We start from the raw sequence: 144,179 nt of genomic DNA, 5'->3' as shown, positions 1-144,179 counted from the left end.
AGGAGGTATATTCAAATAAGATTTCAAAATACCTTCCAAAGAAGAAGCTTTTCCTTTCCACTGTCCTTCTTCGTAAAGATTATGGGAGCCAAATGGGCCCAAGTCTAAGGATATTCCGGGGCAGATTTCCTCAGTGAGCACCACTGGAAGCCACCTGTGATTGTCCTGGCGTTGGCCTTCAGGGCTCAGCTCCACTGAGTTCAATTAAAAGATTCCAATGATAGAAATAAATGTGCCTCTTCTTTCAATATTAAAGGGAGGTGACCTTCTAACAGAAAATATTAGCTGATGAAATAAATAAAGAAGGTGTTAGAAACGTGAACAAAATAAAGTTAGGGCGTCTTTAAGGAGGAGAAATGCCCGTGTTTTGCCTTTCACCTCCAAATAGAGAATAATAGATATTTCCTTGGCCAACTGAGAGAGGGAAATGGGGTGACTGAGCTTCCCAACTAAAATAACATCAACTATATATTGTAATTTCACTTTTGCAACACCACGCTTTTGACTTTGTGGCACTGCCAGTAAAAAATCATTTTCAGGCAGCACACCTGAGCAGCCCGCGCCTTTGCCTTAATTCACTTTTCCTGCTAAGAGCCAAGAGGAGAGGTAGCCTTGTCTAAGAAGGATGGACGGCAGAGCGCTCCATCGGAGGAGGCCGAGTGCTAAATTAATCATGTTCCAGCTAGAATTTGCAATTCTTTGAGAGATGCTCAAGACGGTATGAAAAATTTAGAGGTAACAGGGAAAGAAGGAGAGAGTTTGTGAAGCAGAAAGCTTCAGAGGGCACTTTAACTGCGAACGATGCGTTATAGTTGCTCACACGTGAATGCGATAGCTTGCCTCACCCAGAATGCGATAAATAAGGACCGGGTTCCCATGGATGTGCCCTGTGAAGGGAGCTGTCATCCTCGAACATAGAAATTTCAGATTCAACAGTCATTTTCAGTGATTAGAATAAATATGAAACTCATCCATCTCAAATTAGTATTGATTGGTCAAAAGCGCATCCAAGGATCAGTGTCAGGACCAAATGACAAGCACTGCTTGAGAGTATCTCAGCACTGTTGCACAGATGAATTTTGGGTAGTTTTGATTATTATTATTTTAATGTATATCTTTCCCTTCTGTTTCCGCTATTATCAAACTAGTTTTATTTCTGAATTCCTAGGATCCTCCCTTTGCACTGTGAACTTCGCCATTGGTCTTCTGCATGACTGTAGCCAAACACGTTCTCTTTTATAGTTTCTTCTCCCCATTATAAATTGAAGCCATGAGGGATTTCTTTTTTAGAACAAACACTTTCTCTAGAGTTACCTCTGATATTTAAATATTATAAAAAGGGCCAGGCATGGTGGCTTATACCTGTTACCCCAGCATTTTGGAAGGCTAAGGTGGGAGGCTCACTTGAGGCCAGGAGTTCAAGACCAGCCTGGGCAAAATAATGAGACTCTATCTCAACAAAAAAAAATTTAAAAATTTTCCAGATGTGGTGGCTTGTGACTTTAGTCCCAGCTACCGGGAAGGCTAAGGCAAGAGGATTGCTTGAGCCCAGAAGTTCAAGGCTGCAGTGAGCTATGATTGTACCACTGCATTCTAGCCTGGGCAACAGAGCGAGACTCTGTCTCCAAGAAAGGAAAAGGAAAAGGAAAAGGAAAAGGAAAAGGAAAAGGAAAAGGAGGGGAGGGGAGAAGAGGAGGAAAAAAAAAAACAGAAAAGAAAAAGAAATGCCTTAACTAAAATAACAAGAAGTTCAAACCTCATCATGAATACAATTCCATTTCGTGCAATATTCCATGACAGTTATAAGTTTAAAAAAAAAAAATCCCTCTTTCCCAAAGACACTTCAGTAATATTTTTCCAGAATTATTCTATCACACCTCATTCTCAATCCCAGCCACTTCTTTTCCTACTGATACTGCAATTTCCTTTGTTATGGTATTAATAGAAAATGGCTTTCCTGATGACCATAGAAGAGAAGACAACAGCAAACTTCATAGTTAGTAAATCATAAGACCTCCACCTTCAGGTGCAGATTGTCACCCTGAATGGTGTGGATAGCGACGGGATGAATGAGTGCCATAGTTAAAGCCCTCACTCTCTCTTATGCTCACAGAGCCTCTGGCTTCCCAGATCTTCTAACACTTTCTCCCTCTCTACTCAACACTTTCATCCCAGCTCTTCTTCATTCCCCAAATCCCACATCGATTTCCTGTCCCAAATCCCATGTTCTAAATCCCCTGCCTTAAAACAGGAGCTAAAACTTCATTCCTAGTATGCTGTTAATACTGACTGATGAGGACCCTGCAATACAATTCATGCCACTCTCAGGAGCTCAATGATCCCTTGCTTGTGGAGAGACATTTTCTCTTATCATACTATCAATTAATATTGTATGGGTTACTGGTTCATTATATTACCTCCATGTCAAACAATTTACTTTTTGAACCTTCCTTTGCATGCCCCATTCTCTGCTGGGGAAGGGGAGGCAAGAAAGACTTCCCCACTCCTAGAGAGACATGAACTGCAGATGGTGAGCTTCTCCTAACCAGCTCATCTTTTCCAATTACCGGAGACAGCCACAAGTGACCACCGAAGAGCAGCCTTCAAAACTCACTATCTGAATGAGAAAAAGGTTTTGAGTCCTTCCTGGCATTGTGCTTTCTTTTAGTTCCTCCAATGCACCACTCACCTTAACTTTTATGCAAGCTGTTGTTCCATCTTACTAGGATACTCTCCATTCCCCGCCACTCCAAGGTCTAACTTGGTCTCCTGCTTCTGGTCTCTACATGAACTTTATTGCTTCCAGGGACCTTTGCTAAGCCCTGCACATGCACCCTAAATTAGTCCCCTGTGTTCAATGCTCACACAGCATGCAGTACTTCTACTTTTATCCAGCTCCGTAACACTCACCATCACTGATTCGGTTGTCTTCTACACCAGACTGAAAAGACCACTGGGGCTGCTGGTTCCATATTGTTCTGCCAGTGGATAGCAAATGTTTATCAAATGAATAAATAAATGCAAGAATAGTATTTGATTCTTTCTTATATCTGCCATAATATCTAGCAGAGTAACTAAAAACGTAATTAGCATTCAATAAAATGCTTATGGATTCAATGCAGGAATAAGAACCCTAAGGATGTCAGCTGAATTCAGCACTACCCCCAAATCAACTGGGAAAATCCTTCCTTCCATCGTTCTTCCCTGATCTCTCAGTGGGCTTCTTGCCTTGCTACTTGGCTCAGATAAAAGCTGGAAAGAACAGCACTACAGGAGGGGAGGAAAAAAAGTAATATCCAATGGAAACTAAACTGCCACAATCGAAAGCAATATTCTTCTTTTTCTTTCAACTCCTACTGTTAAACATCACCCCCACCCCTAGAGGAAAAGATCACTGGAAGCACATCCATAAAATAAAGTCATCCTTATATGTTTTTTACAAGAAATATGCTATTTAAATTCTCACTCATGAATACGTAGCTAATATTGACTAATGAAAAGCATAAAAGGAAGAAAGCTAAGGCCTTTTAAAGCATATTCATTGAAATTAAGGTCATATGTAAGAACTTTGTTTAAAAAAATTTTTCTGAGCCACGTCCAAAACTCCAGAGGGTATATTAAATAATGAAAATGTAAACTATTGGGATTTGGTGCTGGTTAGTATGTTGGCACTGTATATAGCTCCCTGTGTGGTTTGAAAAATTAAGGAATTTTTCCTTCTTCCTTTATCTAGTAGCCTCCAAAATTAAAACAGTTTTCTTTTCTTTGTGTAGTAATACAAGCTAACCAAATTACACTCTAATATTTTCATTCAATGACTTGGAAAGTAATGAAAATGCTTGTTTGGGGAGTTGCCTGTACAGAACAGAAAGAAAAGATTTTTAAAAAGGAGGATTAAAAAAAGAGGGAGAGAGATAAAACAAAGAATTCTAAGGATTGTCACAATCTGATCTGCATAAATAAAAGATAATGGCTTCAGTGAGCTGGCCAACCTTTTTGTGGAGTGATCGGTCTGTGGAGAGTCATGTCTGAGAGGCTGCAGGTCATTATGGCAGGATAAAGCCTATTTCTCATTTGTATTAAAGGATCTTGCCTGTTAAGGGCTTGATTTGGATCTCAGACATAAATGCGCACAGGGCTGCACACCTTGTTAAGTCAATTGCTACATATGCATTCTCTCCCTAATACACATACAGATTTTATCATCCACAAATCCACCATTATCCCTGATGTTTTCTTCTTGATTTAGAAAGGATAACATTTAGGGAGATCAGAAGTGCTCAAATGGAGGGGATTGGATCATAAAATTTTCTCTTGACATAGGAATTATTTTCTGATTTTGTAGAGAAAACACTAATTTCCTTCCCTTTAGATAGGGCTTGCTACATCAAGAGAAGAAGGTAAAACTGTTCCATTTTTGTTTTATTTATTTATTTTTTCCAAGTCGGCATCTGGAGACCTAAACAATGGAAATGTCCATATTGGGGAAAAAAAAGAAAATCAGACAATACAATAAACAAACCCTGACTACAAAATGGTTAAATGTGGAATAGGGCACTAAGGAAGTCCAGGAGGCCCCCCAGGTGTGAAGAGGAGCTATGGGTGTAGCTGAAAGGCGCCCTTGGCTGGGCCTCACAGGGTGGCTGGAGCTCTAGTGGGTCCCCACTTGACAGCTCTGCAGGTTTTGAAATCCAATGTGTCACTTCACCCAGGCACAAGCAGGCCCTGCTGTATTGATTCACGTCAACAACAATCAAAAAAAATTATCTTGATACCGATTTTCCCATAAAAAGCCAAACAATTAACTTACAAGGCAATAATAATATGAGGCGGTAGGAAAGTTCTGGGTGGAGGATTGGGGTTCTGGTCCTGGCTGCTCAATTCCCACCTGTGGAACTCTGTGTGAGTCTCTTGACCTCTCTGGTTCTCTATTTTCCTCATATTTCCTCACTGAGAAGTATTAAGAGTTAATATAATCAATGAGAAAATGGTTTAATAGATAAATGGGCAAGGACAGGAATAGAAGGCAGTATGGTACTGTGATGTGTGAACAAAAGTCCAGGTAACCTGGGAGTCCCTAGATGTCTCAATAATGGGGGAACTTGTACCAAGAAGTTCCACAGCACAGATGTTTGGATGATCTGTAAGTACTGATGGGGGCTGGGGGGAAGGCTCATTTTGCAGAGTGTTGCCAAATCTGTGACCTGCAGACCTGAAAGAGATCATAAATTTATTTTATGGGAAGGTACTGCCAAGAACAATGGTTCTCAGTGGGAATGCTACTGGCCTTTAGGGGACGTTTTGGAAATTGGATTAGGGGTTAGTTGTCACAATGATTGGGGTTGTTAGTGGTATTTAGTTAGCAGAAGGCAGAGGTGCTGTGTGTCTTGCAATGCACAAGATAGTTCTAAACAAGGAAGAATTGTTCCACTTCTCACAAACATTTTATACGTCATCACATTAATGAAGGTATGTTTATCATTAATTTTGTTTAACATATTAAGCACATAGTATTATTTGGGTCAATAACCAAAAAAACCCACATAGTATTATTGACTTTCCAGGATGGTTACTGCAAAGCCAATCAAGGGAATATCATATTTTATGTTCAGATTTTTATCAAAAGTGTTCACAGTTTTGGAAAAACCAGACCACTCATGATATTTCAGTCAACAATGGGACATTTACACCAGTTTGCATTCATGGCTGTGGGATTCATGGTGATTCTACATAGTGGGCAAACATTTTTTTAGGGTAAATTCCTTTCCTTTTATTTCTCTCTTACAATAAATTTAGGGCATTGTTGTAATACTCGCAGTGAAAGAGGCATTACGACATGCTTGTTATATAAAGAGGGATGTTACGTATGACGATGTCGGGAACACGAATGTAGTGCAAAGACAATCTGCATGGCACAGAGAGAACTTAAGGGGAGTTCACAGCAGACATGGTGGGAAGAATCGCCCTTTCTAGAGGTGGGAGGAGAAGATGAAAATTTGAAGGGAGAGAGTGGGAGGAGAGGCGTGACCGGCTCCTGAAGACCTGATGAGCATGTAGGCATCCCAGAGAGACGGGAGACTGAGCAGAAGGCAGAGGCCTCTGGGCCTGCTTCCCATTTGGAACCCTGGAAGATGCCACTTTGAGTTATATGCCCCCACTCACAACATGGTCATCACAGCAGAATAGACATGGCCATGGGGCAAATACAGGTAGTAGGTCAAAAAATGGTGGCCCTGAGCTTCCCCTGGTTCCATGTGGAGGGTGTGGCAGGCATCCAGGCACTCACAGGTATTCTCAGGGAAGGAGTCAGACAGTCAGCCATAGGTGGCCCTGTTGAGAGTAAGGTGACCCTGACACAGAGGCTGTGGGGTGGGTGGTCAAACCAGGGAAGGATGGAGTCTGCGGCTGAGATCCGTATACTGTAGCCCCTGCAGGGCCAGGGGAGGAACCCAGGACGGTGCCAAGACAATAGATCACAGCAGCAAGTGAACAGGGAACATCTCCAAACAGCCAGCACACAGACCCAAGACCCCACCCTGCTGTCACAAGGTCACTGTTCCCCTATACCCAGAAGTCATCCCGCATAGGGGAACAAGGAGCAGAGACCACCCGAACGCCTGAGCCATCAGCCGGAAGCCACAGTTAACCTATAAGAAACGTTGCTACACTGGAGACATGGGGACACTTTGAATGACCAAGTTTCAGTCTTGTTTTCTGCCAAAACCTTCTACCCTCACTCGGCCTGACACTACCCAGCAAAATGAAAAATAAAGAAGCAACAATTCTTTGGACACATCTCCATTTGCTGACTACTGCACTGTCATCCTCCACTTGAGTATGTTCTTCTCTTTTCCATGCGCATCAGAAATTAGTCATCGTGAACTTAGACGGTGGGAAGCAGAACTGAATGTGAGTCCTGTATACAGTAGACAGCATTACATTTATCACGAAGCAAAGACGATTAAAATAAAAACAAGAATAAGAATGCCATCTACTGGCGTGGAAAGCAGCAAGGCCTCTAACAAATCCTCAGTTAGTTCAGATGGGAAAAAGAGAATGAAAATAGTTTTTTATTATCTTCTTGTGAGACAGTGAAAACAGCTGGAGAGTTAAATATAAGTAAGGAAATTGATCACAAATAAACTCCTTTTTAACTAGTAAATCTTTCACCTTCAGATCTTAATTTTGTATTTGCTACTAAAAACTCCATCTGGCCATAAACGATGTCAATATAGTGGCACGAAAAAGGGTTTTATTTGTTTTACTGATTTATCAAGCTGTTTTCAAAACAACCTAATCTTGCTCTTTATTCAGTCTTTTTTTTAAAAAAAATAATGTATTTATAGGTTTGCCTCTGTAGACTGAATGATAGAGCATGTGACTCTATTTGGCTGTTTCCATTTTCTGTATGTTGCAATGGAATTGAATTTTTTTGCATATTTTTATAAAAGAAAAACCAGGGACTGATGAATTGTATTTGTCAATATTGATGATCATTTATGTGATAACTGGTATGAATTTTCCTCAGTTGGGCTGGTGATAATTCAAATTTTTTTTAACTTTTTCAATTGAAGCATTCATTTGTAATTATTTGTTTATTGTTTGAAAATCCTATTCAAATCACGGTATTTTATTAGGTTCTTAAAAATGATTCATTAAAATGTCCGCAGTGTCAAGGTTCATTTCATGGCATATAAATATCTGATTGTTCCAGCACCATTTGTTGAAAAGATTATCATTTCCCCATGAAATTGGCCTGGCACATTTGTCAAAAACCAGTTGACCAAATGTCTATGAGTTTATTTCTAGAATTTATATTCTGCTTCCTTAATCTATTTGTCTATCTATACATCAATTCCACAGTCTCTTGATTCCTATAGCTTTATTAATAAGCCTTAATATCAGGAGGTGTAAGTTATTCAAATTTGTTCTTTTTTAAGTTGTTTTGACTATTTTGGATATTTTCTATTACCATATAAATTTTAAAATCAGCTTGTAAATTTCTATTCAAAAAGGCTGCTGGGATTTTAATTGGGACTCTGTTGCATTTATAAATCAATCTGGGGTGTCCTGACACTTTAATAATATGGAGTCTTCTGATCCATGAACACAGTATAGATTTCCATTTATTTAGGTCTTTTTAACATTTTGCTAAGCAATGGTGGATCATAAACCTAAATGTAATGGCTAAAACCACAAAAGTTCTAAAAGAAAAGGGGAAAAACCTTAGTGACCCTGGGTTTGGCAAAGATTTCTTAAACACAAAAAAGGACAAACTATAGGATAAAATAATAAATTGGAATTCATCAAAATTAAAATTTTGTTCTTCAAAAGGCACTATTATGAAAATAAAGGACAAACCTCAGGCTAGGAAAAATATTTACAAAGCATACATATGAAAAAAGACTTGTATCCAGAATATACGAAAAACTCTTACAATTCAATTAGAAGACAACCCACTTTCTTAAATGGGCAAAATTTTGAATAAATATTCAATTAAAGAAGATACACAGATGATAAACACATCAAAATTTGTCCAATATCATTAGTCACTAGGAAAATACAAATTAAAACCACAGTGAGCCTGGCACAGTGGCTCACACCTGTAATGCTAGCACTTTGGGAGGCTGAGGCAGGAGGATTGTTTGAGGCCAGGAGTTCGAGACCACCCTGGACAATACAACAAGAGAGACCTCATCTCTACAAAAAATAGAAACATTAGCCAAGCATGGTGGCACATGCCTGTAGTTCCAGCTACTTGGGAGGCTGAGGCAGGAGGATCGCTTGAGCCCAGGAGTTTGAGGTTGCAGTGAACTATGATGATGCCACTGCAATCTAGCCTGGGCAACAGAATGAGACCCTGCCAAAAAAAAAAAAAGGAAAAAATAAAACCATAATGAGATCTCACTACATTTCCAAACATTACGCTTTTTAGAATGGCTAAAGTTAAAAAGATTCTCCATATTAAGTGTTGGAGAGGATGTGGAGCCACTGGAACTTTTGTTTATTGACAAAGGGAATATAAAGTTGTGCAATCAATTTGGAAAACAGTTTGACAGTTTTACAGTTAAACATACACATTCTGTACAGTTCAGCAATTCCATTCTTAGACATTCACCTAAGATAAATGAAAGCAGGTATCTACACAAAGCCTTGTACAGGAATGTTCACAGCAGCTGTATTTGTAATAGCCAAAACTGGAAACAAACCAAATGTCCATAGACAGATGGATGTCCGGATGAATGGATAAATAAATCATGCTATATCCATACAATGGATTACTACTCAGCAATAAAAAGAAATTAATTTACTCAGAAATAAAAAAAAGAATAAGCTATTGCTACGTGGGACAACATAGATTAACTCAAAATAATTTGCTGACTGAAAGAAGCCAGACAAAAAAAGAATATGTATGATACTATTCCACTTATATAAAATTCTATAAAATGCAAACTAAACTACAGTAACTCAAAGCAGATCAGTCGTTGCCTGGGGATAGAGAGGGATAGGGAGGGGAGTAAAGGAAAGATTACGAAGAGGCACAAGGAAACTTGTAAGACTGCAGTAGATGTGCTCATTTATCTTGGTTGTGGTGATGGTCTCATGGGTGTGTACAGATGTCAAAATTCATCCAAGTGTACATTTTAAATAGATACAGTTCATGGCATGTCAATTGTGCCTCCATAAAGCTGTAAAAATAATGTCACACAGTAGTGGCAAAAACTTGGTTAGATAAACTATTAATTTTTAAGTTTTTAATTGTTCCTTATTTTGAGGAATTTAATTTTGCATTGGTATTTCTGGTGTTTTATTGTCCATGATCAGACCTTGTACTTGTGTACTTGTGCACAAGGTAGAACTACAAAGTAATGTGATTGTGTCTTCAAGTTCCACCCACACTTCCCCTCAAAAAAAAATCTGTCATTGCCCTAGACCTGTATTTTTGATAAACAAATGAAGAGTTCACAGATTATCTCTACAAAAAAGTCCGTCTATGCTGGTAGATGTGAAAATGCAATGTTTGGTAACCCCAGAGGTTCTTAGTGATCAAACTGGTTGTGCAGATTAAAACACAACCCCAACCACAAAGAAAATGCAAGCCAACCTCAAATGGTTGCTAGTTAGGTTAGTATAAAGATATAGCCACTTCCGCCTACCTACAGTTGTCCATGTTAACAGGGTAGAAAGGAAAGCTTTCAAGTCTTCCTTGGATTTTCTTGCTTTCCAGTGGCCACTGGGCCCTCTTCCCTTTGTTAAGCATGAAGTCAACAACAGAATGACAGTAAGTAGGCATTTTTCCTTTTGTCATGTAGACATGAGAAGTGATGGGAGAAGTTTCTTCTATTTGAGCTTAAAAAGAGTGTTTAGGAAAGTGGCCATTCTTAAACAGCATTGCAGTGATACTGTAACTTGTTAAATGTTTTATGAGGCATGAGAACTCATTGGTCCATTTTCCTCTATCCCAACAAGAAGGTTTTAAACAGTCCCAAAAGATTGTAATAATTTATAAAAGTCTTCAAATCTTCAGAAGAGATACTCTTAATCTCTTTTAGAAACATCCTTTTCAGCCAGGGCTTATCTCAACTCTAAGGGAAACTCAAGGATCAAGGAACTCATTACTTTTAGTTTTCTCCTGTTGTAGAGTCCATGACCAGCTCTTAGTCCTGCCTGTAAACGTTTTCCCAGCTCTGCCCAGTCGGGCTGCCACGAGTGACTCTTCATGTGAGGTCCCAGGGAACAGCTGGAGGAGCATGACTTTGAGGGCCTCCACAGGACTACCTCCTTGCTCACTCAGGCTGAGCATTCGATGAATATCTGGTAAATGAATGTATGACTAAATATATCGCAGGTATAGACACAGTGACCTGAAAAATCTTACCTTTAGAATCAAAAAGTGGTTTAAACCAAACAGGTGGGAATATTGTCTCCAGAATCAGCAAATATCTACTTCACGGGGTCCTTATAAGAACTAAATGAGATTTCTTCAGGTAAGCCCCTCATGGGCAATATTTGCAAGGAGGAACCTTAGAGAATATCAAGACAACAAAACTGAGCGGCAAAAGGTTGAAGCAACTTGTGAAAGTCACTCAGCTCATGATGGAAAGAGGCAGGGTTAGAATTCACGTATCCTAGTTCTTAGACTAGTGCTTCATCCTTGAGAATGTCAGAGAGCTCTGGAAATTCCATAGAACTTTCCATCCAATCAAGGGCTTTCAGGGTGATGAGATACAAAATGGACAAATTTCAGTGGGGAACGAAATGTGAAGAAAATAGAGCAGGAAAGAGCGAATGTGCAAGACTTTCAAGCTAAATGTTCTCTTGCATGTTTTCTCAATTCCCACAACACCCCCAGTGTGTGCATTTTTAGCCTCATTTTATAAATGAGAAAACTGAAGTTCAGCAATGTATCTGAGGCAGAGGATCGTGGTCTTCCAACTCCAAGTTCACAGCCATTTCTACTCCACGGCAATAACAAGGCTTAGATGGGAGCACACAATGAGCAATATGAGGGTGTCAGGCTGGGAGAGGCCACACATGGTGTCTGGATGCCTGGGGCCAGGGAGGACAAGGAAGGTCCTTGGAACAGGAGGACTCAAAGACAAATTCACCTGCTTTCCAACAGGGTGAGGGCCCTTCTGAAGTTTGAGCTTGGAATACAGCAGCCTGGCAGTTGTCTGGGACAGGTAACTATGAACTTGATGTCAAATTTCACTCCTCTCTGCTCATGCCCTCTGCTACTAAATTCTCCAGGCTGTCCCTCCAAACAATACCAGACTCAAAACCTGGTTTCACCTCCAGCACCATCACTCTCTGCAAGCCACCACCTTTCTCCTGAGTTACTGTAGTACCCTACAACTGGTCTCCCTGCTCTGCCTTTGACCCCTCTGTCTCCTCTCACATCATCAACCAGAATGAATCTTTTTTCCCCCTCAACATCTTATTATGAAAAATTTTCAAACACACTATAAAGCTGAAAAAATAGTTGCAACCTAGATTCTTCCATTAACATTTGACTGTCCTTGTTTTATCATGTTATCTATCCATCTTGAGAGATTCTCTAAAAACGGAAGTCAGATGATGTTGCTCTTCTCCATGAGAACCTGAAAAATCTTCCTGTCTCCCTCAGAGTAAAAGCCAAACTCTTGTAATGACCAACAAGGGCGCCAGTGATCTGCACCATTCCACACTCTGCATCCCTGTATCTCTCCTCTGTCTTCATCTTCTGCTGCTTCCTGCCTCCTCCCCTGCAACACACACTCACATCTCCTTCCTCCCCAGCCACGCTTTGCACTGGCTGTTCCCTCCACCTGGCACTCTCATCCTAGAGATTTCTATGTGGGTCACTCCTGCATTTCTTTCATGGCTTTATCCAAACATCCCCTGTACAGTAAGGCCTTTTCTGACCACCCTATTTAAAATCACAAATCACCTCTAAAGTTGCCTTCCTCCTTTCCCTGCTTTTTTTCCCCTCCCTAGCCTTAATTACCACGCCATTCTGTATTTATCAGTCTTATCTATTGTTGAACTCTCCCCACTATAATCAATCTGTTATCGTCTGCAACACACAGAACATCGCATCGAGCAATTTATATATGTTGATCTCAATTTGATTTGCAAAACAGGCCTCTGAAATGACAATTCTTATTCTCTTTTAATAATAAGAAAGCAGACTCAAGGAGGCTGAGTAACTTGCCCAAGACTGCCAGTTTAGGTAGGAGCAAGAATTAAAATTCAGATCTGTCAATCTCCAAGTCTATTCTTTTTCACCCTATGACCCGAGACCCTCTATGGTGGGACAGGTGGAGACCCCAGGCAGGCACCCTAACCAAAATCACATTCTTTCCTCATTTTGTATTTGAACAGTTGCTTCTTCAAGATGTCCCAGTTGAAACTCTAACCCTGAAAAGGAAAAATCTCAAGCCAGGAGGAATCAATAGTTCTTTGGGATGGATTAGATGACAAATGGAAAGAGAACCTGTGCCCTGGGCCTGGTATTCAGGGTAGAGGCCTGAAGTGTGCAGAGTGGAAAATCAAGGATTACCAAAGTGTCCAGCGCACAGATGGGCTCAGACACATGTTTCACACACTTTCCATTTTTCCCAGAGACAAACTAGAACTAATTCTAGGAAAACCGTACATACATCACTGTTTCGTTCCTCTATTACAGAATTTATCACATAACATAATATATTTGTTGTTACACCGTTGTTGTTTCTGTTCACTAAACGTGAGCCTCTTGAGTCTGTGGAATGTAGCTTATTCATCTTCCAATCCCCAATGCCAAGGACAGTTTTTGGTACGTAATAGGAGTTTAATAAATGTTTGTTGGATTAGTTAATGAAGTGAATGACTGAATGGATTATGATAGAAGACCTAGGAGGAACTGAGAAAGGAAGCTCTACTAAGCACCAATGCAAACTTTTGTTTTTAAGAGCATTTTATCTTTTCTCCTGACTTCAAACACAGACAGAACTATCTTAAATAACACTATTGCAATGGGATTTTAAAGTGATTACTGCATATCACAATAACTAATGTTCCAATTTGGAGCTGTGGGTGATTGGTTCAATATGAAACAGCAGTGAATGCTGAGAAAAGTGCCTGAAATCCAGTAGCTTATTGGTTAAATATTGGTTTAATTTAAATCTGAATCTTAATCCAGGCACACTTCCCCTCCCCGTGCAACCTCTTTTTAGTTCTCTCTATCGTATGACAGTATTTGTATCTGTGTCTGTGCACTATATTACACCATAAATTCTTGAAATCAGGGACCATGGCTTATTCTTACAACGAAAAGAGCAATGCTTTGAAGATCGTGAGCATTCACACAGTAGATGTAAAAACTAATAATTAGATTTACTGTCTTCCCATTCACTCCCAGCTAGAGTGAGCAAGAGCAGGCTTTTACTACGACAAACCCATTGGATTCCTAGTTCAAGCACATATCATGATGGGAAAAAAATAGAAGGATATCTGTCAAATAGTTTCATAAACATCACATCAGATATCCCACAAGACAATCTGGTGGATCATGTTTTTTAAAAAGTATGAGTATTAATATAATAAAATAATGATGATAATTTTAACTAATATTTATAGACCACTTGCTGTCTATCAGAATTGGTGATAATGTATTTACATGCATCAGCTCACTTAGTCCCCACAACACAAAATTCCTTATGTGCAGTGATTATCACCCATTTTCTGAATGGGCAAATTGAGGAGTGGAGGCCTTGAGCAAATCTCCTGGGGTCATCCCTAAGGGTTTGAAGCAGTGTATGAGCAGATCTGTTTGGACTCAGGGATTCTGCAGATCTATGAAATTAGCATATTACTGTTATTTTTATTGCTTTACTTTACTCAGAGTTTATCTTTTGGTTTTTTTGTCTCCTTTTTTTTTTTCTATTTTTGTTCTGTGTATTTTTTTTTTATTTCATCACGCTATTCTTTAGACTTTTAGAGATAATCTGCAAATGCAGGGTTTGTATCATTTTCAGAGAGCCTGCAGCCCTAGGTAGGACTTGTGAGAGTTGATTTCTTGAGTGTCCTGAACTGCTCTATCACTTACAGTAATAATTACAGAAATAAAGGTGTAATAAAATGGGATGTTTTAACCCATATTTTATGAGTCACAAATGGGCTCTAAAAAGCTGCCATTTTATTATTTCCTTTAGAGATACTTAATAGCTAATGTCAGTAGTAAAGTTTAGTGCCCAACCAGTGCTTAATAATCCCTACCTCTAGAATTATCAACCCTCCTGAAAGGAAGAATAGTCCAAGGAGGTTCGTGATGTATACATGTGTCAATCTAATATCATATCGTCTAGGCTAAAATCTGAAATGTAAAGGAGTAGGAATTAAAGGGCTGCATCAGCTATACAGATTGGGCAACAAGACAAAGCAGTGAAAGAACCAAAATGAGGATATTATCCAGAAAATTAAAATTGTATGTGGCTGTACATATTGCATATACTACCTGGAAGAAATGGCCTTAAATTATAGACACAGCATGAAACAGTCATTGCAGAGTTGGTTAGTTTCACATTAAGTCATATAATCTGACCTCTTCTGACATAGTTCAACACCTAAAAATTTTTCATTCCTCTCTAATAAACTAAACATCTCTTCACCTTGGTTCAGCTAGATTTCCAGTAGCTACCCTTACTAGAAGCTGGGTACCTAACGCTGCTGATTAACTGAATTCTTTTCAGCCCTTGCCTAGTGGCTCCAATTCTAATTCCTTCTTTGCATTTTCTGCAACAGATGTATATATATTTATATCTAGGCATCATTAGAAGTAGTTTGTCAGCTCATAATTCAGCTTGCAACAAAGCCCACTCATCCCCTTTCCCCACAACACTAACCTAAGCACTTCCAGAGTCTCTCCATGTGAGGTTGACATGCATAGTTATTGCTGTTCCAGAGTTTACTAGAAGGTTCCAGAACTTGGGAAGATATAGGAAATGTAGGTTATAGGTCAGTGTATATAATATCAATTCTTTGAAATTTGTTGAGACTTGCTTTTCCATTTAGTTCATGATAATTTTTTTGTATATGTCCTGTGTGTGCTGAAGAAAAATCTTATTCTTTAAGAGTTTGGTGCAGCTTCCTAATAGACCAAACTTGTTCATTGCGTTGTTCAAATTTTTATACCTTTATTAATTTTTTCTCTTGCATATGACAACAATTGAGGCAAATAAAACAAATTTTTCACTATTTATGGTTGTCTTATCTTCCTATGGGTCTGTTATTTTTGCTTTATATACTTCAGATGTTTTGCTGGAGACGTACAAGTTTGGAGTTGCTGTATTTTCCTGGTGGTTTCAGTATTTTATTATTATTTAATGACCTTCTCCATTCCTAATAATGCTTTTTGTCTTGAAGTCTGTCTTGTCTGATAATAATACATCTACACAACCTTTGTTTTGGTTAATATTTTCTTGGTATATATTTTTCCATCCTTTAAACCATTCTATGCTTTCATACTTTAGATGGGAGCTGGGATATTTTAAATCTAATCTGATCATTCCTGTCTTTAGTATGTTTAATGTATTTTTCCTTATTGCATTATTGATAGAGTTGGACTTGTTTCTACCATCTTTTTTATTCTATTTGTCCCCATTTCTAATGTTTCTTCACTTTTTTGGAGTTATTTTATTTGTGTGTTTTTATGTGCTTATTTATTTCATCTGTATGGAACCTATTTTGTATGTTACTTCAGAGTCTCTTGCCCTGCCTGTCTCTTATCGTGACGCTGCTGCAGTGACCATTTCCATGTGGGCTCCGTCCAGCTTTGCTCAGCCCCAAGACATGCGCTTTTCACTTCCCGCCCCGCAGTTTCTGTGCTCAGCCATGGCTGGGCCACACATGCAGGAATAATAGCGGAAAGGGGGAAAAGCACCAATGGATAAATGCTTTTTTTTTTCCTGAAGGACAACCATGAAATTCATATCATATGGCCTCGCAGCTATATCCCTAATGTGGAATTAAGCAACCAGTTGCCTGCAGCAGTGCAGAAGAAGAGGAAGAAAAGTAGAGGAGGAGGAGTTTAAATGAGAAGATCCTGACGTCTTACAGTTCCAAACATGCTGGCAGTGGACAGATGTTGGCAAGTCATGAGCCCCCATAGCTTTATAAAATAGGGACAATAAGGTTTATTTACCTCACAGGGTTCTCGTAAGAATTAAATGCAGAATATAGATAAAGCTTCTCTACTTTTAAAGTGCTTTTCTAATTTAAAAGTGTCATTTTATTATGCAAGGGTGTTATTAATTATTGGCAGTATCTTGGGGGGTATAAATGATTTCTACGATTTCTAAAGAGGATTCTGATACTGGGCAAAAGCAAAATATTTCTTATATGCAAACAGCAGTGGACTTGCCTTGAAATTATTCCGCTAATTTATCTATTTATTTCACAACTATTGGTTGAGCCTTATGTTGCCAGTAATGCCTCCATTTGGGAGCAGTTAAATCCCGGCTCCACCCTGTACTGCGGGACACAGACAAATCACTTAACCTCTCTCAGCCTCAGTTTTCTCCTCTTTCAAATGAGAATGATAATAGTAACAGCACAACGATACCCACCTCGTGCAGTTGCTGTTCGGATGAAGACAGCTGCTTTCACCATGACCACATACAGTGAGCTGTCGACTCTGCTGGGGCAAAGGGTATTCTGAGCACCCTGGAACACCTCACCGAAGAGGGTCTCAGAGAACACTTCAGTTATAACCAGGGAGGACTTGTGGTTTGGGTTGGATGGTCCCCCTCACTACCTCTTTTTCCTTATTTTGACAGAAAGGCTGTGAAGAAGAGAAAGGATGCTGGAAGAATTTCTTAAATCCTCCTAAAGAATCTCCCAGCAATAAGATGCAAAGTCTGAACTCTCCACAGTTGGGCTGGGAGGGTCAGCACAGCGTGAGTAATTGCCGAGGCTTAGGTACGGGGCCACTCCGGGAGTGCATTATTTACAATTAGTGCCAGTAGGGCTAGACACCTCTCTGTCTGCTCCAAAGGCATGAAGCGCACACAATTCACCTCCACCCCAGCATTTCATCAAGAAAAAGCAGCGGACACCTCTGTGCTTGAGAAGCGCAGCTCAACGGCTCCCTACTGACCCTTGTCCAAGTTTTGAGTTGATGCAAAAATTTCTGTTTTTCTGGTTTTATCTTTTTTTTTTTTTTATGGCTAGGATATGTTATCGAGATCTTTGTACTGCTCATATTAATGTAGTCTCTAAACACAAGTCAAAATTCATTCTCTGATCCCAAAAGAGACTATAACTGCTTTAAAGAATTTCTTTCCACCAATTCTTTTTCCAAGGGAATCCAACTGACAGGCCTGAGTTATTTCAGATGGTTTAGAAACAAAATTTTATGCACACATTTGTTTTTATATATACTCACAGGTGTTCACACATATCTTTCACCTCTTTCAAAATTTAGAAGGAATAAAAACACGAGCCTTGAGTAAATCATACAAGATCTACTCTCCGTCTGGCACTTCCTTTGTTCAGACCTGTCTCCTTTCCGTGTCTCCTTCTCTCCCAGAGCCTATTTGATTCCATTTGAAAAGGCCAGCGTAAGTCTCTTCAGTTTGTACTCACTGAGGACCTTGTACTGTTGTTGTATAACCTGGGAAAGGGATCTGAAAACCAGCTCTCTTCCAGGACTTGAGAAGCACCAAACCACAGTAAACTCCACGGAGGGCAGCAAGATGGAATGAAGCAGCCAGCCTCTACTTCACTCCATTCCTCTGAGGAAAGCATCGAGGGAAACTTGTTTACACATAAGTCAATACATCCAGAACATTCTTAAGCTTTCTAGGTAGGATTCACATAGCGTTACAAGACAAAAGTGCATTGTAGTAGTCAAATTATTCACCAACTAAAACAGCACTCACCCTGAAAGTGAACGTACCATTCCAGTGGTGTTGCATAGTCTTGCTGGCAAATGCATTCTGTAGTATCAATCACATCCCTTTATAATTTTAATTTTTAAATGGGGTAATAAATTTAAGTGGTATAAAAATATTACCATGTTTAACATTTCCTATTTATACTGACATTTTTATTAGTCCAAACATAAAGCCGTTTATATGTAAATTGCCATATGCTCTTAAGTTAAACCAATAGAATCCTGTCTGTGAAGGACTTGTCATTTTGTGGTAAATATGTGTAATAACCCATTGCAAACAGTTCCAAGAAAAGCACCACGTGAAAGTAGCAAGCAAACTCGGTGCCCAACTCAACTGGGTCATGAATAGCATTTCGTGCTTGCCTTTGATTATACTCTGACAATGACTATGTTCTTTGTTTTCGGTGAAGGACATTAGGTAATGAAACATTATTTATTATTAGAAAATTTAGAGATTGAAGCTGCGTGGGTCCTCACTGGCCACGACTGTGTCTTTGTGTAATTGTCCCAGCTTCTAAAACGCACTTATGCATGTACCCCCACGCCAACACACAGGCATACCCAGTGCAAGGCACAAAACAGGTACCTAGATATTTACCACGGTTCATGTTCTAAGAAAATTTCCTGTAAGATGAAATAACTCAAATTGATTTCCTCCTTAAAACTGTCATTATACAGTTTTGTTCCTTAAAAAAGACTGTTTTACAGAAAAGTCCATATTAGCCATATCTCAAGTTGTTTAGTTATCCATTTGTTGCACTTCATTCCATCATCCAGAATTCTAAACCATATTTAAATAAAGTGGATAGGGCAATAGATCAAATTGCATAACATCACTTATTATATATTTAAGAGATCTGTGGGAGAGTGGCTATTTAGGATGATGTAGGAGGACAAAGTGAGCAGTAGTATTTGAAGAAACGATCCTAGAAGGGGCTACTTCTGAGACTGATCATTCATTTATTCAATAGTTAGTAACACACTCTTAAAATATCATTCTGGATGCTAATGTGGAGAATAAACTACAGTAAGGCAGCTATGGAGGGCAAGCTAGGATGCTATTGTCTTAGGCAAGACAAGAAATAAAGACAGCTTGAACTAGAGTGTTAATGATGAAAGCAATAAGAAGAGGTTATATACGGAATCTATTCTGAAGGTAGAGGCAACAGAATTTGCTAACGGATTGGATGTGGAGTGTGAGAGAAAGAGGTGTCAAGGATGATTTCAAGGTTCAGAGACTGAGAAATATTGAATGAAAGAGAAACCATTTACAGAAGTGAGGGACATTAAGAAAGGAATGGGTGCAAAGGGAAAAAAAATCAAGAGTTCTGCTGGGCATGTTAAATTTCAGAGGCCTGTCAAACAACTGACTGAAGATGTGGAGGAGGTAGTTGAATGTGCAAGTTTGAGATTTAGAAGAAAATTCAAACTGAAGACACAAATACTGGCATTATCAGCACATAGATGGTATTAAAGCATCAGGAATGAATGTATCATCTAAGAAATCAATGTTCAAAGAAAGGTGAAGCAGTACAGGGACTGAGCTCTGGAACATTCCAATAGGTAGGGGCCAAGCAGAGGAAGTTGATCTGGGAAAGGAATTGAGAATGAACAAACAGCCCACAAAAGAGGAAAAAATCCAACAGGGTGCACCCAAATACCAATAGTGTTTCCAGAAGAGGGGAGAGACCAACAGAGCCAAATTCTGCTGATAGACTGAGTAAAGGAACACCAAGGACTGTCCAGTGGACGTGGCATGGGGCAGTCTTCGGTGTTCTTGGTGAAAGTAGTTTCAATCGAGTGCTAAGTGCAAAAGCCTGATTTGAGAAGATTCAAGAAATAATGTGAGAAGAAAAGTTATAAAAGCAAATATAGATAACTCAAGGGATTTTTCTGTTAAAGGGAGGAGAGAGATGGAAAAGCAGTTAAATGGAGGATCAGTATTCAAGGCAGGAATTTTTTTAAGAAAATAGAGAATATTATGCCATAATATGTGTTTATGGAAATAATCCAACAGAGCAGGGGAAAATGATGATGCAGGAGTCTTCAGGTATGTGGAGTTGGCCTAAGTTAGGAGAAGGGATAGTTCATTCAGTGCAACAAGAGGCAACACAGGGTACTTGGTGTGGATATAGGTTTGCTAGCCAGGAGGATGCAGACACTCCTTTCGGATAGCTTCTATTTTCTCAGGGATAGAAGATACAAGGTCTTTAGTTGAGCTTGAGTAGGGGAAAAGAGTGTTAGAGAACAGAGTGAACATAAAATAATCATCTGGGAGGGTGGGAGCCAGGAACCAGAACAGCATCTGGGAAGAGGAGTGATCGAGACTAGAATTGCAACATAGACTGTGATTCACCAAATAGAGGACCCATGAGAGGGTGAGAGAGGCACAGGGAAGCAACCTGAGCACCAGAACAAGAAAGGGGGTGGCCTAAGTGCGCAAGTCCATCAAGGAGTTGCCTGTCTAGGGATAGGGCTTTACCTCATTTCCTGCAAGTAGTTAAAACATCAGAACACTGTTGAGCCCTGTGAATATGCTAAGATGAAGACTTAACATAATGTCATTCACAAGAAGAAGCACCATGGCCCCACAGAAAATGATGGGGCTTGGGAGTCAGATGCACAGGGTTCAAAACCCTCTCAGCAAGCTACCCATCATAAGATGCTGAATTCATTACTTATTTTTTCTGAAACTAAGTTTTCTCATTTACAAAGTAAAGATGCTAACATCTCCTTTTCAAGATTGTTATGATGATAGGAGAAATACCTATAAAGTATCTCACAGAGTGTGAGTATAACTGCCATAAGTTAAATATTCAGACTCCTCTTTAAAACATGTGTCAGTTCAAACATATGCATTTATCTGCACTCCCTCCAAATAAAGAATAAAAAGAAAATCATAAATACACATAAACAAAGAACATAGAAGAGGAGAAAATAGTACACAAGATGACACCAAATTTTGGAAGATGAAAAGTTTTTGAAGACATTTTATCTGACATACAGAAGCTAAAACATGCATATCTCCCAACAAGAAGCAAGTTGTCTTCAGTCACAGAGCCCCAGAAAGGCTCCATAATTGGAAGTATTGATATATATTGGTGAAACACGGAGCTGAAAAAAGGTGCAATGGATGAAATGCCCAAATAACCCACCTCTACTATGTGAAGCCAAAAGACTACCCCTCCCAACTTCTCCAGGAAGTTTATTAGAGAATTTATAATTTGGGGAAATTGAATCAGAAAGGCTACAGACACTAGAGATAGTTATGAATGAAACATTGGATAGAAAACAGAGAGACCCCCAGCTCCTCAGCAAACACTCAACTCTGCAGTTTATAAATCTTTGGTTACCAGGTTTCTACACCAAACCCTTTATCCCAAGATAGGAAATTCAAAAACTTTTTCCTAGGAAAACCAGATGCTCCAGAGAAAATACACATAGACACTGATATTTAATACTTCTAAAAATATAGGCTAGCCATGACCTCTTTCTAAAAAAAAAGCTCACTTCTTGACAAGCTCCATTCACACTCAGAACTTTCAATTAACTTGTTAGTTAATTGAATTTCAAAATAAAAACATATAGCAGAAAAGCTCCATAATTTGAGGAAAACCTTCAAATGAAACCTAAAAAACCAAATAAATATAGGGGATGGGAGATATTGAAAAGCAGATAACTTATCAGTACAAAAGACAAAAGAATATTGAAATAAAACAAGGAAAGAATGAAGGGAGGGAGGGTAGGAGCAAGGTAGGAAGGATAATATGCTCAGAGGAGAGAAAAGAGAAGGTTGCATGTATAAAACAAGAATAAGATGGTACTTATTAGAGAGGTAGGGAGGAGAAGACACTGAGAGAACATGAGAGCACCCTAATAGATTAACACTATAAATGCCTAAACAAACCTCAATAGAAGAATTGAAAGATAAAAATTGAAGTAGTAGTCAAAAAACTAAGACAAAAATCAAGGTATGGCTAACCGGACAGAAGAGATTTTTTTAAATGGGGGGATCAGTCCAGGAGGCCCCACAGTCAAACAATGAAGTTCTAAAGAAAGACAAAGAAAAGAAGAAGATTATCAAAGGAATAATAAAAGGACATTTCTCAGAACCAAAAAATGAGTCTTCAGATGGGAAGGACCAGAAAGAATCTAGCACGATAAATGAAAAATACCCCATTCTAAGGAACAAATATTTTCCAATTCAAATTTTATACCCAGCCACATTATCAATCAAGTGTGAAGGTAGAATAAAGATATTTTCAGCCATACAACTTCTCAAATTGTTTACTTCCCATGTGCCCTTTCTCATAAATTATTGATACACTTTTTACTAAACTAAGGAAAAATAAATGATGAAAGAGGAAGATATGGGATCCAACAAAAAATAAGTAAATAAGAATTTTAGGGTGACAATAAAGGAAGGACCCAAAATGACAGCATTAATCAGCCTAGAGAGAGTCCTACATTGAAGTGGATGAATGAAAGGCTGCAGGAGGGATGTTGGGGTGGGCCAACGTGGAGAACGGACTTGACAGATGATCAGATACATGTGATCACTTGAAAAATTGTACTGAGATGCTGTTAGTAGGATTATGAAGAATTTATGAAAATAACAGAAAATTTAGCAAAGGAAAAAACTGGCAATGACTAATACCAGGAATATAACTTTTAATAGAAAAAAATTAAATCATAGTACACTATTTTGCTCAGCAGTAAAAAATATTTACATTGCCAGAATGATATAAACACTAAAGTTTCTTAATAAAAATATGATATATATAAGGCCCTGCTGGGAATTCTGCCTTGAGTTTTCCCAAAGCCATGATTTATAGTACAGATCTTGGTGGTTCAATGTGGAGATGAAGCATGTCCATTTATGAATAAGGATCCTGGAAATCTTACACCTGGAAGTCTCCTGAACCTTTTTCGCTAGCCTAGACTTTCTCTCAGTGTACTATATTGTTTGCCTTTCAATAAAAGCCTTATATGACTTAAAAAAATTATGACATAACTATATGAAAGGATTGTGATATAACTACATTGATATGGAAGAAGATGAGGTTGAGGAAAGCTATGCTCTCATCTACCAGGAAAATAAGTCAATAGGTATTTCCAAAATTGACAAATCAATTTAAATAAATAGTAGTATGAACATGTTATCTAGAAATATAGGAGTAAAGACTACAAGAAACAACTACAAGACTTGAAAGTAGTTATCTCTGGGGAGCAGGACTGAGGAGTAGAGAAGGATAAGGTAGACGGAGGCTATAGCTTTTCATTGTTCACCTTCATTTAAAGCCTCAATATTTTAAATTGTGTGTTATAATATTTTGATAAAAATAGAAAATAACTTTTGAAATTAATCTACTTTCCCAGCTATTCCACTCCTTCCTCCTTTCCCTCCCTTAGATGCTAAACACTGATAAACACCTCCCCTTATAATGAACAACACAGGGCAGGAAGACAATGATCACAGTGGTCATTTCCGTAGCATACATCCAATGTTTATTGAGCTGGATTGGGGGTTACCTGCTCTTTTGGGATTTATATCACATCTGAGATTCTTAAATTCATATCTTTACTTTCAAAAGATGGAATTTGGTGTACATAAAAGTTTCTATATTCCAGAGAAGTCTTCTACATCATCAGGATCTGAAATATAATCACAACTTTAATCCTAAAATTAGGTCTGTATGGCACTAAAGTAATCAGTTAAAGAAAAACCTGAATATTTTAAGAAAGACAATAATGTCATACAAGCACAAAACTCACCAAGCATCTATTTATAGAATTCCATAGACATTTATTTTTATGAATCAATACAACCTGAGAGAGGCCTGGATTCTCTCCATGGGTGGAAGCTAGCCAATAAGCTAGACAATAAGATGAGAAATGATGCAATAGGGCCATTGTCTGGAATATTATTTCCTTAAATCTGAAAACCTAAAATGCCCTTTGTGTCTTAGAATTAATGAAATTCATTTAGATGCTAGAAAACATTTGATAGTTCTTCTCATAAGGATAAAAATTCATCCTTATACTTCACCCTCCCTAGATCTTATGGCGAGCAGGTGGGTGTTGGTTTGGTTTTTTGTTGAGGATGCTGAACAGTACTGAAAATTGATAACAAATGAAGTCAGACTAATTTACAGTCTCAAAGTTAACTGCCATTACACTAAACAGATGATCAACCATCAAAATTACTACAATGTTTATTTTCCAGATCATATTTTGTAATTTTTGAAATGTCAAATATGCACTCTCACTGAGAAGCAAATATGGATATACACATACAAGAATGTCGTCAACATGGAGAAGATTGAAAGCAAATTTACAAGGATTCATTACAAACTTAATCTTTCCTAAAATTCTGATTAAAAAGAGACTGACAGGTTGTTTGATTCTGGGCATTTGGGTTATTGATTACTGATGCAGGCACCGGAGCTCCTGAATGTTTGACCAAACGGAATTTCGGATTTGAAAGTGTGTGGCCTCCACATTCATTTGTGGTGTGCTTTGTTCAAATTAACTTTATATACTCTCTTCCAACCTGTGACAGACTGAGAACTGTCACCTGAGGCGCTATGTTCCTTTTTATCACATTAAAGAGCAAAAAACCACAAACATGCTCATTAATGAGTCTAAAAGTCCCTTGAAAACATAGAAACCTTTTACAATAATGATGGAAAATGTTATCCCAGACCGATGCCAATCATTCATCCCAAAAACTTACATATGCCTTTGCTTTCTGGCCCAGCCAACTCCCTACTCCTCCCCAAGCTGCCTCAGCTGCACACATTGTGTCTAATTAGCCAAGACGCACAGGTGAGTGGCTTCTCCTGGCAACCGCTCTCCTCAATCCACCTGGTCCTACTCCCAGGCACAAAACACTGAGATACTAATCGGGAACACGGCCCTCCTTCCTTCAGACTCCTTGTGCCTTTGTGCTCATACTACCTGTATATGGGGACAGCAGCACACATTTCTTTCTTTGAAGGGCTCATAGTTTATATGAGGAAATAACAGCCAGAGAGATGATGGCCAGATATTGGGTAAGGAATAGAAGTCGGCATGAGAAAGGAGCCAAGAGAGGGATGTGTCTACTCTGGCTACATCGGAGGCAGCATTTGGACGAAGCCTTGAAGGTTGGGGGGTGGGGGACCGAGGTCAGCAGAGGCCAAGGGCAACATTCCAGTCCCAAGGACAGCAAGGCATTACCTGCGAAGATAGTGGTTTCGAGAACCCGTAAATGGGTTTCGTGTCACTGAGGCTGGAATGCATTAGTAGGAAATGTCGAGATACAAAGACAAATTTTAGGGATAAATTACAAAGGGTCTTGTATGCTGAGCTGAGGAGCTTGGCTTTTTATCTTGTAGGTAATAGGGAAGCATTCAGAATTTTTAAGTAAGAGAATATAGTCTTAGAGGTTTCAAAACTAATATGTTCCTTTGTTTTTTACCACACATTCACTCTGAAAAGTCTTCTATTTTCATTTCAGAGTTTATAGGAGGATGCACCAACCAACACAAATTCTTCTATTGGCCTAAGATCAAAGGCCCATAAGAGGCGAGAATATGATCATTCTATGTGTTTTATACCCACCTCCAATTCCTCTTAGCCTTAAGCAAGGGGGCCTTAACTGCATGCTAAATCTATTTCTAGAATTTCCTAAAGTAACCTGCAGCTTTCTGTTTTCTACAAATAATATTCACCAAAGAAAATGTTCAGAAGCCTCTCACCTTTATTCTACATATTGCTTTATTTTTTAGGACAGATGTTTCCAAATAAAAAATTTCAATATACGTGGATTTTTTGCCCTTCCTCCCATCCAGTGTGTGGTTATGCTGCGTGACGACGCTCCCATTCCTTACTGCTCCATTTGTGCCACACATACTTGACTGAGGGGCGGGGGGATGGTAACATTTTAAACAGGTGAGGATCATCTTCTTGCCCTCCTATGAAAAGAAATCCTTTTAAGAAGCACAAGTGCTCAATAAGTGTTTGCTGACTGCCTGGTTTGTGAGTACTCCCTGCTAATTTCTTAGCAGATAAGAGGAAGAGCAAATATCCAGACAAGGCCCCCTTATCAGGACTGATCTAACCAGAGCACATACAACCAATCAGCACTAAAAGTAGCCTCAGTTACACTGCAGGTTGGAGACAGTTCTTTGAAGATCCTTGTTGTACAGTGCCAAGTTGACAGATACAGTTTATTCAGAAATCTCTCCAGAGAGCCCCAGGCTAAAACTTGCTACTGGAGCTCAGGAGAGAACCAGTCCAGGCCCAAAGCCCAGGGGCCTGATGCCAGTGCATGCACAGTACAGCCTGGGTTCCTCATATTGTAGCGAAGCGGTGGGACCCAAGCAGCCCCTCTGAGTCGGCCAACGCATGTGAACAGTGACCCAGGCATTATATTGATGGAGGTGCTATGATTAATATCAACATCTACTGACAAGGCCACATAATTCCTCCACGTTGATTTTTTTTAATTCCCTTTTGCAATTTTTAATATTTTCTATGTTAGTTTTCAGTTTAATGAATGATGGATAGGGAATTGAGCTACTTTCTAAAGCACTGTTATATGTTAATCCCATTTCATCCTCATATAGCCTTTCTAATAAATACTATTATCACCATTCTAGAGCTGAGACACTAGAATGGTAAGTGACTTTCCCATCACACAGCTCTTAAGCTGTGAAACTGGAGCCACCTCCTAGGATTTTTTGCTCCCTTGGCCAATGCTCTTTCCTCTGTGGCACACTATCTCTTGGGACAGACTGAGCACAGAAAGGGGTGTCAGTGAGGAATTCAAGGATGGTTGGAGATTTCCTCCTGGAGATTGTTTTCTGGTATATGAGTGTGTGATAACACAGAGAGAGAAAGAGAGAGAGAGGCAGGGAGGGAGGAGAGAGGGAAAGAGAAGAGAAGGAAAGGGGAATTTAACTTGCTGATTTCCACCCCTCCAAGTGGACCTTATGACATATTTGCACAAAATTTAGAGCATGTTTCATAATTAGAAATATGTCTAGCTTCAAAGGAGCCAGAGTTTACAAATGCATTGGAGATTCATCTCATGATCTTAGAGTGGCTTTTGCCAAACTAAGTGATTTCCTTCCCTCTGTGCCATTGAACATCTGCAGCCATTTCTGACCTAAGGGCCATCAGTGACCCAGAGGCAGGATATTCATGAGCCATGAAGGCAGCTACATGCCAGGGGACTGCTTAAGGCCTTGAGTGTCACGCCCCAGTGACGGTGTCAGGAAGTGGGGTTGAGACAGCAAAAAAGAGGCATGAAATTTACCTTTTGCTCTCAATTTCCCATAGAAATCTCATTTTGTTTTCCTAAATCCTTGGCTATGAAAAAAACCTCACTATTTTTTACGTATTTCCTCAGAGCCCAGGTCTTCTTCTCATGTTGTATCCAGAAATATCTTTTTAGGGACAATTTGAGAAAATATTTTGTGAAATACGAAAAATACCATCCTTAACTGCACCTTATATAATAGAGCTTCAGGGGACCAATCTTAGAAGCGTCAAATTATAAATTGTAGGACTTTTGATTACTAAAGTACAATGATTAGATTACATAGAAATATCCTTAACTGTGAAGCTAAACGGAACAAAATAACTGGTAATTGGTCTCAAATAATGTCCTTCTTTTTATTTACATTTGGTTTTCCTATAAACTGCCTACTGGGTTGTGTGGAACTCAGAGGCTAGCAAAAAACTGAATCCCCATCCATCAGTATTAATCTCACACTTTGCTGTGGCTCCATCCATTTATCTTTCCGACACAAATTAGAAATTCAAGAGTTTTAACAAATGAGCCTGCAAATGTAAACTTATTAGGCCATATATTTTTACTACACACTGTGCAGTGCCCTCCACAAAGCTGTCCCTTCAGAGAGCATTTTCCTATTTTGTGTTATTGATGGCAGCTAACTAATCACATTTTTAATGTTGTCTTTGGGGAGGGCTCTTTGAGTGAATGTGCAAGCTAAACTACCCAGAATAAATCTACCTTATTAAATGCTTGAAATTATGTGTCTTTTACGATAAAGAAACTCCCGAGCATTGTTACATTTGCTAACCTTCTTTTTGCAGGAATCAAAAGACTGGGATTAATTAAAATAATACATCAAAACTGGGGTGTTGTACAGAACGTGTCTATGTGTGAGGAAAGGCCAAGAAAAATTGGTTAATTGGTCTCTTCATCCCTATTCACTCCCTTCCATCTAAATAGCTTTAAGTGTTGCTTTCTGAAACAGAACTACAATAACAGGAGCTGGGAGGAAGACTCACTCTGCCTGTTTGCTAAACAATGGCTGGTGCCCACACCTACTCCCACCCCCAGGAAATTCTTTCTGGTTTACACAGTGGCTTTCTGATTAACAAAGATCTCCAAAAGAATTTGGTCCTTAGATCTAGGTGATCAAAAACGCATAGAAAGTATAAATATATTGTGAGACCAGTGTTGTATTTTATCTAAACAAAGATGCACTCATTTAAATGCCTCTGAATAATGTCACCTTCCACAAGTATTAAAAGAAAACATCTGGCAGGTGAATGCTTCCCTCTAAGCCCAGGTCTGCTTTTGCTTTAGCTATGGCGGGCAATCTAATGAGTGGCTTCTCTCAATACTATGTACAATCATTTCATTATTCTGAGGTGGTTTAATTACTGGCAGGTCCTTTATTAGTGAGCTCCCGTGCTAATCTGAGCCCCGAGTGCATCTGCTTTCTACTTCTTTGGAAGTTTTGTGCTCTCAAAAGCAAATGCAAACATGGCCATAATTCCTGGCTGTCACGTAAATTTCAAGGACAAGGAATGATGTGTAAGCGTGAGTAGAGGGAATGGGGATTATTGGAGATCCAGAGCTCTCAAGGGCACAGTGGTACAGAATTTGGAATCCCCATCAATATATACCCTTCAGGACATAAAGAGATGTAATAGAAATTTACCTAAAGGGGGAAACATGCTTAGAAAGTAGGAGGATAAGCAAGAACTCAATTTTTTGCAAATTATTTTCCAACTACCTGACTGTCCTCCTTGAGATGTATGGCTTTTGTGAAACTGACATTTAAACACAATAAGCATATGCTCTTCATAGAAATTAAAGTCACAAGCATTTCAAGACCATGTGATAGATGGTTTTAGTGTTCCCCTGCAATCAGAGTTCTCTCTTACTTAGCTTGGAGGAGAAACATAAACTTGATTAGCACTTAACTACAGTGGAATGGCTGATAAATTGTCCTTAATGTTTCAAAACTAGACAACTATGCTAAGGTTGCCTGGAATTTATTTCTTGGCTATCCAGACACACTCATTTTTCTCACTCAGTCACAGGAATCAACAATTTAAGAACACATTGGCTCTCTTGAAGCGTATTTCTTATTTATCTTGGATTATTTAGTCAGAGTAAAGATTTAACTGTTATGTCAAGCAAAGGTGTAATCCAAAGAGAAGAACTGATGAATTAAAAAGAAAGTTATGGATGGCGGAGGTAAAATTCACTAGGAAAACATTTTGCATTGGAATTTGGTTTGAAAAGTGCAAGAAAGTGTTTACTTAGTCACTCAGCAAATGTTTATTGAGCACCTACTAGGAGGCAGGCCCTGTGTCAGGTGCCATAAAAAGACAATAGCCCTTGCACACTGGGAGTTACTGAAGAAGAGGGCTCTGAAAGAAGGAGAGAAAACCTGCTAGGCACTATTATAGAAACATAAACCAAGAGTTTGGGAACTCAGATTATCACTAAAGAAATGTTCCTGCCGCTCAAGATTATACTTGTTACAATGCTTAGAATCTAAATTACACTTGCTTTCATTTTATTCTCAGGGGGAAAAAAATCCATTTGCTGTTAATGTTAATGGGATCAATATTCACATTTTAAATAGTTACATTATTACCTTCATATTAATAAAACAGGTGAAACGCCACATCACAGAAGAGTTTTTAAAAAGTTGAGTATAAACAGAATTAAATAAATATTCATTTTAAGTAACCCCATACTAAGGGATATTTACTCCTAAAGAGCACCCTGAAATTAATCTTTTAGTTAAACAAAGAACCCTTTTGCAATATGAACAATCTCCATATGTATTTGCAGCATACGCCTGGATTTTCATATATTAGGTTTGAATGGCAAAAATCTTAGTGGAAGTTCCCCAGGCACTATAACTGTATTGTCTTCTTAGGCTGTGACACAGCCTGTGCTGGCAATGGGTAGAACAAAAGCCATTAAAAGCACTAATCCCTCTTGCCCCCAGGATAAGGTCCAAACTCCTTAACCTTTCATGGATCTGGTGTCTGCTTAATCCTCCAGCCTCTGGTTGAGTGACACAAGACAGCGGTGCCTCTGTCAGCCTTGCTCCTGAGTAACTGCGTGGAACAGAGACACTCCCACCCCTCCCTCCCCCGCTAGTCAAGTTGGATATATAATATGAGCCATAAATCAATGGTTTTTCTTAAGCCCCTGGATTCAGGGGCTGTTTGTTACAGTAGTGTAGCATAGCCCTCCCTCACCTGTCAGCCGTAGTACAGTATGGTGTAAACGTTTTTCACACCTGAGCACTCAAGTACCATCTTCACAATTTTTTACACACCTGAATACTCTTTTCATTTCAATGAATTTAAATTCATCTACCTAAATACATTTATTTAAAAATAAAACTTCATATTACTATTGGAACTGGAAAACCAGCATCACTTCCAGTAAGTAGAAAATAACTATAAAACCCATAACTCTTAAAATAAGGTGCTCATTGATGCACCACCTTCATATCTCTTATGTACCACCAGTATAGATCTAATGCACTTTGAGAAATGCTAGTATAGAAAAGAAAGATGTGGTCCTTGATGCCTAACAAAATTCAGTTTAAGTCCCAGCTCTACCACTCTGTGTTCTCAGGTAAGTTACCTGACTTCTCGGAGCCTCAGATATTTTATCTCTATTTTATAAAGTAAAAATAAAAACACAACTATTATATAAGATTAATCTGAATATTAAAAGAAAAACGGATGTGAAATTCCTGGCACATATTAAGTGCACAATTCAATAGTTTTTAGAATATTGGTACATTTTTAATGTTTAGAAATATTAGATGTTGTTATTGTTATCAATGTCACATCATCACTATAGATTGTGAGCTCCTTAAGGTTTTGTGTTTATTCATCTCTGCATCCTCCTAACACCTAGTTCTGTCCTTTACATATCGGAGGTGCCAAATAAATAAATGCTCCTTGAAAGGGTCTACATGATCAGTGATTTCTTATCGGTGAAGATTGTTTCCATCCCCACATGTATCCAATCAACCAACCAGTTAATTGGTTCTCAAGGTTCAAAGGTAAATCCACTTTGACTAGGCTTCTCACACATAGACTAATCAAAGGTTCTCATCTTTACAAACTGCGATCATTCCTCAAAAAAATCTGTACCTTGTCTTTTAGTGTGAAGATTTATTAATTAGTAGTAGAAAGGATCACAAGTTTGAAGGTTTGACGAATATAATTATAACAGAAGAAAAAGTGGGTTTTACTTTCAGAAACCTTGAATTCCCAATGGACAAGTTATTAAACCTCTGTGGTCCTTAGTTTTCTTATCTGTATCGTGGGTCTTATTAATGGCAGTCTCCTCTTAGGGTTGACATAGGATTAAATGAGAGAATCAACAGAGTTGCATGGGTTTAAAACAGGCCCCGGCACACAGCAAGAATTTAATAAATGCTAGCTATGATTACTGTCCTGTTTATGCCTGCTTATTGTAATTAGAAAAGTTTACATTGTAACTATGCATAAGCATAACTCATTGAATCAGTATAAACATCTAAAACGACTAAAGAGAGAGCACTGCGCATCCTACAACTGCCTTTTTAAAATATTTTATTTGTTCAATTCAGTCATTTTATTGTCCAGATTAAGCTAGATTATGCTGTAATTTAAAAAAAAAAAAAAATCAGTCCAAAAAAAGTTTTTCTTTCTCGCTCTCCCAGGTCTGCTGGGTCCAGATGACAGACAACAGTCCAGGGCAGTGACCACATGTGGGCTTCACTCTCGCCAGCTTCAGTCTCAGGCCACCTCCCCAGCAACACGCATGTCCCTGAACCGTGACTGTGGGAGGGAAGAGCAGGCCTGGGGATGGAGTCGTGACAAAAACGTAATACTTCCACTCCCTTGCCTTGGCCAAGCTATATTGCATAGCATGCCTAGCTTTAGGAGCAGCAGGTGAGGAAAAGCCCACTCACCTGCCAAAAGGTGGAGGAGAACCAGAGACTGAAGAGGAGTGAGAATGCCAGTCACAATTGCAAAGGATCATAATAATCACTTACCTAGTGGGTGGGTCTTGGCGGTTGTAATTCCTCAAAATTCCTAATAAAAAGCTCTCATTGCATTACAAATCCAATAAAACACAACAAAATTCCATAGCAGGTATTATCAATAAAAGTCAAAAAAGAAGAACCCTACTAAAACATTGTTCATTCACACACAATTTCAGCAATTTACTGTAGCTTCTTTTCCCACTCTAAACTCCCGATCTTACCCATATCAGAAGAAAGGGAGTTCCTATGTCTGTGTCCCCAGAACAATGTGGAACTTGGACTTTAACCAATATGATCACATGACTTGCTTTGGGCAGGGGAACAACCAACAGAAAATCACCTTCACACGAAAGAGATGTTCCTATTTTACTGGCTCCTTCCAACTTCCCTACCTTTTCTGAAAAATAAAGACTTTCTGCTTACTTCTCCTAGTTGCTCAAGCTACCCTCCTAGCTTGCTTTTCCTTTCACTGTTGAACTACTGAAACAAATTATATCTCCTGACTCTCGTTCATCATTTTCCATTTTCTCCTTCCATATAACTTTCAAATTTGATCTCCAGATCTGCACCGCAGTCTCAATCACCCCAGCTGCAGACACAGGACATCACTTGAACATCTTACTTCACAGATCTAGAATCACACTCATCATTTCCACCCCACGCCAGTTCTCTTGGTTTCTTATTTTAGTTAATATGTTGCCCAAGTTTGAAACATCAGTGGACTTCAAAACTGTCATCATTTTTAGCCCTAAATTGTATCTGTCCTCAAAAGCTATTAATTCTTTTTATAAAATGCCTCTTTTGTGTGTTCTGCCCTTTCAATTTTTCACCACCATTATGCATAGTGTGGTGCTTAGTACCTCACACCTGGACCAGTGATACCGTCTTCTAAGTGGTCTCCTCTGCGGGCTTTTCTGCATCTTCCAATTTCAGCCACCTGCACTAAAACATCGCTTTTACTATGTTAATTTCCCAGCGGGGATTGGGGGGACACTTTTATAGCCTGCCACTGTATACAGCATAAACAACAGCTTCTTTTTATCATTGGAGCTTTTGTCTTGAGTGTGAATTTCCTCCCATAAAAAATCGAATCCACTCACTGACCTTAAGAAGGATCACCTACTTTCTCATCCTCTGCCTTTCCCATGCATCACCTCTACCTGGCACATGGCCTCCCATCTTCACTTGGACAAATCCCCCTGGTCATCTACAGCCGAGTACCAGTGCCTCCATAAACTCTCTCTGAACCATGGTTAGCTCTGTAAATAAAACATAATTTGTGTACAAGTAGTCCCAAAGCAGCATCCCACAGAATGCCACTTAGATGTATTTTGTTTGGTCAACATGGTGGCAGTGTTTTTGCTATTATTTAAACTAAAGTTTAGTTCTTTAAGGGATCACATACACTCTTCAGTTCTCTTAGCACTTGAGTTCAAAAACCCTGGTACATGTCATGTCATGCTGGTGGCATTGTTTATTTCATAATTTTTATCTGTGAAATTTTTGTAATGTTTTGCTTATTTTTCCAAGTAACTTTTAAGTTTCCTAAGGTCAGGGAAATGTTTTCTACAATTAAAAATTTAAATAGGGCAAGAGAAGTGGAAAGCACTTTGTAAACATAATTAGCCAAGGAATTGTCGAGTGCTGTGTTTCTTTTATCCCAAGTCCTGCCAACACTAAAACCAGGAGGATATCTTAGAGCCTCTCAGGTACAGAAATGGTTTCATTCACTGGAGAAGAGAAAATGATTCTATAAACGTTTTGTCCCCTCCTTTCCCTGCTCTGCACCAAACTGACAACTTTCATTTTCATATGAAGTTATGGATTCCTTCAGCTTTTTGCCCCAATTCAAGCTCAATACTCAAAGAAAAAATTCTATATGTAAAAGCACTCATTTGAAAGATCTTCAAATCTCATAGAGACTTTTGTTGACAAAATAAGAAGTTATCACAACATAAAAATATAGGCATGCCTTAATTGATTGCACTTTGCTTTATTGCATTTCATAGATACTGTATTTTTTACAAGTCAAAGGTTTGTTGCAACACTGCATCGAGCAAGTCTATTGGTGTCATTTTTCTAACAGCATGGGCTGACTTTGTGTCTCTGTGTCACTTTTTCTTGCAATATTTCAAACCTTTTTATTATTATTATACCAATTTTTGGTGATCTGTGATCATTGATCTTTGATGTTCCTATTGTAATCATTTTGAGGTGCCATGAGCCACACCCATATCAGACAGAGAACTGCTAAACATTGTGTGTGTTCTGACTGCTCCACCAACTGGCCACTCCCAGCCCCCCAGCCCCATCTCTGTCCCTCTCCTCAGGCCTCCCTATTCCCTGAGACACAACAATATTGAAATTAGGCCAGTTAATAACTCTACAATGGCTTCTAAGTGTTCAAGTGAAAGGAAGAGTTGCACATCCCTCGCTTTACATCAAAAGCTAGAAATGATTAAGTTTACTGAGGAACACATGTCAAAAGCCAAGATAGGCCAAAAGCTAGGCCTCTCACACCAAGTGGTTAGCCAAGTTATGAATGTAAAGGAAAAGTTCCTGAAGGAAATTAAAAGTGCTGTTCCAAGGAACACATGGAAGCAAAACAGCCTTTCTGCTGATATGGGTGGAAAACGTTTAGTGGTCTGGATAGAAGATCAAAGGAGCCACAACATTCCCTTAAGGCAAAGCCTACTCCAGAGCAAGGCCCTAACTCTTCAATTCTGTGAAGGCTGTGAGAGGTGAGGAAGCTGCAGAAGAAAAGTTGGCAGCTAGCCGAGGTTGATTTATGAGGTTTAAGGAAAGAAGCCACCTCCATAACATAAAACTGCCAGGTGAAGCAGCAAGTGCTGATGTAGAAGCTGTAGCAAGTTATCCTGAAGATCTAGCTAAGATCATTGATGAAGGTGGCTATACTAAACAAAAGATTTTCTATGTAGATGAAACAGCCTTCTATTGGAAGAAGATGCCATCTAGGACTTTTATAGCTAGAAAGGAGAAGTCCATGCCTAGCTTCAAGCTTCAAAGTACAGGCTGATTCTCTCATTAGAGGCTAACGCAGCTGGTGACTTTAAGTTGAAGCCAATGCTCGTTTACCATTTTGAAAATCCTAGGGTCCTTGAGAATTTTGCTAAATATACTTTGCCTCTGCTCTATCAATGGAAGAACAAAGCCTGGATGACAGCACACCTGTTTACAGCAAGGTTTACTGAATATTTAAAGCCCACTGTTGAGACCTACTGCTCAGAAAAAAAGGAGTTTCTTCAGAATATTACTGCTCATTGACAATGCACCTAGCTACCGAAGAGCTCTGACGGAGATGCACAAGGAGATAAATGTTGTTTTCATGCCTGCTAAGACACCATCTGTTCTGCAGCTCATGGATCAAGGAGTCAAGTTGATTTTCAAGTCTTATGATTTAAGAAATACATTTCATAAGGCTATAACTACCATGGAGAGTGATTTCTCCAATGGATCTGGACAAAGTAAATTGAAAATCTTCTTGAAGGGATTCGCCACTTTAAATGCCTTTAAGAACATTCATATTCATGAGAGGAGGTCAAAATACCAACATGAATGGGAGTTTGGAAGCAGTTGATTCCAGCTTTCATGGATGACTTGGAGGGGGTCAAGACTTCAGTGAAGGACGTAATTGCAGATGTGGTGGAAATAGCAAGAGAACTAGAATTAGAAGTGGAGCTTAGATATGTGACTGAATTGCTGCAATCTCATAATCAAACTTGAATGAATGAGGAGTTACTTCTTGTGGATGAGCAAAAAAGTGGTTTATTGAGATGGAATCCACTCCTGGAGAAGATGCTGTGAACATTGTTGAAATGACAACAAAGGATTTAGAAGATTACATGAACTTAGTTGATAAAGCAGCAGCATGGTTTGAGAGGATTGATTCCAATTTTGAAAGAAGTTTTACCGTGGGTAAAATGCTATCAAATGGCATTACATGTAACAGAGAAATCTTTCTTGAAAGGAAGAGTCAATCAATGTGGCAAATTTCACCATTGTCTTACGAAATTGCCACAGCCACTCCAGCCTTCAGCAACTACCACCCTGATCAGTCAGCAGCCATCACAGCAAGGCAAGACCCTCCACCAGCTAAAAGATTATGATTTGTTGAAGGCTCATATGATTGTTAGCATTTCTTAGCAATAAAGGACTTTTTAATTAAGGTGTATACATTGTTTTCTTGAACACGATGCTATTGCACAGTTAATAGACTATACCATAGTGTAGATATGACTTTTATATGCACTAGGAAACCAAAAAATTTGTGTGACTCACTTTCTTATAATATTCACTTTACTGCTGTGGTCTGAAAGCAAATGTACAATATCTGTAAGGTATGCCTATAGTAAAGTATAAACAAAATGTATTATAAGAGAAGTGAAATTATTTTCCTAGCTCTGTCAAAAAAAAAACCCTCAATTCTTAAATGGATCATTTATGTTTGAAAGTAGTAAGCATTTCATACCATAATCTTCTTTGAGCTAAAATGGGATGAAACATTGTAAAGAGATTTGTGTACACTCCAATTTTCGAGTTATATTTAATTCCTCAGCATCTTAGGTGGGTGTGGCAAACAGAAAGACATATTGTTTTCTTTAGGATATGACTGTGTAAAATGGAATAGTTATGTATGTGTGTGTATATATTAACATGTATATATACTATTTTATATACATATGTACACACAGTCAGATATTTCTTCCATTAATGCATTTCATGTGACCTAGTAAAAATAAATCCCATAGGAATGGTGCAATAAATGATGCTACATCCACCTTTTGCAAACCACAAACTGTCACGATAATGTCACATTTCATTTCATCCCAATTTCAAGACTATAACCCTCCAATTCTCAAAGGTGATTTAAACTATCTATATTCAACCTTAAAAGGTTTCAACTTTAGTTAATGCCATCTTCACCGTTGCTTGAACATTACGTACCTGAAATATCAGGAACAAATTAACGCAGTGAAGCAGTCGGAGGTATTGTTATCAACAAAATAGACATTTTCTTGTGTGACTTCTGGAAAATGAGTTTTTGACTGTAGACACACCACATGTATTGTTTTAATGGACATCAAGAAATTACTAACCTAATACCTATAAGAAAGAAATAGCTAATACCTCTTTATAACAAATACTGAACTGGATTGTGCACATTACACATACAGATTTTCAAAACACCCATATTACATACCATTTAAACAGAGCTCCTGAGATTGAGTTTTGTAAGCACAGGAATTTTAGCCATTGTTTCTAATACTATTTCAAATGGAATCATTTGAAACCTTGATTAAAAATGTATACCGGTGTGTCAGGTCAGGTATTAGGGAATAGGAATGTGCTTTTTAAGACCCATTGTACAATTTTTGTTATTCCAGGAGCAGAAAGTAAGAAACAAAATAACACATAGCTTTTAAAAACATAAAGCTTGCAACAACACCCATCCTTAAATTTCTCCTACCCAAAGGTTAGATAAAGAAAGGAAATTATCAAATGGAAGAGCGCACGGAGGCGTACACCAGCATTGTAAAAATCAATTTAAGAAGTGCAAGTGCAGTTGTCTTTCCTGGGTTTTTAATTATGTGTTTGTTTGCCATGGTGGCCTAATTTAGTCAAGAAGATGAGCCAACATTAAAAGCTGGTAGAAGAGGTAAGTAATCCCCAGGGTGGGCTGCTCGTGCTCAAGAGTTTAAAAGCTACGTAGACAGAGGCAGAAGCCAAGGCGCATTTGAGAAGGGGGTCCGCATGACAAACAGCGAAAGGCGAGCAAATCAAATTTTTCACAATTAGTTGAACAACAACTGTGACAGGTTTAGCGCTTAGCATTTTCATTTGTGTGCTCAAATTTGGTTATCTGTCCTCTTTTATGCAAATGCGATGTGACAGGAGAAGCTGGGAGCACTGGAGCAGGCCAATCACTCACAACAGGGGCTGGGGCTGCGCGGCTGAAGGGCCGGGATTAAATGGACTGGATGCTGATGGATAAATGACACGAGCCGCGCTGAGAGCCTCACGAACTGATTTAAAACTTCTAAGGGAGGATGCCAAGAATATAATTATGCTTTATGCCCCAGCCTAAACTGTCAAAAATAAAAAGATAAAAGAAGAATATAAATTGTACCAAATGAATATTATCAGCATTCATAATTTAACTAAACCCAACATGTTTATCCTCCATTGGAAAATAGACAAGATTGGAAAGCTGTGTTCTACCACGGGCCTTAGGACTCAAGCAAAGTTTAAAAATTTACAAGCGAAGCACAATGGAAAGGAATTCAAGGCATGGCAGCCTTCTGCTTAATGGGGTTCCATGTCATGCAGGGCGGCGGTGCCCTTTGCAAAGCTAGCATAGACAGTTCATCTTGAAATGTGTCTCCACTTGTCTGTACTAAGGCGACCACAAAGAGGTATAGGTGCAGAATGGCATCTCCTTTGCACAAAGCCTCTCGGCGCACCAGCACCAGCACCTAGGAAACGCTGAGGGACCCTTTCCTTGAATTTGTAGGGTGTCTGTCCTCTGTCCCACCCAGCCCCCGGCACTAGCATTCTATAACTCTACCAAATCAAAAAAGTTGAAAAACACTAGAGCTTTCTATCTTGTTTGCTTCACCTAGGGCTTATGATTTTTTTTTTTTTTTTTTTTTTTTTTTTATCTCTTCAAGTTCTTTGTAGAATGTTTTACAACACAATTTCTTAGAGAGGAGTCTCCTGTCTGAAAACAGGGATCTGAACTATCATCCTTGGTTCTTTTCAACATGACTATAATTTCTCTATTCTCACGACACACACAAACACACACATGCACACAACTTTCTGAGAAGACATCAATGATTTTAGACAAAAAGACAGAAAAAGTCCACTTACACGTATTCTATATGTGGGAGAATGTAATCTTAACTTCTTTTTAGAAAAACAGAGGACACCAAATGGTACAATACAGTATGAAGACAGGCAGAAAGTAAAGATGGGAGCAAAGGCAACCCATGTTTGAGTGAGTGGTGTAATACTCATATTCAATTTAAAAAAATACATAAATGTTAAAATAAAATACAATTTTCACCAATAATTGATGCCATTAGCTAACAGGAATTTTTCCATTCTAGAAGAAACTTTGACATGATTTGTTACCTTAGTCCATCTCTTAAAATTTACCACAAGGTCAACCACTGTAGAGAATGTCATAAAACTCAGAAAATATGAATTGGCACACATATGTATTTAAAGAAAAATAAAAATCCTGATTTCTTGTGCAAGAGACTTGATCCTAATGTGCTACTATGTATGAAATAATCAAACCCACCTTTATTAGAGTAGAATAATATTATAAATAAAATGTTTGTTACTAAACAAATCCCTTCATAAACTTTTTATAGAAGTAAATATATGTATGCAGAAAACTGCACAAATCATAAGTGTGTATAGTGGAGAAATTTAATAAAGCAAACACACCTGTGTAACCACTATCCAGCTCAGGAAATTCAGGGTCAGCAGCCCTGCAGAAGCCCCTGACGTGGCCCTTCTCGTCAATGACCCTCCAGATGTAACCGCTCTCCTACGTTCATCAGTGCAGCTTGGTTTTGCCTATTTTTGAAATTCGTATAAATTGAATCATACAAAATCTGTTCTTTATAGTCTGTCTTCTTTTGTGTGCTTGTGTGTGGGGATGGTCTGACTTCTTTACTTAACAGTATGTTTGTGGCATTTAGCCATGTTGTTATGTAAACAGTAATTTATTGTTTTTTGTTGCCTGATATTCCATTATATGTACAGAATATTCTCTCATGGTGAGCACTTAGGTTATTTTCAGTTTGGGGATATTACAAATGCTGCTATGAACATTCTCGTACATTGACTTTGGTGCACATTACGGTTTCATTTCTATGTAGTATATACCTTGGAGTGGGATTGCTGGGTCTTTGGATGTATACATGTATCTTAATATGAACTTACAACTTTAGTAGATTCTCCCTAACAGTTTTCTAAAGGGGAACAATGCACTCTTTATATAGTAAACAGTCTCACCATGTCCTGTGAAATTTTCTTTTAGTTACCAAAGGAAAGAAAACCAGCAAGAGAAAAAATTGTCCAAAATTAAATACGTACACACAAAGCCAGAAATATGCACAACTCAAAGCCAGAAAATAATGTGCCTAAATCAAAATCTAAATATTGATTTCTCCCAGTCCTCCCCCAATTGTACATGCCTCACTATGGAAAGAAAGGAGTGGTCGTCGTGGCTGTCAATGCTGATGCAATGTGTTCAAGGAGTTCATTCATTGCATTGGAAAATGATGACTTTGTTGAATGGTTTCCCAAAAAGTGTGCTGTGAGACTAAAACCGGATGTATCTCCCCACATATTCTAATCTTAAGTGGCAGACACAGCACCCATTCTATATCGTTCAGAATATGAGCCATGATTTTATTCCTGTAACAAATCTGGTCTTATCTTTCTAGAATAACAAAAGGTTTGTTGCACTTTTAATCTATAAATGTGCTTTTCCAGTGGGATAAATGGACACGGTCCTCACTGTTCAGCCTCCTATCTATTCTCACCCAAGAGAGGGCCCAGGCTATTCTACAAGGCAATCGAGGCCCTAATCAGGCTCCTCTGCTGCCAAAATGGAAACACGCAGTTTAAGAAGCAAATCCAGCTGCTGAATTTATCGGCTGGGCATGACAACACATAGTCACAACTCAAAGCATCAGCAATGAAACCCTCCAAACAACAGTGAAGTGTGTGTAACAAAAATTTGTAGTCAAGTCCACCCTCACTTCTGCCCAACAGTTTTTTCCCCTTCCCTTCCCTTCCCCTTCCCCTTCCCTTTCCTTCCCCTTCCCCTCCCCCTCCCCTCCCCCTCCCCCTCCCTCCCTCCCTCCCTCCCTTTCTTTTCTTTCTTTCTTTCTTTCTTTCTTTCTTTCTTTCTTTCTTTCTTTTTTTGACATCTTAACAGTTTTATTATTCTGAGTTTAGGAAAGGCAAAAATCAAAAATAGTTGTTAGAGGAGAGAAATTCTGTCATAAGTATTTATTTTATTTTATTTTTTTTGAGACAGAGTCTCACTCTGTTGCCCAGGCTAGAGTGAGTGCCGTGGCATCAGCCTAGCTCACAGCAACCTCAAACTCCTGAGCTCAAGCGATCCTCCTGTCTCAGCCTCCCTAGTAGCTGGGACTACAGGCATGCACCACCATGCCCGGCTAATTTTTTTTTTATATATATTTTTAGCTGTCCATATAATTTCTTTCTATTTTTAGTAGAGATGGGGTCTCGCTCTTGCTCAGGCTGGTCTCGAACTCCTGAGCTCAAACGATCCGCCCACCTCGGCCTCCCAGAGTGCTAGGATTACAGGCGTGAGCCACCGCGCCCGGCCTTGTCATAAGTATTTAAACACAAGAAATAGTTACAGCTAACATTGTAAAATCACAGCAATAAACAACAATGGTTATTAGAAACAATTTTTTTCAAAAGTAAGAACTCTTTTCAAAACTGATTTAAGAATATGCCAAAAAGCACTGAGAATTAACAGATTACTTTGGTGACCAAAGGAAACCTCTACTTATCTGGGAAGAGAATAACAATTATTTTACAGAAAAAGACCTGAATTCTTATTTTATTTCTTTCAAACATTATTCACAATAATTTGTAGTAGAGGATTTATTAAAATAACTGTGCATATATGTATTTAGTTATACATGGAAATATAAATACAGATAGGCAATAACTAAAGTTTTTGGCTATAGTTTCGAAGTATAATTACCTTAATATGATAAACAAAATAATGTATGTATTAATTACAGTATTATATTCTTGGTAAGCTATAACTTTTTAACAAACAAGCATAAATCACATTCATTATCTGCTATATTGATAGTTGGAATTATTTTTACCTTATATAATCATTTATATTATCTTTTTTACTTGATTGTATATGAATCCATTTGTATGAAGTTCTAGAGTAGACAAAACTAATATATGGTGATAGAAATCAGAGAGCAGTGATTGCTACTGATCTAGTTTTCAATAGCTCATTCGGAGAAGGAGTTGAAATCTGGATTTCTTGCCTCCACGAAGGCCCCAAGTCTGAGAATTTTCCTACTTCTCCCCAGAAACCAACACAATGTACAAAGGAAGAGTTTTTTTTCTTTTGTTTTTGCATTTTTTTTCTTGCACCCATTAATAATGAAGTTTTCACTCACTAGCACACAATTAGCTTGTCCCTCCATGGGTTCCACACAAACAGACCCCTCTCGTTGGCTTCCCTCTTGCTGGTCACTCTCATCGTACTCTACTGTCATTCTCCAGCATGAGATGTGTTTCCATCTCCACGTCCCTGGAGCAGCTGGGTCCTCTTCTGGGAGGCCCTTGGTTTCCGGCCACCCCTTCCCAAATCTTCACTCCAATTCCCTGATCAGCACCTGCAGTGCCCCTTCTCCATTCTCTTGGGCCCTCCAGTCTTAGCACAGTTCTGTTCTCTCCCTTCCAAACTGTCCCCCGAGGTTGCCATCAGGGATGTGCAAGCTTCCACCCAAAATGCCTCATCCTGTCTTTCCCAGGCAGTCAAATCACATTTCCAGGCACACATCATCGGATCACCATTTCTCAAACAGACATCAGAATAATCATTAACAATGACACTTCAATTTTCTATATTTCACCTTAACCAAAACAGCCCCCCAAAACACTAATAATTTCTGGGAAGAAATTCTATTTTTCAATTGTGCCAAAATACTTAAACTATCCTCTCAAGGACAAATTTTTAATTCATTCCTGAACACTCAGCTCAGATATCACCTCCTTTGTGAAACCTGCAGCAAATTCCTTAAGACAAAGTTAGTCATTTCATTTTCTGGGCTTCATAAGATCATTATAGTATTTAACATGTTGTATTATAATTACCTGCTAGCAAGTGTAGCTTTCCCACAGGGCCATGAACTCCACAAGAGCAGGGACTGTGTCTTATTCATCTTTCAATTCCTCACTTCAGTTCAATTCAACACCTAGCACTGTTTCAATTTCAAAGTTAGTACTTAATAAATATTTTATGAGACAATGAAAGAGTGAAGGATGATAAATTTTCATTATCTTAAAGCACTTTCAAAAAAGTTCTGATAGAAGCTTCCTTTTTCATTTCAACTTCCAAGAGAAAAGTGTGTTTTTCCAAAATCCACACTTAGATCAGGGCACCTCAAGATTTGTTTTTCCAGTTTGTTTTATGTTTATAAATTTAAATTGAAGTGATAAATAACTTGAATTATACAGCATAGCACAATGGCCTTGGAGGCAATCTAGTCTAGGAAGACAGCTAATGTATGGCACTCATGGCCTGCTCTCCACCTCCTGCACCCATAGCAGACAACACTAATCGATCATGGTGCTCTTTCTCGTTAAGCCCAGCCTCAGCCTTTGAATTCTCAACTTAGCACTTAACAGGCTGCTTTTCGGAGTTGGTGATCAAAATTAATCCTGCTTGCCACCCTTGATCTAATTTATTCTGCCTTATTGCAGATAGCTAAGTAAGGTCCAGAGAGGTTAAATGACTTTGCTTAGGTCACAAAGCTAATTATTATTAGAGCCTGACTAGAACCCAGATTGCTTAAGGCTCTTTCCACTAGAATGAACTTTAATTTTATAATAGAAATAAATACTTCATAGAAAATGTTAGTTTTGCTCATGACATCATATGTATGTATATGTATTTATGTATATATGTATGTATATGTATCATGATGAATAAAACCAACATTTTTAAACTGATAATCTATATACATATATATGTGCATGTGTATATATATATGAACAAATCTAGCATTTTCTATGAAATATTTATTCCTATTAATCAGCTATAGAATATATATGTGCCTGTGTTATATAAAATATATAACTACATATGTGTGTTATATATTATGTTATATATTATAATTTTTTAATCAAAAGTGAGATACCTCTAAAAGTATGCCATAAAAATTGTAAGACACAAAAGAATTCAATGAAACAAGCATTGGTCAGTTTAACTGTTTAGCATTTTTCTTATAGTTTCTTAGTATATCCAAGATAGATTTTTTTAAAAATAGCTATGGAAATTAGAATATCAGTAAGACTGATGATCTATATAATTTTTTCAATTGGTTATTAAGTTAGTAATGTTTATTAATTTTCACTGTATGAATTCAAATCACACTCCTCCACTGAGGTGGCACTGCCACCAGTACAAGAGGAAGTGAGGGAGGGTCCCAGAACTGTCTGAATGGTATTTTTTAGACTCAACTGCTGTAGATGTCTATTTTTATCACACACAAATGTTTATGTGTAAAAGAATATATGTAAAAGAAAACAGAAAATACATTAAGTAGAAGCTACTGTTTTCTTTTTCAGAGCATGAGCTTAAAATTCTCTGAAGAGCTATACTTGTTTCTTCCAGGTGGGCCAACAGGGGTATGAGAAAGAAACAGAAGAAGTTGAAATATATAAAAATATCAGATTCCTTAGCCTCTTTTTCTCTGAGTAGCAAAGTGAAAGATAGTCTCAAAGAATCAACACCCAGGACACCTCATTACCAGAAACAGCGAGGCAAATGAGAAATGGAGTGAAGAATCAGCAAACTCACAGCCTGAGAATAGATAAAAGAAGACAAGCAAAGGCCATGGACACGGAATCATACAAAGGTTAGCCATTGGAGGATAAGAAATGAAATAAGCTATTAGCAAATAACAATGATAGCCTTTGGGGAAAAAAAATGTCTGCTTTTTGCGGACCAAGAAAAAGTAGTTGTAACTGACCTCTGGTTGCTATTTGGGCTACACGTGTCCATTTGAATCACTGCATGATTTACAGGTGTAGTAGGCTTGTGACCGTGGCCCTGTAGTGGTGCCTCTTCAGACACTGGGGGTATCAGAGCAAGGCATTAGCAGTCCTGTTTTGTCAACAATCCCTGGAGGAGCATGACGGCAGCTATGGCAGCTATTTACCTAGTGTCTCTCAGACCCAATCCAACCCTTCTATATTTGGCTCTGTAATGCCAAATATATCAGACAACTGGGTGTTGGAAAACTCTTATTTCTCAACTTGACGGCTGGCTTCCAGGTGGTTCCCACCAATGGGAAGCACTACTGGGAGAATGCAAGGGAGGGGATGAAAGGGAGAAAAGATGCACCCACTTGCAGCTCTTGTGGGCACCCGTCCGGCAGCTTTCATCACTTTCAGAACCAGCTGTGTGTGGTGCTCCCGGAAAACCAGCCACCACTTGTGAGTCGGTCCCTGTTCCGTGACAGCTGTCTGTTTCCTTTCATTCTTAGCTCTTGAAGCAGCAGAACCCCCTTCCATCACTTCTAAGCTGCTGTAAATAACACTTCATTATCTATGTTTGTAAAATGTTACGAGTTTGTCACTAGGAAACAAGAAAGCAGCACAACTACATGCTTTGCTGTAGGTGCATGAGCTGAATCAAAGACATGCGGTGGCCAATCCCTGACAGACTGTGAAAGAAGCAACATGATTGTTCACAGATCATGATGCACGCCTTCTGTTTACACGATGATTTGTGGATTAAAGAGCTAGCAGTAAAGTTTGTACTTTATATGATTAATCACTGTTGATATACTGTGATTCTGAATTGTGGCATTGGGGGACGAGTGTTATTTAAGTACACTACAGTAACTGAAATTCATGTAGACGGGATGGGTCTACAGCAAGGACTGCCCATAATTATTTGTGTCAAGACTCAACTATTTAGGGGTTCATCATTTCATTCCTTTTGAATCGTAACTCGTCTGTTTCAACAAATGTACCTCCAAACAGACTTGACTGACCTATTTTCTTTTTGAAACAAATTGCCTGATAAAGTTCTACGAATAGTAAGAGTAATCTGTTCCCTTCTGTCCTCTATTCCCTCAGGCCACATACACCCTTTCTGGAATTCACACTCTAGATATGTGATCATGGGAATTCTTGCCTATTGACCCATTCTTACTGCAGACTCTTCTGCTCAGCTGTCTTTTGTGTAAGTGCAGCCATAGCTTAGATGACAGTGGGCACCTGATGCTCACGTATGTTATAGTTGTTTGGCACAAAGGTTGAATCATGGCTTGCAATTCTTTACAACTTCCTGTCTTAAAATTCTACATCCATGCCCTGTTCCATGCCACATAGCTTAATTAGTGCAGGCAGAATATATTTACTGTGACATTAGAGGCTTGGCTGATGGAATATGGGTGGATGTGACCATGTGCCAGACTGAGGTCTCAAGAGGTATGACATGTTTATAGTCATCCTCTTGTTCTGCAATGATCTGCCATGAGAAGACTCGCCCAGGAATCTGCAGCTCCGTCAGCTTGCGCCCCAGGATGAATACATGTGAAACCACACTGAAGCCATCCCCATAGCCTTGGGGCAAAGCTTCCCAGTTGGTCCTAGTAGAGATCCGCTGAACTGCTGTGAACCTGCAGACATGCAGAATGAAGACTTACTGTAAGGCTCTGTGTTGCTGAATGTTTCATTACACATCATTTTTTGACAACAGCTGATGACTATAGGGCAATAGTAGCATGTAGCCAATTAGAAAATCCTTCAAAAAATTTATACTGAAGAACACAAAGATTTTCCAAGAGAGTGGAGGAGAATGGAGTAGAAATAGACAAGGCTGAGATGTTATGGGAAAAAGAGGCATAGAGTGGTTGCTTTTCACTTTGAATAATTTTGGAGTTCCCAGCCATATATACCCTCTCAAGCCTTTTTTGCTTGAAGTAGCCTGAATTCTTTGCAACACAAAGAGCTCAACTGTCACTATTTCATAGCCTCCATGCCACTAAGGCTGGGTCTCCTGAGTAAATTATTAATAGAGGTCAATGTAGTGAAGAAGGGGAAATGCTGGACTTTGCACAGGAGTCCCTAAATCTCAACCAGACCAGGTCTGAGAGCCAATCCAGTTCACCTTCCTGAATGAGACACTGGGAGTGGATGGTAGAACTAGTTGCATCCATTTTCATTTGAACTGTCTGGGCCTTGCCTTTTCCCAAGACATGAAGCTCATAGGAAGTGATTTCCAGTCCCTGGTCTTCTTTGAAAATTACTAGTCCATTGAGATACTACATCCCAAGTAAATCTTTAATCTACACAATCTTATCTGTTTTTCTCAACAGCTCAGTGAGAAAGGTGCTATTTTTAGCTCCATTTTACATATGAGTAGACTGAAATTTATTTGGTTGAGGTCACACAGTTACTAAACTCAGGCACTTAACCTTTCTACTCCAGCCACATTATGCTACTTGTTTTGAGAGTTATTTATATGTTCTAGATACTAGTGCTTTGACATACTAGATACATGATTTGCAAATATATTCTCCTACTCTGTAACTGGTCTTTTCATCCTTTTAACATCTTTTTTGCTAAACCAAGAGTTTTTTTTTTTTATTTTGATGAAATCCAATTTATCATGATTTTATGGATCATGCTTTCGGTGTCAAGTCTAAGAACTCTTTTCCTAGCTCCAGATGACAAAGATTTTTTGCTGTTTCATTTTTCCTGAAAGTTTTATAGTTTTACATTTTATATTCAAGTACATGATCCATTTTAATTGAATAAGTTGGGAGACTTGGGTCTGTTTTGTTTGTTTTTTGCCTATGATGCCCAATTGCTCCAGCACCATTTGTTTAAAAGGCTGTATGTTTTCCTCCATTCAACTGTGTTTGTATCTTGTCAAAAATCAGTTAGGCATTTGTGTGGGCCTATTTCTGGTTTCTATCTTCTGTTCCATTGATCTATGTGTCTACCCCTCCATCAAGATCCCTCCACCAAGACCACACAGTCTTGATTACTATAGCTCTAAGTTTTCAAATTTGGTGGATTCCTCCCACTTTAGTTTTCTTTTTCAAAATTGTTTTAGCTATTCTAGCTCTTTTTCCTTTTCACCTAAGCTTTAGGATAATATTGTATTCACAAAATATTTTGCAGGGAATTTTGATAGATATTGTGTTAGATATTTACATCAACTTGTGGACAACTGATAATTTACTATGGTGGGTCTTCCAATCCATGAATATAATATGTCTCTCCATTTATTTAGGTCTTCATTTCTTTCATCAGTATTTTGTAGTTTTCAGCATACAGGTCTTATACATGGCAAGATTTACAACTAAGTTAGTCATTTTTTTCTGATTGTAATTGGCATTGTATTTTCTTATGTCTTTGTGTTCAATGCTAATACATAGAAATACAATGGATTTCTGTATGTTTATCTTTTACCCTGGAAACCTACTGAGCTCATTTTATATATAGGATTTTGTATGTAAACAACATTCTGCAAATAGGGAGCTTTAATTCTTCCTTTCCAATCTGTATTTTTTTTTCTTGCATTATCACATTAGCTAGAATTTCTAGCACTATGATGAATTAACAATGGTGAAAGCAGACATCCCTGCTTTTTCATTCGTTCACCACTAAGTAGCACATTAGCTATATCTTTTTTTGGTAGGTGCTCTTTATGAAGTTGAAGCAGTTATTCTCTAATTCCTATTTTTGAAAGATTTTATTTTTATCATGAATACTGAATTTTGTCAAGTGCTTTTTCTTTGATTGGTATAATTGTGTGAGGTTTTTTCTCTTTAGCCTATTAATACTCTGAATAAACCCCACATGGTCTTTTAAAAATATTATTGAATTCTACTTGTTAGTATTTTGCTAAGAATTTTCACATCTATTAATATATTCATAAAGGTTATTGGTCTGTAGTTTTCTCTGTTGTATTGTCTCTCTCTGGTTTGGGTATCAGGATAATGCTAGCTTTGTAAGTGAACTACAAAGTATTCCCTCCTCTTCTGTTTTCTTGAAGAGATTGTGTACAACTGGTGTTAATTCTTCTTTAAATATTTGGTAGAATTCTCCAGTGAAGAAATATGGGCATGGAGATTTCTTTTTAGAAGAGCTCTTAAATCACAAATTCAACTTCCTTAATGGTTGTAAAACTATATACATCCTTCACACTTTTAAAAAAACAATAAAAAAAATGGAGTAAGAATCTGACAAGGGGTTAGAGATAGAGCTCAATGTAACAAAATTTGGGGATACACAGTATAGAACATTGGTTTTCACTATTTTAAAAACCCTGGATCTCTCTTCAATCAAATAAAACCTGATATAGAATCCCAATACAAGGCCAGATGCTCTGGTTAAATCTCAGGTAGGAAACCTCCCCTTGTTACAAGCATAGGATTTGGAGAGATGCTGTGGTAGACCATAGCTAGAATTGCACAACAAGCACTCTGAGTGTACACACTTGGAAAATTCCCAGGTCCAACTGAGCAAGAATAGTCACAGGTAAGTTATGTTAGTACAGTAAAAATCTTGGGACGTTGAACCTTGACATTAGGTCTGAGGGTATGGTTATGCCTGTATGTGATAATTGTGCTGAAGTGCTCTTGTGGCAGCGAAGAAAAGAGGGGTGCCCTGGGAAACCACTCAGGTTGATCTTCACCTTTACCTTGAGGTCTTCCCCACAAGGAACACAAGAGAAACCCTGAACAGATGTGCTTTGGGATGCACCTTTTTCTATGAAGTTTTAATGTCTTTTGATGGTTAATAAATTTTATCAGTTGGAGAAAAAAACAAAACCACATGACTTGCTTCCAGGCAGCTCCCAATCTAAAAGAGAATTTTCACAAATGCAGAATTAAATCTGTAACCTATCCTCCTCTTCCTATCCTTAGCACCTTAGATGGGAAGGCATCTGCTCTATTCTTTTGAGAGCATTCCCAAATTGGGATTTCTCTTCTTCTTCTTCACTGGAGATCTGGACAGAACAAAAAAGTCCTACGCCTACAAGTTAACAAAAAATGGTTGGTTAAAATTCTGTAAGATTTTTAATATATGTAGGTTTCACTCAAATGTATTACAAATGACATATAAAGGCTGCCCTGATTTATAATCAGATAAGTAGTCAAAGAATACGTTTGGTCAGAGTTACCTTTTTGGTTTCTATTGAAAGTACCTCAGACATAATCATTGTTAAATGCCAGAGACCCTCCCTTCTATCATTTCTTAATTTCTGTTAACTCTTAAGTTGATTTAAAAAATGTAAAATTGGCATATTACCTAATAGACAACTTTTGACAGCTATTCATTTCTAACTCCAAAATTGCAAAGACATCTATCATTTCTAAGAATTTTTATTTAACACTTCTAAAAAAAAACAAAAAAAAAAAAAACAGGAAATTCAGTCTGAAGTCATAGGTATTATTCCTTGTTAAAACTGCTTTGGTAATGCCCCTGACATTATGAATATTCACCTCCATATCCAGACACCTGAAAATTTTGATTTAAATGAGATCTTTGGGATAAATAAAAACATTAGAAATGTTTCAAAAATTTAAAAGACTTCAAAGGCTTATGTTTTTGTGACTTGTACTTTATCCTCTCTGAAATCAGAAGTATGAAATTGGTCATTTTATTAACCCATGTCAAAATCCTCAAAACAAATACACTGCATACTGTATATTAATCAGAACCATGACTGATAGCACTGAACACAAAATGCATTACTGCATACTTCAATACTACACATATTGTAGATTTATAAAGTAAAACAAATGCTGAGAACTTAAGAAAATCTGTCATAACACTGCAAACTCTCAAATATTAGAATGTCATACAATATTGTGTATTAGGTACCCCAAATGTTCCCGTATCTACTTAAATAAAAACACAACCATTACATGGATAGCTAAGGAAAATACTCATGGCTTGGCAAGGAATTTTATACTTTCCATTTCAAAAATGGCCTTTTCTATTTATGACAGAAAAAAGTAGATAGAACCACTATCTTTTTCTTATCTAATTTTCTTCTTTCATAGTCCAGTTGATGCTTTCTGTGTATCAGTACGAACTTCATGGGGAAAAAACAAATATCTTACTGGAGAAAAGCAGTTTGGAGCATTGAGATTAAAACATGGGAACTCTTTGGTTGTTATGAATTTTTATTTGGGGCTCTTTGTGAATACGTTATTAGAAATTAAAATTCCAATCCTGATTCTGCCACTTAATTTTATCTTATTTAACACAAAATAAAGATTATATGCCATACCTTTTACTAGAGACTAGTTATGAGTCTATAAAAAATTTATAGAATGTCTATAGTTCCAAAAAAAAAAAAAATCTGTGAAGGCATAAAAAATCCTGGCAATTAATTATATTGTGGAAAATATCAGTAACTGTGTCACTACTGCATCACACATAATTTGGTGGTTACAATATGAATATGGAGTCAGTAAGTTCTAACATATGTGCAAAGAAAACTGAACTTATGCTGTTCTCAAAGCTAAACTGTGAAAGTATTTTAGGTATTTGTATGTATTATCTGCTTTGTAAAAGATAAAATTCAAAATGTATCACAAGTTTTAAAAACGAGTATACCTTGACCAAGCAGTTCTAAGAATATATCAAGAAGAAATAATTAAAGATACAAAGATATTCACAGCACTGTTTATATTAAAGTAAAAAATGGAAAGATCCTAAGAGTCCCAAATAAGAATTCATTCATTAAATTATGATTCATCCACAAATAATGGTGAGGGCTCTTTAAAATGGTAGATATAAATTTATCAAAAGGGAAAAATGGCTCTAAAACTACAAATTAAATAATCCCATATTTTAAAATCTCTAGGCACCGTTATAGATGACAGGCTTTCTATCATACTATCCCTTTAACTTTTAGCTTCTTTACAGTGACACATATTACATGTGATATTTTTAAAGGATTATAAAAGGACAAATTCATTCATACTTTGTGCAGAAATACTTTTCAGGTTAAGTGAAGGCTGACATGATCAATCTGCAAATATTCCACAGGGACCAGGGACCATTCATACTTTTAAAAATAATTTTACCAAGCATATCAGTATTAACCAAAGTCCTCTACTATTTCACAACCAGATCTAACTAGATTTTTATCGACTTATGCGCTTTAGAGATGACAATGTATTTTCTTGTAGCAGCAGTGTTACAAGTATTAATAGAAGACAAGTTACCCTCAAACTTATTTAACCCACATTACAGATGACAGTCGATACATCTGATAGAAAATGCATCTGCAATGAAAGTCAAACAAATATTACAATATTCATTATTCAATAAAATTATATATGAAATGAACATACTGAATGCTGGAAAAAGCAGGCCAAATTAGATCAGGAGGGAAAAAAGTTTCAGATGAAAACTTGTGAAAGTTATGCACAGAAGTTTTGAAAACTTTTAGTGGCTTTAGGGGTTGATATTATGTATAATTTCACTTAAGAATCTACAGCATTCCTTCTTTGACATCACAATAGTATTTTTATGCTTAACACTCACAATAAAGAGAACTTTTTGGCTGTCAAATGGAAAAAAGAAAAAATTTCCAGCAGTAAAGAGGCAATAATTAGGGATAAGGGTGAGGAGGATTTGTGTACATCTGAGAGTCGTCGTAATTAGACCAGTAACACATTGGTACCAAAGGTGACTTAAAACAAAGAATGTAGGATAAAGAGGGGAAGACATGTGGAGCCATTTCTTTGTATCAATATTTTCAGAATTCTCAATTGTGTAATGCCTGATGGATGCAAATTTTTCTTTCTAGTCCATATTAACATTACTGATGTTAATACTGATGCATGATGTAGGACAATTTTAAAACGTTAACAACTGTTTTTAGTAAGACTATTTTATTTTAAAATTTTTCAAAATATAAAAATAATAAACAATATGGATATTTAACAAAACATAATTCAACTATAAATAATAAAAATGTTGACAACCCCACATAAACATGTAATACTATAAACATTCTTCTAAACATACAAGAGTAATTTTCTAGTTCAAGTTTTACCTTTTTTCAGTTCAAGTTTTATTATCACTTTTAAAAATAAACAAAAAAGCTGCTACAGCTTAACCAATTGCTTTCGCTCCACTCAAAGAGCAGGGAAGTTTTTTCCCCATGCCAACACACATTCATGAAATGGGATACTTATGGGCACAGGTATTAAAAACCGGAACAATCTAGTCTCCAAATAAGAGACTCCTTTGGTGTTTTTCAATTCAACAGTCCACAGAAATTGAGTTAAAATAAACTTATTAAAGGAAATCTTATGCCAGACAGTATGTTCTGATGTAGTATCACACCCAAAACAGGTTCAGGCTTCTGAAAATCAAAAGTAAACATCTATGAATGCTTTGCTGATACTTAAAATCGTATCTTACGAACATTCGCTAAGGTGCTGGAAGGAAATCTTGGGGACAACACAAAAAAAAAAATCTACATATCAACAAAAACTTGTACAATGCAGTAATACATCTCTTTACAACTCACCAAATGTTCTGTAAATATTTAAAAATTATTCTGCCTCCTGTTGAGTGAAAGACAGATGGGAATTCAAAGCAGAGCAGGGATTACATAATATTTTAGGACTAGAAAAGTTTTCCATTTGAAATACGGGAAAACAGCCAGGCTGAATGTGTTTTTTGATTCTACCCAAATTAACCACCTTCCTCTTACCAAAATAAATGATTTTCTTTTCGGGAAGCTGGACACAAGTAAGTATATGGTCATTCTGCATCACATGCTTAAATTATGAGGTGTTTCTAATGGGCTGGACTCTTTATATGACTCAGCACAGACCACTTCTGTAATTATGCTACTAGATGAGAATAAATCATAAGCGATCATAAAGCCTAGCAAAGCCTAGACAACAGGTTCAAAAATGATATTGAAAGGTTTTGTAGCACCAATGACTTTTTCCTAAGACACTTGAGGGGCCTGTATCACTTTAAAGTATTTTTCTTGTAAACAAGATCAAAAATATTCCGTTGATCTGTATTTTGAGCATATTTATAAACTCTATTTAAAAAAAACAAATATAGCATGACTAAAGCAGCTAATAGTGTAAAATCTAAGTATATTGAAAAATATAAAGACATATAAAAGGCTTCCATAATGCAATCATGCAGAGGTAAACTGCTTCATTCAATTACACAAAAGTGATTCTGTACAGTTATTTATACATAGCTCCATGAGAATCCTTTTCAGGAAAATGATGAAAATCTTTAATCAACATACAGGGACTTAAATATGTAACTGATCAATGGGATCTCACAGCAATTTTCAAAAAGCTCAGTGATCTTAATGAGAATCAAATCATCTTGACTTCTGATTCCCAATGGCATCTTCAATTTTGATTTGCTTTTTAATTTAAAAGCAAAGGAAAAAATGGATAACAAAGTTGTAGGGTAGTGGTATGTGGTCCACATCCATTAACCAATCAACATGGTTAACAGCAAGTATGGTCTCTTCAGACAATGTTCTTTGGGTTCTAAACTAGCAGCTAAACTATTGTGGGGGCAGAAAATCCTTTGTTGAAAATAAAAAAAGCTGAACTAATCCGGGAAAATATTTATGAACTCCCTGCAGCTAGTTAGCAAACATGAACCAAAACAAAACCTAATTGAAAAAAACGCCTTATAGGCTACTAGGTCATTAATTATATTGGAAGATTTTTCAAACTATGTACTTCTTCTTTAACCAAGCTTAGCATTAACAATGCAATGTCCAACCAATGTGGATCAACATAGATAATTTACATTATGACTGATTTATTAACATTCTTTTTATTTTTCATTAAGACAAATGGAATGCATAACTCGAGGGGGAAAAAGTTTGCAGAATATTCAGCTTTGCACAAAAAAAGTGATAAAATGAGTATGGCTGGATGGACATTAAAAAATAAGGGTGAATACAATCAGTGTAATTTGAACTTTTCTCATAAAGAATTGTTACCAAGGATAACTTCTGACTTCTCAAATGCCTCCTGAGAATCTATGAAGGAATACTCAGAAATTAAAAACTTTTTTATGGTGCCCATTATAAAAAGGATATTGTAGGTAAATATTTAATCATATTCTTTATACATAATTATAAGACATTGCTTATAAATAATTTGGACACGTACTTTTTAAAACAGGTGAAAACTAGTCTTTAGCAATGTTAGAAACACAACACTATTTCCCCTTGTTTTTAAGATTGTCTTTGATGTCTTGATTGCAACTGAAAAAAACATGAAAAAATTGTGTAAATTAGACATTTAATAGATATTTTTAATATTTATAATCCACAGATCATCACTTATTACTTGAAAAGAAAGTTTTTCTTGTTGGTTTTGAAGAGTTAAGAACGAAAAAAAAAATATTTGGGTAAGTGGCCTTGGCAACGACATCAGTTAAGTATATTCAGAATTGGCAAGCTATTACAGTGTGTATTTTTTATCAGCTTTTCAAAATTATTTTAAGTGGCTATCCTATTCCCAGAAATATATATAAAAACTCAGAAAAATTAAAACCAAACTCATGTTTAACTTTTTAATTCATTTTCTTCATTCTAAATTGTTTATGCTAATGAACACAGTATCATGGCTTTATAGATTTCCTAGACACAATTCTCAATTTGGCTGAGACTGAACGTATCTCATATTAAGAAACCAAGAGTCCTTGTTCCTTCTTAAGGTGTTTAAAAAATACATGGCTATAAAGTAAGGGGAGAAAACATTTAAGAATAAGGTCAGACAGAGCACATATTCAAATACACTCTGGACTCAGATGTACTCTTCTCTGAGAACTGTAAAGATAAAATGCTAATTATAGTACATGTAAACATCTGTTCAAATTGATAAAGGGCAAACATAAAATGATAGGATGATATTATTATAACAGTCGTCTCCAGACAGGAAGGAACAGGTCTTGCTCTTGTAGTCACAAAACTAAATTCAGGCAATGATGATCTCTCTCTGCTGGAAAAAGAGAAGACTATTAAAAAAAAACTTTGAAAATAGCAAATAAGTCTAAAACTTGAATCACACCATAAATTGACCTCCAAATTTTCTAAACATTAAAAAAAATCTATTTCAGAAAGGAATCAAATCAAAATTGCAAACAAATTACACAAAGGGTCAGCTTTGGGCTAAAACGATTTTAACAAAACCTCTCTGAATCATGCTTCCTTCAAACATTAAACTACAAAAGATCACAGCATACAACATGGCTATGGCCTAAATTTGTTAGGAAATCTAGTAATTGATCAGATAGTAAATTTTCATAGAGGTGTGGGTAAGCAAAGATATTTCAAGAAATCATAAACAAATTCCATGTCATTGTAAAGAAAAATAAAAGCAAAAACAATTTTCTAAAGTTTCCCAAAAATTTCAAAGTAATTGCAAGGTATATCTAATTTCCTTAAACTCCATATAATAATTATTTCATTCTTTAATCACACTAAATGAAGTAAAATTCTATACTAAGCATAAAGGTCAACAACAAAAATAAAAAAGGAACACATCAAAATGAGACAATGCTTGATATACAAAGGTAGGTTAACTTTGGATGATGGGAAGATGAGTGGATGAATGAAATAAAGAAACGGGGAGGGAAGGATTTAGGAAGGGAACAACTATAAAAACTTGATACAAAAAAGTAGAATAAAAAATGCTTTTAATTACATTAAATAATGAGCACATAATACTAATAAACTGCAAGAAATTTATTACCAAATTAGGTGTTTTTCTTCTAAGCAACTATGATGTTTCCATTAGAAATTACTAAGAACGGCAGTCTTGTTAACCAGGATTTCTTTGTTTCCTATGACTTTCATTTAGGTAGCTATTTTGAAAGATTATCTGTTGTCATCTGATAGGTATATAATGATCAGAAAAAAACAAAAACAAACTACTCTTCTCTAAAGGCCTGTATACATACCTCAGAGCAACTAGCCTGTTTAAGACATTAACAAGAACAAGATAGTTCCTGAGATCTAGGAAAAGGAAGTTTTCTTTCTGCCTTAACAAATATTATACATTAGTGATTTAATTCTACATTAAATTTCCATTTTTAACTTACAGAATTTTAGAAGAAAAAGAAACGTCCTGAGAGAAAGACTGAGTGAACTAACTTTAGTAAGCCAGAATTTCATGCAGGACATTTTTGTTTCAAAAGGCTGATGGATTTTTGTAAGGGGAGCTTACAAATATTCATATAAATTCTAGGACTAGTTTAAACTAGTTTTGTATATTTAGTCTACATTACATGTAGGTAAAAGAGAAAGAAAATATAGATTGGTAAAATTTGCATAATACACTAAAAATAGCCATTGATATTTCAACATACCAAACAAGCAACTGTTTGCTTTCTTTTTAAACCCTTATAGCCAATGGTTAGTGTTTCAAGTAAGATTGGAAATACAGTCCCCAAAAAACAGTTCTAGCAAGAAGATATCTCCTTCGATTAAGCTCAGCCACACTTTCTATACGTAATCAGCTAAAACAGTGAAGTCCTGTCTTTATAGTAAACTACCAGTTGTCAAATTTAATCATATTACAATAAAACAAAAACTATGGAATATTCTCCCATTTTTGTACCATTGTTTTCATTAAACGCTTGGGTATTGTTAAATATAAAATTTAATTTTACATTACAATTATCCAATAACATTTAAAACAATTGCTTTAGAGACATAAAATATTGAATGAAATATATAAAATGACAACTCAACCATCCCTTGAGGCAATCCTAATCAATCTTTTAATCAGTAATATAATGTCCCTCAGTTTTTTCCTCTAAGTAGCTACCTAGCATGCCCTCAATCCTTTTCCCACTTCCAACTCAGCCTGCGCAGCCCAGATCTGGATGTACTAAAGCAAAAAACTTGCTAGGAGAGTTGTAGAATTAAAAATGTTTCTAGTTTTAGGTAGCACATTTTTTTTTTTTTAAACAAAGTAAACTGAGATGGAAAGGAGGATTTAAATACATATTGGTGAGAAAACTAACTATATCTGCAAATATTTGTACTTTCAAACTTCTGAGTTTTGAAGCAAAATTTAAAGTTATAATTGAGAAGGAGAAGTGCTAGTGAATACAGAAGCTAGTCCTTACAGGTTGAATGAAATTTGTTCTGACAAATCCAAGCATTCGGTAACATCGTATATAAAACTACAGCAAAAGACATTATATAAATTATAAATTATGAATCAAATCCAAGTTGTTTCCACTGATATGACAGCAACGATAGAAATGGTTTAGATATATTAAATTGTTTTAGACCAAAACTAATATATTAATAGCATCGGGGAAACCACGGATGTAAAAAGGACCTTAGAGATCATCTAGTCCAGCCCCTTTCATTTTACAGACAAGGAAACAACCCTGGATAAGGTAAGAGACTTGTCTAAGGCCACAGAGTTAGTTGCAGAGCTGGGACCAAAAGCTAAATCTCTTAACTCTTGTCCAGTACTCTACACTAGGTTACCGTAGATATTAAAAATTAGTGGGATGGACTAGATTGGTACCTAATCATACATACTGATAGAAACCAAAGGCTATTTTATCCCTGAACCAGACTACTTTAATACCCCAAAATATTAATGCTTTACTGATTGTTGTGGAAATTCCACTAAGACTACATCAGTACTTGTAACCCCAGTGGTGAAACTTAACTGTGTCAACTGTTAGCAAAATGGTCCCAGTGACTGAGGAGACCTTCAAGAAAGATTTTTGGAAAATTGATAAGAATTAACAAGGGAGGTAATTGTCACTCCAGTATTGGAGATTTAAATATGCATTCACTCATTAATTCATCCAACAAACATCTGAGTGCCCACTATTAGCCAGGCTTTATGATAAGCACTAGAGATAAAAAGATGAATAAGACATGGTCCCCTTCCTAGAGGAGCTTGTAATCTAGCGGGGAAGACAGACATATAAACCAGATAAATTATATTACAACGTAAGTACTGTAACAGAGATATGAACAAAGTGCTGTATTAAAAGGGAGGGTAAAAGTATGAACTGGCTAATGACCAAGTCTACTAATTTTCTGCAATATCTGTGAGACAAGAACTACCATGTTTACTATAAACACAACCTCATGTTTGATCAATAATTAGGATGGAGGCAACAATGTTGAGTTAAAAAAAAAAAAAAAAAAAGTTGGCCCTAAAAACAGAATGTCTGCATTCAAATTTAGTCCTTTCACTTACTAGCTATGACTTTGGGCAAGTCACTCCATCTCTATTAGCCTAAGTTTCCTTATCTGTAAAATGGGAATAACTACTTCAAAGGGATATCTTAAGTTTTAAATGAGAACATATGAAAGTACATGTATAGTACTAATATTATTTATAAACTCATAAATAAAAAAATTCAATAGCAACTTAATACTGAACAATATTTATCATTAAAATCATATTAATGATAATAATAATTATAAACCGAATGAATGTTGGTAATATTTAACCCCCATACTTTGGGACCAAATTGAAACATATTTGTCTTCTGATTCATTCAAAGCAACATGGCTTAAAATATTTTAAGTTCTAGGCTAACAGAGAATTTTAGGCTAGGAAAACTGATTAGCTATTTATGGACTGAAATAAACAGAATATGTAATTTCAGTTACATTATAAGGGAATTTTATAATTTTTGAAATATCAGGCTAAAATTTACTAATCAAATTATAAAGCCAAAAATCAGCATGGCGATTTAACTGGCCTTTGAAAGATTTACTTTCTTTATAATACCTGTTTGGTGTAAAGAGAAGAAACGTGAGCCTCTGCCAATTTGGCATCTTTCACGACTACTAAAAAGAAAAGAAAACAAACTTACCTAATGAATCAGAACAGCACATAGTCAACATACAAGAGACTACATAAAAATATATCATAGATCTAAATATAGTAAAGAAGTTTTTGAGTAAAGTCACTATTTTGAACACTGAAATCTGATTTTGAAATTTTAAATATAAATCTGTACACAAATTGCAGGCCAAAACATTCCTATGAAACAGTATTACCATCAAGAACATACGTATAACTTTAACCCCAAGTGTCAGGGGGGAAGAGGACAGGAAGAAAAAGAACAGCATCCACAAGTTACTCCATTGGCAGAAGACTATGGTGGTGGTGGAATTATACTTTTTGAATGTGAGGACCCCAATATGGAAGAAAGTGATTTTTTTAAAATGTGATTTTTAATATTATCACTATAATCTCAAGAGAAGCAAAAACACTTGCAACCAAAACAATGAGTTTTAAAAGATAAATATGTAATCTTCCACCCCCTCATTCTACAAAGAATGTATTTATTTCCTGGAAACTGCTGTATCAATTTTCAATGATCATGTTCACTTGCCAGAGAAATCCAATTAAAAATCACAATATTGTTGCAAATGTCAAAGATTTTTATACAAGTATAGGAAATGCACACTTAAAATATCAGACTGGAACACTTACCAAACAGTGTTTTCCTAAAGTAGTATCTATAGTACATTTCTTTATTCATACATCTTCAAATGGTCAAGTTTTCTTTCATACATCCAAAATGTAATGTGATGTTTTCTTATTCACCAAATGTTATCTCTACTTGAAGTCTGGTTCCAAACTAATCAGCCTGCTTTTAAATTTTAAGACATCTGTTGAAAATTTATAGGATCAAACCAAACTCAAGTGGTATAAATTTTAAACATTGGATTGTACATTATTGTAAAGGTATCAGTAACCATTATTATTAAGAGTAAGTTAGTGATTATAGCTCCTTTTGTGATAACTGGGGGGAAGGGTAGATCACCATCTGGAATGGTCTATTTAATTTTTTTCTTTTCTTTTTTTAAAATCAAGGAACATTGTCTTGGCTTTTTTTTTTTTTTGTCATTGTTTTTTTTTTTCTCTTTTCTTTTCTTTTTTTTTTTTTTTTTTTTAAGAGACCATTCCACTTTATTTTTAACATCCGGATGCATAAGGACTCATGTAAAGCAGTCATACACCATTATCATTAAAACCCATATGGTAAAATACATACACAGTCCAACAAAAGGCTAATACATAGTAAAGCCTAAGCATACTACTATGTAATATTATGAATACATAACTTGGAGACTTTAGTTAGAGTACTATGTTATCTATTCATTTTTGAAAACATTCATTAAGATTTTAAATGCAAATTCATTCCTTATTTGGAGTAAAACAAAATCCTCTAAGTTATAACAAGTATTGGTCATAAGTTTTCAGACCTATTCATTAAATTACAAAGAACCCAAAGAATTCTGTAATGTTCAGAAGTATGTAATAAAAACATTGCATATGTTTCTAGTGTGATGTCTTTAGCAACTGTTTACTGAAATAAAATGCAAACATCAATCTTTCAAAATACAGGATCAGAAGGTAGTTTTCTTCTCTTTTGTCTATTTGTGAAATCCATCTTCATCACATTTTACCAAAAATTGTTTTTACAAATATGTAAAAGTACATTAGATAATACTAATGAAACACAGGTAGAGTTCTAGCATATGCAGATCAATGATCAGTCAAATCATCTTCTCCAAGAACGAGATTCATTGTCCTCTTCTTCTTCATCATCATCTTGAAGTAATGAGTCATCCACCAAAGACTCTTCCTGAAACTTTAGGTTAAAATGTATTTAGGAATTTACCCAAAAAAAAAGAAAAGAAAAAAAGGTGACACTTTTAAATACTGATCTCTCTCTCAACAGAGTCGAATACAAAAGGTATTTCTATAGCTAGAACATTCAAGAAACAAAGAAAGGTAACCTTTATCCATTCAGTGGTTTCTCTATAGTACCTATTCTATTGTTTGCATGAAACAGGTACTAAAGAAATAATATATTAAGTCTTTGTGCATGCCATTTCTCCTGCCTCTTTACCAAATATGCCATCTTAAAAGATACCTATACCTTCAAAATATTGCTCAATACATTTTTAAAAAAGAAAACATCACTTAGTTTTCTGATTTACCCTATCTAACCCTGAATACTAAATTAACCAATAACATATATGAAATTGTACCAAGATTTATATTTCTTTTCTGCTGTATGTAATAAACATTTGCTTTTATAGCATTCCTTTCTTTTCCCCACTCCCTTCATAAAAGCTTCTCAGACTGCTATTTCAAACTTTTCAAAATACCTAATACCAGGAGCTCTCCTGCTTTTCTCCCCATTCAATTCAAACTCATGGAAGGACAAAGGTATAATCTAAAATATAAAATGACAAATCATGTACATGAGTTTCAAAATATACATTTTATTCTTGCATTTGACTATGGATATGTATAACAGCCCTGAAATGTTCTTCAAAGAAAATGAAGTGCCGTTATGAAGATCAAACAAGGGTAACACATGGAATCATTTAGTTTCTCCACCTTACCTTTATTTCTTAACTTCCTTCAACTTTTTTGTACACAAAACAGAGTTGTTTACTTTCAAGTTTTTGATTTCAAAGGGCTCTCCCACTTCACTGTTCTATACGCTCATACCTCTCAGTCGTCAGACTAACTTACTGTTATCCAAGAAAAATGCACTCTTCCACACCTATTCTGAAGCTTATCACCCTAACTAAAATCTCTCTCTCAACTATATCTCCAACCTCAGCTCTTCGTTTTGGAAAGCTAGTTTTCACTTAGGTCCCAGCTCCACTGTCAATACCTCCTTTATGATTCTTCTGAACAGAAACAATCACTTCTTCCTCTGGGTTCCCACAGCATGTTGTTCAAATCTTTATTCAGCATTATCAGTCTGCGTTTTATTATAATTAGTTTCTTATGTGTCTGCCACCACCCTCCTTTCCAGATTATAAGCTCCTTGATGATAGGGACCGTGTCTTATTCATTTTTGCATCTATCACGATATCTATCACATAGCAGGCATTCATTCTAATGAACTAAAATGATACGAATTAAAATACAGGAAAGTTGAAATGTTAATAAAGCAATTGAGTAGGATACCCTAAAACTTAAAATATTACAAGGTTTCCTGTGGATAAAAATCTAATGAATAATTATTATCTTCTAAGAGTAAATGAAAATTGATTATATATATGATTTTCATATATTCTCTTTGGATTAGCAATCCACAGTTCTCATTAATCCACAAAATTTAAAGTTGTCTGCATTTATCTGATATCCCTTGCCTGGAATATAGCTCAGGAATAAAAGTTTTATGTTAAAATCACAGCCATAAAAATAACACTTTATATAAAAACTACGAACAATTAAGGGCAAAAACAAATGGGAAAAAAAACATACTTCCTCTTCATCAGGTTCAACTTCTTCTGTTTCAACAGCTGAAATATTAGTTACTGGTTTATTCCATGCCAGTTTTAGATCCTGCCCTTTGAAGCGAGCTCCATGAACTGCAGCCTAAAACAATTAAGAATAGTGGGATATAAAACATTAATAATTTCTGAAAAAAATAAACTTAATAGTGCCTACTAAATGAAAATAGCTAAACACAATTGAAGACAGCTACCTATCCATCTGCTTTGTGATTGCTATTTATTGTTTATTACCATAATTAATAATTTACTTCTTATACTCAAACTAGTAATTGGAAGTTCCTTTGAAAAGAAAACAACAAAAATTTCTCATAAGTGAGTAGAGCTATTTTACTACTGGCCAGTGTTTGACTAGAAGAAATATGTCTACATGCTTACAATACAATGGTAACTGCTATTTAAGTGCTATTCAAAGCACTTCAAGATCCTGGGTATACTTTCTGGATTAATGTCTAAACTAGGATTAATGTGCTAAATGTATTTTGTTGCATTTTAATTGTTAATTTACAAATGGTATATACAGTAACTATTAACTAGAAACCTTCAATAAATATAAGAATAATTTTGCATGTATAAAGTATCACATTATTTTCAAAGTATATCAAAATGATCACAACTACCATAAAATGTTTGGCATATCTAATAAAAATATAAATATCTCAATAAAAGGGAAAAAATCTTATTCTTTTCCACTGAAAAATACAGTCTTTCTTACAAAGCTTTTATAACTGGATATGATAAAACTTGAACTTATGAAATAGTCAAGTCTAAGTACTTGCTACCTTAAGTGACTGGTTTAGAAATAATGCATTCAAATTAAAGTAACATAAACTAATATAAATCAACGTTACCAACATACTGAAATAACTCATAGGCACAAAAGATTTATAGAACAATCTCAAAGTACAGCATAATGTGAAATGTAGAAACAATTACATGTTCAATGACATCTGAACGAGAGTTGTGTGATATTAAAGTCCTCAGGTATAAATTTTAAATCTGGACATATAAATTTATAATAAATTTATAATAAATTTAAAAGATTTTATGCCTACTAAAATGCAGCTCAGGAGTTTTTAGTCCATGGCTTCATCACAATGTCATGTAAGTAAAATTTTTTAAAAGTACTTATTCATACTTAAGTTCAGGAACTTGCAATTTTTTTAAGCTATAACTATTACATAAAAATATATCATATTACTATAAGGAATTCCAGTAGTCTCATACAAAATGCCTATTCATAAAACTCATCTTTTCCTTCAGCTAAAACAATTTCATTTAAAAAGCAAAACATATTACTGACATTTTCTATGGTAAGTTCTTGACTAAAACTTCTGATGAGCTTACATGAGTTAAACATCTCTATATTCATCACACATTTCCTCAATTTATAAAGTCAGTCTACTATTTCCCGGAGTTTCAACTTTAAAATTATTTACAAGATGATTTTTGAACTTTTTATTAACTTTACTCCACTAGAAACTTTTGATTACTAAGTTATGTAAATTTTTGAAATAACTTGAGTTTATTAGAGAACTAAAAGTTTCTGACATTATAAGAAACATTATTTATATTCCATAATTACTTCACTTCAATAAAAACTGTTTTTATAAACAGAAAAATTCAAGAAACCAATATTTCAGATAATTTGCAACATAAAATCTTTAAAGTTTAAGCAATTTTTTCTGCAACCCATTTTGCTTTTTAAAAAAATTCTAAATTTCAAGCCACATAATGTAAAAAAATATAATCTATGATTATCTTATCCCTAAGAAATAACCACTATTTTATGAAGAGTTTGGAGTAAAGATCTACTATTTTTCTATACACATACTAGATGGGTTTGTGTATGCACATGTATATGTATATGGGAAGATACTTTAATGGTTTACAGCTTCCTACTTACATTATTCATCCAATTTTTTTCATAGATGCCTCTCAGTATACGCATCTGTCATTTTTCTTGAATGGCTACATATATATTTAGCATAATTAAACCAATTTCTACCGATATGAACAGCCATGTGTATTTGTACACCTCGTGTTACTTTCTATAGGAATAAAAGTTTCTTGGCTTTTGTCAAGATCTGGTGTGCTTATATTTTTCTAATTGAAGTTCTATTTATGGGAAAATGTTTCCCCCAACTGGATTTTGGTTTTGTTTATGATATATATTTCTATTGGAAGGAAAGGGATTGTTGTCTTTTGTTTTTGCTATGAACAAGGTTTAAATTGTCATGTATTGCAATTTATCAACATTTTCCTTTATGAATATTGTGCCATGCCTTAAAAAGCCCTCTCCACATTAAGATTACTTTCAGCAATCTCATAGCTTTTTACTAGTTTTATGTTTTAAAAAATGAAAATAACTATATCCAATTTGAATTATTGAGATATAAAAAAACAAAAAGGTATAATGTCTTTTTTCCAAATAGCTTGTCAGTTGTACCAATATCATTCATCTACTGAATAATCTGTTTTATTCCCCAATTTCAAACATCTCCTTTGTGATTTACTAAAATCCTCACAGAGTCATACGCCACACAACAACATTTCGGTCAAAGAGGGACTGCATATATGACAAAGGTGTCACATAAGAGTATAATGAAGCTGAAAAATTCCCATTGCCTAATGACATCATAGGCATTATAATGTTGTAGCACAACACAATTACTCATGTGTTTGTGGTGATGTGGGTGTAAACAAACCTACTGTGCTGCTATAAATGTATAGCACTTATAATTATGTATAGTACATAATACTTTAAAAAGATAATAAATGAGTATGTTACTGGTTTATGTATTTACTATATGCTATACTTTTTATCATTATTTTAGACTATACTTCCATTTATAAAGAAAAAGGTAAACTGTAAAACAGATTCAGGCAGGTCCTTCAGAAGGTGTTCCAAAAGAAGACATTCCTATCATAGGAGATGACAACTCCATGTGTGTTATTGCCCCTCAAGACCTTCCAGTGGGAAAAGATGTAGAGGTAGAAGACAGTGATACCAATGATCCTGACCCTGTGGCTAATATGTGTCTTAGCTTTTAATAAAAAAGTTCAAACAGTTTAAGTGTTTAAAAATAAAAAATGTTAAAATATAAAAAAATTATAGAATAAGGATATAAAGAAGATATTTTTGTACAGCTGTGCAACGTGCTTGTATCTTAAGCTAAGTGTTATTATAAAAGAGTCAAAAAGTTTAAAAAATTTTTTAAGTTTATAAAGTTACAGTAAGCTAAAGTTAATTTATTACTGAAGAAAAAATTTTTTATGAATTTAAGTAGCCTAAGTGTATAGTGTTTATAAAGTCTACAACAGTAGTACAGTAACATCCTAGGCCTTCACATTTACTCACCACTCACTACTGACTCACCTAGAGCACCTTCTAGTCCTGCAAGCTCCATTCATGGTAAATGCCCCATATTGGTGTACCATTTTTAATCTTATATACCATATTTTAACTGTACCATTTCTATGTTTAGATATACAAATACTTAACATTGTGTTACAACTGCCTACAGAATTCAGTATAGTAACGTGCCATACTGGTTGGTTTGTAGCCTACCAGGGAGGGAAACCTGCAGCCTCAAGGCAACATGTGGCCCCCCAGATCCCCAAGTGCAGCCCCCTCAACCAAATCCAAACTTCACAGGACAAATAAATGCCTTTATTAAAAGGATTTGTTCTGTAAAATTTGGATTCAGTCAAAAGGCCTCATTCAACGAACCAGAAGGACACATGTGGCTCCAGGGTCACAGGTTCGCCACCCCTACACAGTATACTACACAGCCTAGGTGTGCAGTATATCATCTAGGCTTGTGAACACTCTATGATGTTCACACCATGACAAAATTACCTAACAATGCATTTCTCAGAACGTATACCCCCAACACTGCATGACTGTATATACTTCGGCCTATTTCTGAACTCTATTGCCTGTTTCATATCGCTTTTTAACAGTACAAATAATATAATGTTTTAACAATGTACTGTGGCAGTGCTTCAAAAGTTATGTATGCATTTCAAAATTTCATTAAAATATATTATACTTTTAAAAATGAACTTTATGGCTGGGCTCTGGTGGTTCACACCTGTAATCCTAGCATTCTGGGAGGCCAAGGCGGGAGGATCACTTGAAGCCAGGAGTTTGAGACCAGCCTGAGCGAGAGTGAGAACCCATTTCTACTAAAAATAGACAAATTAGTTTGGCATGGTGGTATGCACCTGTAATCCCAGCTACTCAGGAGGCTGAGGCAGGAGGAATGCTTGAGCCCAAGAGTTTGAGGTTGCTGTGAGCTAGGCTGAAACTAGGGCACTCTAGCCCAAGTGACAGAGCGAAACTCTGTCTCAAAAAAACAAAAACAAGAACAAAAACAAACAAACAAAAAAACAACAAAACAATGAGGTTTATAACCATTTATAAAATTTCAAAGAACATCATGTTTAAATGTACTCCACAGGATGCCTATTGAGTGAAGCCGTAGAGGGCATAAAGGTGTAAGTGGAGCTAAATGTAAAAATCCACAAAATAAGGAAGCAAAGAAGGGGGATATAGCCTCAGATAAAAATAAAATTAAATTTGCTCATCTCAATGCAAACACAGTTGATAATCTAGATAAAAAATATAATTTTTGAAAAAAAACTACCAAAGTATTAAACTAAAGCCAGAAAAGATAAAACATCAAAATAAATCATTTCTACAAAAGTTTTTTTATAAGATATATGTCTTAAAAATAATTAGATCCTGGCCAGGCGCGGTGGCTCACACCTGTAATCCTAGCACTCTGGGAGGCCGAGGCGGGTGGATCGCTCGAGGTCAGGAGTTCGAGACCAGCCTGAGCAAGAGCGAGATCCCGTCTCTACTAAAAATAAAAAGAAATTATCCTGCCAACTAAAATATATATAGAAAAAATTAGCCGGGCATGGTGGCACATGCCTGTAGTCCCAGCCACTCGGGAGGCTGAGGCAGTAGGATCGCTTAAGCCCAGGAGTCTGAGGTTGCTGTGAGCTAAGCTGACACCACGGCACTCACTCTAGCCCGGGCAACAAAGCGAGACTCTATCTCAATAATAATAATAATAATAATTGGATCCTTGTAGTTTCACAGATGAATTCTATTAAACTTTTCAGAAACATATCTCCAATGCTACTTAAATTATCTCAGAGTAAAATGAAAATAACTGATGAAAATCCCATCTCTCCCCAAAATCTACAAACCAAACTTACTTTTTTTTTTTTTTTTTGAGACAGAGTCTCACTTTGTTGCCCAGGCTAGAGTGAGTGCCGTGGCGTCAGCTTAGCTCACAGCAACCTCAGACTCCTCGGCTTAAGCGATCCTACTGCCTCAGCCTCCCGAGTAGCTGGGACTACAGGCATGCGCCACTATGCCCGGCTAATTTTTTCTATATAGATTTTTAGTTGTCCATATAATGTCTTTCCATTTTTAGTAGAGACGGGGTCTCGCTCTTGCTCAGGCTGGTCTCGAACTCCTGACCTCGAGCGATCCACCCACCTCGGCCTCCCAGAGTGCTAGGATTACAGGCGTGAGCCACCGCACCCGGCCCTGAAAATCAACTTTAAAAGTTAAAAAAAAAAAGAACAGATTTCAGTGATTTATCCAAGAAAAATACAATAAAATAGTATTTATGTCAGGAGTGAATAGTTACTAGGAAGCAAACAGATTAATGAAAAAAACCTCATCATTCTGTAAATAAAAAAAACATTATAAAAATCCATTTCTGATTAAAGATTACAGCCTTTAATAAAACAGGAATTATCTGTATTCTACCTTAACATGAAAAGCTAGCACACACACAATACTAAAAATACTGGAAGCATTCTCACCCATTTTATGAGCAAGACTAGTACTGCTGTTTTTAACATTTTTCTAAAGATAAACAATGAAATAACAGAAAGTAGTAAACAGAGAAATGTGAGAGAGGGAGGTAAAACTATTATTATTTATTGATGATATGACTGAATCAATACCCCCAAAGCCCAAGAGAATAAAATTTAAACTATCAGAAGATAATATGGTAAGATGACAGTTACATATTTAATAAAACAGATGAATAGTCTTCCTACATATGATCAGTAGATAAGGGAAAAAAAATCTCATTTAAAATAGCAATAAAAAGATAAATTATTGTAGGGAAATTTATAAGCAATACATACTGTCTATATACAAAGAAAACCTTAAAATTAACAAGCAATACATACTGCCTATGTAGAGAAAAACCTTAAAATGCTCTTGCAAGATAAAAAAAATATTGAAGACTTGGAAGAAGCACACAAAAGAAAACTGATCAGTGGATGACAAGAGTCCAGAACATACCCAAATAAACATGTGGGAAATTTGTATATACTAGGATTATTACACATAAGCTTGGGAAAACTAGATTTACCCAATGAAACCAATAGGCTGGCTCCCTATTTTGTTCCTTACACAAAATAAATTTTTTTCAAAGTGAATGTAAAAATGTAAGAAAGAAAAAGAAAGACTATAAAAGTACTAGAAAAGACAAGGGAAAATGTCACATCAAATTGGTATGTGTTTATTGTTTCACTCTCAGTTCTGAACACTGAAAAGGACTGATGACAGTAACATATTTAGTGGTTATGAGCATCCCTCGTACTCAGATTGTGGTCTCAGAGCTCCTTAGTGAAATGGTCAATTCCATATCTGGAAGAAAGAGTGTGTAAGATGAACCCAGAACACCTTTCATATTAGAAGCAAGGAAATTATCACAGGCCACCATGGTCCTGTCAAAATGACTCAGGAGCCAACATGTACTCTCCTACTGGCCAAAGATGGGATAATTTAAACATTAATAACTGTACTCACAAAATGCTTAAATCTATGATTTTATGACTGTATAATACTTCAAGCTATATCACAACATGAACCTTTGGATCCTTATCTAAACAAAATAAAAGATTTATAAGAAAATAAGAGAAATATAAACCCTGACTGGATATTTGATATTTAGGAAATATCACCTTTGGGTGTGACAACAGTATCGTGTTTTATGTTTTTAAGCCTCTATCATTGAGACACACACACTGAAATGTTTACAGATGAAATAATACAACTAGGAATAACTCCAAAATAAGGAGAGGGAGAGTTGTAGGAAGTGGGATATAGATAAAATAAGACTGACCATAAGTGGAAAACTGCTGAAGCTCAATGATGTGCATATGGGAAGTCATTTTATAATTCTAATTTCTATACTATAAACTGTTCAAAAAAAAAACATTTTTTTATTTTGCTTTTGTTTAAAAGCTGAAGCATTTTATTCATAGGCTTGCCTCCAGCCCTTTGACTAGTTATTCTTACACACATCCATTCAAAGCTTACAGCAAATTAGGAAGAAAAACAGGCATATACACACAACAGAAGGGGAAAAAAGGCTAAAGGAGAAAGAAAACACTATGTAACGTTGTTATGTGTTCCACATCTTACATGGAAATGGTTCTGGAAACAATTAAGTTTAGGAAAAAAGTTGGTTAACCAAAATTATACAGGTTTGTTTACCTCCTGGCTTATCAATTTATTTAGATTGTGATTCTAAGTGAAATATATAAAATGCAGCCTTTCACAGACTTATCTGATAAGAGAATCCTGTTAGGAGAGCATTTGCAGAACCAGTGTTCTGCAAAAACTCTGGGGAAAACTGACCTAAATTCAAATAACTACAAAATAGTTGAAGCTGTAATCCTAGTGTACCTTACATTTTTAGAAACAACAGTAAAATTAACCTATAAAAGAAAGCTAAAAGCAAGTTTATTAATATTTGTAATAATCACAATATACAATATTTAGGCATGAGTTACATTAATGACCATAAATATTAAAAAACAAACTTCAGAATTTATAGGGAAAGCCTTTCATTCCTTTAAGTCAATGAATTCAACACACATGACCACTTTCTCACAAGCTTCAGACCTAAAGTTAGCTATTCGGGTAGTACAGTGCTCATCATATGGCAGAACTTAATAACTATTAAGTAAATCAGCAAAAAACACACATAAAACACTATGCCATGCACATAATTTGGATTCTTTTCATTGAATCCACTTACACATATTGTTCTTGCTATAAATTTACCATTTACTCAATCAGCACCATTATCTTCTAACTACTGATGTTGCACTGTTCTCTATAAACCCAATTCTACATTTCTAACTTCAGGTCTAAAGAAAGTTTAAGTTTTCAAATCATTTACTCCATTTTGTCTCTAATTTGTTTCACTGACGTACCAATCATTCCTCATTTTGAAAACAAAAAGTACAACAACATTATTACTAATAGCTAATATAAGAAGATCTACTCTGTCTCAGGCATTATTCTAACTACTCTTACGGGTTTTGAAACAGTAAATCCTCACAAATACTTGGAGTTGAGGAATGAGTGTCAAAAATATGTCAGTATAACAAGATTCTATATTTCCTTTTGATATAAAAACTATACCTCTTTGAGTTTGAGACTATAGGTTTCATTTTTGGGACTGATTCTTTTAAAACAGGAATGTAACTGTCCCTAATCTAAAACAGGATCCTAGTCTGATATAGAAATAATTCAGAGTAGGAAAAAAGAAATATTCTAATCAGTCATGGGAAAAGGCCACTTCTTTTTTTCTTATTTGGGTAATTATTCAACATTAATACATTGGCACAGTGATAAACAGAAAAACAGAAAATGAGGTAATAGAAATCATCTAACTAATAACATACAGTCAAACTATAACTGTTTAACCTGAAGCTAAAAGTATTCTGCTTATATTTTTAGTCTTAAAAATGCTTCAATCTTTTTCCTGGGGAAAATTTCTCACTTTGCAGTTTTATCTGAATATCTCAATTACCTTATTCCCATACTTTCACCTTACAATACTATGCATCTGCTGATTATACAAAACAAAAAGAAATTCATGCAATCATCTAGGACAATGGTCCAGAAAGTAAGAACGGTGTAAAATTTGGAAATAAATGTTGGCAATGGTTGACAATTTTCTTTTCTTGGGAAGGCCTATCCTTTATCCAAGTTTACATCCTGCATTTTCAGTGTTAAAATTTCCTTTATTTTATATAATGATGGTGATAGTACACAGCAATTTTTTTGTATTTTTTAAGCATTCTTTCTTGGCAAAATAAAAAATTGGCACTTCTATGCCAAACTAATTTTTAAATTCCTATACTTTTCCCTGAAATCCAGAAATTTGAAAATCACTTCTCTAGTGGTTTTCAATAATCTGTATCATGTTTATATAAGGTAAGCTTCAAGTTAATTTTCTATTCTTTTCAAAATAGAATGTTACAAAATTTTAAGAAACATTTTGGCTTAAGGAAATGTTTATGGTTTAATAATTTTTATAACTTAATTTCAAATGTTTATTATAGCAGTGGTATTAATCCTTTCAGTCTATTAAGTAAATTCAACTAAAGCGTATTTACCTGGAATAGGTAACTCCCATTAGACCTAACTTGACCTCAGTTATTTTGTCATTTGCTCAACCTTCACATAATTCACTGTTAGTCTTTCTCATACATTAATCCTTGGTCTTTTTTTAACTGACTGCTATTCATTTTGGAAAATATATACACTGTATAAAAATATACATCAAAGGTACAAAAAGCAAGACCCAAGAAAAAAGATAAGTGAATAGCTCTTACCAAGAGCAAAACTTCCAAAAATTATTTATGACGCAAGAGGTTTGGTATTTTCCCCCCTTACCATATAAGTAAACAGAGAAGTAGTCATATATTTTTAAAGTTCTTACTAAATCCACAAACCTGGTAACATTTTAACCATGTGTACAATAACTACTACCGTTGTTTTATATTACTAGTTCCCAGAAAATAACTAGAACATAAAAGGCATGCTACTCATCCAAACCACCTAACATTGGACTGAAAACTGTCACTGAAGCCATCATTGAAAGGAAGCTTATTCAACCCTGTATTCAACAATACCTCTGAGAGAAAACTTGATCAAGATCTACTTTTTTCAGCACAATATTTATACATACAAGTTAACAGGAAAGTTTTAAATTCTGGGTACTTTAAACCCAGAACAGTTAAGATGGGTAGATAATCAGAACTACACTCTCCACTTCTACCTTATCCCTCACCACTCATTCTGCCAAAGCAGACCTTGTTCCAGGCTTCCTGAAGAAAACAATAATCGGTAGTGGGGTGGCCCTACCTCCTGTGAAAAAGAGAGAGAGAATTCCTGGAGTCTCAAGACAATACAATTTGACACTCAACTTGGTGACTAATTATATATATTCTAATTATATCATGTTATATATAGAATTGCCTAACTACATTAGGAAATTTTTTGTGGGCATAAATTCCACTTCAAATATTCTACCTATTGTCAAAGTGTATTTAGTAAATTAAAAAGTTCCCTTATATTAAACTTAAAAGCAATATTTATAAATCATTTAAAGCTGAATTTTGAAAAATTATTTTTAATACTTACTACTTCAGCTTCTGTTCTTGTCTTGAATGTAATTACTGCATGAAGTGAAGAGTCATCAATCTGATAATCTTCTATTTCACCATATTGCTTTAAATTAAAAAAAAAAGTATTTCCTCCAAATAAATATTTTGAAATATCCAAAAATCCCAATGGTATTAAAACCATTAACATGCTATTAAGTATAATCTAGAATATATAACAATTTAAACTGGTTAACAGAAAAGAATGCTGAGTAATTCATTTTAGTACTTGATATTATGAGATAAACAATGGTCTTATCTTCCAATCTTATTTACCATTCTACACTTTCTAGAATTAGTTGAAACTTATACTCAGTTGAACTGTTCTTTAAATGACAGAAATAATGGTCAAAGCCTGAGCTTCCTTATTGACCTTCCTTTTTTACTCATTAATCCAACAGCAGGACAAATTCTTTCTTAAGCAGCATACTGAATCCTCAGAACATTCTGTGAGTTTTGGTATCATTCCCAATAAATGGGGAAAGAAGATTCAGAAAATTTAAGTAATTTTTCCAAAGTAATTAGATTAATTACCTGGGTGAGAGTCTAGGTCTCTTAATTTAAAAGTTTAACACTCTACCCATGCTTTCAGTTACTGTATATTTCACCATACCATACACTCTCTTAGGACATTTAGAAACCGAACACTTTACATTAAGCCCGCTTTTGGTTTATTGGATTTTCCCCCCACGTGTAGGAAGACTGTTCTACAAACAGCAACCTTTATCACATAAAACTCTACTTGTTTATATATAATACTTTCCTTCTTTCTTACCCCAAAATAAAATTATAATCACAATTTCATTAAATACACTCACATATCCCACAGAGGAAAATTCTGTAGAGCATAGTGAAGAGAACGGACCCCAGAGCCACTGAGCTCTGCCAGTTACTAGCTATGTAAACCTGAACTGAACAAGTTACTTAATCTCTTCATGCTTCATTTTCCTCATCTCTAAAATGGGCATAATAAACAGTACCTTACCTGATAGGGTTATCCAAATAACTCATAATGTAATGAGTTACTATAAGGCACTCAGAAGGCATCCCTATCACAAAATAAGTTCCCTACACTCTTACTTAATTTTTAAACGTGAATTACCACTGCTAACTTTTGAGTGGAATTTGACCCTCCAAATGCAAGTTAAGAATTTCCACTTAGAGGCTCTGAATATTTCTCAAACCAAAACTATCTCAGTCTCACCAAAATATAATCATAACAAACTCACCTGGTTTGTTTGGATTATTTTAACATATTAATTGCTATTTTCCTGATCAGCTGTATAACTATACACAATACACTTACATTATCGGGATCTCCTTTCCCTTATGGAAGGTACAGAAGTGGAGTGCATAGCAGAAAAGAGCTGGGCAAGATTATCCCCAACCTCCTTTCTTTAACTCTTTAAATCCATCAAGAACAGGACTTTCTAGACTCCTCATTCTTAAATATTAGCCATTTTAGTTATTTCTTAAAGATAAACCATTTCTTTCAATACCTTATGACTTGTTAAAGTATCTGTAACTGCTGCAAGCCGGGAATATGACTGTTAAACACTTAAATCTGAATTTTCAAAAGGTTAAATCATTTCTGTACCCGTCTACAAGCATACCTATCCTTCAGGACCTATGCTCCAGTTTTAGTACCCCATGAAACTTTTCTCTACTGTTTTTTTTCCCATGATATGCCAGTGTGAAAGATACTTCCCTAAGTTACTAATGTATTTATAGTATTTAACAAATTGAACTTGATTATAAGTTATGTTTGTAGTTTAGTTTAACTGGTTTGTGTTAAGCCAATGTATGTAGAAGCCCTGGCGTTAGAGAACTAGTTATTTCTTTCATATCTACACAGCAATAACTATAATGTTGAGGGTAAAACTGATGTTTAGTAACTAACCTTTGGGATACCACTAAGAATCACAACATGTAAGTTCAAAGGGCCATTTGGCAGGTATAATCTTCTCCGTTCAGCACATGAACCTAATGAATCCCAGAAGTCCAAGTTAAATAACGGATTAGCAGGGACTAAAATTCCATTCTCCTTTCTCATAGGTCAATCTATTACCATTAGATAGACTCCCTTTAATTATACCCTGACTAAGGTACTAAGGTGACTTCAAGATCAATTCTGGGTCAGCTGGATCAAGAATGCAATATTAACAAATAAAATCCTATTTTAATTTAAAAAAAAAAAAAAAAAAAAAAACTCTGGATGGCCCATGTAACACGTTAAATTTTTCCTTAAAAATAAATATCAAATGAAATTACAGAATTTCTCTCTCTAAAACAATAAAGTTTAAATTATTCATTTCACAATATCTGAAAGCTTATTAAGTGTAAGAATAATAACATTTCTTCCAGTTTAATTAAATAAAAACTCCCACAGTTTATTTTTTAAATTAAGGAGAGATTATAGAGCAATCAAACGCTTTGCTCAGATTAACAGGTTGAAATTACTCATGTCATTTTCATAATTTCCTCTTTAATTATATTATCCCCAACAATGATTATCAGTTTGTTTGGTTGGGCAGTAAGAAAGTACCGCAAAATGTGGAAGAAGATCTTCTCTATCACTCTCTGTAAATGCAGAAATCTCCAATGCCCTGGGACGGTGATCCACCACAGCATGACCAGGCACACCTCGCCCTCGACCTCGACCCCTGCCTCGGCCATGAGCTGCACCTCGACCTCTCGAATGAATTCCTCTGCCCCGACCAGAAGAAAGAATTCCTCGTTTGGCAGCCTAGAAGAGATTAGACACACAGGTTAAACAATGTTGTAACTAACAATACAAGCCAAGTATTATACTCGGGCAGATGAATACAACTTCTATTGAATTTGACATCATATTCCAATGTCCTATAAAAGGATCACATAATTTAAATTGAGGTTTTAGTTTTTAAAGGAAAAGCAAATTTAAGTAGCTAGTGAATTTAAACAACGAAATAACATTAAGGTTTTGAAATTACTAAACGTGTCTTTTTCTAAGTTCTTGGTCTCTAAGACATCAGGATATATAACAAAAAAAGACCAGCAACTCTTGATTTCCAAATCATATAGTGTTAAAAATGTTACTTCAGAAGTCAGGTTAATATATAGATACATAGTACCTATGTATACAATAAATACATTTTTCTAGTTATGACTTTCAAATATAATGTTTCCATTTGTTTGCCTATTGACTTCAGTAGGTAGTTATCTCAAATTCATCATTTTGATCACTTATAACTAACATCATTACAGAACCAACGTAGCATACTTATTGATATTCTACATTACTCAGTATGAACAGGGCACCATTCTTTCATTCCACAATTACTTAATGAACACTTTCTGTGCATCCTCATGAAACTCATATCTAAGGGGGTAAAGAGACATTAAACAACTAAGATATTTACTTACATTAATAGGAAGTGACTCAAAACTGGGGAAATGCTTTACTTGAAGATTTGAACACAACTTTAAAGATTTGCAGTGAATAATCCACTAAAATGAATGCTCCTTGAAGCTATTTTTTTTTTTTTCCATTTTTATTCTCTGCTTTATACCCAGCACCTACAATGGTAGCTGGCAGATTGTACTCAGAATTTCTTCAATGAATCAAAGAAACAAAGAATGAAAAAGGCAAAAGTGAGGTGTGGATTACAGCATGGACAAAGGCACCAAGGCTAAAAGGAATGTGGTTTTCCAAAGAATTAATAAAAACCAATGCAGCTGAGTGGAGAGATGATGCTGGAGAGATAGGGAGAGTTGGATCATGCATAACTTTAAGGATCATGTCAAGGATTTTAATTTTTATCCGAAGAGCCATGAAAATCAATTAAGAGATTCTGAGCAGTAAAAAAGAGTGATGTAATTAAACTAGTGTTGAAAATGGTATTTCAGAGTTTTAAGAACAGAGCAGAAGAAAGAAGAGAACGAGCTGGAAAACCCATCAATATGCCACCACAGTAGTCCTAGGACTGGAAGATGAAAGTTTAGATTATACTGGTGGCAATAGAGACAGGGAGATGTGAACACATTTAAGATACATTAAGGAGTAACACATATAAAACTTGGTAATTAATTAGATACGGACACTGAAGGAAAAAGGAATCAGCTAAGACTCCTAGATTCCTGGTTTGGGTAACTGCATAGATGGGGTGTAGGAACAAGGTAATTGCCTCTATGCTGAGTCTCGATAATGAGACATTCAAATGGAATGTCAAGCAGACACAACTACCAAATCTCTACTAGTGTAAGTATTGCAGTTTCTTCATCTCAAAACAATTAATCTTAACATCAGCTAAAAGAATCATCTAAAATCAAAACAATGTTATGTGACATAAGCCAGGAAAAGAAAGGCAAATATTGTATGATCATCTCACCTATATGTGGATCTATAACAATCAAACTCATAGAAGCAGAGAGCAGAATGGTGGTTATTAAGGGCTACAGGGGCAGAAGAATGGGGAGATGCTGGTCAAAGGGTACTAAGTTTCAGTCAGATAAGGAGAAGTAAGTTCTGGAGATCTATTCTACAGCCTGGTGACACAGTTAATAATAATGCATTATGTACTTGAAAACTGCTAATAAAGTAGATTTAAATTTTTTATTTTCATCAACCAATGATAAATATATGAGGTAATAGATGTGTTAACTTGATATAATCATTTCACAATGTATGCATATATCAAAATATCATGCTAAATACCATATATACATATTTTTTCATTTGTAAATTAAAATGATAAAAAATAATTAAAAATCCAAATAATAAGCTTAATAGGTCAAGAATTGATGTTAATATAGATTAGCACATACAAAAGTATGCTCTGAGGAATATTAATGCCTCAAAATGCTCCTTGATAAAGGGGGTCCACGGCCAAATAAATCTGAGCAACACTGAATACTTAATATGGATTTTTAGAGAGTCACAAATTAAAAGCCTCTAAGAACCCCCATAGTCAAAAAGCATGTTTAATATAACATTTTCAAGGTTATATTTATTTGGCCTGAGAAACTTTATTCACTAATTATTCACTAATAACTAGTGGAATTACTGTGGTAAATGAACACATTCTGGGAAATACTGCATTACTACATATACTAATATTAACTGCAAACTAAATTTAAGCCATCATAAAATAAAAATAGAAAATGGCATTCGATTTTTAGCTTTTTCATCATAAAAATGCAAAACATAAACTAATAAAGAATCTTGGTTAACAGTATTATTTATTACTATAAATGAAATTATGGGCCAAAATTTTGAAAATAGTTTGTTTTAAAGTAGTCCCAACAAAACTGGCATGAAATCTCCAGAATGGGGAAAACAAAATTTTTGTATTAACATAAAAGAAATCTATCTTTCTCAAAGCCTTTTTCCCCCAAAGATCTTGGGCAGGATACACATGCAACCAGACGAAGTTTTCAGAAAATGCAAATGCAGGACAACATCCTATGACCTCCTATGACTTTCAGATAAGATACAGTCTTACAGCAAATCTGGTAGCTACTAAATGTTAAGTCCTCAATACCTGAATGGCAGTATTCAACATAGATTTCTACTGTGCTGAAAAAATTATGATCAAGTTGCCAATAAATTCTGAAGAAAGCATTCTCAGATGAAGTAAAATAATCTAAAATACAAATAATTTAAATTATTGTATCAAACAATGATATAGACATGTACCAATTATATTAATGGCATTAATGTCTCTTTCTGTACTTCAAAATGTAATTCCAATTTTTAAACATTTTCTTGTTAAATATTAAAAATTCTCATGTCATGTAATAGGATCGATTTCACTAGGAGTTTGTTTCTTACATAAATAACCAGGTAACTGAATTATAAGCAGGTAGTTTATTTTCTCTTTTATAAATATCCACAGCACCATCTATAGGCAAAACTCAAGTAAGCATATTCTTCAATACTGTTCTCAATATAGTTCTACCACTAGAAGTCTGATTCATACAGCAACTCAATTTCTATGCAAAGCAGATCTCCATAAGAATACCTGAAAAGGCTTTAATAGTGTACTGTCCCAGGAAGGATAGGCCGAAAACAAAAAGGGAAAAAACTTCACTAGAAATGGAGGGACTTGGGTGTACAGGTAGAATTACTGCCACTCCTCATTAAATAAGATTTTCTCTAGTAGCTCTGAAAAATTTGTTAACCTCTTTTCTTTTTTCTATATCAACATCCCAATATGTATGCCAGGGATTACCAACAATTGTTGACTAAAATAAAGGCAATATAGTTTCAAATTAACCAATACAACTACATCTGCTCCTTTTAAGTATACTATGTGATTGTGATGAAACATACTTCCAGCTGTAATTCTGTATACTTTCTCCTAAGTTCAGTGACTTCTTCCCCAGCCTGCATCTTCTTATATAAATCCAGTTCTGTGTCAAGCAATTCTTTCTGCATCTAAAATACAGATATTAATTAATATTTTATATGGCAAAAATATCTTGCATTTATACAAAATTTTTTTACAAAGAATTTTTATACATTCCCATTTAATCCATACATTTCTTCTCTATCTCGAGTACTATATCACTCTAGTCCAAGCCATAATATTCCACAACTCCACAAAACTGTAATAGCTTCCTAACTAGTTGCTGCTTTCACTGACTTCCCTACAATTTATTTTCCATGCAGTAGCCAAAGGGAGAATTTTGTAGCTTGATATGGAATAATTTTCAAGAAATAACTAAAAAGGAGGGTTAAAAAAAAACAAAAAAAAAAACACAAAGGTGCTAACAAGCAATATACAGCATGCTTTTATGCAGGAAAGAATACACACACACACATACATACACACACACACACACACACACACACATATCTATAAAAAGAAATATTAGAAGGATAAACCAGAAACTAATGATATTGATTATCTACGGGGCAGGGGATAGACATAGAGTGTAAGGGATCAAAGGGGAGGGGGTCTTCTATGCACACATTTTTTTAATATAATTTGGCTTTTGAACCATGTCAATTGTTTTACTAATTCAAAAAATAAAATTAAATCAGCAAGAACTTGGGCGGGCGGGGGGAGCATCCAAAACTGAGCACAAGTAGAAACAAACCTACCCTTATCAAATTGATAACTACACAAAAGGAAAAAAAATGCAATTCTAGACTGCAGTTCTCACTTTACATCCTTTTTACATCCTTAGGTGGAATATATTGAAGTTGTCAAGAATGCAAATAAATTTTGAATTTTATTAGTTGTTGGAAGTGGTATTGTATCAATTTTGAAACTATTTTGAATCTATTATAGGACTGTGTCAATGAATAATATATTGATGTTAGTGGAACCAAGCTGTCATTATGAGAATAGGAGATAAAATATAGAATAAGAAAAGGAAGAATTATGTGGTGTTAGATTAGAATTAGAAATATCAATATAAATCATGATTTTATACATACATACATACATAGACACCAAGCATATTTAAATATTGTGTACCTCTGTAGTTTTTTTCTTTAATCACTTATTACCAACTGAAATTATTTTCCTCACTTGTTTGTATCTAATAGGTTAATCTACCTGAATTTCCCCTTTTCACTCAATCCATTCTGTATAGTGCTGTCAGAATGTTACTTCTCTGTCATTAACCTTTTATATCACCAACTACTTAAAATATAAAGCTCAAACTCCTCAGTCAAGCATTTCAAGAACCTATATTATTTTGCCCTCAAGGTACCTCTCAAGATTACCCATAACTATTTTCCTAATTACTGGCTTACCAACTATTAACTCTATAGGATTCAAAAGATTAGTAGAGTTTACTTGTTTATATTTATGTATTTATTTATGGCAAGGGGAGAATAGTACAATGCTCAGATTTTGAACAAAGGGATATTAAGTAAAAGAAAGACTAAATCTTCAAAGTGTAGTGTTTAATATTTCTTAATAACTAATAATAGGAATAACGACACAAATTAACATACCTGAGTCTTGGTTTTTATACTTTTTGGAAGACAGCGTCCAGGAGAAGCAGCTTTGACTTCATCTTTCAACTTGGTGATATTTTTTGTCAAAATCTCTAAAGTTTTCATTATTTCTGCTTTATCTTCAGACTTCATTGTTTTGTTTTTCTCCAGTTTTGAAATTAACATCTGTCAAATTTTTAAAGACAGAAAAATATTAAGATATTTCTATCATTAACAAAGCAAACACAGAAAGTAAGTATAAAAATAAATACTACTACTTTTAGTATATGCATTTATGACAAAGGTAACAACCATTAAGTAAAAATGGCAGAAAAACAGATCTGGTGATGCTAACCATTTAACAATTCAAGTCTTACTCCCGGTTTACTTTGTTAAGAACTATATTATTATTTGGGTCTCTTAGAACCTAAGATCAAAGCATACAACCAGAAGAAATTCAATTCTATCACTGAAAAACTGTCAATTTGAAATAATAACAACTTTACTTTCTGATTTATATGCTGACATTACTGCCCCTAAGTATTCCTACTTTATATGTAGTCTGTAGCCCAGGAAGAACTAGAGGAAGTTTTATGGTTCCTTTCATATAGTGAGATATTAGAAAAATTGAATGTTTAATTACTTTCTTTGTCATAGGGAACAATAGTTGGCTAGCCTAAGAATGATACCCACAACATGAATAGGAAATAAGATGATAAGTAAGGTAATATGAAGTAGAAAAAGCCACATAATATTATTTAGAGTTATCTGGTTATTCTGAGTCAGGACGGCTTCAGTTTTTGGCATAAAGCACTGTGATTTCTCTTAGTCAAGAACTAAGACTAATTAAATGTCATAAATTAGAGCAACAGTGTCCAAAAGAAATAACATAAACCACATAAGTAATTTCTAATTTTCTAGCAGTCAAATTAAAAAGATAAGAAAAAGAAAATTAACTTTAAAATACATTTAACTCAATATGTCCAAAATGTTATAGTCCAACAAATATTATTGTGATGTTTTGTTTCTTTGTACCATATCTTTGAAATCTGGTGTATACTTTACACTTATAGCATACCTCAATTTAGGCTAGACACATTCCAAATTCTCAATAGTCAGATGTGGCTACTGCCTTCTATATTGGACAACATAGGACTAGAGGATCTCAAGTCAGTAAGGAAAGGTACATATCAACATTGAGAAAAAGCTTCCATTCCATTATCTGTTGAACAAACTACTGTGAAGCAAAATAACTGAATGAATATTACCTTATTTTCATTTCATGTTGATAACCATAATTCCATTTAAACTATACCCACCATTTACTGTCTGCTCTTTATCTCCAATACACTATCATTGATAACTATATCAGTTACCATTAACAATTATAGTAAATCTGTTTCTCAAAACTATTGAGTGTAACATTAAATTCACTCAAAATTATAACATTTGTAAATATATTTTGCCAAATCTAACTTTATCATTTTACCTTCTGTGTTTCAATGTGCTTTTCTAAAATTTCTTGTTTCCTTTTCCTTACATCCTGCTGAAGTTTCAGTGCCTCCTAGAGTCAGGGATTAAAAATATCATTAGAATATTACTAAGGATAAACAATATTACTCAAGAGGAGAAAAGTGGTTATAATTGCAGAAGCTTGACAACAAAAATTATATGCAAAGTTTTCCTATGTAAAACTTAAAATACGTTTATAAGTTTCAAAGATCAATCACGGGAACCTTTTGTTCAAAGAAAAAATTAATATTTACTGATACATTGTGGAAAACAAAAGTTTAGTGATAGCCAACAAATACCTTTTGGTCTTATTTTGTGATAAGCACTGAAAAAACACATACACAAAGATTTCCTATATGCAAATTTTGTGTACTATACTAGTTGCACTTACCTGCTTTTTTTTCTGTGCTTCATTATTATCAACTGCAGAAGTGGAAACAAGTAAGGATTTTTGTGCAGCCTTCAAAGCAGCAGGATTATACACTGTTTTTGTTAGGCCAGTGGATGTAGACAACACCTACCAATACAAATTCAATTTCTTAAAAAATACATCAATGATTCATGATTTCCTAAGTTCTAATTTCTATAAAGCTTAACTTTAAAGCACTACTGTCCAATTTCAAAACACACTGAACTAATTCATTATATACTTAAAATAACTAAATCATATTTGGTGGTTTGAAAGGTAGGATATAATGAGGAATAAGCCCTAAAATGAAAAAAATTTAAATTAACACCAAGTACCTACAGAAAAAGATATTATACAAAGACAAACATACAAAAATGTCAAATCAAGACATTTACTATATCACTGAAAAATACTAGTTTGTTAAATACATTTACTATTATTCCTAATGATTAAACCAAAAACCACACACAAGAGCATGGCACAGGAGGAAAATGGATAGTGTCCCTCAAATAATTTTACTTGATCATTTGCAATTCTAAAATATACCCTTATTACATTCATTCTCCATTCTTTGGTAGCAACACTCCTGCTTGAAGTGACCTTATTTCCTTAAACCCAGCTCAGGATCAGCATAACACAATCGAGACATCCACAAAGCCCTCATCATTTCTCTCTTCTACGCAGGTCCTTAAATTTTATTCCTTTAGCTATCAGGTAAAAATTCTATTAGCTATTTTTAGCTAGTATTAGCTACTTAATAAAAATGACCTAATGATATATTAACATGTCTTTCTCCGTGTCTACACTGTAAGGGCCCTGTAACAAAGACCATGTCTTTCTCCTCTTTGTGCTTCTTCTAGTACCTAAGTCTTGCTACCAATTAATTATGACACCATAGGTAAGATCAAGCACATTTTTAGGCCTCACTTGACTTATCTATAAAATAAGGAAGTTCAATTTGATGGAGGCTAAGGTCTTTACAAACCCAAAAATTCACTCCATGAAGGCAAGGATTTTTTTTTTCTTTTTGCTTGGTTCACTGCTAGATCTTCCATGCCTAGAACACTGCCAGGGCACACGGTAAATACGTAATGAGAATTTTTGTACTAAACCAAATGAAAATAATTATAGGACAGAGTGGACAATCTTTTCTACACAAGGGTCAATTCAAAAAGAAAAGTATTCATAGGCTGCCTTTTTTATCCTTCAAAATCAAAACAGTTACAAGTTCCATAGGGTAGTTGGTTACTGATTCTTAAAAAGGAGCCCAGGGATCCCTGTAGGGAGATCTACGAATGCTAAAAAAATTAACCTTAAACCATGTATGTGAACGCTGTAATTTCCCAGAGGAAAAAACATTCCTTCTAAAGTCTTAAAAGGAGTTTATAACCTAAAAAACTTAACATAGTTAAAGAACTACTCAAATGTAAAAGTAACAATGAGAAAAGGCTCTACTTTTGAACTACTAAAACGTTAACATCTGGGTAACAGAAGTAGCAATCTGAAGACCACCTTCTAATCTTTCATCATGAAATTAGGGAACATCACAAAGCTTAGACAACTCATCTCTATTCTAAGTAGTCAAGAATGTCTTTGTCTCTAAATGAAATAAAAACCTAGAATATTGTAACTGTACTAGTTCCATATAGTACAACTGATGTTTGAAAATAAAAGTTAATACATGATGTGTGTCAAAATTTAATAATTTTCTTCAATGATGAAAACTAATATTCAGATATCAATAACAAATATGAAATGGTTGCATTCATTAAAATAGGGAGTAAAACACAAATTTCATTTATGGTCTAACTTCATTAACCATTCTCTGTAATTCTAGAGATATATTTCTTTCATAGAAGAAACTACCTTACCACACAACAAAATGCCAAACTGTATGACTATACAAAGGTGAGACAATAACTTTTATAAGGGGAGAGACACAAGATAATTTGCCGAAAAGAGTCTTGAGTGTTTCACAAACTGTTTTCCTCGTAAAGGGGGTTCCATAACAAGTTGAAAAGTTGTGACCAAAAAGGATTTCTATACTCAAGTTGGAAACAATAAATACCATAAACATATTCTCCAATTTCAAATGTGTATTATCATAATAAAAGCAGAAATAAAGAAACCCATATAATTTATTTAATACAGTATTTCTCCAACTTCAGTGTGCAGAGAATAGTCCTTTACAAAGCATCCTTAATATCTACTATCAGACTAAGTAGTGTTGGTTTAAAGTGCATAAAAGTATCTGACAAGAATGAGAACACTCCTTTAATTCCTAGAAGTATTCCCATTTCCTTGTTTTATCCAGGAACTTCCTTCTATAAAAATAGAACATTCACTAATATATTGAGCCTAAGATTCAATGACTAGAAGACACATTATCATTTTATCTACCCCTACTACAGAAAAAAAGGCTTCCAATTATAACCATAAACACCAATGACTTAAAGATACAGCCCAGGGTTGGGGGGTAAACCCACAACTAATGGAAGCGGAACATACTGTATGGGGGAGGGACACACTTGTAGTCTTGGCTTGAGTGGGGCAAACAGCATTACATGTAACCAAAATGTTTGTACCCCCATAATATCCTGAATAATAAAAAACAAAAAAGATACAGCCCAATTGCAGAGGTGTTAAAATGTAAAAAAAAAAAAAAAAAAAAAAAGTGTCTTGGAAACAATGAATATGTAATTACAAACACTGCTCACTATTTGAATCTACTTGGTTCCAGAGTTTAGATGGCAAGGGATATATGTATTTTCAAAAGATGAAAATCTATTAAAAATGAAACCAGTGGAGGGAAGCAACAAGCTCAATAGAAAAGAAAATGCTATAATTCCTAAGAACACAGTCAAAGCACACATAGTGGCCTTTCCAAACCACCATACCTTTTCTTTTTCCAAATGGGTTTCTGTATGTGCTGTAATTTTTACATACTTATTTTACTTCTGGACACCTTGAGTGGATTTATTTAAAAATTTCAACTGTTTATGAATTCTTTTGGACTTTCTACATATACAATCATGTCATTTGCAAGTAAACAGTTTTGCTTCTTCCTTTCAATATCCCTCATATGGTTTATATCATTTTCTTTCCTTAGTATATGCAGTACACCCTTCAATACAATACTGAGAAAGGGTGATAAGAGTGGACACCCTTGTCTTGCTCCTGATCTCGGGGGAAAAGCAGTCAATATTTCACCATTGACTATAACGTGAGCTGTAAAGAATTTTTGCAGATATCCTTTATCAAAGCAAGGATGTTTCTCTTTATTCCTCTTTTGCAAAGCTTTTAATGTAACTAAGTAACAAACTGTAACAAATGTATTTTCTACCAAGATAATTATTTGGGGTTTTTTCCCTCCCTTATTCTGTTAATATGGTCAATTGAACTGATTTTCAACTGTTAAATTAACCTTGAATTTACCTGACCATGATGTAGTATGTATTTAATAAATCACTGGATATTTGCTAGTATTTTGCTTAGGACATTTGTGTTTATGTTCATGAGAGATACTGGTCTATAATTTTCCTTTCTGGTAATATCTTGCCAGGTTTTGGTATCAAAGGAATGTTGAACTTAGAAAATGAGTTGAAAGGTATCATGTGCTATGTTGCCAAAATGTACATCAGTAATACTTCTTACTTTCCCTAAAGAGACATAGGTTATAATCCATTTATTTTATTTTCTACGTAAAATATTACCACACATAACTACTATTAGTACTTGTAAAGAAAGAGAAAAAACAGCTTTTTCTCATGGATAAGAATGGAAGGGGAAAAGTATTTTGTAACAATTACTACAAAAAGTTATTATAAATTAAGTCACTGAAGTATCATTTTTTAATAAACAATGCCAAAGCTGTACTTAAATACAAAAGAAACACAGTTATAATGCTTAACACATTGACTGCTACACTAGGCAAAAATTTTTTTTTCCTTGGGGCCATGGTATTTTATTACAAAAATAGAATAAAAACTTTGAAAACAAAACAATCCTTTCTAATTTAATGAAAAATGAAATTTATTGGGTTCTATTCATTTAATCCACGTTTTTAGAATTAATTTGTCAATATTAATTGTTACAATAAGAACATCAACAAGTAAGATTTTCACGAAGCAACTACAGGGTTTTGCCCAGGTTTTGTTTCACAAGGCCCCAGGCTCAAAACTAGCATGAGTTAAATACAATTCACATGGCGGTCAATGTGTTAAAAGCCATACTCAAAATAAGTAGCTCTAACAGGGTTTTAAAGCAGAAATACCTTGTTTCAATGTAATATAAACAGTATCTGAGGAGTTACGTGGATGCTTATTAATGTAATTACTGTATGACCAATTTTTATATTAAGTAAATCATCTGTTCAGTAACTATGAATGTTTATTTATGATATTCACTTAAAGTAGCACATAGATGTGCATTCTATGCCAAGCCTGAGAATTCTAGTGAGAAGATTAGGATTTTAAAACTAAATTTATAAAATATTTTTAGAGATTAACAGTTTTTTTCTTCTAAGAATACTAAATATTCATTTTTTAATCCATTGATCTTTTACTCATTGTAAAATTTTTAAAATTTATTTTCATTCACCAATAAAGATTGTATATAAATGCTCTATTATGATGGGGCTATGTCCCAATAAACCCATCACAAGGCAAAAATATCCTCAATAAACCCATCACAAGGCAAAAATATCCTAAGTTGAATACGCATTTAACAACCCAGAGTAAACCCATCATCAAGTAGAAAAAGTGGAAGTCAAACCATCATTAAGCTGAGGATTCTCTGTATACTTATCACGGACAACATGTTGCTTTGAAATATATACATAGTGGAATGGCTAGATCCAGTTAATTAACACTTGCATTACCCCACATATATTTTGTGGTGAGAACACTTAAAATCTCTCTTAGCAATTCTCAAGAACACATTTTTTATTAACTATAGTCACCATGTTGTAACAATAGATCTCTTGAACTTATTCCTCCTATCTAACTGAAATTTTAAATCTTTAAACAACACCTCCCCAATCTCCTACCCCTTCAACCCCACCTAAGCACCATTCTACCCTTTGCCTTCTGAGTTCAACTTTGTAGGATTCCACATATCAGTGAAATAGACAGAGACTAAAAGAAACAAAAGAATAAACAATCTTTAGAAATATTTTAACAAATATAAAAGTAAAAAATGTGTTCAGTCAGTAATCAATTTTTGCTATAATAGCTTAGTTCTCAGAAAGTTAAGCAAATACTTTCAAATAAATTGCATTTTCCGGCCGGGCGCAGTGGCTCACGCCTGTAATCCTAGCACTCTGGGAGGCCGAGGTGGGTGGATCGCTCAAGGTCAGGAGTTCGAGACCAGCCTGAGCAAGAGCGAGATCCCATCTCTACTAAAAATAGAAAGAAATTATCTGGCCAACTAAAATATATATAGAAAAAATTAGCCGGGCATGGTGGCACATGCCTGTAGTCCCAGCCACTCGGGAGGCTGAGGCAGAAGGATTGCTTAAGCCCAGGAGTTTGAGGTTGCTGTGAGCTAGGCTGACGCCACGGCACTCACTCTAGCCAGGGCAACAAAGCGACACTCTGTCTCAAAAAAAATAAAAATAAAAAAAAATAAATAAATTGCATTTTCCTATAAGAAACATAATCCAGGTCATAACACTGACAGAGGCCAATACACTAAAAAATTAAAAATAATCAATAACAGTTATGAAAGAAACATACCATAAACTCTCTAATCTTTATATTATTTATATATTTATTTCATTTTATTTTTTGAGACAGGGCCTCACTCTGCTGCCTGGGCTAGAGTGCAGTGATGTCATTACAGCTCACTGCAACCTCAAACTCCTGGGCTCAAGCTATCCTCTTGCCTCTGTCTCTGGAGTAGCTGAGACCACAGGCGCGTGCCGCCATACCTAGCTAATTATTCTATTTTTTCTAGAGACAGAGTCTCACTATGTTGCTCAGGTTCCTAATCTTTATATTTAAAATAGCAAAATTACACAACAAATCTGAATTTTAAAAATCAAAGGGTTAAGAACAACTACCTTGTCTGGTTCTCACTATTAAACTGGGACTAATTGATCAACACACATACGCATATATGGAAGTAAAACTCAAAGGAAATCAAGCAGGTGGGGGAGAGGGGGTGGGTAAATTCACACCTAATGATTACAATGCACACTATCTGGGTGATGGGCACACGTATAATGTTGACTGAAACTGTTCAAAAAGCAGTTCATGTGACCAAAATGTTTGTACCTCCGTAATGTTCTGGGGTGGGGGGGAAGAATGACTACCAACAATTGAGGAAACACAGCCAGTAAGACTTCAGCATAATACACACTGGCAGCTGCTAAATCAATAGATGAAGTCTCTATATGACATGCAATGTTCTTCCAATTATACTATACAATTTCCCTTTTAAAAGTTCCATGGTATAGATGTTAACATATCATCTATGTAAAGGGACCAAGTATATTTTTAGATTGCCAAAAAAAAAAAAAAAAAAACTATTGAAAAATAACATCCTGTATCATAAATTCGGTATCTAAAACTGATATGATAAAGAGCATTAAACACTCGATTACACAGTTTACGTTCTTATAATTTAGAAGGGCTTTAAGAAGGGTTTACTGGGTGTTGTTTATAGAAAGAGTATAAAATGTTACATTTGTGTACTTATTTGGTTTAACAATGACAGAGGATACTGCAGATACTAGCTTTGAGTTTTCCCCTGCCTTCAATTTAAAAAAGAATCTTTTAAATAATATTTGATGATGGAGAATAGTCTTCTATTCTTCCTAAGATTTCTCTCAGGCAATGCCCTCTGAGGATTCTGCACCCAAACCCCCTAAAGGTTAGGGGAACAGAAACAGAAACCACAAAGGAGAAGCAAAAATAAAATGTTACTGTATAAAGAGGTTCACTAAAGATGACTAAAAGTTACATACTTATAAATAATTGTTTTTCCTGGAAAGATTCTTTACAGTATTTATTATTTTTTTTTTCATAAATAGCCTGCTACCATAAATGAATTTTCACAAATTCAGTTTAAGGTTATTATTAATATAGTATATACTGGTATATATGGTGGTTACATATTAGTAAAGTTATAGCATCAATTTCAAATTTGTACCCATTTTATTCTAAAACTATACAAAATACTTATAAAAAGCAGTAATAAAATAATAGCAAAATATACTACAAAAATTTTGTAAAAGCTGTGAGTACAGACTTTAATCTCAAGGTACAAATCTTGACATAAACAGATCCTAAACATTACTGGGTATTTTAGATGTCTCCAGAATTGCTCAGTAGTACACTAAGTACAGCAGAATTTAGTGTTTTTGTAAGTTTTATTTTGTTTTTAATTGACACATAGTAATTATACATATTTAGAGGGTATAGTGTAATGTTTTAATACATATATACACTGTGTAATGACCAAATCAGGGTAATTAGCATATCCATCACCTCAAATACAGTGTTTTTTTTTTTCAGTTCCTGAATCACTTATTATCAAGGAGGATAAATCTAATCAAAGTAAACACTTGATACTGCTAAATTTAATAGCACAGACTAAGCAACACAGTTCAGAGAAGGAAGGGGGATAAAATGGAAAAATCTGGAGGTTTCATGGGAGACAGACAGATTTTTCAATCTTTAAAGAATAACTAGAATTTAGTTAGGCAGGGGTAAATGCACTCCAGAAAAATCACCACCAAAAAAAAAAAAAACAAAAAGGGAAAAAGGCAGGAAAAGGCAAGAAACAATAAGCAGAAAAGTACTTTCTAGGGTATAAAAGAAAGACTAGAGCAATAGAACCAGAATTAATGTGGTATTGATGAGCTATGAATCAAGCAAAGTAATGTAGCTGAGAAGTTTAAAGTTTCTGTAATGAATTAACATTAAAATAAGTCTGAGAGTAGAATTAGTGACAGTTTAAACTAGAGGAGGAAAATTCCATGATGCCAGCTAAGACACTGTACCCAGAGGCCAGGGAACAACTGAAGGTGGCAGAGAAAAAGAAGCAGCCTACAAAAACAAGTAAATGACTATAAGGTTTTTAGTTCATATAGCTTAGAAAATGGTGTTATCACTTCCTGAACTAGGAGATAGGAGAAGTTAATTTACATGGAAAATAATGAACTCATTTTAGGCGAGTTATGCTTGAAGTAATACTGAGATATCCAAGACAAAAGTCTGATACACAGAATGAGATTCAGATTCAAATTTCTAGAAATGCCAAAGTTTAACACAGTAAATAAGGAAAATAATATTCTGAAGAACAAGTGAAGACAGCACGTCACCCATCTCACTGGATGCTTTGTTTATCTATGAAATCAATTTCCTTTGTAATCTTCAGAATGGAAGGAGCCACGGACTAGAAATACGAGACCCAGATTCTAGTTCTGGCTCAGTAACTTACAGTGTATAGGTCAAACCATAAAACTATTTGGGTCTTGATTTTCTTATATAATGTGAAATATATAGAAAGGAGAAAGATTAACTAATTCTAACATTCTGTGATTTCACATACCTCAAAATAAGACTAAAGATCAGGGCATTCACTCATACCTAAACAGAAAAAAATAACACATCTACACAGAACTATAAGACAGATCCATAAAAGTTCTTCATTTAATCATTATTTACCCCCTTATTTAAAAAAAGGCATGACTAAACGTATTGTCAGGCTACATCAATAGCTGTTTAGTAATAAATAAAAAACTTACATTTACATCATCCTTTCCAGTTTTAAAAATACTTTTAAATAACTGATTTTATTTAATCCTCACAGAACCCCATGAGCAAGACAAATATTACCATCACCACTTTACTGATGAGTAAAAAGATTCAGAAAAGTTAAGAACACTGCCCAATGTCATGCAGTTAGTAAGTGAAGAGCCAGGGCTCAAACTCAAGTAAAATTCCTAATTCCTGGCCTTTTCTAGTAGGCTGCCAGAATTATCAAATTAAAATGCACAGTATTTCTAAGGAAAAAAAAAAAAAAGAATGGAGCACATGGAAATATAGTGAGAGGCAAGTATTAAAATGCTGATGCAAAAAGTAAAAAAAAGAAAGGCAAATATTTTTTTCTTTTTCAGCAAATAGAAAGCAAAAAGGTAGGAACAGGAGATACAGGTACTATTAAGAAGCAAGAGTTTGGAACTATGAAAAAAATTAAAAATTAAGATGCCACCTGAAAACATTTACGAAGCCAAGACAAACACATCATGCTATTCTTCTTACCTTTTCAGTTGCTGAAACAGATGGCTTTGATACAAAACCCAACCTGTCCTTCACAGATAACTTAGTTACATTCTAAAAAAATTAAAATGGACATATTCAGTGTTTCCCCAAACATATATAAGTCTGTTGGGATTTTGAACATTCGGATTCTACTTATATATACCAAATCTATGAGTCTACTGATGCTAATCACAAAAACTTGGGCATTTTTTTAAGAGAGAGAAACAGAAAGAATGTGGAAAAAACAAAAATAAACAGTGTATGATATTAATCATGAAAAAGAATGATGTAAAATAAGAGGTCTGAGCCAGGTGGTTGCTAAAGTCCCTTCCATTGAGATGGAATCATAAATTCTTAGAATCCTATGCTAACAAGTAGAAAGTCTGAATATTAGGTTTCAGTACTTAAAATACATGCCCACTACACTATTAATGATTAGTGCCATTCTTTCCTAAAGTATGTTTCTTTTATATCCAAATATACTGTATTTGGTGACAATTTGGAATATTAAAATTGGGGATTTTTAATAACTAATAATTTACCAATTTACATTCTTTATGTTCTCACAGAATCACAATATCTTACACTTCAGGAATTATCTAGGAAGACAATTTTAATAAGGTGGCATCCATTAGCTAAGTAGTATACTACATTCTAACTCTATGTTACACATCAAATGCTGAAACATAGGGAAACAAAGGAACGCTAAGTTTCAGAGACTGAGAGTGTAGAAAAAAAGACTGCCACTCAAGCGTGGAAGAAAGTGGGAAGGAAATGACATATGGAGAAGAGAATCCTAGAATCAGGAACAAGTGATGCAGAGTTTTGAGAGAGCTCTATAAGTACTTGAAAAAGTATTATATTAAGCATGCTTAACCTGATAGTTTAAGTCTTTCCTTCCCCAAAGCTTTTAATTTAGCCTACTGAACAATTATCTCTGGAACAGAATTCCAATTAAGTAAAAAGATGATGGAAAAAATAAGATTTAGTGTACTGAACTTCACTCTACAGGCAGTTTTGCTGAAATATACCACCTCCACAAAGTGAAAGAGAAATTGTTCTCATAAATAAGTATTAACTAGACAGAAGAATTTAAGATTCAAATATTACAGGAAAAGTAGAGTGTGAAAATGTTATGGTAATGGTAAAAAAAAAAAACAAAACTTATAAGCGGGGTTCAAATATGTAAAGTCTATCATATTTCTGTGTAAAATATATACAATTAACTATAATCAAATCACCAAGGGAAATTAATTTACTGAGAACCTATTATGGGACAGGCACAGTGATAAGACCTTCCCTTTACCTGAGGAAGATCTGAAGTGGCACTCTGGGCTTCTGCAGGTTCAACAGTACTTGATGGTACTGGACCCAAACGCTCTTTGACCGATTGCTTCACAACAGGCAAAATGGGTTGCTGGACTAAAGGCTGCATTACCTCAGAACAAGAAAAAAATTTCAAACAAGCTGATTAGTTCAGGATCATGGAAGGTAACCTTTGTTATTTTGTTACCAAATTGCCCATGAAGAAAAAGTTGTAAAAATGCAGCTTATAATCAAAACCTAACTGCCTTCTAATTTCCTTCACACATAAATATAGATGTTTTCTCTGCATAAAATAATTTATTTATAAAGTACAGGAAAAAGTTACAAAGTACTGTAATATACCTCTACAAGCAGTTAATCTAAAATTGTATTCTGATCGATTCACTGATGGGGGGAGGAGACAGAAAGGGAAGAAGTGAGGGGAGAAAGAGAAGAAGCGAGAGAGATGGGAAGAAAGAATTTCTAAGATGAACCCAGAGCCTGAGTTTCTGAAATATATATAGCTACCATTTACTGAGTGCCTCCTATCTGCCTGAGATTATTCTATATGCTTTATATATGCCATCTCCTGTAATTCTCTAAACTAGGGATTAACTTCATAATTAAGTGAGAGAACAGGTTAGAAAGATTGTGTAAGTTCAAGTATACACAGTTAACAATAGCTAACAGTAGAGCCAGGCTCTGAACTCAAGTCTACCTGATGCCTCTGCTCTTAAACACTACACTAAGAGCTTTCTAAGAAAAGCACTTATTTCATACAAATTTCTCTCTTACCTTTGGGGAAGTAGTTTGTAACTGTTGGGTGTTTCCTTCTCTGTGCCAATAAACCTTAATAAAGCGATTGTTTAACACTGCTTCTGTACTTGATATTGCTTTCTTTGCTTCTTCATATGTTGCAAATTGGATAAGGGCACCTTCAGGATCACCATTGTAGGCAACCTAAGATTTAAAATATTAACAACAGTGAATTTATTTACAGACGAATCTGTTGCTTCACACAGAAAAATTAATCAAGAAGTGAAATATTAGTCCTTCTAAGTAAGATTCTACCTATACACTTCCTTACATCTAGATTATTACTATGGTTTACTTTCAGGCCAGGAGAAATAGTAACTGAGAATTGCTCACAGTATAAAAAGAGCCTCCTCCATGTAATAGCAGAAAATGCTGACTGCACAAATGTTATATACGTGCATTCAAAATGTTTCTCTTTTTACCCACAATTTTAATACTACGAGAAATAATCCTTATATGTCAATGAGTGGCATGGCCAAGATCCATATAGTCTGGAGAAGGCAGTAAACTACTTTGCAAGGGGTAATCATTAACTAAAAATTACAGAAAAACTCATTCATACAGTATCTCAAATTTGTAATTCCCACAACATATTTCCAAGAGCATGAGAAAATTTAAGAGCACCAACAACAAAGACCGACATAACAGCATCAATCACACAATCACATTTGACACATGAGGAAACTAAAATTTCAAGGATTCTATATACCCATACAACTAATAAGTAGTAAATCCAAGGCTTTTCACTTCAAATTTTCTATTCTTTCAATAATAGCAGTGTTTTCCAAAGTGTTGTACATAAAACACAAGTGGTGTCCAGCAACAGCGAATAGAGATTAACAGCACATTCTGAATCAAATAGCCTGGCTCAAGCTTTGGCTGTTATTCTCATATGAGCATGAATAAGTTATTTCACCTTTCTGTGACTGTTCTATAAATGAGGAAAGTAACAGTATCTGCTCCATACTGTTACTTTAAGAATTAAATGATTCATGTAGAACAGAGAATATATGTCATAAGTAGGCAATAAGTATTAATTATAAGAATGACTTTAGGTAGCATTTTAATAATTGTACATTTATTGGAATTTAAAAACACTGATCTCACCAATGTTTAATTAGGAAGAAGCTAAAGAGTTTAATTGTTTTTGAAAAAAACACATTTTATAAATAATGCAGGCAGCATACAGATATAGCAAAAGGACTAATAAAGATATCAACCTCTAGTAATTGAGTAAATGCAAACAGAAATAGTCAGATACCATGTTTTTCGTCTCAGCTTTGAAAGACGTTTTAAATTAATATTACCAGTGTAGTAATTGTGTAAGAATATCTGAAAACTTTTTTATGTCTAGATATAAATATGACAGATCAAATTAAATTGCCATAAAAAGATATTCAAGATGAATTAAATAACTACAGGGTACTATGTATCTATGGGTTTATAAATATTTTTAAGTTTGAGGCCAGGCACGGTGGCTCATGCCTGTAATCCTAGCACTCTGGGAGGCCGAGGTGGGCGGATCGTTTGAGCTCAGGAGTTCGAGACCAGCCTGAGCAAGAGCAAGACCCCATCTCTACTAAAAATAGGAAGAAATTATAAGGACAGCTAAAAATATATATAGAAAATATTAGCTGGGCATGGTGGCGCATGCCTGTAGTCCCAGTTACTCGGGAGGCTGAGACGGGAGGATCCCTTAAGCTCAGGAGTTTGAGGTTGCTGTGAGCTAGGCTGACGCCACGGCACTCACTCTAGCCTGGGCAACAGAGTGAGACTCTGTCCCAAAAAAAAAAAAAATAATAATAATATTTTTAAGTTTGTATACGGATAGATACAGAAATTTATTAACAAAATATAGAATATCACATGGTAAACTGTTAAAAATAATGTAATCATATATGAGTAAGGGAATGTGAAGGACACAAAGAGCTGAAGGGGAAACATTTCCTTAAAATTCCATATGCAACTAGGCCAGGCATGGTGCCTCTCGCCTGTAACCCCAGCACTGTGGGAGGCCAAGACGGATCACTTGAGGCCAAGAGTTCAAGACAAGCCTGGGCAACAGCGAGATCCCATCTTCACAAAAAAAAAAAAAAAAAAAAAAAAAAATAGCTTCGCATGGTGCAGAGTGCGTTTGTAGTCCCAGCTACTTGGGAGGCTGAGGCAGGAGGATCATTTGAAGCCCCGGAGTTTGAGCTTCCAGTGAGCTACAATGATGCCACTGCACTCTAGCCTGGGCAATAGACTCTGATAAAAAAAAAAAAAAGAAAGAAAGAAAAACCCAACAAAAAAATAAAAACTACATACCCTATCCTACTCTATTACCCTACTCCAAGCAAACATGCATCTTTTACCCTCTATTACTTTTATAATAGAACTTCTTAATGTCAATAAAATAAAATTTTCTAAAATCTCAACTTAAGCTATATTCTCGGAAATTTGCTCTTATTTTAATTGGATTATAAAACGTGATTATTTTAGTTGAAAAGAACACCATATAAAATGAGGGTGAAAAAGCCAATATATTTCAGTATTTTCAACATATCACATAATATAAACTCAAAAAACCCACAGAAGTTATATATACCCAAGTCACGGTTTAATTTTAGGTGAAGTCAAATACAAATTACACTGTCATTTTATCTTGACTTTAGGTGAAGTCAAATACAAATTACACTGTCATTTATTCTTCAAGATAACCAGTTTTAACCAGTTTAAAACTGGTTAAACTAATTACAGATTACAGGGTATCTGGGCCCCCAAAGTCTCTGCCCATCTCAAGGTAGCAAAAATAAATTTGACTTAAGTATTCTGGTGAAATGATTGTGAGAAACTGAGGAACTGAAAACTACTGTAAGATTAGATTTTACAAGTATGATTACTCAACTTTGCTGTAATTTTATTCTATTAGGTAAAATGTTTATAATAATATGATCAAAACTCGTCTTTTGAAAAGTAAAAAACTTATTCATTTTTTTAAAAGGTAAAGTTTTATTTCATGTCCATTTTTCCAAATTTAGATTAACACATTTTCCATAATATTTCTTTATAAAAGTAGGTTTCTTATTACATTAAGCTCCCTAAACAATTATGCAAAGACAACAATCATTTTATGGCTCTTACCTGTAAGTTAACCAAGGTTCCAAATCGACTAAAATGTTCATTAAGTTTGCTGATATTATTTAATTCTGGAGGAACTTTTCTAAGTTCAAGTTTGGTATTTTCATTTCCAAACTGAACCTTTTTCTGGAAGCCTGGGCTGTTGGTTCTATTAAAATTTGGTCTGCAAACAAAATTAAAGTTAATCAATGTATTTATAATTCTTGACACCTACCAACCACAAAGAAATAAAATTTTACACATGCAAAATGGATATCCAATTAAGTTCCATTTTTTCCCCCAAAACTGAACGTACTGATTCATAAAGGAATTTAAATTTTCTTCTAAGCAACAAAGTTTCCAAATTAGTAGTGTTAGCATCTTTCAGGAAAGCCAACTCTGAGAAGAGTTCTGCCATATCATGTTACTTTTCACTTCTGACCTGCTCCTATTTAACATTCTTAGCATGAAAGGCTCTACTACCTTCTTCTAGTCAACTGCATATATAACCTTTATTCCATTTCTATAAAAGCTAACTTACTGAAATGCATGCATCCTATTTTAAAACTCTGATTATGTTTTATTTGATTTTAAATTTTATTTTCGTTGATGACTGTCTCAACCTCTTTTCAGCTTTAAAAAAAAAAAACTGTTAGAACTGTAGACCATATATTTGACATTTAAAGAAAGGACAAAAGTGTGGCCCAGAGAGATTATACTGTTTGCCTTAAAAAAAAAAAAAAAAAAAAAAAAATCACAGAATTAATCACAAATCAAGAACTAGAAACTATCCATTATTAACAGACGTTAAAGCTCTAAAAATGCAATCCTAATCTCTCCTCACATATACAAATTTATAAAGGAATCATCACACATCCCCCCAACATTTTGATTCCTTACCCCTTTCTGTGAAGACTTTTCCTTGACAACTCAATACCTATCTAACCTCCCCAAACACCCCCGCAAAGACTTTTCTAGCTCTTAACAGGAATTGTCCACATGCTAAAAAGTCTCTTGCCAGACCTAATCCGTACCTCCTTTCCCTAATGATGGGGGGGCCCATGACTATCCTGCATACAGCTAATATTCACCAACACGGCATTTATTTTTATTTTTATTTTTTTGAGGAGGGGGAAGTAGAAAGAGGAAAAATATCTTCAACTACCACACTGTTTCTATAATAAAATGACTTTCTAGTACCAGACAACTAACTTTCAAATTTTTAGAAAATAACTTACACTTTAGTTGGGGATTGCCTACAGAAGAGAATAATATAACAGTTTTGTGGGGAAAAAAAAAATACTGTATTGTCATAATAATACAGCAATGATCCCAAAAATCAAGGCACAATTAAATTCCTCAATTTTCCCTGCCAGCTTACTTATCAAACCAAGTCTTCTTTGCAGGAACTCCAGGCTCCCCTGAACCAATGGTTCTCTTCCTTGATTCTGAATCCACTACTATTCTCATACTGCTTTTGTTAGGAGGCTTTTCTATTTTAAAACAAAAGAAAATGAAAGAAAGTATAGGTTAACATTTTCTGTTCATCATAGCTACTTCCTTAAATTTATATTGAAAAGTTCTGGCTTTTTGTCCAAATAGGTATATTTTAGAAGAAACAGAAATAAATGTACAGTAGTCCCCTTTTACACAGTTTTGCTTTTCACTGTTTCAAAGAAAATTACCCACAGTCAAATCACAGTCCAAAAATATTAAATGGAAAATTGCAAAAATAAAAAGTTTTAAACTGAGTGCCATTCTGAGTAGCATGATGAAATCTTATGCCATTCTGCTCTGTCACTTCATTTCATCACGTAGGCATTTTAACATCTCACATCATCACATGAAGAAGGGTGAGTACAATGTGAGATATTTTGAGAGAAAAAGAGGGACCACATTCACATAAACTTTATTACAGTATATTGTTATAATTGTTCTATTTTATTATTAGATATTGTTATTAATCTCTTCTTGTGCCTATTTTATAAATTAAACTTTATCACAGGTATGTATGTATGTATAGGAAAAAATATAGTACATATAAGATATGGTACTACCCGTTTCAGGCATCCACTAAGGGTCTTGGAATGAATCACTCGCGGACAAAGGACTAACATACATTCAAATATAATAATCTAAGATTTTTTAACATATTTCAATACATTATTTCATTCTTCACACCTAAATGTGAAGAATCAATAATTCTCACAAGCCAAATTAAAATGTGATTCTGCAGGCCACTTTTTGGGGAGTAAAACCCATGTCACTATTCTCATCTGCCGTCACCCTCACCACAAATAAATATACAAATAAATAACAAACAAATCATCTTGAGACTTTTAAGTTCATAGTTTTGAAATCAAATGCACAATCCAAAAGATTCAAAATTTAACACTAATCCAATGATCTTTGAGAACTGATAACTTAGAGCTGTGATTGAAGTGAGCTGCTTATTTAAACATCAACATGTGAACGTATTTGATTTAAAAAGGAAAATATTCAAGATAAATGCAGTGTGCAATAGGAGCTGTCAATATCTGCTTTCAACATTTTACATTAACTTAGATGGCATTTTATGAACATAATACATTTAACCTGCTATTCTCAAATGACTCCAAAGTTTAAAACATGCACACTTTAATTTACCACACAGAAAAATATAATTTTAAAATTCCTTTTTTACAGGTGAACAAATTGATTGTATAAAATCCCATTCTTACATATTTCTAAACACATAACTAACACAACTTACAACCAGTTTCAGCACAATCTCTTTGACAGCTACACCTACGATCTCCATGCAGGAGGTCATATCAATCTCTAGAACATACAAGGAATTTGCTCTGAGGAACAGTTCTAAATCTAACTTCTTGGTTTTCACTGGCCATCTTCTTCTGGAAATCCTACAGGTATCTCAAAACTCAGTATGTACAACATTCAATTATCTTCATAATAAATCTACTTTTTATCTTTCTGAAACATTTCTATTAATGAAACTATCATTTTCCCAGTCACCTTAGCCAATCATATTTGTTTCATGACTCTGTATATCCCATACACACACAGACCCCAAATCAATGCCCCAGAGCCCTGCTACTTTCCTCCATCTTCAACCTTTCCCACAACACTGGCACTTCCATTAACATTTACATATTACAGCTAAAATTACTCTATTTATAAAAAAGAAAACTTCATGAACCTCAGGCTTCCATATTCTATCTTCCACTGGACATTTCTACTCAAATGCCCTATGGCCACAACAAATTAAACACTTCCCAAACTACATTTATCTTCCTACCAAATCTGTTCTACTTCTCAATGAATGATATTATCATCTGCCCAATTATCCATGTGTCTAACTTCACCCTCTCCACTACCCCCATTCTAAACCCCACAGTTCAGTAAGTTAAAGTTTGGTTGATTCTTTCCACTAAACGTTAAATCTTTTCACTTCTGTTACTACCCTAGTCCAGCTACTAACACCTCTATTTTAGAATTCTTCAAATGCCTTTAATTGGCCTCTTACCTCCCTTCACAGTCCTTACTTCCTCTGTTCTAGTCAAAAAGTCCTTTCAGTTCCTCAAATGTATCAGAGGGTGTATGTGCTTTACCTACCCTCTTTCTTTGGCTGACTCTAATTGATCCTACATCTCCAAAGCAAACAGGGTGGAAACATCCTGTATCTAGCATTGATGATGTTCACAGAGAAAGTTGCAGTTTCTTTGCCTAGTGGTACCTTCACAGGACCAGTTCTGTGACAGGATTTTTGGTCTTATTTCTGTCTCCCAAACCTAGTTCACTGGGAAGAATCTAATCTGTAAGCTGTGCAATGTCTTTTTTTTTTTTTTTAATTTTGTATGTTCTGTGCTTAAAAATTCACTAAGAAAGGCAGTAATGTGCTTTTTCTCCCAGTAGTTGAAATGGGTTTGCTCCAACTCATCCCTCATTCAGATTTCCCTTTCATTGGTACGTATTTTAAAAAGGGGTATTAAAAAACACAAAAGCACTTTCTTCTTGATATATAATCAGCAAATTTACCTAATAGTTAATATGTAATATGTTTTCCTCCAATATCCTTTTAATAAATTGTTTTTCTGCTTAAAATCATCAGCACTGGTTTTCTTGAATGCAAATGGAAAACTACTTAACCCTTCCTCCTGCCTGTATCCAACCATGTGAGCATCTATCAAATTCTCCGCCTCCTTAAAAATCTGGAAAGAACCATTATCAGGGCCCCTAGGTCACTTCTATATTAATAATTCCAATGCATCAAAGGGTCTAAAATATTTTCCTGTGTTTAATAATGATAAGTCCCCATCAAGATTTAAAGTATTAAACATGAAAGTATTAAGTATCACATAATAATCTATCACAAATTTAAATTAAGGCCAACTACAGGCTATTAGAAATGTGTAATAATTAACAATATTATAAGCTTTTTATGTATCTGTCACAATCTAGGACTATAAATTTGAAACCTAAATAGGAAACAGATGAGAACATATTGGGGAGAGGAGGGAGAAGACTGAAAAAAGAAAAGGAAATAGAAGTACTATAGGTAATCCTCAATTTAAATGGATTGCTGGGCTGGCACAATGGCTCACGCCTGTAATCCTAGCACTTTGGGAGGCCAAGGTGGGAGAATTACTTGAGATCAGGAGTTCACGACCAGCCTGAGCAAAAGTGAGACCTCGTCTCTACAAAAAAATAGAAAAATTAGCGGGGCATGGTAGCACACGCCTGTAGTCCCAGCCACTTGTGAGGGTGAGGCAGGAGAATGGCTTGAGCCCAGGAGTTTGAGGCTGCTGTGAGCTACTGCACTCTAGCAGGGCAACAGAGTGGGACTGTCTCAAAAAAAAAAAGTAAAGGAGTTGCTAAATCAGCTATTTGCTACATAAAAACACTTATGAATGGAAAATATATTCCTAAGCCAGCTCACAAAAATAGTACATGATATATCTAAAGAACAGCACTAAAATAATCACTATGTACAATAATGATTCTATGAGAAAAGGCATTCAAATTTTTAAGTAGGTATGCCAGACATTTATTTCTCAATAGGGCCACTTTCTGTAATTTGTAACTATATGCATGAAGAACTGAAATGACCATAACTCTAACTTCTACACATTAAGATTTATATATAAGGGGTTTGATCCCTCCTTCTTCTCTCGATCACAATCAGAAATTGGCCTGGCATTGAAATGGGTCCAATAAACATTAGTTTGTGGTGGTAGCAAAGGTAAGAAAGAGATGAATTGAGAGTTCCCAGTAAAAGCAATAAATATTGACCGGTATAATGAAAAGAAAGTAAGTGCTAAATAGTGACCCAAAGAAGGAAAGAGGGTTTCTGTGAACTAGCTAGGTGGGAGAGAGTTTCAGGGGATGGGTCAACATCGCAAACAGCTCTAATCTTGAGGGACTACTTTTCAATTACAAGCAATCTGTGGTATATCCCTTACAAAGAAACTGTTAAAAAAAATCATTTTTCTGTTATTGACAGCTATTTAAATTCCTCAAGGAGAATTTAAAAGGTGGGGGAAGGAGGCATCCACATTAAATGTCCTATAATCTTACAGAGAATGTAAACTTGAATTAAAATGTTCCTCACATCTCCACAACAAAAAGTTCTTAAAACATTCAAGGAAGATGTTCAGAATCTGACAGCTTCCAAGGAACAAATTAAAAAAACCACAAAGTATAAGTAATGTAAGTAATCATAAGTTTACTAAACCACATTAGGCACTGTTACTTATTTAAATTAGACTTTCAGCCACAACCAATGAGGCATGATTTTTTATTCTTACTAGGTAAAACACCAACAGAACACTGGAAAGAAAATCAGATTTAAAAGTTAACTGAGGTGAGGAAAAAATATTTTTTTTAGCCCAGGCAATATTTTCTATTATGTCTGACAATCCTTTTCTTCCCTATATCAAAAGTTACCTGTAGCAAATGCTACGTATCTTTCAAATTAATGTGAGCTCTCTCCCTCCTCTGAACCTTCTTATTAGTTTATAGCTCTATTATGCCACTTTTGCTGTTTGAGCTTGTAACTGTATCAGTCTAAACTTTTACCTTTTAGCTATTTTATCCAATACGCTGTCTCCTCTAAGAAAATTTTAAAAGATAAGTCACTTCCTAACATAACACATAATTTCCTTTGTTTAAAAATATCATAAGCATACCAATTATTAAATTTCAACATGTCAAAAGTAAACAAAGATGAAAGACATACCAAGCACTAGTTTGTACAGATAATTTCATTATCCAAGTTAGGAATAAATTTATTTTTAGGAATCAAAGCACTACTCAAGAGTTTAAATGAACCATGAACTAATTAAGACCACAGATGATACAAAATACCACAAGCAAATGCAAAGCTACCTGAGAAAATATGTATTTTTGTGAAATTCCTTTCCTTCTTCAATACTAGAATAAAGTATCACCTATACCACAACATCACAGACATGAAACCACACACTAACTTTGCTGTCATGGAAAATCTAAAAGGATTCAGAGAACAAACAAAATCACCATTCCTTATTCAACCCAATAAATAAAAACAGGACCAACTGCTTTTCATAAATGTTTTGTCACTCTTGATATTATGAAAATGATAGGAAGAAAAGATTAATCACAATACCTCTGGGTGGCAAATCCATATCCCCTGATGTTAGTCCTATCAAGTTAGGCCTTTGTGCATGCACTCTGTGTCTATACATAGGTCTGGAAGTGTTTGTTATGCTTGGGGCTTCAGGATTGTAGCCATCTGTGTCATATGTATCTGGTAATACAAAAACTGTAATTAAAAAACAATTATAAAACTCTATTTGGTAATTTTTAATACTGATAACAGCAAAAGTAAACTAACATTATCATTATATAATATATAACATGTTTTATATGTATTAAGAAAACAGTTTTATATAAAAATTATAGAATATATAGTTTTTTGAAAAAAGTATTAACTGAAGGCTTATTTGATGTATATTAACCATGCCTACATTGTATTCTATATAACTTTAGTAAGAAAAATAGTCATGACAGAGCAATTTACTCCTTAGACATTTTTTAATTCCTTGTCTAAAAAATTGCTCTAAAACTATATTATGAACATAGAAAGGGCCAAAACTGCACCTGCAGTAAAAAGAGAGGGTGGAGCAGGAGGAGGCTGGTGATGAATGCCAGTTGTTACTACAGTAGGAACAGAACTGGTCGCAGAGTTTGGAGGAGCATCCATGCCAGATGGCTGCAAAGGAGGAAGTGGAGGTGGTGGTCCTGTCAAAACCAAAGAATAAGAAATATCATCTGAAAGCAAACAAATAAAATAAGTTATTATACATCCAAACATAATACTCTCATTTATCAAACTATAAGATCTACAAACACCAAGCTCTTACAACTAAATTAGTTTTCTAGGGTAAAATATCCTTTTAGTGCATTCCAAAATGGGTTTGCCTTAAGCTATAAAGGACTGAGCCATACATAATTGACAAGGCCACTCCAAACCACAGTAACTAGTCTGGCATAGACTGCAAAGTGGAGATATACCCAAATGGCAAAATACTGTTCTTAGTTTCTATCAGTCATCTATGGGATTTCTTTAGATACTTGTCATGTAAGCATCAAACTGTTAACTTTATAAAAAGACTATGAATGGCTAGATAATAAACACAGGCAAACAAACATATTTACTTACCTGTTACAGGTGGGAGACTGGGTGGCAATGGACCTGGAGGTGGCACTGGGGGTCTAAGATTTACAGGTGGGGGTGTAAGAATTGGTGGAGGTGGAGGAAGTCCAGGAGGTGGTGGTCCTTCAACAACAGGAGGCTGTGCTGGGAAAGGCAGCATACCAGGAAGATTCACATCTTCCACAACTACTGGGTCACTTCCATGATCAAAGGGACACATGTCTCCTCTCATACAAAAACCCTTTTCTATAAGGAAAGAACAGCGAGAAAGAAATGTGAAAAGCACTGAAAATATAATTTTCTCTAAGTTAACAAAAGAAAGATATTTAAAATATAAATATTTTTTAATATTGGGCAAAAGTACAATTAACCATTTCCTAAGATCTACCTGCTTATTTCCAGTAATATAAATACTTAAGTGATTAGCTAACATACACACACACACACAAAAAAAAACAAACAAAAAAAAAAAACAAAAACCACATTAAAATAAATATACCTACCTAGCAGGATGATATAAAACTTATATATAATTTTTTTCCATATCTTTGTCATTACAAACATTACTCTTAATTTAAATATCTCACTTAAAAGCATATTGCAACTATGGCTTTACTACTACTTATAAAATTTTTACAGTAAATCCTTGAGTCTTCAATTCTTTTACAGAATTCTAACATAGGTGATACTTATACTTCTAGGTCCTACTTATATTTCAATAATCATTCATTCTAAAGAAATGAGTTTTGTCAAGAATGTTTCACTAGCAGATTCCCTAATAACTCAGCATATATTTACTCTTGTTTGCTAAACTCCAACAATACATTAACACTTACTAAACACTATCTTTAGATAATAATCAGTGGTGACTAATGAAGCTTTCAATAATATTAAAGAATTTATGAAGTGAATGAGACTAATTTCCCACTGTTTCCAGTATCAGAGGTAGGTCTTTAATAACTGTGTATTCTAAACTTACAGAATTTAGGCACTGGAAACATTAATACTTCATGAAACAGTTGAAAGACTTACCATCATAGTCTCTACACCGTTTCTTTGGCATTGGTGGTCTTACATAGGAGTTATGGTCCACCTGGTCTTCATGAAATTCAGACCAACTTTCGGTAGTGTTATTACCATGATGAGTAGGAGCAATTACTGTAATAGTGCTGCTCAAAGTAGGTACAGGATAGTGGCCAGATGAAATACTAGGTACTGAAGAGACTGGAGTATAATTATTTTCTAATGGATCTGTTCTATCCAGGTCATATTTAGGTTTTACCAGATCCCTTTCTGCAACAAAAGATACATGATTTATAAAACTAAACTCTATAAAAAACACCAGGTACCAGATCTTAGAAATAGTGACATTTTACTAAATATAAAGGTTTAAATTTTACATAGTACCCCTTTTAAAAACTACTCAATCAATAAACAATGTTCCCAGATAAGCTATTTCTTTTCAATATAACCTAACTATAAAACCACATATAAAACTGCTGTATTTAATAAGTTTATCCTTGGAGTTTTATTTATAAAAAAAAAATTTTTTTATTTTCTTCATCATAATGTTAGTATGCATAATGGCAGCCCACAAAACACAATAAAGTATGATTATTTTTCCTGTGATGAACATTTTGTTGTGATCCAGTGGGCTTCATCCCAGAGATGCAGGGATAGTTCAACATACGCAAATCTATAGATGTAATTCACCACATAAATAGAAGCAAAAACAAAGACCATATGACCCTCTCAACAGACGCAGAAAAAGCTTTCGACAAAATTCAGCACCCTTTTATGATAAGAACACTTAACAAAATAGACATAGATGGGACTTACCTAAAAATGACAAAAGCCATATATTATAAACCCACAGCCAACATCATACTGAACAGGGAAAACCTGAAACCATTCCCGCTTAGACCTGGAACCAGACAAGGTTGCCCTCTATCACGGCTTCTATTCAGCATAGTGCTAGAAGTCCTAACCAGAGCAATCAGACAAAAGAAACATATCATGGGCTCCAAATGGGGGCAGAAGAGGTCAAATTATCGCTCTTTGCTGATCATACGATCTTATATCTAGAAAACCCCAAAGATTCTGCCATGAGACTCCTGGAATTGATAAACAAATTCAGCAAAGTCTCAGATTACAAGATCAGTGTACACAGATCAGTAGCATTCCAATACGCCAACAAACTGAGAACCAAATCAAAGACTCAATACCCTTCACAATAGCAACAAAGAAAATAAAATATCTAGGAATATATTTAACTAAGGAGGTAAAAGACCTCTACAAGGAGAACTAGGAAACACTGAGGAAGGAAATAGCAGAGCACGTAAACAGGTGGAAAACCGTACCATGCTCATGGGTTGGCAGAGTCAACATTGTTAAAATGTCTATACTACCCGAAGTGATCCACAGATTCAATGCAATCCCTAATAAAATACCCACATTATTTTTCACAGATCTAGAAAATATAATTGTACGCTTTGTATGGAACCAGAGAACAGCCAGTATAGCAAAAGCAATCTTAAGCAAAAAGAACAAATTGGGAGGCATCAATTTACCAGACTTCAAGCTACACTACGAGGCCATAGTACCTAAAACAGCATGGTACTGGCACAAGAACTGAGACATAAACGAATGGAACAGAACTGAGAATCCAGATATAAAACTCTCCTCATATAGCCATCTAATCTTTGACAAAGCAGATAAAAACATACACTGGGGAAAAGAATCTTTATTCAATAAATGGTGCTGGGAAAATTGGATAGACACATGTAGAAAAGAGGATCCACACCTTTCACCACTCACAAAAATCAACTCACGGTGGATAACAGACTTAAACCTAAGGCGTGAAACTACAAGAATTCTAAAAGAAAATGTTGGAAAAACTCTTAAAGACACTGGAAGGAATTTAAGAGGAAGACTCCAAAGGCAATCACAGCAACAACAAAAATAAATAAACGGGATCAAATTAAAAAGCTTCTGCACAGCCAAGGAAACTATCCAAGAGCAAAGAGACAACCTACAGAACGGGAGAAAATATTCTCATGTCACGCATCCGATAAAGGGCCAATAACTAAAATCTATATAGAACACAGGAAAATCAGTAAGAAAAAAAATCAAACAACCCTATCAAGAAGTTGGAAAAGGACATGAACAGAAACTTTTCCAAAGAAAATACACTAATGGCTAACAAACATATGAAAAAATGCTCAACATCTCTAATAATCAGGAAAATGCAAATCAAAACCACAATCAGTTATCACTTATCTCCAGTGAGAATGGCCTTTACCAAAAAGTTCCAAAACAATAAATGTTGGCATGGATGCAGAGAGACAGGAACACTCATACACTGCTGGTGGAACTGCAAACTAGTACAACCTCTGTGCAAAGTAATATGGAGATACCACAAAGAGCTACAAGTAGAACCATTTGATCCAGCAATCCCATTACTGGGCATCTACTCAAAGGAACAAAAGACATTCTATAAAAAAGACATCTGCACTAGAATGTCTATAGCAGCACAATTCACAATTCCAAAGATGTGGAAACAACTCAAGTGCCCATCAATACATGAGTGGATTAAGAAAATGTGCTGTATGTACACCATAGAGTTCTACTCAGCCACAAAAAATAATGGTGATCTAGCACCTCTTGTATTATCCTGGATAGAACTGGAGCCCATTCTAAGACTAAGTGAAGTATCACAAGAATGGAAAACCAAGCACCACATGTACTTACCATCAAATTGGTATTAACTGACCAACACTTATATGCACATACAGTAGTAACATTCATTGGGTGTCAGACAGGTGGGAGGGCGGAGGAGGGGATGGATATGTTCACACCTAATGGGTGCGGTGCATACCATCTGGGGGATGGACATACTTGAAGCTCTGACTCAGGTGGGTCAAAGGCAATACATGTAGCCTAAACATATGTACCAGCGTAATATACTCAAATAAAAAAAAAAGACCTTACTATGGCTTTTTACAGTAAACATTATTTATTAAGGTAAGAATGGATGAGCAAAGAAGAGGAAAAAAGACTTCATAATAAACATGAACAAAGAAACTAACTAGGCTGCATATGGTCTCAAGGAAAGAGAAAAGATATTAAGGAGGTTAGTTAAGTGAAGCAATGTGCAAAGGGGCCTACTACACCTAGATCACAGTAGGAGAAAATACTCTAAAACAAGAGTAATAGAATACAGGGCTCATGCAAAGGCCATAAATAGTATTAAAAGTAGCAAAAATCTAGGTTTCAGTAAAGGTGTTTTACTCAAAGATGTTTTAGGTGTTTTACTGCAGTATCTTCTTTTCAATAATACATACTAGAAGAAAAATTATACATGTTGGAAATGACATGCTCTTGCAAACATATCTGAAACAAAAATTTAACTTTTTAAATATTAATAGTTTTGAGGTATAACTGATATATAATAAACTGAACATATTTACAGTGTACAAATTAATGAGTTTTGATTGATGTATACTCCTGTGAAACCAACACCACAATCAAAATGATGAACATACTCATCACCCCCGAAAGTATCCTCATGTACCTTTCTAATCTGAAATCCATGCCTCCTTTACTCATCTCAGGCAACCACTGATTTGCTTTCTGTCATCAGATTAGTTTGCATCTTCTAAAATTTTATATACACATGTACTTTTGTCCTGCTTCTCTCACTTAGCATAATTATTTTGAGATTCCTATATTTTGTTGTATGTATCAATAGCTCTTTCCTTTTTATCCATCTTATGGTATGGATATACTATAATGTGTTTAGCCATTCACCTATTGATGGACGTCTGAAGCTGCTATGTACATGTGTGTACATGTCCTTGTGTGGACACATGCCTTCATTTCTTTTAGATAAATATCGAGAAGAGGAATAGCTGGGGTCATTTGGAAGGTGTAGGTTTAACATTTTAACATATGACTGAAGTGTTTTCCAAAGAGTTCCAGTTTATCTACCTTCTAACCAACACTAAATATAATCAGTCTTTTCATTGTGGTCATCCTGCTGAATATGCAGTGGTAACGGTGATTTTAATTTGCATGGAATAAAATTTTGAAAATAAAAAAGCATTCACTTAAACCACAGAACAGAACACAACACAATAGAAAAAATGAAGACAACTTTGGCAAAATGTTAATTTTTAAAAACCCTTAAATATGAGCTTTCTTCACAATAAAAGAGTGATAACCAAAACAAACATATACATGTACTACTTACCCCTGCTTCGTGTTCTGCTTCTGCTTCTAGTCCTGCTCCTATCTCTATCCCTGTCACGAACCCTCTCCTTACTCCAACTTCGACTTCGACTCCTGCTGTAACTGCGACTCCGCCCTCGTCTTCTATTGTATCGGTCTCTATAGGAGTCTCTTCGAGGAGGGTTTCGATCATAATCTCTTTTGCGAGAACGATCATCCTTTTTTCTTTCATCACGACTTCTAAAGAAATACATGATCACTTTTATGTAAATAATTTTAAGTGGATATAGGAAAAAACTCAAAAGTGCAAAAGTTATTTAATTCTTGTAACATAATTTTTTACCCTATCATCAGAATACATATACGTGAAACTCAAACAACTGAAAAAAACTAAGTTTAAGGACCCTAACACCCTTTTATGAGGAAAACTCTTAGTCTTAATCCTTAGTCTTATATACATTGGCATCTATACAATTAGACATCTGTACATAAAGACATCTATACTACACGTCTTATAGAACATACAGAACATATTGTCTTGTACATATAGTCTCATAGGTATCTATTACATGCATGATACTCTAAATGCTTTTGAAGCCTTAATGAAAAAAATAATTTAACCACACTAAAGGGAATCTTCAAGCAAAAGAAGAGTCACACATTAAGATTACACTGGAATCTGAAGTTTGGAATAACAATAATATTAACAACTAATATATGTCAGGTACTGTTGTAAATCTTACTCCCAAGACCTACAAATCTGACCTTTCCTAGACCAATCAAAGAGTAGATATTACTTGCCCCTATGTAAAAGATAATCAAAATCCATTTATATAAAAGATAACTAAAGTCTAAACATTGAGTATATAGTTTAATGAACCACTCACCTATTTTCTCTGTATCGGGAGCTTGACTGGGAAGGACTGTGATTTAGCCTTCTAGAAAACTTCTTCTCTCGCTCTTCTTCTTTAGTGATCTGACATACAAAATGTAAATGTGTACGAGTTTAGCAACAGTTATTCCTTAACTGTTAAACTGTCATCTTCTAAAAGTATTCAAACAAAATAAATTTCTCTGCTAAGTACAATCATTTAATTTAGCTCTAAAAGACAGTGTACTGAAAGTTAAAGTGAATAGTAAAGAAAGTATAAATGCCTATCTTAGATAATAGGGGTGAGAAAACATTTTAAGCAAGCATCCTCATTTTAAAATAAATAATGGAAAGGTGATTTTATTCCTTCTTTCAAAAATCATACATTCATATTTTGGTTTCACAGATTTGGTCCAGCACCAAACACATCAAAGAATATAGGAGAATGCATTAGAAGCAACCAAGTCATTAAAAAAAAAAAATCTGGGAAACAATATAAAGGTGACAGTTCTCCAGTTTCTATATATTCCTGTTTCCTATAAGGGGCCTCCATTCACATGATATAACTACTAGAAAGCAACCCTGGAAAACATTCCCTTGATTAGTGCTACCATCTCCAGATTGTATTGCCCAGAACATTGGTTCAATAGGGCATTAATAGATGTGATTACAAAAAAAGGATTGAAGGTTAAACAGATTTAGGAATAGTGAACAAGTAGCTTCTATAAATAGATAGGATTCTTTTTAAAAATGCAAAATCTTGAGCCCTAAGATATTCTTATGAAGGTATTCTACAGTTAAGGTACACATCTTCCAGTTTATGCCGGCCGTTTTCGAATTCCTTTTGGTAAGAGCCTCTCATTGTCAAAAGTGTGTCCCATTGGATAAGAAATTAAATGAAAACTCTATTAACAGACCAAACTAGGGTAAATATTCATTAAAGCCTTCTTTTTTTAACAGTTTGCCTTTTTTCTTCTTTTGTTCTTTTACCACCTACTCCAGTTCTCTTCCCAACCCAGACAAAAATACTAGGTACGAATACAAACCCTCTTGCTGCACTCTTTCCCTTCTATTTACCTCAATGCACTCTTGCAAGTAATTTATGTTGACATTTCATCATATTCCATAGTACTTGCCCATCTGGGAACTTTTAGTACACCCACAGCATTTTAAACTCAGACTGTCATCTGGCATTTTGACAATTCTGAAAGATCAGGGATTAGTGTATCTCCTACAATTGGTCAAGACGATTGTGATAAAGTATTGCTGCATCAATACATATAAGACTAAGGCTTTGCCACTAACTCATTTTGAGGGAACACTGCTTCTCAAACCAACCACCCATGATTTACTCAAGATATTTTGAGAATTAAAATATAATTAGTAAGAAAAATATGAAACCAATCCAAAGTTATACCAGTGGGCAAAGCTTAAATAAATTATTGTATATCTCCACATGGCATGAGTGACTGCCAACACAACGTCCACTGTCCCTTTCTTTCTTAATACCAGAACACCTATACTGTTAGGTATGAAATATGTCCAATTATAAAATTACATTTCTGGTCATCCCCTGCAGATAAAACTGACTGGGATGCTGTGTGTGCGTGTGTGTATGTATGTGTTGAGCAAGTGTGAAGTAGGTATGTGTGTATTAAAATATACACATATACATGTGTGGAAATATATTCAGATACAGATATATTATGCATTGGAGAATTATCACATACTATATACGTATATATTACTACATATTAAACTGCATATAATCTGGGGAAAGGGCATAAAAGGAGAAAAAAAATCAAAGGTCACAACCACCTCTCCCACCATACAACAATCTCTCAACAATGACACCAGCTGCCATTTACTGAGAGCCTATCATATGCCACACACTAGGCCAAGTGCTTTATAGACATCATTTTACATATTCCTCATAACAACTCTACAATACTTCCATGTCACAGCTGAGTAAAGTGAGGCTCAGAAAAGTAATGTTTTCAAGGTCACAAAGCAGTGACTTATAGAAAAATCATAAGTAAGATTTGTTTGACCTAAAGCTAGGCTGAATCCAGAACTGTAATAGCTTAATTGTTAATAATTATTTTCACTGAAATTACACTCTTAATATCAAACTGAGAAAATATGAATTATCATACGACTATCAGATAATAATGACTAGAGATTATAAAATATAGATAAAAATTTCAAAACTTCTCAAGGTATAAAATCATTTCTCATTGCCCTGTGAAAGTCCTTGTGTTTGCACAAAGGACAGAAGCAGTGATCTACTATCAATCTAATTACTTTCATAGAACACAGATGAGATTCCATGTCTATAAGATATTGTACATAAAAGAGTTAAAAGCAGACCCAAGACTATTATCCTTAGAAAGGCCTGCTTATAAGACTGGCCCTTGGCTGGGTCCAGGGAACCCTGATTTCCAGAGGATTCCCACTATTCTCTGATATTCACTGTATGTGAATCATTTGTGAAAACAACATGGTTTATGCTAAACTCTTGCTTTCCTCCCAGGAGTATGGAATTTTGGTGTATAGTAAATGGAGGGTGTCTATATGACCAGTACAAAAAAAAAAACCTGGACAGTCTCTAATGAGCTTCCTTGACTCACACATGTTGAAACAACTCATTGCTAGGGGAATTAAGTGCATCCTGTGTGACTCTGAGGACTTTGGGAGCTTGTGTCTGTTTTTCACTGGATTTCACCTCATATACCTTTTTCCACCTGCTGACTTTGCCTTGTATCCTTTTGCTGTAATAAGTCACAGCCATAATGATATGCTGAGTCCTGTGATTTCCTCATAGTGATATCATCAGACCTGGGAATGGTGTTAGGGACTCCCAACACACAGATACGTAAGACAAAACTCAATTTAATTATTCCTTTTATTTGTTTAAGTAGCCTTTAAGATATAACACAAATCTTTACCTCTTCTTTCTTTATATCTTTTTCTTGGTGCTGAAAAAATTCTACCTTCAGGCTTCCTGATGATGGCTGCTCTGGAGGAGGTAGGTAACTCTTTGTATTCACAGCATCAAAAAGTTTTTCCACAAATATCTGAGTCTCTAAAAATAAAACCCAAAACCACAGATTGAAAGACATTTGCTAATATATTAATTCACCACTTTTACACATCAGAACTCTAAAATGATGAAATATAACTTGACTATTATAAATTTAGAAATTATACTAAGGCACAAGTCCTGAGGTAATACTGACTCATTCAATTTTCAGGGTGGTAAGGACTGGAATGGCTAGAACTTCTAGGCCAGTCACTTCCAGCCATGAGTAGTCTCCATGTAGCCCACTCATTGCGCCAAACACAAATATTATCATTATCTAGCTATGAGCAAAGTACAAAAAGTTGACAAGCAATGTGCTAGACAAGATTCAAAGCAGTTTCCGAAGCAGTACTATCTTTAAATAAGCATTCAGTCCTTTTCTTAATCCTTTAACCTGTGTAATAAAAAATATCAGCATAAATATGCTTTAAGAATAAGCATGAGGATGTTAATGATGAAAGGCTTTAAATAAGCTAAGAATATACCCAGTAATAATACTGTTTGTTCAATTTTGTTACAATTGGAGCCTGTCTCTTACTGAGCTCTTTTAATACTCTGTGATTAACCTTGTTTAAAATACAGTGGTATTTTAAAACCAAAGATCTTACCTTTCTGAAGAAATACATCCAGCTGATCAATACATAATGCCTTTAACTCTTTTTCACTTTTGTCTTTTTTTACCAAAGCCAGAACATATTTTGCTAGGGCTGATGGATCTGCATCACAGCTAAAGAAAAAAGCAATGTTGAAGGAAATTTAGCCACAAACAAGTGCACACTCCACAAATTCCAGTTACACACTGACTTAGTAGGTACGATAAACAGGTTTTTTTGTTTGTTTGTTTGTTTGTTTTTGAGACAGAGTCTCACTGTGTTGCCTGGGCTAGAGTGAGTGCCGTGGCTTCAGCCTAGCTCACAGCAACCTCAAACTCCTGGGCTTAAGCGACCTTACTGCCTCAGCCTTCCAAGTAGCTGGGACTACAGGCATGCGAAACCATGCCCAGCTAATTTTTTCTATATATATTTTAGTTAGCCAGATAATTTCTTCCTATTTTTTAGTAGAGATGGGGTCTCCACCGCGCCCGGCCAGATAAACAGTTAAGTGAGTTAACATATATAAAAAGCACCTGGCTCATGGAGGGTACTGAAGAAATCTAAGTTCTTCTCCTTAAATTAATGTACCTCAAATGCTTTATGTAGCCATTATTATTTAAAAGCATACCACACAGTATATTAATTAAACAGCAGAAAAGACAGTCTAAAAATAAACCCAAATATATGAGGAATTTAGGTTTTATAAAGGTGGCATCCAAATCAACAAAGAAGAGATGAATTATGCAATAAATAGTACTGAAACAATCTGGCAGTTACCTTTTGAAAAACTAACTCAGATTCTTAATTTATTCCACACACTATAATAAATATAAAACTATAAAACAAGAAACCATTATAGTATTAGAGGAAAACATAAATTATTTTATAACCCCGGAGGATTAATGAAGATACAAAATCTATAGAGTAAAACAGTAATCTGATTATATAAAAAAATCAAAAACTTCAGAATGAAAAGAGTCAACAGACAAATGAGAAAAAAGCTCAAATAGTTTAACTCATCACAAAAAGGCAAATTCCTCTAACATGTAGAGTTTCTATTGATCGAGACCAACACCATAATTATGAGGAAAAAAATACAAAGAGTATGAATACATACTAAAAAGAAATGAAAGTGACTCTTAAATATGACTAAAAATTCAACCTCATCCATAAGATAAATGCAAGCTTAAGTTACAATGAAATATCATTTTTCAGTTATCAAGTTGGCAAAATCCAAAAACATGGAAATACATTCTGGTGGCAAGACTAAGGAAACAAGCAATTTTCATACTTTGAGCTGGTGCGTGTAAACCGACAGGCCATTGCAAGGATATACTGGCAGTGTCAAGGTCACAAATGCAATCTGATTCAGCAATTCTACTGCTATGAATCTGTTCTACAGATATGCTTACATGTTCAAAACGACATGTGTAGAAGTTACCCACTGTTACACTGATTGTAAAATAAAAATGTGTAAATGTCCAGTCATAGAGGACTGGAAAAATAAATTTATATTAAATCCACAAAAGAGGAATGACATATATGCAGCAAAAGGACACAAGAGTAATGAAGTTTTCATTTCTTGCTGAAATCTTCATTATCAAAATTTTTAAATTTAAAAAGCAAGGTAGAGAAAAGGTTTGTACAACATGTTACCCTTTGTGTTGGGGGAAAGGGAGAAATTATATATTTGGATTGGTTTATGCTTGAAATACGCATGAGGAAGGATAAATAACTAATAACTATTGTTACCTGTATTGGGGGGATGATAGCGAAAACTAAGTGAAGGAAGGACAGGGCCAAGAGGGAAACTTTTTTTTTTTTTTAAACTGACACATAATTGTACATATTTATGAGGTACAATGTGGTAAGTCAATAACAGTACACAATGCGTAGTGATAAATCAGGGTAATCAGCATATCTATCAACTCAAACATTTAACATTTCTTTCTGTTAGGAACATTCAAAATCTTCTCTTCCAGCCACTTAAAAATATAGAATAAATTAACTATAGCCACCCCACAATGCTAAGGAACACTAGAACCTATTCTTCCTATCTAGCTGTAATTTTGCATTTGTTAGCCAACCTCTCCTGAGCCCCAAACTCCCTAACCTTCCTGGCTTTTAGTAACTACTATTCTATTATACTCTCTACTTTTATGAGATCAACTTAGTTAGCTTCCAAATAAGAGTGAGAACATGCAGTATTTATCTTTCTGTGCCTGGCTTATGTCACTTAACATAATGTCATGAAGGAAAGTTGTTTTTTGTTTGTTTTATACAGATAGGGACTCTCTCTGTTACCCAGGATGGTCTTGATCTCCTGGCCTCAGGTGATCCTCCTGCCTAGATTTTATTTCATAGCTTGGTAGCATAAAAACAATGGCTTCATTTCACACCAATAACGTGAAGATCAGTAAAACAAATTTTCCAAGCATACGGATGATATTAAAAGGTTTAATAATAATAGCTTTAAAAAAAGATTAGGGAATTTCAGTAGGGACAGAGGACTACAAATGACCAGTGGAGAAAAAGATAACATAGTTCATTTGAGGAAAAACACATACATGATACATTTGACATGACATATTAAAATCATTTTTATTTCTCTTTATTATAATAACTGTTAAAAGTTTTAACTAACAATAATAAACAAAAAATAGAGATTCCACATGTTCTAGGTAAAGTTGAAATGCTAGGATATTAATAAAATAACCTATACACATTAAAGCAAAGGTAGGCCAAAGGTAGTGGCTCATGCCTGCAATCCTAGCACTTTGGAAGGCAGAGGAGGGAGGATCACTTGAGGCTAGGAGTTCAATACCAGCCTGAGCAATACAGCGAAACTCCATCTCTACAAAAAATAAAAAATTAGCAGGCATGTGGCACATGCCTATAGTTCTAGCTACTCAGGAAGCTGAGGCAGTAGGATCCCTTGAACCCAGGAGCTCGAGAATACAGTGAGCTATGATTGTGCCACTGCATTCTAGTCATGAGTGACAGAGGGAAACCCTGCCTCAAAAAAAAAAAAAAAAAGACAAAGTCAACATTTAAAAAAATCTAGAAAATACAAAACACATACCAAAACATCTCCATTCTTACACATAGAATATAATATGTAGTGGTTCTACAAAAGAATACCAGTAATATATGTCACTGAATCAAAAAGTACATCTTGGGCCGGGCGTGGTGGCTCACGCCTGTAATCCTAGCACTCTGGGAGGCCGAGGTGGGCGGATCGTTTGAGCTCAGGAGTTCGAGACCAGCCTGAGCAAGAGCGAGACCCCATCTCTACTAAAAATAGAAAGAAATTATATGGACAGCTAAATATATATATAGAAAAAAAAATTAGCCGGGCGTGGTGGCGCATGCCTGTCGTCCCAGCTACCTGGGAGGCTGAGGCAGTAGGATCGCTTGAGCTCAGGAGTTTGAGGTTGCTGTGAGCTAGGCTGACGCCACGGCACTCACTCTAGCCTGGGCAACAGAGTGAGACTCTGTCTCAAAAAAAAAAAAAAACCAAAAAAAAAAAAAAAAAAAGTACATCTTAAAGACGGTGACTAGCCTTCAGGGCACAGTAGAATCCCTGTGGAAAAACCTAACTGCAAGTCAATCAACAGGCCTAGTTCAACCATTTTTATTTTCCTTTGTTGTTTCATAAAGGCTGCACAGGGCCGGATGCGGTGGCTCATGCCTGTAATCCTAGCACTCTGGGAAGCCGAGGTAGGAGGATCGCTTGAGCTCCGAAGTTTGAGAGCAGCCTGAGCAAGAGCAAGACCCCATCTCTACTAAACTAGAAAGAAGTTAGCTGGAAACTAAAAATATATAGAAAAAATTAGCTGGGCATGGTGGCGCATGCCTGTAGTCCCAGCTACTCAGGAGGCTGAGGCAGGAGGATCCCTTAAGCCCAGGAGTTTGAGGTTGCTGTGAGCTAGGCTGACACCACAACACTCTAGCCAGGGCAACAGAGTGAGACTCTGTTTCCAAAAAAGGTAAAAATAAATAAATAAATAAATAAACTGAATAGACTGTGTTAAGGATACAGCTAATAAGAAAGCATTTTTATTTTTAAAAATAGTTCATTTGGAGAGTTCCAGCTTCATGCATTCCCTTTAGAAGCATGGCAGTGACCACATAAGACGGTCATTCTCTTCCAACTATATTTAGGGGGAGAAAAGTACACACACTAAGTAAGAGAAGCCAAAATAATGCCAAAAATCAAAATTTATAAGAAAATGTCCCCCCAAACCCCCTGAATTTTAATAGTTTAAATAATATGAATCAAATCACCCTAGAAATAAAGGTTGTAATTAATCCTCCTAACACACTCATCATATTAGTGTTTTGGCTTTTAGTTTTTAATTTATGATTTTCAAAATAGTAAAGAGACGGCAAAGTAAAAAAAGCTATAACACTCCAGTACAATATTTCAAAAAGAAGTTTGTTTTGCTCAAGTTTCTTGGAGACTTTAGAAATTCAGTGGATAACTGATGGAATTTAACCCAAGCTTCCATTTTCAGTAATCTTGAAGAGGAGCTGGAGGTGGTAGTGGGAATTAAAAATTAAATTTAAATATGCTAACTGAGTAACTTTAGAACACGGATATGCACCCACGTCTGTTCCTTCCAAATTTTCATTTTATGTTCAAGAAAAATATCTAATTTGCATCAGTCATGATTGTATATTCTGTAGTTAGAATTACTCTGTTAAAAATCCAAATTTCATTGCAACAACACAAAACGTAGACAGATAATTTTAATTTCAGTTGTTTATTATGCCACTCCATTCAATGCAAATAAGAAAAAAATTGATCTGTACACAGTAAGTAGTTACAGCAAAGGTTACTCATTAAGAGTCATTACACATTACTTCATTCTGCAAAATAAAATCATCACAATATAAAGCATATCTAAACACAATCCATCCTTTGGCGTCACACAATCTACTTCTTAATCACTGCAAAAATGTATCAAGTACATGTAATTGTAACACTAAAAACTATTCAGTCAGTTCTTTGATTCTCCTATATCACCCCAAGAAATGTAATACAGTGATTCCTTCTCACTTTAGAACAGTGGTTCTCAAATTTTTGGTCTTAGGACCCCTCTATGATTTAAAAATTAGAGACAACTCCAAGGGGCTTTTTATTTTAAAGGGTTATATCAATATTTACCATATTAAGAATTAAAACTGAGTAAATTTTAACTTAGGTTAGCTTGCAATAACAATAAATGCATTACAACTTAGCATAAACACTTATTTTTTTTGAGTAATCGAAAGGAAGAATTTATTGATACAAATAAATGGGAAGTCCAAATGTGGAGCTCACTTTAGGCACAGTGGATCTAGGAGTTCAAATGATGTCACCAGGACCCTCTAGTTTTACTATGCTTTCATTTGATTTTCAGGCAGGCCCATTCTGTGTGCCAACAATGGCCGCAGGCAGTTCCGGGTTTACATTATTCTCACAGCTAGTGAAGCCAGAAAAAGGAAGCTGCCCTTCTCTTCTCCAGCATCCATACTGGCCTATGAAAATGACTCATCTTCCCCAGCTCAGGTCATATTCCCACTGCAGGCTAGAGATGGGTATAGCTCAATGACTGATGATTAACAGCCTCACCTGACACTAAATACCATGTATTTTAATGAAAAAATAACTATATTTTCTAAAACAAAATAAAAATTTTATGAGAGAGTGACAATGTTTTACATTTTTGGCAAATACCTTCGTCTGGCTTAACAGAAGACAGACCAATTCTTGTATGTGCTTTTAGATTTGATCTGTTGTGATATGTTATTTTGGTTGAAGTATATGAAGAGAATCTGGCCCTACCCAGATATATAACTGGAAAAATGGAGACCTCACAGATGCCATGAAAGGGTCACAGGAAATTCCAGGAGTCTTTACACCACATTTGAGAACCACCACAGAAGTTATTTCGGAAGTATCTTTTAAGTGTCTAATTCAAAAACAAATCAATTTTCATACTTTCAAAGATAAAACCCAATAGATTCCAAAGCCAAAGTAAAAGTTTGTACTGTTCAGTGCAGAGCTATTGCCCAAATGACAAATTAAGCACAGATAGCTGTGATTGTAACATCATGCCACAGAACTCTCTCTTAAAACAAAAGTGGAACTGCAACACAGCAGTCCATGATAAAACTCCATTGTTTAGGTATTTTTTTTTTATTCCAGTGTATAGTTGAGGAAGAACTGAGTTCTCTGAGAAAGAGATGGATGCAGAGTTCACCCTTTCAATTACTCACATTCTACCTAGTTACAAAACAGACCTCAGGTAATCTATCCTTTCAGTTACTAAAAGGAGAGAGCAGAGGCTAGTCAACATTTTCTTTCACAACCACAAAGGCACACTTATCCACAAGGAATATCACTAAGACTAGATATATGAAAAACCTAGTTCCAGCATTCTGTTCTATACACTTGGCTGTGTCAAACCCTTAAGACCTGTTTCTCACATATTTTTTAAAAGGTCTGGCTGATGTTGTGTGGTCACATATAATATCACTTCTAAATCTTCCTCTAACATTGCCACCAAAATTTTCTAAGATTGCCACCAAAATCATGCTGAAATTTTTCATTAAAAAGGAGAAATTGTTATAGACACTTTTCAGCTCACAAATTTCAAGTCTAAGGAAATTAAGCTTCAGTTTCTTCACCTGAGGTAACAGCTGCTCTCCCAAACTAGAAATAATTACAAATAAGAAAACATTTTATCAGCCTGCCAAACATCAAAACAAATGTTGAGGGATTACTAAAGAATGAACTATGATAAAATTTTAAAGTTATAAAATGCCTCTACTCACTCTTAAGAATATACTTTAGTTAAAAACTGGTTGCTACTGTTTACATACTATACTACCTTTCAAACCTACTTAGTTCTAAGCCAAATTGTTAGCCTTTCCTTGAAGCAGCTTGGTATTGTAAAAAAGCATGAAATAAACTTCAAAAAGCTGGAGTTTTCAGATTTCTAGTCTAGTGTTATTTCTACTTTATTCACTAGTTATATAATCCTAGGTTAGCAAGTTATTTCTCTAGGCTTTAGTTTACTCATTTTTTAAATAAAGGCACTGAACTATATGATCTGAAAAGGTGGGTCATTTGGGGGAATAAAATGCTAAGCTTTCACCATCATTTCACCCTTTCTACCCCTCCTGTTCCCAGTAACTTTTAGTTACCAGAACTTCAAAACAATTCAGTACTTAATGTTAGAATCATCAGGATTTTGTTTTCCTTTACAACTTCTTGAAGAGCCATAGAATCCCATTTTCTCAACACTCATCAAAAAATTTTTGAACCATTGGGAGGGATAAATAATAACTAAATTCTACTAAATAGCAACATTTTGTATCTCTCTCTTAAATTGCCAGACTTTGTACATTTCTATCACTGTTAAATTGTAACTACTGGTTTGTTCGGCTGCTTCCCCCATAGGTAACTTTTCCTCAGGACCATGTCTGCCTTTTCCTCAGGACCAATCACAATGTATTGAAAAGTAGCTACTAATTACCAACATTATATGAGGGCATACTAGATCAGCGTCACATCAACTAATACTGAGAAAAAGCAATTCTCACATTTATGTCAAACCCAATTACGGCAAATATAAAAATGTATTAAAAAGTTCACAGATCTGTCACAGATACAAAAAAGGTCAATACAAACGTCTCCAGTACATTGACAAGTCCTTCCTAGTTGCCCTTTCCTCCCATATCCTGACTGCTGAAGAATATATATTAGACTGCTCTCATACAAATTTAGTACATATATCCCAAGGATATCTCCTTCTCTCTTGCTACCTCCTAGACTAACTAAAGAGCACCACCTGCCAAAGTCCAAGTTCAGGCATTTCACAACTCACTCTTAAATTAAAAAAGTGTTAACTAGGTCTCCTTGTCTCTCAAATACTACATACTAATCAAACCTCTACATGCCATAAGCAACATTCTTAAAAAGAGATCTGATCAAGTTACTCCCATTTTAAGCAAACTTCCCCAATATCTCATAATGTAGCCCCCAAAATGTCCAAACACTTCAGCATGGCAATAAAGCCGTCTGTTAACCTGAAACCAACAAACGCTAGGTAGACTCAAATGCCTTTTCCTAAACACAATGAATATGCATGATTCCTCAATATATGATTCCTCATATATTCTTACAGAATGTTACTGTTCTTCCAATTTGGGCTATTTAATATTATCAGAAACATCCAAACTTTACAATTAAGGAAAGTACACAAGAAACTTTATAGACTGGTAACTGCAAGTTTATAATGCAGTTTTTAAAATGGGAAACCTCTTTCTCAGTCTATTTGCTATTATAAAGAATTTAGTGTTTTTAGGTGAAATAAGTACTTGAAATATCATTAAAGAAAATAATATGAACATATTATGATCACTCTGGCAATTTCTTATAAAATAGCCCAAAAAAGGTCATAAATTATAGGTCTCAAAGTCCCTGCTATTAAATTTAAAATTGTTACAAGCAGTAAATAAATGATCTGAACTGCATATTAATGCTTACATTGGATTTGTAATCATTCAAATGTTTTTCATTTATAATTGGCTTCATTTAAGATTTTATAAATGTTTTTTCCTAGCAACTTCAAAATTGCCAGTAAGCAATGGAAAATAAATAACTGGAGAATGTATGCAGCAGAGGTTATAGAGAATGCAAAAGCAGACTAGAATTTACACTGACACAATATTTCCTTTAACTTCTTTTAAAATGGCTCTTTGAGGCAAGAAAACAAGGGAAATTACATGTCACAGTGCAATACATGACATCATAAAACAACTTTATCTGAAGTACTGGATTTAAACCACCAAGAAAATACCTGGCCCAGCTTTCAAACATATACTTCTTAATTCTAAGAAAGCCTCCAACGGCACCATTAGCTGACTTCTGGAAAACAATATCGACTAAGGAGAAGAAAGCACACTTACTCATAGGGGAAGATATTCGTTACAGAGTTATTCAGAAAGTCAAAACCAAGAAAAATAGTTTAGAAAGTCAGAAAATAAAAAACAACCTAAATGACAACAAAGAACAAAATGGTTACATAAACTACAGTCTTCTATCCAAGCACTCACCAGACCCGACCCTGCTTAGCTTCCAAGAACAGATGAGATCAGGTGCATTCAGAGTGGTATAACCAGATAGTTCCGTTCATGCAGTAACACTGGACTTCAGCCATTTTAAAAGTATAAAGACTACATTACAAGAGTGAGAAGTGAGAACTTTACTCTTCATTTCAAAGCCTTCTGGTAAGTTTCCCTTATTTTAACTATGTGTAGGGATTACTTAATAATTTCAGAAAACAGGCTATATTTTTTCTAAAAAGTAATGGTCACATCATAAATAAGCACTATTAAAACAAACTGCAATATATTCTCATAATAAAATACTATGGGGCCGCTAGAAAGAAGTTTTAGGGGAGGATGTGCAGTGTTATCTGAAATAGGATATTATTCATATACACAATATGATTATTCACATGAATTATTCATATGAATAGTGACTAACATCCCATTTATATAAAAATTATATATCTACATAAGTAGCTGATACATGTATGTTTATTTTAATACATATGTTTACATATTTACATATGTGAATCAGGAAGGGGTGAGAAAACTCATTTTGGGTTTCCACTTCTATACTGTTCGAATTTTTATTAAAACAACAATGTATTATTTTCAATTAAAAAGACATATGAAATTGTGTTAACTAGTCTAGCCTAAAACAACATGGATGTTATTATAACTACTGTATATAGCATGATTCTAACAATGGAATACCACTGAGCAACAAAAAACACCACCAACAACAAAAAAAACTACAGATATATGCAACAATGTGGATAAATCTCAGGAACATTATAGGAGTTAAAAAGATCTTTCTAAGGAGTTAAAAAGATCATCTTTTTACCAACAAACTCCATGATCCCATTTATGTGAAGTTCTAGAAGACTATTGATATATGTGGAAAAAAATCATAACATTGCTTTCTTCTAGACGTAGGTGGGAGCATAGGAAAGGGAATGAGAAATCTTTCCAGGGTGATAGTAATGTTCTTTACCTTGATGGGGACTGGTTTAAAAAATGTATGCATTTGTCAAAACTCATCAAATGGTACACTTAAGATCTGTGCACTGGATTGTATGTAAATCCTAAAATTTAAAAACATAAAAAAAAACTAAATAAATACTGAACTAAAGCATGATGTGCATGTTTTCAGGGTTCACTGATGTCTGTAATTCACTTTGAAATGAATCAAAGAATAGTGACAAGTACACTAACATGTCAATGGTAGAATCTAAGTGATGGGTATATCATTGTAAAATTCTTTCAACTTTTCTGTATATTCAAAATTCACAATAAAAAGTTGTGGGAGGAGAGCAGTCAAGCAGAACAGCCAGGAAAATTCTGAAAATGAACATTACTGACAGGGAACTAGCCTTATCAGGAATTACACATCACCAAAAATTAAGTGTAGTGTGGTAGACATAGATCAATATAACATACAAAAAGTCTAGAATAAACCCAAATACATATAAGAATTTAGTATATAACTAAGGTTGCATTTTGAATCATTACAAAAACATGCAGTCAATTGTATAGGGATAACTTTGTATGCAAGTGAATAAAAGTAAATCAGTAAGACAAGATCCATACTGCATACCTTACTCTCTTTAAGTGTTAAAAATAAGATCATAAAGGACATGGATGATACTACTAGAAAACTCTGAAAGACATACAGTGATGTTTCAATTTCTGGCTCACTGACTTCCTGTGGTAAGTCACAGTATGATTGGTAACATGCCTGTCTCTAAGTAAAGTTTTAAATTGACTGTGGTAAGTCAATTACTACACGAGCATAAAATAAGCCTATTAATGACAATTATTGCTATATTATTATTGTCAATGTCTTTGTCTCAGAACAGGGTTTTTCAACATAAAATCGACTCCATGAAATAAAAGACAAATTCAATTACATAAAACATTTCTATATTAGAAAATTTACCATAAGCAGAATCAAAACATAAATGTCAGTATGGGAAAGAGAAAGTTGCAGTCCATGTCAAAATTTCTCAATTTATGAAAAGCTCCTACAAATCAGTGTTTTAAGAAACCAACAATGTATCAGAAAAACTATGAAGGGTATGAACAATCAAAAGAAAAAATAAGGCTCTTAAACCTAAGAAAAATGTCTCAATCTAACTTATAAGACAAATACATGTTAAAACTACATTAGCAGTTCTACTTCTGGTTGAATGTGGAAAATCACAAAAGGCCACTGTTCTCACCCCAACAGCAAAAGATAAGCCACTCATACTACAAAACCATAGTATTTTTCAAAGCCAAACAAGCTGAGGAGACACAAAAACTTAAGTGAACTAATTAAATCCTAGGAAGTGACAAGCTCTTCAGAAAAGAAACCCATGGTTACTCTCATCCCTGGTAGAAACTCAAGTAGAAAGATCTGCCATAGATGGGGATAAGGAAAAAACAGCCAAACTTTCAATCATCTTTTACCAGTCACATATGGGCTATCAAGACATTTGAATCCCAAGGACCACAATGATGGCAATATTTTTTTGTCAACAGCAGCTCACTTACTGAGTGTTGATACTTTGGGTCTGAGTGAAGAAAAAAAAAAATCCCAAGGACCATAGCCACAAAGTGAGTCTACAACCACTCATTAACACTTACCAACCAAAACCTCTATAGTCATTCTGGGAGCAGGGAATAGATTGCCAACACTCTATTAGCTTTTAGCTAGCAAAGTCTGACAGTGGAGCAAGAGGGCTGAGCAAAACTCCTCTGAGGTATTATAAGCCTTCACAGAGAATTGGGTGGGTTACCTTTCAAAAGACAAAGGAAGCAACCATGGTGAGAGGTAGTTCCAAAAGTCATGAAAGCAGGAGGTGGAAATAAAGAACAAAGATCTCTTCAGCAACTCAAAAAACCTGGCAGCAGAGTTTTCAAACAGATTACTCACAGTTCCAAAAGCTGGGGGCTTGGAGGTAAAGGCAGATATCCAGAATCTCACCAGTTCTGATTCCAGGTCCTACCAAAGGGAAAATTCTGATCCTGCCCTCAAAACATTTGAAACTAACGGTGAACTAAATCAAATTGAAGTTGTTACAAAGCCCATAACCAGTTCAACTACAGAGAAATTGACTCGGCCTCACCTCTGCCGACCTAACATAAGAAAGGGCATGCCCCTCACTGAAAATAAACTTTTCTTACTCCAGTCTCCACAGTTCTTTTACATAAAAGGTCCTGCATAAGACCAAATAACAAGGAACACAAAATAGTATGAAAATGTGATCCACATGAAAATAAACAGTCACTGGAAGCATATCCAGATAGTGATCTGATAACAGAATAGATACTTTACAATAACTATGATAAAAATGCTAAATTATCTATTGGAAAATGTGGACAATATGCATGAAGAGATAGGGAACATCAGCTAATACACAGAAATTATTACAAAAAAAGAGAGCCAACTGGAAAACCCTAGAAATACAAAATATGACATCAGAAATAAAAAAAAAATTATGCTTTGTAGCACACTGGAAACCACAGAGAAAAACAACAGTTAACGTGAAGATAGGAAAACAAAAAATATACAAACCAAGAGCAAAGGGAAAAACGTAATTTTTTGCATCATATCTGAGATCTGTAGGATAATATCAAACAATCTAACATACAAGTAACTGAAGGCTCAGAAAAAAAGGAAAGAAAAATAAGGCAGAAAAAAGTATGAAGACATAATGACCAAGAACTTTCCAAAACTGATGAATGACACAGATCCAAAGTGGCAAACCCAAAAAGGATAAAATACACACACACACAAACACAGACACACACACGCGCACACACACATGTACACATGCATATCACAGTCACACTGCTTACCAAATAAAAAGAACTGAATCTTAAAGGTAGTCAAAGGGGAAAAATAGACACATTACATAAAGGAGAACAAATACTCAAATGATAGATTTCTCACCAGAAACAACAGAGGACAGCGGTAAAGGAATAATATCATACAACGGCCTAAATAAAGGTGTAAAATCAATGACCTAGGTACCATCTTAAGAAAAAGGAAAAAACGACAGTAAATTAAACCCAAAGTGTTAATAACAAAAATAAAACATTGAAATAGAAAACAGAAAAAAAAAACATTGTTCTTTGAAAAGAGTAAAATTGACAAGTATTAGCAAAACTGATCAAGAAAATAAAAAAGCAAAATTACCAACAACAGGTATGATTTAAAAGAAGGGGCCATCACAATAAATCCTATAGTCATTACATGAATAATAAGGCTACAATGCAAACTTTACGTCGATAAATTTGGAAAATTAGAGAAAAATCCTTGAAAATCTTAAACTGTAAAAAGTGACACAAGTAGAAACAATACCTTCATAGCCCTATACTTACTAAAGACATTGATTTTGTCATCAAAAATCCTTGCCACAACAAAAACTTTAGTCCCAAATGGCTTCACTGGTGAAGAATCCCAAACATTTTAAGAAAAAATAGTAATAACACTAATCCTAAATAAAGTATTTCAGAAAAAGGACAGAACATTTACCCGCTTGTTTTAGTATTAGCAAATCAAAGCTAGCGATATGTATTTAAAAAAGCATCATGATCAAGCAGGGTTTATCTCAGGAATGCAAGGTTGGCTTAACATTTGAAAAATCAATCCATTTAATATACCATATTAACAGAAAAAGGGAGAAAAATCCTTATGTTTATCTCAAAAAATGCAGAAAAAGAACTGAACAAATCCAACACCCTTTCATGACAAAAAATACTCAGTAAATTAAAAAAAAGGAATTTTCTCAATCTAGTAATAGGCAGTTACTAAAAACTTAGAGCTAATGTCAGATAATACTGAAACATTAAATCTCTTTACTCTTAGACTGAGACAAGACAAGAGATGCCCACTTTTTCCACTCCAATTCAACATCATACTGTGGCTTCTAGCCAGGTTACAAGACATAAAGGCATAAAAATCAGAAAAGTAAAACTGTGATTATTTACAGATGCAAAGATCGGCGCAAGAAAATTTCATAGAATCTACAAAATAGCTACTAGAATTAAAAAGTATACTTAGTATAAGTTTCAGAATTCAAGGTCAATATAAAAATATCAATTATACTTCTATACACAAATAGTAAAAATTGGGAAATAAAATTTTTAAATGCAACTTATTAAACACCACATGCCAAGAAAAAAAAAACACTAACAAAAAATTTGTAAAATCTCTATACAGAAAACTATAAAAAATGCTTGTATGTATTATATAAAAATATCTCAGAAGGCAAAAGATCTTAGAAGAATCACTGAGTAACAAATTTTGAACTGTTATTCCATACACATATAAAAGATACCAAATATAACCTTAAGTTAAAAATAAACTTTTATCTATTTCAAAATTACTATTTGTAAACTGAAAAAGATTTATTTCACAGAAATAAGGTAGTGGGAGTGTAGTAAGTATGGCAGGAATAGTTTACTATCCACTCATTTCTCTTATTCATTCTCTTTTCTCTGAGAGGGGACAAAGAAAGCAGGAGGAAGATAGAAAAAAAATCTTAAACACCATTTAGCTCAAGCCTGAGTTAGTGATATTCAAAATATACATACCTACCATGGGAATATCTTATTTTCCATTTTGCTCGTAATACTTTGTCTCTTATTGTAAGCATTTAAAATAATTTTGACAAGTACCAAAGATAAGGAAGTACTACAACATACAGAAAATGCTAAATTTATTTTAATTACCCAGTACTCAGATGGAAAAGGCCAAATAAGACTACAGCAGTAAAATGTAGTAATGAGAGGCAATTCATCAAAAGTTTAACGTATGAAGAGAGTAATGAAAAATATTTTAGCCAATAATTAACTACAGAATATTAACTCTTCTACCAGCTATAAAATTCATCAGATTAGAATTACTATATGTAATTCTTTCTTTGTGCAGCCTCATGAAGGTAGCAATCTTGCACATACCAACATTCAAAATACTTTGAGTAATTATTAATCCTCTTAAATGTCCTTACCCCCCCAAAAAAATCACTAAATTACCTGAACTTAAGCTTTACCTAATCTGAAGGTGCTATGAAGTAAAAAGAGAAAGAAATAGACCCAAAGATTACTTAATTTTGCAACTGCTCATATCTGCTTCTCTGAAATAAATTTCAAGGTAAAATAGGGTGGATTTTATAGTGTTACCCAAATTATTGTACATAAACTAGGAATTTCAACTAATGCATTTAATACCCAAGTATATAACACACATAAGGCATTGTGCTAGGTGCTGTACAGAACAGGAAGACAGTTAAATCCTAAGAGTTGAAGTCTGCTTTCAAGGGCCTGAGAGCAGAAATAAAGCCAAAACAAGTAACAATTAACTAAATAAGTGTGCAAGTGGTAAGTGTCATAAACGATGCAAACTAGTGCTGGGAGAGGAGTCAGGATGGGAGAAGTCACTGCTTCCAGCTGGATAGATCACAGATAGCTTTCTGGAAGAACTGGAATAACGCTTTATCTTTGCTTTCAATATATATAAAGGATATGGATAAAGGATTATACCTTATAATGCACAACAAGGTTCTGGAATCAAAATGTCTTGTGTTGGATCCCTTGTGCATCACTCACTAGCTATGAATGGAGTACATTATTTAACGTTCCTATGACTCAATTTCCTCATCTTTAAAATTGGGATAAATGAACTTAGCTCATGTATAATTAATGCACAATGATGAGCACATAGTAAGCACTTAATGAATACTACCTACTACTTAAAGTTGGGGAAAAAGGGACAGCAAAAACAACATGATAGTGACTCACAATGAAAATTCAGCTTTGCTGAAATCAAGACTCATGTAAAAATAGAAAGATGTAAGTGGAAAGATAATTTGAAGCAGATCATTAGTATTCTGAAAGCCAAGCTATAAAGCGTGCAATTTATCTAGGAATGCTGAAGGTTTTGATCAGGCAATGGGATATGAACAAGGTTAGACATCCATGTCAGAAGTAGAAGGGAGAAAGAACTGGAGATAGAGATTTATTAGGAAACAAACTGCAATGGTTTAGATAAGGAGTGTAAGCCCCCTGCTAAGCAAAGTCAGTCAGGATTATTAATAGAATGAATCAGAACCTAATGATTAAGTCAACGGGGTACAAGGAGCAGAAGGAGGAAAAGCCAAAAAAATAAAATTTCAAGCCTGGATAATTTGGAGAAATGAAATGGAAGTAAGTAAATCCACAGAACATTTATTTTCAGAAATGTAGCTTAAAGTTCTGTTGAGAGATCCAGACAGACATACAGCTAACAATTAGAAATAAGAGCTTAAAACTTTGAAGAATGGTTAAGTCTAAACATACTTATGTGAAAAATAAATGCAGAGAGTAGAGATTCTAGCTTGGAGTCCATTAACAAGTTCAGTTGAAAAAGCTCTGAAATTCAATGCAAACATGTATGTATATGCAACATCCTAGGGAAGGGAGTCTTTAATTAGATTTTCAAAGGATCTACAACACATACTCCCCGCCCCCCAAAAAAGTTTTTAAGAACCACTGGCACGGATTATAAAAGAAACCATTCATAAAAATTGTCTCAGTCCATCTGTGCTGCTATAACAGAATACCACATGTTAAGTAATTTATAATGACGAGAAATTTGTTGGCTCACAGTTCTGGAGGCTGGGAAGTCCAATATCAAGGCACTGGCAGGTTTAGTAATTCTGATTCCAAGATGGAACCCTGAACACTACATCCTCTGGAGGGGAGTGGAGCAAAGAGGCAAAAGGAGACCAAACATGCCCTTTCATAATAGTATTAATTCCACTGATACGGGCAGAGCCCTTATGACCTAATCACCTCTTACAACTTTTAAAATGTCAATTAAATTTCTACTTGACTTTTGGAAGGGACAAACATTCAAACCATAGTAGGAATGTAGGAAATATCAGAAGTAGAAATGGTAGAAGGAAAAAAAAAAGGCATGGTAACAACTTTGGAAAACACAATTAGAAGAAAAGGAACAAAAGGGGATGATAGGCTGATTTGAGAAGAAAAGGAACCAAAGTATTAGGGATTCCAGGAAAATAAGAAGTTCAAAAAGCAGTATCAACATCTGATGTTATAAACAGAGGTCAAAAAATATAACACTTAACATAAAGCCTTTACATTTAACAAACAAATTCATTGGTAACATTGAGATAAGTAATTCTGGTTGAATATGCACAGGAGAAAATCATATCACAAGGCACTAAGAAGTAACTGGCTGAGGATAAATTAGTGAAAAATTAAAGGTTGACTACTATTTCAAGATTTATCAGTGAAAGGAAAAGCTTGCACAAAAGTGACTAGAAGTACAATTTCATTTTTTGTTTTGTTTTTCTGCTGCTATTGTTGCTGAGTTTTTCTTCCTTAAAAAAATGGGAAACTGACTCACTATGCCTAAAGGAACCGGTAGAAAAGGGAAAGCTCAAAGGAGGCAAAGAGAATCAAAAGTTCAGGAGTAAAAAGATCATTATTTGGCAAACCCAAAATAACAACTCTGCCTATAAGACAAGAACAAAATTAAATTTTAATGTGGTGAGAAAGGTGTAGTAACAAGTGTGCATGAAGGGGAAAATACTACAAAAACTCCAAAGAGGTTTCTTTCTTAAACTGTGTAAAGCACAGATAACCATGATGCTTTAAGAACTCTGTTCCTTTACAACAATAGTAGCTGCTACTATGAAAATGTACCAGTAAAAAAGTATATACAGTAATAGGAAAGACAATACTAGGATGCTGCACTGTGTAGTAGTAAATCAAGAAAATACATGGATCAAGAATCAAAAAGCTTGAGTTTAAATCACTGTGGGCAAGTATCTTAATTTCATGCTTCAGTGTGTCAGTGTCACTATCTGCAAAATGGAAATAAATAATGCTTACCTCATAAAACTTATAAGTACAGTAATACAAAATTCTTAACAACAAAGCATACAAGTGTTAGGTGGTAGTGGTAGCAGTAGTAGTGGTGAAAATAGTAACAGTAGCAGTACGAGTAATGTAATCTATTTGTGTTTAACCAATCAGTATGTAAAGAAGGAGAGAAGGGTGAGACTCTTAAATATATATCTCATTCAACCCTTTCAATTATGTACGGAAACAGTATAATTCTCCCTATTATACCAATTAGGAAAGGGGAGGTTCATCTGCCTAGATCACTCACCTAACATGACAGAACAGATCTGAATACTGATCTATGGGGGACACAAACCTTATTTTCTCTCCACTACACAACACTACCTCCACAGTACTACATTAGTAGCAGAAGCACAAAACCAGGCATTCTGTTCTTTACTACTAAACTCACAAAATCCGGGCAAGTCATTAGATCTAGCTGTCTCTTAATTTTATTTTCTGAAAAACTGAGGGGCTTGATTAGATCTTGAGGTATCTCTTCGATTAAAAAAGTTCATGACTTTATTAAATTACCACATTAAGTGATATACAAGCTCATAAAAAAGTTTTAAAATACAGTAGAAAATTTTGTTTAAAAAAAGTTGACCTACAACAACAAAAGAGCTTAAATTTTTTCCAGGACTTCACATTATCAAAAAGAAATGAATGTTAGAAGACCAATATCTAATTTATTATTATTATTGGCAGCAAGTATGACTAAGCAAACGTTTGTGATAACAAAACATCAGTCCTAAGTCCTTCAAGATAGCAATTTTAATACCTACATTGTCAATAATTTATGAAAAAGGAAACCTGGAACTCTGATACACCTACAGAACTTATAATCAAGTAGAATGCTTTCACAGGTCTCCATTCCTACCCTTTTGCCCCAGCAAACTGCTCTTCATCCTTCCAAGCTGAGATAAATGTTACCTCACCAGGGAAGCCTTTCCTGACCTTCTCAGACATATATTTTGGCAGTCCTGACCTTCCCAGACATATATTTTGACAGCATTCTGGACTTCTTCACAACACTCGTTAGTCTTATAATGACTTGTTCAACATCTGTCTTCCCTGCTAAATGGTAAACAAAATGAAGATAGTCATTTCATGTCATGTTTCCCACTATTTCCCTAATACCTAGCACATTGGTCAGCACAGAGTAAATTAAGTACCCAATAAGTCTGCTGAATAAATACATTCAAAATGCATGGTAAGTCCAAACCTTGGGGTTATTTTACTAGCACAAATAGCTAAAAAGTTCTATATAAGCTTCAGGTTAAATCTTACCCTTGGTCCTTCATATGTTCCTCTCTCAATTACAATGCTAAAGTAAAACAAAAATCCCTTTAGATAACAGATCTTTAGTTTCACAAAACCAAGGTTAGAAATCACTGGTCTTAAGTAATTGAGATCAGCTTTTATAATCATCATCTAAAAGAATCCACCTGAAAAGCAATTAAAGGGACAGGAACCTGGATAAGGGCTCAATTTTACCACAGCTATGTACATTAGAAAAGGACCAATCACAATTCCTACCTCTGTCTAGGCTCTATCAGTAGTGCCTTATTTATTACAACAGTAATGACTGCAGTGCTACAACCATGTGAGAATGTTCTATGACATGTCTAATGTGTTTTATTAAAACTACAAAAAAATTTATAAGCATATACTCTGAGTAGCCATAGTCTTCTCTTTAGGTGAGTGGAGAAAAAATGGCAGTAAATCTGATATGAAACTGCTTAAAAAAAGAAAAGCTATTTCAACCCAAAACATTTTTTAAAAGTTTTCTGTTCACCTAGTATTTATTTTGAATGCTAATTACACACCAGGCAACGTTTAAAGACTTGCTTAATATATATTCATTATTTTCCCCATTTTACCATTAAGAAAATGGAAGCACTAAGTAACTTACACAGCTGGTAAGAGACAGAGGCAGAATTGAAAGCTAGCCATTCTGCTCTAGGAGTTCTCCCTCTCAACACCCGTACTATGCTGCCCACTCTCCAAATACACCGCAACAGGGCTTCCATTAGCACCATTCCACCCCAGTGAAACTATTTTGGTAAGGTTAACAATGACCTCCACCTTGCCAAATCTAAGGGCTATTTACCAGCCTTTTTTCCATCCATTCTGCAGCATCCCATAAAGTTGGCCAACTCCTCTCTTTTGTTATACGTTTCTTTCTCACTTTAATGACACATAGCCCAGTTTTTCTCCCACCTCTGTCCTAGGCCTTCTTCTCTTCCCCGTCTACACATTCTTCCTAGAATATCTCCTACGATTCCAAAGTTTTAAATACTATTTCCATGACTCCAAATTTCTCCCATCCAGGCCTGAGTTCTAGACTCATATAACCAACTACCTATCTGACACCTCAGATGGCGTAACAAACTCCATACTTAATGATCAAAACCAATCACCCTTCCCTTCTCCACTACAACTGTTCTGTCCCAGACTCTCTACCATAACCCATCAAGTTGCCTGGGCTAACTTCTTAGGCATCATCCTTGATTTCCCTTTCCTTCATCTCCCATATTCAATCCATCAGCAAGTTCTATGAGATCCACTTACGAAACATACTTGGTTCTTTCTGTCTGCACTATCACTCTACCGCAAACTACTTAAATCTCTGTCTACAATACCCTTCAGAATAGTCTGTCTCCTTGCATCCATTCTTGCCCTCTTAGTCTCCACAAAACAGGTAGAGTTACAACAAAATCAAATCTGTTCTTGTCTACTTTAAATCATCTAATGTTTTCCTATATATGATTTGGCTCCTATCTACTTGTCCAACTTCATGTTTTTCCATTCCCTCCCCCATCACAAAGCTCCTTGTAGCCACAATGGTCTTCTTTCTCTTCCCAGAACACATCATGATCATTTCTTCTCCAGGGCCTTTGCACTTGCTCTTCCTTCTACAAAGAACATTCGTTTCCCTAACTTTAACATAGATAGTTCCTTCTCCTCCTTTGGTGTTAATCAAATGTCACCTACTCTGACAGGCCTTCCTTGACCATCTGACATGAAGTAGCCCCCACTGTAATCACTCTTTTACATGATCATTATTACAATGGCTATAACTCTATTAATAACTGAAAAGATCTTATTGTCTTGATCTTTATGTCTTGTCGACTTTAAAATTTAAAAGCTCTAGCCTCAAAGCCTCCCACAGTACACAGTAGGTGCTTTATAAGTTATTAAATAAGTGAATTTTTCCCACTGCATTTTAATGTAAAAGAACACATTCTGATAAAGCACTTGGTCCATTCTATATTTTGTATTAGTAAATAAATCCTTAAATTTTCCAATCTAAGACATTTCAGCACTCTAACCACCCCCCACTCCCGTCCATCTATAGCATCCCACTTTAAAACTGCTAAATATTCCATATGGATGAAGACTGAACGAACGTGTAGGCGGGAAAAGGGAATTTTACTGGGCATCTCAGCACCTGTTACATCTTCAATCAGTTAAGACAGGTGCAGATGAGCCAGATAGCACATGGGATACGTGGCCTTTCTTTCAGGGATTGTATTTAGGTGAAACGTGAGTGATTTAAAGTAGAACTTCCCTAATCCCTAATTAATGCCGTTCACTTCATTTAAAAAAACAAGGTAAAAGAGTCTGTAGGCAGGAGGGTCTTCTCGGATTCACTAAAAGAAAAGAAATCCGTTTTGAGGCCCTCAGAAAATATAGGTGTGTGCGGCGAGGTTAGGGTTGGTCTACATATAACGGGAAAACAAGAGCAGGAGGCACGGGTTCGAAGACCAGCTCAGCGACAAAATAAAGCTCGGCTCAGGTTCTCAGGGGTATCTTGAACCTGGAAGCGAGGGTGAACGAAGAGAAAATACAGAGCCCTGGGACCTCCGTTCACCATTTCGGCCTCCACTGCGGGCACTTGGGGAAACTGCACAGATCTGTGGGTCCACCTATCTCCCACTGCCACCCCCTGCAACGCGATATCCCCCGAATACTCACATGGGCTCGAGAGTCTTGCTGAGCCAGGACTTGAGTGCCTCGAAGTTTTCAATGATCATTTTAGAAACCATCCACAGCGGCCCCGAGGCCCGTCACACTCCGCCCGCCCAGGTCGTGGCCGCTACAGCCGCCGCTGCCCCCGCCCCCTCCTCCGCGCGCCGCCCGCGTGGGCCGCGGTGGGAGGCGCCGGTGGCAGGTTCCCGCGAGCCTAGATCGGCGAACAGCTCTGCCGGGACCGCCGCAGGCCGCGAGTCCACGGGGTGCCAGGAGCTCCCCCTCCCTGGCCCCCGGCCCGGGCTAAGGCAGCAACGGTTTGCCCGTGCCCTCCCCCTTTTCTGTTCCCCAGCAAATCTACCCAGACCGGAAGCGCGACACGCGCTTAGACCCAGGCCTTCCCTCCGCCTCGGAACTAGGTGCTTGTTGGCAACGCAGAAGAGGCAAAAGTAAAGAAAGCGAAGAAGAAGGGCAGCTCAATGGGAACGATTCAGGGGGTCTTCCCGGCTCCCAGCACCCCCAAGAAGATGGCTGCCGATAAATCTCGCGAGAATTGATGAAGTCTCGCGGTGACTCCCTGAGCCTGCTGGGAAGAGACGTAAGATCGACGGAGAACGCAGCGGTTGAGTGCGGTAGTTAGGTATTTGCGTATTAACGCGGCTTGCGGCCTTAGCGCCTTTTTCCGCTTTGGTTCTCTTGATGAATGAATACTTTCTTTTCTACGATGAGGGAAAGGCTTGAGAAACAGCAGTAGCCCCAACTCCTCCCGGGTAAGAAGCCGTGGCGTGTCAGCTGGAACGAACCTGCGGGACAGATAGCTCATTGAGAGCGTCCACACTGGCTGGTGTGCCGGACTCAGGGTTGCCGGTGGGTTCGAGGTGTCCTGCACTGTGCTGCCGCCTCAGTTTACCTCAGTGCCCCACCAATATCATATTTTGTGTGTGCTGTAATGTGGTCTAATCTAACCCACGGAGACCTCCAGAGAATTAGTGTCTTGTCCAAAATTACTCAACTCATTGAGCAGAGCCCTAATGGTTTAGGAATTCCTCAAGAGAAGGGCAAGGTAAACTTGACATCTCTCAAGTAGTTTCCAATCACATGAAACTTTCGAACTTTTTCCCAGGTAAAGATAAGAAAAGTTTTGTTGTTTTAAAAATTCTTTTTATTTAGAGCAGGTTCAGCCCTATCTCAGGGAGATTATGTAGTATCCAAGAAGAGAGCATCCCAATAAATAAATTCCTCTCTCCTGGGTGATGAAATAAGTTTGATTCCTGCCTGAGTTCTATTTAGGTACCAGGTGGAATTTTGCAAAGGGTCTTAGGGTCCATTAACAATAGAGGAATGAAAATAATTCACAATCTAAAGACACTTACAGTAAGTGGACTAATAAAAGCTCTTTATGGGAGACACAGTGGGAGACTAAATTGTCCTTATGAATTCTGAGTTTGTAATTTGCTAGAGTGAAGTGTCCTTAAGCATTAAGTGGAAAGATTATCAAGTACAAAGCTAGACATTTGTTTTAAAATATAACTTATACAGTAGGATGCAAATAGAGTCCAGCTACTAAATAACCAGCGTGTTGATTAAAGTGATTTAGCTAAGTGAAATAAGCTAGACACAAAAGGACAAATATTATGATTTCACTTATATGAGATATCTATTAATAGAATAACTAAATTCCTAGAGACAGAAAGAATGGTGGTTGCCAGGAGCAGAGGTGGAGGGAGGGCTAGGGATAATGGGAAATGAGAAGTTATTTTTTAGTGAGTATAGAGTTTCAGTTTGGGAGGATGAAAGTTCTGGAGATGGGTGGTGAGGGTTGCACAATAATATGAATGTACTTAATGCCACTGAACCATATGTTTAAAAATGATTAAAATGGTAAATTTTATGTTATATGTATTTTACAATAAAAATTATTGTAAAAAATGTAATATTGCTGGAAGTTAAAATTACAGTTGTTTAGCCTATTTGTTGTAGCCTTGCAACAGGCTGACTCGGCCAATATTTTCAACCTCATGACCAACTGTTCCATAACTCTGGCTCTCCGTTTCAGCCTTCCAGAGTCCCTGTCAAATACTACTTACTCAGGTAAACTGATTTGCTCACCCTCCCTTTCTCCAAACATTCCTTCACATTTCCCACAGAGAATGCCTCCACTTCTTTCTCTGACTGCTCAAACCTCGCTACTGCTACTGTCATGTTTAAAGTCCTCTCTTACTCTTCCCAACTAATAGCAACAGCCTTTTAATCTCTGCCTTTTTACGGTGCCCCCCATATCAGTTCATCTTCCGTTGCATTCATTGTCATTGTCTTTAATAGTAATAATTCTAAAACTTGGATCTACTCATGTCACTTTCTTGCTTAAAATCTTCAACTTACACGTTATCTTGAGGATAAAAAACAGATTCTTTAACATCCTATAAAAGGCCTTTCGTAAATTAGATACCTTCCTATTTGCCTAGAAACTTCTTTCAGTCTTTGCTGCAGCCATCCTGAGCTATTTTCAGTTACTTGAAAGAAATGTGTTCTCTCACTAAACAGCCATTGCAAATGTGTTTCCCCTCCCTTTCATTTGATGGATTCCTACTTATCCATTAAAATTTAGTGCATACAGCATCACCTTTGAAAATCTATTCCTGGCCTCCCTGCTCTAAAGCAAGAGTCCCTCTAAGATTTTCTCACATCAGCCTGTCCTTCTGTTATAGCATGTGTTGTTTTGTTTTTGCAATTACCTGATTATCTGTTCCTTAGTAGACCATAGCTTTGAATCCCCTGCTTCAAGAACAGCTCCTGACGTATACAGTCAATTCTCCTTATTCACAATAGTTATGTTCTATAAAACAACCACAAATGCAGAATTAGTGAAAGTGGACCCATTGCTTCTAGGGAAAACACAGGATTAGGTTTCTGCAAGCCTCTCGTCACAACATGTTTATGAGCCAATAATAAATCATCTTGTTTTATGTGTGTTTCTGTTTAAAGGCACCTTATTTAATATATACTGTTGACTCATTAACATTGAACTCATGGCCAATGACACCATAACTCATGCCTGAATAAAGCATATGTAATGCATATATTTTCTCTGTAAAATACAGAAGAAAGGTCCCTTGTACTTAGGGACCTAGACAGCACTTCAGTACTACAGTGGGGGGCCATTTTAAATATTGAAATCAGCAACAAAAAGTTCAAAAACGTAAGCAATGTGGTACTAAATAGACCATGAAAAGGATACTTGCTTCAGAGTGAGAGCTGAAACAAGAAGGCAGAGCATCCCTTTGTTTAACCTCAGCTGAGAGCATGTACATCAGGTGATTCAAATTTTTTGCCTATTTGTTTATGTATACAAATGACTACAAAATCACTGCAATGTTGATTTTAGGGTTACAAATGAATTTTAGTGAGCAGGCAAACTCACAAATACAGAATCTGCAAATAATAAAGATCAACTATATTTCTGAATGACCAAATGAAGCCCTACCACTTAGGTGAAATCTTTCCTGAGCACTGTAGCTGATAGCAATCTCTTTCTCCACTAAATCCATGGTACAATGTTATCATTCTGGAGTTAGTCATTGTTGCTTCCTAGCATGCTTCTCTTCCTTAACCATCAACATTTATTCCTCATCACTTCCTTGCTTAATCTTGTTTGGCCCTGCCTTCAAAAGTGACAGATAGTTAATGTGATCATCAATGCTAGTAAGAGAAGACTAAAATAACTGCCATAGACTACTTTCTCTATTCAGTAACATGAACATTTTGGAATGTCCAGTATTAGGTTATCTACTTAATATTTTCCAACACACCCTGTTCTTTCAAGGCCCTGTGACTTTGTTAATGCTGTTTCTTTTTCCGGAATGGCTTTCCTCATTGATCAAATGCCAATTCCTCAATGATACCCTAAGTTATAGGTCCCTACCTGTAGAATAACAGTTAAAATATTTATTTTCTCCACTCCACTCCAGTTTTCTCATATCTCTTCCTACCTGTAGAGTAGGAGTTAAAACATTTTATGTAGTTCTCTGATCTTTCAAATCTTTTGTTCAACCCTGATTGTGAGCTCTTTAAGGACTGGGCCTCAGGCTTATTCCCCTTTCTAGTTCCTGCACTTAGCACAGTGTCTGAAACTCAAAAATGTTTATTGAAGGATATGTGTTTCATTTTATATAGGAATGAGAAAATATTTTGGATAGGCAATATAATAATATGTCTTCTAACAGACCTATATCTCTTTATGGTTTGTTACTATTAGTTGCCTCCATCTTTTAGCAACCCTGATCCCAGGAGTATTCTCTAGAGTGTGCTTAACTCCTCCTCAGATTCTTCTAGCTCTCTCTCCTAGCTGGTGGATGCAATATTATTACTCTTACTAGTGCTTTTGGGGTCTTGTTTAAAAACTCAGTCTGTATTTCAAGATCACAAAAGTATTCTATATTCTGTTTCTTTTACAGTTCATTATTCTCTCCATAAAATCACAGTTAGGTCTTTATTCTATCTGGAATACATCCCTATATGTGGTGTATATGGTGTAAGGTGAAGATCTAGGCTATTGTTTTCTGTAATTCTACTCAGTCTATCCCTTCCCATTGGTTTTTGATGCCACTTGTCTATCTTTGTGTTTCCATTTATACATTGTTCTAGTTCTGACCTCTTTTTCAATTGGTCAATTTGTCTATGACTACACCAGTACCATGCTGTTTTTATTTACCATTGTATTATAGAATATCTTAATGCACAATAGGGCAAATCCATCCTCTTTGCTCCTTTTTTCAAATTAACTTGGCTAAATGTGAACCTTTGGTCTTCCAAATACTTTGATCAACATTGTTTAACTTGTCAAAAATATTCTTCATTGATGTTATAGTTTCATTTGGATTGAATTGACATCTTATGGCAGTCACAAACCTCCCTTCAATAAAGGACTTATTGCCCATCTACAAGGCATATAGTCAGCTGACAGCCTCCAGTTATTAACTCTCTCTAAATTCACCTCAGCTTTCAAGCTGAAGTTACACTATTCTCAGGGTAACCCTTCTTCCCCATATAGATCCTCAGCCAAAGGCTGAGCAAGGCATGGTATTATATAAGGACTTGCTTGATGTTGGGATGACAGAAGCATTGTCAGACCTGCATGATAATCTAATGGCTCCCCCACCAGATCCTGCTTCCTTCCTTTCCTTTTCACAGGTGCTACTCTCCAGTAACCTTTTGTACTTCTAACTCCATCTCAGTGTCTTCTCCCCAGAGAACCGAACCTAAAAAACCCCACAAATTTAATTATCCAATTCCTTCTATTTTTATAAATTTTTAGAAGCTCATAGTTAATAATAAAATCTAGCCATCCCTTCTGTCCCAACTACTTCTTTGAAACCATCCATGGCCCCCTCAATTAAATATGATTTCTCTAAAGACAACTGTTCTAACAAGCCTTTGACTTTCTATGGCCATCATTGATTTAGCACCTTTTTACTTTTTACACATGCATACATTTTATCTTCCATTTAATGTTTTGAATTTTATCCCGTCTGATCTTCTTGGATACCTTGTTATATCAGTTACTTCCTATACTTCCTATTTTCAAATCTTGTACTCTTCTGAGTTTTTCTAATTCATTGTTCAACAGGTGTTTACTAGAGGTCTGCTTGCTGTGTTTCAGATATTCTGTTACTCCTTGAGAACACAGTAGTGGACAAAAAAGGCATGGCATCTGCCCTATGGACCTTATGGCCTAGTGGGGAAGGGGACATTTAATAAATATTCATATAGGGAAAGATTATTATTATAAGTAGTATGAAAGAAAATGAAATTATGATAGGTATTATAAAAGAGGGAAATATTAACCCTTATAGCAATTTAGATTGTAAAGGCTCAAGCATGGCTTCTCTAAGAATATGATATCTAAATGGTTAAGAAAAAAGAATAATGAGCAGAAGTTAGCCATGTGAAGCAGAGTAGAGACAAGAACATTCCAGCACACATAACAGGTTGTGAGATGTTC

At 35.4% G+C, this 144,179-nt stretch overlaps 1 protein-coding gene, 1 non-coding gene and 1 pseudogene across 8 annotated transcripts; 2 read left to right on the top strand and 1 right to left on the bottom strand.

Annotated features, from left to right (window-relative positions):
- Positions 1–35,124: 35,124 nt before the first annotated feature.
- Positions 35,125–36,863, top strand: LOC138382629 (tigger transposable element-derived protein 1-like; annotated as a pseudogene).
- A 23,522-nt stretch (positions 36,864–60,385) lies between these two features.
- Positions 60,386–138,733, bottom strand: RBM26 (RNA binding motif protein 26). Of its 7 annotated transcripts, none has more exons than XM_069467117.1 (22): positions 138,185–138,733; positions 116,219–116,337; positions 115,477–115,613; positions 112,545–112,633; positions 111,680–111,897; positions 107,461–107,721; positions 106,435–106,674; positions 105,873–106,013; positions 105,379–105,534; positions 100,114–100,225; positions 98,757–98,916; positions 95,613–95,777; positions 94,819–94,941; positions 93,513–93,584; positions 84,226–84,351; positions 83,812–83,886; positions 82,341–82,508; positions 80,703–80,807; positions 76,935–77,135; positions 74,370–74,456; positions 63,855–63,968; positions 60,386–62,214 (listed from the first exon to the last, which is right to left on the bottom strand). In XM_069467117.1, exons 1-22 carry the CDS (start codon positions 138,253–138,255, stop codon positions 62,125–62,127), a joined length of 3,030 nt encoding a protein of 1,009 aa, XP_069323218.1. In that variant the 5' UTR covers positions 138,256–138,733; the 3' UTR covers positions 60,386–62,124. The 7 variants fall into 7 exon arrangements, with proteins under 7 accessions (XP_069323218.1, XP_069323219.1, XP_069323221.1 ...); XM_069467118.1 differs by having other exon boundaries at positions 94,819–94,950; positions 105,379–105,519; XM_069467115.1 differs by having other exon boundaries at positions 61,906–62,214; positions 94,819–94,950; positions 105,379–105,519; positions 105,873–106,043; positions 138,185–138,678.
- On the top strand, positions 127,797–127,868 carry LOC138383100 (small nucleolar RNA SNORD56). Its single transcript, XR_011233545.1, has one exon. It is a non-coding gene; the product is annotated as a small nucleolar RNA SNORD56 (small nucleolar RNA).
- Positions 138,734–144,179: the final 5,446 nt, after the last annotated feature.

The sequence above is a fragment of the Eulemur rufifrons genome, chromosome 4 (genome assembly GCF_041146395.1).
Source record: "Eulemur rufifrons isolate Redbay chromosome 4, OSU_ERuf_1, whole genome shotgun sequence".
Classification (NCBI taxonomy): domain Eukaryota; kingdom Metazoa; phylum Chordata; class Mammalia; order Primates; family Lemuridae; genus Eulemur; species Eulemur rufifrons.
Note: the sequence above shows the minus strand (reverse complement) of the source record. Positions and strands in the feature narration are given on the sequence as shown.

What these genes read in the sequence shown, in the direction of transcription:
- RBM26 (XM_069467115.1), bottom strand. Translation starts at nt 138,255, where the DNA reads ATGGTTTCTAAAATGATCATTGAAAACTTCGAGGCACTCAAGTCCTGG. An exon ending in ACCCTCTCTTTTTACTGCAG is followed by an intron (nt 105,520 to 105,872) that starts GTGCAGTTTTGG and finishes TTGTATTACCAG; the next exon opens with ATACATATGACACAGATGGC. An exon ending in CCACTTCAGATCTTCCTCAG is followed by an intron (nt 93,585 to 94,818) that starts GTAAAGGGAAGG and finishes TAATTTTTTTAG; the next exon opens with AATGTAACTAAGTTATCTGT.